Here is a 144,179-nt window from a genome sequence, read left to right on the forward strand (position 1 = left end):
CTAAAATGTGATGGGTGCACTTCATCTCATGTGAATGAGATCACTGACCATCATTTTAAAAAAATCATTGGCACTAATTAAGTTCAATTAGTTGTGCTCAGCAGGCTCTTTTGCCACTCAATAGCAAAGAAAAAATATATATGAGTGATTAAATAATTTAACATGCTTACGTAACCTTCTGCCTGTCAGAACTTTCATAAAAAGGGGAAAGAATGAAGACAACTTTAGACTAAAAGCCCATCAGAACCCTTTTTAATCCTTGATCTATTCCAAGAATTAGGGAAGTAATACTCAAGGGGCACCTTTTGAACCTTGACACAGATTGCATAAATGCATTGCTAGAATGAATTTGACGTAACAAATGCATTGCATTGTACTTGTGCCGGTGTGTGCAATAGGCTATGATGTCAGGGAACCGGCATGGAACATTTGAGGGGGGTGGGGGTAGGGTTGGGGGCGGGTGTTGGGACAATTCTTGACCTGCCATTGACGGATGATTTAAGCATGTCCCATTTAGAACCTTTTCCTATTATTGTCCAGGTAGGCCTTTCATGGGCGGACAAAAAAAGCCTCCTGTTCGAGATTAAATTGTACCAATGCAATCCAAGCTGATCATGTTTTTTCTCTCTCCCGCTCTCTCCCGCTAAAGCAATGGGGGTGACTCACAGAGGAAGGCCTGAAACCAAACCTAAACGCACCATTAGCCACGAGCCCTCCCCCAGACCCTAGCCGGGGAAGAATACCATAACTTGAGTGGCAGCTACATAAGGCTCCAATCTGCAGACCCACCATCAGAGGAGAGAGGAGTGTCTAACCCGTCCCAAGGCATTTCATTAGCTGTACCAGCTGAAAATGGATACATTCTGCTAATAAAAAGGAGTAAAACGCCTCAAGTAGAGGCATATCTACATGCTTCATTTCCCAGGAAGGTTTAAGCCTAAAGCCTACACAACTGCTTTACCGGTTGCTAGGTTGGTAAACATTCTGCCATCTCCCTGGTAAGTGGGCTGTTTCCAGTTAAGTGTCTTCATCCAAGGACTAAAGAAAGACATCAAAAGACAGAGCAAATCCATTCCATGCTTCTCCTTGATGGAACAACAATATTTACAGCACATCCATCATAGCACACAACCCAGAATTAAACACAAAGAATTTTCTTTTCTTAACCACTTTGTTTTTCTTCTTCATATCATTGTTTTAAATTATGCCCTGTAATTATCTTATCAGATACCTCAAGCACACGTCCAGTACTAAGCATATGAACCCCATGACCAAAAACGGGCTGCAACAAATTTACAAGGGCCAGTGCCAATGCACACAAATTAACCATGACGATAAAATATTCCAAGTTGCTTCTTTAATTAGAATTGACCTAGCTATGTGACCCAATACACCTAAAGAACCATGCCAGGTAGGCCTAGCTTCAGTGCGATGACGTACAAAGGAAAGAATGGGGTGTCAGGAACGGATTGACTCCCCCTTTGTGGGACTTTGGGGAACACTGCAGCCTACCAAACAGGGCAGGCAGGCGATAGCGACATGGCCGAAACTGTCAGGTCCCCCAAACGCAGGTACGAAACGGAGAGGATTACCTGATTTCGCCCTTTGGCCCAGCGACATTCCTTGTTAATTCAGAGACTCTGTCGTTACGAAAAGTTAATGAGCCCTGTCCCCAATATGACGCCACTGAAAATAGCATACACTCAATGCCTTATATTGTGCAACCAACGTTACGTATGTTGGTATAAAACGATGAGACGGACACAAATATACATATATATTGGATGTCTTCTAAATTGATTTCCAGGCCTGTGTGCAAATGAAAAACTTTTTTGATCGAAAGACAGCGAAATGTAAACGTCTTAGGTGCTCAGCGGGGTGGTTATTTTGTCTCCCACCACAGGACCCCTCGCTCGCTTTCAAATGAAATTGTGGGCAAGATCAAGACAAAATTACGTACACGGTGTAAACATTAACAGCAAATAAGTACTAACATAACTTCCTGACATAGATGGAAAGGCAATAACTTACCTGAAGCTTTGGCGGGTCGTCAAGAGATCCGAACCTGATGCTCCACAGCAGGAGGTTGAACGCAGAATTTTAAAAGGGGGTGTAGGGAAGGGGGGCAGTCGATTTTCTTCTTTAATCACATTTCTTGATACCACATCGGCGATGTTAAACGCAAAAAATCTGTATATGTGACATAAAGAAACAACAATAATGTGACATTCGGTAATAGCTTCTCGGCTAACACTTAGGCCTCAACGTTAGTTGCTTCAAGTTCTTATTCATAAAATGCAAACGTCGAAAAAATAAAGACGTGTATCGGGTACTTCTTGAATACACAGTCCTCTTCAAAAATGTAATTCCACTTAGCAAGCAACGTAGCTACCCATCCAAGTGAATCGAGGGTTTCATTTTCATTGCTGTTGCTAACTTAGCTAATTAAGCTATCTGGCTAGTTTGATAGCTGGCAAAAAAACAAGGTATCCGCATGAGTTCATTTGGAAAAAAATAGACTATATGTGGTTGAGCCTTGCATAAAATGTTCCAAAAACGGGAAGCACACACAAAGGCGGTATCCGATTTCGGGTTAGCAGGTCATTTTCTTCTTCCAGCCGAAAAACACCTCGAAGGCCTCCCCATCGGCCCGACGACAGCTCTGTTTTCGACCCGTTAACCAAACCCAATTTCCGCTGGGCTAGCTATCTTTGAGATGTCGAGTATTTTTTGCTTGCATGCGCACTTGCCGGTGTATTGCTCATTTACCTGCAATATTTTGCCAAAACGTCCTCATTATTCCTATCCATTCATTTTTACGTGTTTTTTCAGCGGAATATTTTCCGCCCCGTGTCAATTTTGCTGTCCCCGTCTTCCTATGAATACTTATGTTCGCTTCACTTCAAAGCGGTCGTTTCCGGTCAGACATTCGGTTCCGGGTAGTGTTACAAGATTAACTGCCCGTGCTGCTGCTAATTTTTCTTTGTTTATAAATTGAAAGGTATGTTTAAACGCACCGTGTTTTGTCCGTGAAACATGAATCACCACTTATATAGCTTCCACTTAGTGTTTTTCCCCAATATGTGGTTGGTTTTACCAACGTCCATACCCTCAGAGAACGTTATACAACAAGCTAACGTTAGCGCTAGCAACGCATGTCCTCATGACGGCACGGAACAATACAATTTGTCCAGCACAATAGAATCCCTGAGGCTGCTTACAGGCGGAGGTTCGTTTGATCATCTGTCATTAGTGTGACAGCTCATCTTGAAACGGGGAATTTATTTTTTTTAATTTTCTAAGCAATTTAATTCGTATCGCACACAAAATGGTAGCGTCTTGAGTGAAGTAGCTAATGTGATGCTAAGGTAGTATGCGTGGTGGTGAGCTGTGGTGAGACTATCCTAGCTGGATACAAACACGCTTCCTAGAACAGAACGAAGCCAGATGTTCATCGCATATGCGAAACGGGGTCATTCAAATAATTAACACAGAACATTAGGCATGTGAAACACTCCCAAGCAAAGTAACGTAGAGATTTATGGTGGAAATATCAGCGCCAAAGAAAGTGCCTGAGGTTTCAAACATTTCGAAGCCATTTTGCCATGCTGCTTTCTGCCTGTACAAAATCCCTGCGACCCGGCCCCTCAAAATGGCGATCGTTGGGAACGCCTCACTTGACATAGAGGAAGCGCGTGCCGGTACAATGTTGGCTCTCTACATCTGCGACTTCAGAACAATATATTTACGTGGCTGTGCATGTGCAGAATAGACTTTCATTAAAAAAAAACAGTATGTAATTTTAACGACTCTGTCAAATCTGTCTTTTTTTCCCTGAAGGAGAAGCCCCGCGCTGTCTGGCCCATACTGAGGTTAGAATGTCACACTGGACATTGTTACATTGTTGTTATATGGATGACAATGTTACATTACATTGGACACAAAGTAGCCAGTAGCCAAGTCAGTTTGTTTATTTTTTTTATTATTATTATTGTTATCATTATTAATTAACATTATTCTACAAATGTAGGATACCACTGATTACTGGAATTAATTCAATTTGTCAAAACAAAAGGAATTGGGAGTATCTTCTTGTAACAAATACACACATTTCGAGGTATGCAAATCAATACATACATCTCATCCCCCAGGGCCAGTAAAGCCCTTAATTTCAAAGAGTTGTAGTAGTCTTTTATCAAAATGTCATGCTGCAAACTCATCATGGGAAAGAAAACCAAGATAGGCGTATTTGAGGGCAGCCTACAGCCACTCACAAAATATGTAACTTTGGCACTCAATAGAGTATGCACTCACTCGCAGTCATACTTACAGTTAGACTTACCCGACAGAACAGGCACACAAAGCCAGGGTTTAGTAGCAACTTAATATAGCCTAGCTGCACAATAACAATAGGCTCTCTTCAAATCCAAGAGAAGATTATATTTAAAAATGACTGGACCTTCTTACTCTGAAATATTGTCTTACTTCCAGCCTCTTAGCCGAACATCATTTAGCCAGGCTACATTGCTTTTAAAAAAGTTTTCAAAATAGTTTCTTATTGTAAAATGAAATTAGATTTCTACATTTCTTTAATGAAGGGTAGCAAAAAAAAGTTTGAATACCACAATAAATTGCATACCTTCCCTTAAATTGTCTCCATCTTGTGAATATATTTTGCTTAAACTGAACCATCAAAATTGTTCAGAGTTGCATTTCAGTTGACAACTACAGGACATTTATCCTGTGAAAAACCATCTGTACAGAATTACTCTCATTATGTTGGGAATCCTGAAATAAGGAGGCTATACCTAACAGACTGTGGATTTTCATAAAAAGCACATTTCTCTGACGCTGCAACAATGCTGCTAGATCAGGCGAGATTCATCTCGCGTTGAAACAGACACAGGTATACACACAGACACACAAACACAAATGCACGCACAGGACACATACACACCGTGACATCTTAAAAGTCAGCACTATGACATTGTCAACACTGCCTTTGACATCTTCACATGCTGTTATGTCGTTTCAATATGACTGCATCGGCATCTTTTTATAAAGTCAATGATACACATGTTAAAATCTACTTTAAACAGAATATTCAGAATGAAGGGAACATCAGTGTAAGTAGGCTACAGACAGAAAACAAAACAAGAAAAAAAAGGATAATGGAGAAGGGCATTGATGGGCTAATAATGATGATAGTGGTGATGAACAGGATAATAAGAACTCTAAGCCATAGGAAGCATTATCATGGCTGTGGGACATCAACGTAAATCAGCAGTTATAATCAACATGTGCCAGATTTCAATCAAATACAATAATAAAACATTTAACACTTGTAAAACTTTTTTTTGTGGTAGGCTAAGCCAAAAATTGGCTTCTTCATGTAACATCATTTTAAAACAGTTTCATGTGTATTGGATTGCTTCCCTCCTATCATGGCAAGAGATAAATAATAGTAGATGAATAATAAAAATAAATAAATAAATAAATAAACATTTGCAGAGTCAGATTTACAGAAAACATGTGAAATCACATTTTTCTCCAGGCTTGTAAACAACATAGAAAGGTTGTCTAATTGAAGATCAAAACCACAGGATCACAACAAAGAAGCTTTGCAGTATTTGTTTGGCATATCACCCTCTTTTTATATAGGCTCATGGAAAGGTGAAGAATACATAACCTTTTACCATGACACATCATAAATTGTGACATTGCAAACAAGAGGGCATAACATGAAATATTACAGACATTACACATATACAGAGACTTCAGAGTAGCCCTTGAAGTGAAAGAGTCCATCAGGCACACACGCTCGCACACACGCACACATTCACTCATTTGCACATATATTCACACTCATTGACCCCCCCTGTAGGCCATCGAGGCCCAAAGCCTCTGCGGGTGACTTGACCATGACGCCTCAAGTAGTTATTATAAACAGCAAGCACGCTCCACTCCCATCTTATAATGTTGTCTTCCGGCATGAGTCAAGATGGACCCAAACATAAACTACGAAGGACACACAATCTTATTCTTTTAATTGTATTAATGGATCAGACATGTCCAAAGAATTTATCTAAAACAAAAGAATGAGAGTGCTGTCGTTCGTAGTTTAATCCACTCTGGCTCACTGGTTTGCACTAACTCAGTCGGCCATCTTGAAAAGCCTTCCGTCAGCGGCCATCTTTGGCCTCCCGTGACACGGCGACCAAGGAAACACACCAGACTAAGCAAGCCATAGAGAAATGACAACACTACTGAAATCTCCCCTTCTCCTCTTCCTACATGTGTTCCTCATGTCATCTACACTCATCAGGGGATATGCTATGTGGCCGTCTCTGAGCCTGTGTTACTTAGCTTAGCTTAGCTAGTGTGTGTGTCTAGACAAGGGCACTCGAAATATCTCCCTCCACTGTGGGAGCTCACCTCTGAGTAATCCAGAGACAGCTGGTACTTCCATGCTACGGTAATATTAAAGCAGGGCTATATATATATAGTCACAAATTGAACAATACCAAAGCACTGGCAAAAGAAAAACAAAATCTGTGCTAGGCATTGCCAGGAAAAGGGCAGCTCAAGTTATAACTTATTCTTTTTTTAAAAATAATGTGATGTCTTCTTTTTAACCAAGTCATTTTGTATAAAATAAACTTGGTTTTGAGCTGTTCTGACAAATGCTTATGGTACACTTGTGACATGATTCAGTTACATGCCAGAAAGTGGGCAAACTAACAGTTGAAATGTTCTTGTTATCTTCTTATGTTCTTGAAACCGACAATATCACTAAATGTGCGGCCTCTGCTGTTCAAAAAACGTAGATGTGTTTTGATCTCAATACAAACCAATTATGAGTCTTCCTTACCGGAAAGGTGTTCCATTGAGCCTGTTTTATCACTATGGTGTTGGAATTAATCTGGAATGAAGCACATCTTCATGTCAAACTGTGTTAACTCAGCCAAACAACAATGTTAAGCTTATTTACGTACTTTGGAAAAAACACTGGGTTTCACAATTAAAACACAATGGATCATGTCCAAATAGGTATTATTAATTAATAAGTATTATTTAAAAAAAGACATTTTATTCTCAAATCTAGCAGGGTCATCTGAACCCTCTTTGATATTCTTATGAAGTATGTATGTTAGGTATGTGTGTTTCAGAGCTTCCAGAATTTGTTTCATATGCTTATCGTTGTACATAGGCTACATGGGAAACACCAATGGCCTCAGAGCCCATAAATGGCTTAGTGAAATTCACACACCGCTCCTACTTTGGGATGGATACTGGACTGTGGGCTGTGAGGAAAAATTGTCGGGAGTGAGAAGGGATGTCTTTCTTCCTCACAGATCACTTTTTTTTCAAAGAGAGGCCCCTCTGACTCTCTCACTCTCAGAAGAGTGTCTATTGCTTATTCTTCAAACAAGTTCGGCGCTCTATTCTCCCCTCTGTACTTATTTGTTCGAATAAGCCTTAGTTTTCCCCACTCGCGTTGAGCCACACGTAGCCCAGCTTGTTGGTTTTTCGTTTTGAAGTGATCAACCTTCGTTCACTTTGACCTTTGACCTCTCGCTTGACCTCTCTCTCGGTGGGTCTCACACGGTGACTTCGTTCTTGCTCCCTGTTCTGAGCGACTGACCCGCGTTGCCCCCGCTGCCTCCTACGGGGATATAGTTCAGCTGCTCGATGGTGTTCTGACGCCTGGTGGCGAAGGCCATGCGCCTGGCGTTGTGACCCCCCATAGTCCCACCTCCTCCTCCTCCTCCTCCTCCTCCTCCCCCTCCACCGCCCCCTGAGCTGTGGGCGCTCTCCCAGCCCATGGTGCCCGTGGCGGACGGGTGGCTGCGCTCCATGTCTCGTCCGGAGGTGGGGTGGGAGTTCATCTTGATCATGTGGTGGCGGTCCATGGAGGGCGTGACGCACACGTTCTGCGTCGACTGGGCCTTGTGGTGGCTGGTGAGACGCGGCATGGTCGGCATCCCGAAGTCGGCCGCCCGCATCCCCATCCCCATCCCCCCCATGCCCCCCATCCCCATGCCCATGCCTCCCCGCTCCTCCAGACGGTCGGGGGACACCAGGAGCCGCTCGTGGGAGCGGCGCAGGGTGGCGGCGATGGCGGCCGACGTGGCGCTCCGGCTGGTGGTCATGGCTTTGTAGTACTGGTGCTGCTCGTTCTTGGAGAGGCGCGACAGCGTGTTGCCCTCCCCCAGCGCCAGGAGCTGGTCCTGGGACATGACGCGGCGCGGCGGGTGGGACATGGGCTCCATGCCCTGGTGGTAGGACGACTGGGACGGGGGCAGGGGGTACGGGTTGGGCGTGGCCGGGAGGTGGACGCGGGAGCGGGAGGAGTGTAGGGGCAGCGTGCCCCGGGCTCCAAGGGTGAAGTCGCCGCCCCAGTGCAGGTGGTGCTGGGAAGCGTGGAAGGACGGAGGGGCGTTGTTGGGCCGCCGTCTAGACATACTGTAGGTGTTGTAGTCTTCCAGGTCTTTCTCTGAGGAGAGAAAGTAAAAGTAAAGAGTAGAATAAAAAGTAAAATATGTTAAAATCTTGACTGAAAAAAGTGAAAACCGAGAAAAAATGATGCAGTTATCCATTTGTAATGTTATACAAAAGAACGTCAACAGGCCTTCACAACATCACGTATAAACCCTCCCAAAAGCAACCTGGCTTTCAATTTTTTTTTTGTGACCAGATTTTTCTTTATTAAACAACAACAAACTAAATTTAACAATGCATGTACAACAACACAATCAACACAAAGCACTCAGCCCACCCACCAACCTGGCTTTCAATTGACTGACCAAGATACTGCAATGATTTGTAGAGTTGTAAAAATCTGCAAGAATGCCTTCAAATAATTTCAATTGGGATCATTTTCATGACACAAAGGAGCTGTTTATATGTATATGGATATTTTGGAAAATGCATTAGTTTTGACCTCTGGTTTACAAGCAAACAGTTTGAGAATGTGTATTTCATAACTCCGGTTTTACGTGTATGTAGGAGTACGGGGTTGGAGGAGGGGACAGCAAGGGTTGAGTTTGATTGTGGCCCTTCAGAACACAGACGCACACCGCACCTTCTACCTGCACTAAACACACACACACACTCACACACACACACACACACAGCTGCTGGTGTACTTGATAGACCTATTTTAATATTTATTTTTCTTCAAAATGCTACTATTACTATGTCAGAACGCTATATAGGACTTTTAGGAAAAGCACAACAATTACCTCCTCTTAATGTATGTTCTCTACAAGTCTTCTGTTGTCCAGTCTTGCACTTTAAATGTCTGTATGAGCACTGTCTATGTCCATACTGTCTTATGTCCATGTATAAGTACTGTCTATGTCTATACCGTCTATGTCCTTACCTAGATTAGTCTATGTCTGCAGGGGAAAGCAAGAAATGTAATTTCAAATTCTTTGTATGACCAGTGCATGTAAAGAAATTGACAATAAAACCTACTTGACCTGACTTCAGAACCTGTTGCCTCCTAGGCCAGGGCCTGGTATGGTTGTTCCATAATCTACCCATGAGTGGGATACAGAAGAGCAGTGGTTCTCAACCTTTTTAACACCCCCTTGATCGCCTGATAATCCTGCCAATGCCCCCTTTTGTATTAATAATGTATTAATTATAAGTATTATAATGCATTCATAATTATAATAATTTATAAACTATGTGCTCATCCTTCTACCCCCACCCCCCACTTTCTCCTTCTTAACGCCCCCCGAGGGCGCCCTAATACCCCCTGGGAGGCTGTTGAGCCCCCATTGAGAAACACTAGAGTAAAGGAAACAGATCCACGGTCCACAGGACTCATTTACATGTGTGTAAAAGGGGTAACAGTGCAGTACTGATTAACTTTGCTCTGACATTGGGCAGAAGTGCTGAATAATCCAGACTCATGAACCCAGCTTGCTCTGGGTCTACAGGGTTATATCACTTATGTCAAAGCTATTTGCTTGGAGGCAAAGCTTACTGTTTCCACTTCTCAGGCTCACCCAGCCTCCTGATGGAGTGCTGTCTGATTTCACGCACGCACGCACGCACGCACGCACGTACGTACGCACGCACAGACTTGCAGACATACCTCTTTCCACACACCTCACCAGACTGTTCTCACAAAATGTGTCATTTTTACGCTATTGCATCACACGTGTTATGCGACACATTTGTGTTGAGTTCCATATCGTTTAACACTGTGACAAAAGTGACAAACATAGAAACTGAGTATGTTTCTTCAATCTTAATGTAAACATTTGATGCACAAGTAACAAACTAAATATAGGCTATGTTGGACGTACAACTGCACTGGAAACCACCGCATGACCTAGTATCTACCATAACTTGAGTGTGGTATGGACCTCTCCACAGCATATGCAGTATTATCAATAACAACTGAACACCTGGCTCAAATTCACTGTTTGTGGAGAGGCTGATGCCCTGAAACTCTGATTTTGCCTGGGCATGTCTGGTCCCTTTTCCTGGCTCAGAATAAGATTAACTGCTATAGTGGCTAGTGAGACTAAAGTTGTTACTAGCCACAGCCAAGTCTTACCCATTTTTGGTGCCAATATCAAGCCCTGCTCAACACCTCACATACTGGACAATCACTCTTAAAGGCCCGGCTGTAAGTTCTCCTACCCATCGTTTCCATACCCCACATACTATAACACCATTTATTATTATTGTTTGAAAATCTTTTCTCCTGACATTTATTTTGTCTTTTTGACTTTATTTATGAAAGGACAGTGAAGTTGGTGACAGGAAGCGTGTGTGTCCCGCTTACGCACATTCACACTATTAGCTGATGTGTGTCTATCACCAGTGGTTGAGTTGTAAAATCAAAGCAGGGGGTATGGTCAGAGATTGATTCTGATGTTTGAGAAAATGTTGAAAATGTAGTTGTTAAAAGTGCAATTTTAACACAATATGTGAAGAAGGGTGGCCTGTTGCTGTTTTAGAGGGAGATGATTTTTGACCATTTTCATTGAGGGGGATGATTTTAGACCATTTTCATTGTTTGGGGGGGATGGCATCCCCCCTCATTCCCCTACAACTCGAGCCCTGTCTATCACTCACACGCACGCAAGCACACACAACTCACACCCAACCTCCACGTTCCATGCATGTATGCGGCGTCTCTTACCCAGCCTCTTGAGTGAGCAGCATCAACTGATGTGTGTGTCCTGCTTACACACACTCACAGTATTGACTGATGTGTGTCTATCACTCGCACACGTCGCGCAGGTTGCGCACGTCGCACGCACGCAAGCACACACAACTCACATCCAACCTCCACGTTCCATGCATGGATGCGGCGTCTCTCTTACCCAGCCTCTTGAGTGAGCAGCATCGACTGATGTGTGTGTCCTGCTTACACACACTCACAGTATTGGCTGATGTGTGTCTATCACTCGCGCACGTCGCACACACGCACGCAAGCACACACAACTCACATCCAACCTCCACGTTCCATGCATGTATGCGGCGTCTCTCTTACCCAGCCTCTTGAGTGAGCAGCATCAACTGATGTGTGTGTCCTGCTTACACACACTCACAGTATTGACTGATGTGTGTCTATCACTCGCACACGTCGCGCACGTCCCATACACGCACGCAAGCACACACAACTCACATCCAACCTCCACGTTCCATGCATGGATGCGGCGTCTCTCTTACCCAGCCTCTTGAGTGAGCAGCATCGACTGATGTGTGTGTCCTGCTTACACACACTCACAGTATTGGCTGATGTGTGTCTATCACTCGCGCACGTCGCACACACGCACGCAAGCACACACAACTCACATCCAACCTCCACGTTCCATGCATGTATGCGGCGTCTCTCTTACCCAGCCTCTTGAGTGAGCAGTATCGACCGATGTGTGTGTCCTGCTTACACAGACTCACAGCATTGGCTGATGTGTGTGTCCTGCTTACACACACTCACAGTATTGGCTGATGTGTGTCTATCACTCGCACACGTCGCACACGTCGCACACGTCCCACACACACACGCAAGCACACACAACTCACATCCAACCCCCACGTTCCATGCATGTATGCAGCGTGGTCTCTTACCCAGCCTCTTGAGTGAGCAGTAGCGACTGATGTCAGGCCTCATGACCGTCTCGTAGGAGGGCGGCAGCTGTGCCAGGTTGTGGAAGGAGTGGGAGAGCGAGGAGTGCGACGGCGGCCTGCCTCCTCCCCCACCTCCTCCTCCTCCAAGTCCGACACCGCCACCTCCTCCTCCTCCTCCCCCGCCACCACCTCCTCCTCCCATGGCGACGACGTGCTTGCTGGACAGCAGCGTACCCCCGGGGGCCAGCTGGATGTTGTTCATGCGTGGGGCACGCTCTGGACAGACAGCAGCCACAGCAACAGCAACAGGAAGAGAGAGAACCAGAGTCAGCACAGAGTCAGGGATCTGTTGCCATGGTGTTTAATACAAATCTAGTTTTTTAGAGTCACATGAAATAATGAATGCAAACTAATAAATAGTAAATGTAAATGCTAAAATGAATATAAAAACTAACAATAGGGTTATGATAATAGAAAAATATAATACAATAATATGCATAATAATAATACATATAAGAGATGAGTTTCAGTATAAAAAAGGTATAATAATCATACAAAAAAAATAAATGCAAAAGAATAAATATATAGCAAAAGAAATGATTAAATATTAGTAATGACAATAATACAAAAAAAACATAGCATAATTCAAATATAAGAGATTATATATATATTTGTTACCTCATCTGAACACAATAGGAAACAGTGGTGCAGCTAGGCACATTACAATGGGGGGCGGGGGGGGAGGGGTAAAACAGCTTGTTTGGGCTCCAAAAAGCTGTGCCATCAATTGCATGCATGAGAGACAACAGCTGGACACCATTTTGCACAATACAAGAGAGGAGCCAGTGTGGCTGCGTGCTGGTTGGTCGCTAGAGCTGGTGTAATGAACACCCCCTCCTGGTCACAATGTGACTGTGAAGGAGCAGTGAACATTTAAGCCTGTCAGTTTGCCATAAATGGACCAGGAGTACAATAAGCCAGTGGTGTAGTCTACGTAGAACGCAGGTGTGCGGAGTATACCCACTTCAAAATTTCAGGGATTTCAGTATACCCACTTAAAATTGATTGATCCATTATTTTGAATAGCACAAATATATACAGTATACCCACTTCAAAATATGCTCAATTATACAGTATACCCACCATAAAAAAAGTAGACTACACCACTGCAATAAGCCAATATAAGCCAATAAGGCTGCCCACCACACTACAATTTTTTTGTCAGGAGCTTGCATGGTCATTCATTTTTGTATGTTTGTGTTTGGTTTAAAAGAGGTGTATCAAATTTGAAAACAAATAAACCAGGTTCTTGTGTAATAAAGGCAGTTTGGTCTGTCGGGGAAAAAAAATCATTTCACATCCTCAAATCCATCCCCAATCTCCCCGACAAACTAGCAATGGCAGTGGACTGTAAAAAATACATGTGAATCACTGGCAGTTGTAAAACCATAGTCATGTATACAGTAGCAATGGCAGTGGTAAAACCATAGTCATGTATACACAATACATGTCTATGGTTAAGGTGGCCATTCTGAAGTAAAGCTGAGAGATGTCGTCATACTGCAGGAGCTCTAGCCCCCCTTAGGTACAACACGTTCATCCACTGCAGTCAATTCCGTTGTGGTTGCCATAGGAGGGCGCCATTTAGCCTCAATGGATGATTATTAATTCCCAAGAAAGATGCTGCTGGCCTTGAGAAATTGCATTTCATCTTATTTGTCCATGAATAAGTGAAATGCAATTATTTTAATACCTCGGAATAAGGTGCAATGGTTACTTTAAAATATTACATGCCCCTTGAAATCACCAAATAGGAACAACAATAATAACAAACAAGCCAATAATGTGTGTCGATCATTTGACAGGCTTGTCCCAATCGACATTGATTGTTAATCATGCAGGATTACTTGTGTGGGGAGAGGAGGAGGGGGAGAACAGTGATCCATGCTATGCCACGCGTGCCTGTCGAGGATGCCCACAAATCAGTGCACAAGAAGAGGACGCCTCCAAATAGGTGGTCGTGACACAGCACACACACACGGGTGACCTGTTTTCAGGAAGGGCCCTAGACTTGAGCAGGAGAGTTGACGTGCTTGCGCACACACGGACACACAGGCACAGAGAGAGAGAGAGAGAGAGAGAGAGAGAGAGAGAGAGAGAGAGAGAGAGAGAGTGTGAGAGAGAGAGAGAGAGAGAGACAGAGAGAGAGAGAGAGAGAGAGAGAGAGAGAGAGAGAGAGAGAGAGAGAGAGAGAGACAGACAGACAGAGAGAGAGAGAGAGAGAGACAGACAGACAGAGAGACAGACTGAGAGAGAGACAGAGAGAGAGAGAGAGAGAGAGAGAGAGAGAGAGATGGTGTGTGTGAGAGTGAGTGAGTGAGTGAGTGAGTGAGTGAGTGAGTGAGTGAGTGAGTGAGTGAGTGAGTGAGTGAGTGAGTGAGAGAGAGAGAAGAGAGCAACACACACTGTACCTTAGTGCTCAGTGTGTCCTGACAGAGAGAGGGACAGAGATAGTGAGAGAGGGAGATAGAGAGAGAGGGGGAGACGCACCATACAGACTCCACTGATAGTGGCATTCCACAGATGGGTACTTGAGCACAGTGAAAAGCAGAGCTCTTACTCCGGGTGGACTTTACACAGACCCAGTTACACACAGCACACAGAGGGCAGAAACTTGAACAGCACAGATAGACAGACAGCAAAGGATGGAGAGAAGGAGGGGGTAGGAAGAGAAGAGACAGAACAAGAGAGGGAGTGAGCAAAAGAAAGAGAGAGAGAGAGAGAGAGAGAGAGAGAGAGAGAGAGAGAGAGAGAGAGAGAGAGAGAGAGAGAGAGAGAGAGAGAGAGAGGCGTCGAGACAGTAAAGAAGAGAGGGGTAAGCGAGAGAGAGGCATCGAGACAGTAAAGAAGAGAGAGATCAGAGAAAGAGAGAGAGAGAAAAGACAGAAGGATTCAGATAGAGTAGGAAGACACAGACAGAAAAGGGTAGATGTCCAGAAGAGGAGTGTGTGTGTGTGGCGAAGCAGCTTGCTAAGCACAAGTGCAAAGGAGCGGAGACACAGCAGACCGCTTGCTGCAGCACACTTACATACATTATTACACCACACACACATACAGTACATAGCCAATACGCCAGCAATGGCAGCCAACACAAATACACACCGACACACACACAAATATACTGTACATACTCCCACAGAGACAAAGAAACACACACACCTAGCCTGCACCGGTTATGTACGTAAGCTTACCAATAGTGGCGGTGTGTTTGGGGCTGGAGGCAGACAGGCCTATATTGTGTTGGACGTTTCCAACTGCAAGAGAGCAAGAGAGGGATTGCAACAACACTGAGGAGGGTGTTGAAGGAAGGGGGGCTGGCACTGGTCCGTGTGGATTTGTCACCCGCATGCCCTTTCACATAGGCCATGTCACCACAGGTGGAGAGCGCGAACATGACACCCCCTGTCCCCTCTCTCATTCTGCTCTTCTCAAGGCTACCTCCTGTCTCACCGTTTCGCGTCATGTGGTTTTCTTCTGTTTCCTACTACTCTTTGTGTACACTATTCGTATTTCTATGTTCTATGTTGCAATAGTTTTTAATCTACAACGTAGTGAACAGCCTGCATAGACTGTATGCATCGGAACAGTGATGTCTCATTGAAAGTGTGTAATGAATTTTTAAACCTCTATTGTGTACTCCTGTATTTGTAGTATTTATTTTATCCTGCTAAATAACACTCATTGTACTTGTTGCACTGAATACAAGATGCTCAGTGTAATTGCATGTCACTGTTTCTTGAAAGTCAAAAACATGTCCCTGTAGTAAAAGAGCAAGAAAATTACATTTTCATGAATAAAGGACGTCCAGGAAATGATGAAGGGCTCTGTTGCAAAAATGTACATTTGTTTTGAAGGTGTAATTGTAGTGTTATTATATTTCATTAGGCCTACTGTAAACTTGCCCATCCCCTATAAAACGTGCTGTCCTAAGCACACACATAATCATTTCAATTGGATTTAAAAAAAAAAAAACCCTCACTAATGGAATTGAATAATGTCACCATTACAAGGAAGAAAATATTGAAATAGTTCTACAGAACTGCAAACAGTGAGTTTAAAACAATATTGATATTATTTTCTATATTGTTTTCTGGTTGCTCAACATATCCCACATATCAGTCAACACCGTCAGATTTGTATTTAAAAAGATTATAAATTCAGGCATGCATACGGTCATCTACAACACTGACGACTTCTAATTCTGTGTGACGAATAGCCTATTTTATGAGAAAAGCAAAGCATGGGGAGGTTGTTCCGATACATTTCTGCACAGCCAAGACCTTCATCTATGATAATATACGTTTATATTTTGGATTTGAACTACTTTTTTGTTTGGAGGTTGAAACCTGTTTTAGCCACATTCTCAAGAATCAGTGATGTGTATAGTTGACATGGCTAGAGACTGTCTCCTGATTGGTCCGTCCGTCTATCCAGCCATCCATTCATCCATCCATCCAATAATTCATTCCTCCTTTCATTCTTTCATTCAGCAGAGGCAACAACACTGGCAGGGTGTCAGTGCTGTGTGGCTTTTTTTGTGCAGGCCCCTCTCACATGCCCGTAGGCAGCCATGTCACCCCAGCTGGCCAACACCAATATGGCACCTGTCCACAGTCTGCTAACACTAACACATCCCTTTATCGTGCCTGATGTAAGGCTTTGTACAGTATGCCAAAAAAAATAATTTTAAAAAGGTCACTGTCCACTGTCCACCAAGAATGTTCTGTTCTTGAGTTGGGTTAATCAAAACCTATTTCAAAAAAGAAGTTAGGTGGAACGACTGCAGTAAACGCTCTTGACGCACACATATCACACATTATTTTATGTAAAATATATTTTTTTGGGCTTTATTCATGATAGGACAGTAAGATAGAGAGGAAGCAAGTCTGGAGAGAGAGAGAACGGGAAGGACCGACAAAAGGTCCCAGGAAGGAATCGAACCCAGGTCGTCAGTGTAGCAGTACAGTGCCCTACCACTTGGGACACAGCAGGGCCACACTTGAGATTTCTTTTCATCGGCCCGTCTCTGCTATTTGCCTCCTTTCTTTATTCATCCTGACCACATTCTGATGGTGCACGCGCACCCCTTTACTATGTTTGTATGGGACAAAATAAACAGGATTCTACACTAAATATTCAGCTGTGTTTATAGGTCTATCAAATTTTATTCCAAAAATGTGTTTTCTATGTTATCTAGAATGACTTCAATAAATGTTTAGGCTCTTGACTTGTACCTTCTCTTGTGATTTTTCCTCCACATTCTTCCAGTCTACAGTCTGATGGTGCACTTTTTTTTTACCATGCCTTGGAGGTCTATTCTACAGAAAGAATATTCAGTTGTATATATTAGGCTTGTAAAATCTTATTCCAAAATGACGTTATCTAGAATGACTGCAGTTAAGGTTTAGGCCCTTCACTTCTTGTATCAGCTCTTCTCTTCCAGTCTACAGTCTGATGTTTTTTTGCTTTTACCATGCCTTGGTGGTCTATTCTACACAAATAATATTCAATTGTTTGTATTAGGCTTATCAAATCCTGCTCTAAAATGACGTTCTATCTAGAATGACTGCAGTTAAAGTTTAGGCCCTTGACTTCTTGTATCATCCCGTCTATGGTGATATTTTCCTCCGCCCTCAGTCCGGGGGTGCATTTCTGGAAAGCGTAGTTGCTAACTATGTTAGCTACTTTGTTGGTTGCAATGCAATTTCCCATTGGCAACTACCGAAGTTGCTAACTGCTAACAACTACGCTTTCCAACTACGCTTTCCCTGCTCTGTGCACCTACGGCATGTGTCCTCCTACAGCACACCATTCTGTCCTTCCAGCGATTTCTCTCGAGTCCTCTCACAAAGTCAAATGTACATACATAGGCTGGATATTACTGTCTGGAAATGTGTGGGGGTATATTTCCCTGCACACACTGTCTTTGTAAACCTTTATCATTCTGTCCTTGCACAGGAATCTCCTGAGTCTTCTCTCAAAGTCATTTATACATAAAGTATATAAAATAGATATCTCATAACATTGGTCATAGGACATGTTCACTCATTCCCTAATGCATGGCACAGAGAATGAGTTGCATTTTTTTCTATTCTTAATGTTTTCAGCCTGTAGTGGACAGTTGGAGATTTCGTGAAACTCATGTGAGCTTTTTTTTCAGCAACATAAACCTTGTAACGTCATGAGTATAGGTCTCTAAATTAAAACCAGCCAACCGGCTAAATGCTGATGAAAATTCAGTTTGACAGGTAGAAAAGAAAACTTACTTGCCACTTTAAGAGTGTGGCTAGTATGGCCTAGGATCTACTGTGAAAAAATGGGCTGATAGCCCTGCATAAGTATGCACAGTATATGCAACATACAGTGTGTCTGGAGATGAGCCTGTAAAAATTAAACCCGTGGAGGATGTTAAGTTCCTACCGCATATGTCAATGAGATGGTAGTGAAAATTAACCAAAAAAAGGTCAGGGAGTCAGCCATGAAAATGTAATAATGATGCTACGTTTGGTGTTTTTGTATAAAATGGGCAACTCCTTGTGATTTCCTAGAAGTTGTTTCCCATTGTGTATTCCAATCATGACTGACTGAATTCAGTCTATGCAATATTCACTTGAATCTTCAGTGCAGTTAAGAGTAATGGTACATAGGCAATTTTTTTGCTCAAGTGAGACTTAATTATGGATATTTAAGAACTTCAAAACCCAGTGATGACCTAAAACACAATGCCAACAATGGGTCTTTTCTGTTTCTGTCACTGTATGCCAATTTGGTCAGTGTGCAACAGCGGCATGCATCGCAACAAAACAAACAAAACAGTATGAAACAATCCTAAGATACCACTACAATTCCGTTACATATTTTTATAACTTCATTTCTGACCTGGCACATTACACACTACAGAATTATTCCTGTCTCATATTCCCTTTTCCAGAGGCTGTATTGTACACAACAACTTTTAACCATTGTGTTTATACTTACTGTAAGTGTAGAATATATGTATATTTTTCGAGTGCAAGTAGTTCAATGTTTCTGCTTCCTTGAGTTTGATGTTTCACAGAGTAAAAAATTCATGGTAAAAAATATACAAATTTAATGTAATTACACAGCCGTCATTAAAAGTTTAGTGCCTTTTGCCAACTAAAAGTGCATTCTAAAAATAACCGTGCAATTAAGAGCGCTATCCTAAACTATAGGGTGAGATACAGACACGTGTACTGTGTAATCACACGTGACTCTAAGTAATTTCCAATGTCATTCACATGAAATACTGTATGAAGATTCACATTGTTCTTCATGTGGAATTCTTAACTCGCCGCCGGGGGAAAAAGCTAAAACAAAACAAAAAGAGTAGACTAGTACTACATTTAGATATTCTTTAGTCCCACATGTCTTACCTCCGGTATGAATGGGAATGCTTATGGCTCTGATGTGTGTGGGTAGTAGGCCTATGTGAAGTTTGAGATTTGTACTTGTGTGTGTGGATGTTTGTGGTTGGGATATGTGCGGATGTGTGTGTGTGAGGGTTTTGAGTGCTATAATAAACTTGCCTATTCTAATATCCTTTATCTGAATTTTTTTTCCAATGAGAAATGAAAATGTAAAAGTGCATGAAAGTCCTTGTGCACAATCCTTCAGTGATATAGGTGTAGGTGTAAGGCATGAACACTTTATCAATTAATAAACTTCGCTCTGAGGTGGTGTACTGGGTGAAATGCGCTGTTCCCTCCAGAAAAAAAAAACATAAAATAAAAAAAGAACAGTATTTAGTATGCGGTGATTCCTGAACTTTCTTCATTGACAAATAGGAAAATATTCTATTCTATGGCTTGCAATGCCATAGCAAGATTCAGGTACTGTATCAGAGATTCTTTAAGTATATAGAGATATGCCAATGTAATAGGTTGCCATGGGCACCTAACATGACCAGGTTCCGGTCTGCCTAAAGTGGGGTGTCATAATACTCCTAGCATAGAATAGAACAGTCCTTAGGTCTGCCTAGGTCTGCCTAAAGGGGGATCCCCCCCCCCCCTCCCCCTTGCAATAATAGAACCCGGAAACAATGGACCAATGGAACCTCTCTCTCTCTACTCTCTCTACTGTATTTATTAAGCGGGCTTGCGGAGCAAGGACCATGCAGAGCATGGCCCTTGCAGAGCAAGGCCCGATTATAGTAATCTCTAAGTCCTGTTTCTTATTAAGCGGGCTTGCGGAGCAAGGACCATGCAGAGCATGGCCCTTGCAGAGCAAGGCCCGTTTATAGTAATCTCTAAGTCCTGTTTTATTATTGGTTCTCTTGTGCAGGGGCAGTAAAAATAGAAAATGGATCTCCTCCTAGGCCTTTCGAGATAGAGACACCGTTCAAACACTAAAACGACCGGCTTGGCTTGGAGATCGCGTATAGTTATAGGCTTCTCCGTGTCTCTTGTCGTTTTCCCGTTTTTGGCGATTTTGTTAAAGCCTGGGTCCCCATTCAAAACAGTGGTGGAACCTCCATGAACCAAAATTCCGCCACTCTAAAGATTAGAGTGTAGGAGGCTTTTTCGGTCATAAAACATCAACACTTTCACCTAGAAGTTTAGTTGACGCGTTGTTAGCGAGCTCTATGAGATGTCTCCAAATTGTGAAAGTTTCATCTCCCAACTCCCAATACTTTTTAAATGGCAGGTTTGTAAAAAAAAACAGGCCTAGGTCTATGGAGAATCCCAGTCTTTCCAAAAATGCATTTTTCAAGAGATCAGCGCATGTCCCACACGGAGGTCCATTTGTGCCTGAACCCTTTAACCTATAAACTTCATTCAAAGTTAGAGAGTCAATTCATTCAAAGTTAGTTACTGTTAGAGAGATCACAAGCATGACTCCGATCTGTGAAAAGGACACGTGCCAACTCCTTTTAGTTTTTTTACAACGATGTTGTAAAGACAAAAAACTCATTCTCATTTTCTCCCCTGTTTAGAGCTCAATACTAACTGTCATTCAGAACAGGTGCTGTCAATGAAGTGTTCCATTTCAACTGTCACTGTCTCAAGATTCTATTCTTAACGAGCAGGTGCGAGCAACCATTCTAGAGGTCTATTGTTCAGCTCTGCAATGCAATGTAATGTAATACAGTCTTGCTGGACTGTGCATGACAGCTAGCTGCTTGGCTTAGTGGTAAAAGCATGTTGCTACATTAGAGATATGGAGGTTGAGGGTTTGATCCCACCCGAAGCCATGTTGATTTTCTAAATTATATCATATGCAGTGTTCCTTGGCCAACTTAAAATGTCATGTATGTCATTTAGTATCAGTGTTGGGTAAGTTACTTTTTAAAAGTAGTAAGTTACTTTACTTTAGTTACTGCGTTCAATTGTAACTGAATTACTTTACTTATTACTAAATTTAAAAAGTAACTTGTTACTTATTACTTTACTTTACTTTTTCGTGGGAAAACGGATTTTAACCAGCACACCTCATAATACACCTGCTTCCCAAGGTTGTAAGCCGGCTGTGTAAATGGCCTAATATTTTAATCTGTGCAAACTGTAGGCCTACCTCTATGGAATCCCTCATATAGGCCTATTGTCATTCTCGCATCTAAAATGCATTTCATGGTTGCCCTGTAGGCCTGTTTATAAAAGTGTCAATACATTTGAATCTAGTCTAACATTACGCCATAGAATAGAATATTGTCTTTTATTGTCATGTCAGCATTAAAATTACTTTTGGTCTCAGAATAAAAACAGAATGAGTAAGGTGAGGTAGGCCTATACCATACCATACCAAACAGAAATGTTGTAGGTAGGACACTCTGCTTACATCCTCTCCCAGATGTTGCAGCTCAGGCTACTCCAAAGCCTTTCAGTTTCCTGCGCATTGCATTGCATATGCATCAACATTATTAAAGATTCTGCCGAATGCAGAATCCGTTCGTGCTGGAAGACGGTTTGATCAGGCACATTTGAATAGCCTGAAGAACGTGGCGGCCTCAACGCCATGGTGTTGCTTGCGCTATTGTTCTCACGTTATTCCCTAAACTTGACTCGCGCTGGAAGCTGCTGCTGACGGAGCAACCCAAATTGTTTTTTTGTTTGTTTTTTTTGCCGTGTAGCTTTAGCTGTCATCAGTGAGCACAAAAGAGGCTATGGCAGTAGAGCTGTTTTATAATGCATTTGCGTAACGATGAACTCGGAATGACTGTAGATTTAACTGCGCAGCGAATCACTTTCACTTTCCCTCTATGGCGTAAATTAAAAGGTTAGAAAAAATGATGGTGGAACTCCAAATATTGGAGTATAGGTTAACCACATCACAGCGCAATGGGCTCATGAAAGTCCCAGTGAAAGACCTTGCATGCACGAGGAAGGAACAGCAGTCTGCATGCGCGCGCTCTCACACACCCACTTCCGAGAGCTCGAGAAGGGCTGGGGAAAACGGGACCCACTAGTTTGACGCCCTCTCGGTACTTCACATGGCAATCAAACATTTCAAACAAGCGATTTAAACAGCCCATAGAGCTCTTCGCTGCATCTAGAACTACTAATAACAGCAGACCTTAAGATGATTTCAAGGCTGAAATGTATAACGAGTAACGACCGTTACGGCAGCGCAGTAACTGTAATTAAATTACTGAAATTTGAAGAGTAATGCGTTACGTTCCTACGTTAGTGCCAAAAGTAATTAAATTACGTAACGACGTTACTTTGTAACGCGTTACCCCCAACACTGTTTAGTATGAATGGCAAATGTGCTGAATTACAGATATTGAGGTTGGGGGTTCGAACCCCAGTCAAAGCCATGTTGATTTTCAAAATTATATCATATGCAGTGTTCCTTGGCCGACTTGCAATGCCATGTATGTCATTTAGTATGGATGGCAAATGTGCTGAATTACAGATATTGAGGTTGGGGGTTCGAATCCCAGTCAAAGCCATGTTGATTTTCTAAATTATATCATATGCAGTGTTCCTTGGCCAACTTAAAATGCCATGTATGTCATTTAGTATGAATGGCAAATGTGCTGAATTACAGATATGGAGTTTGGGGGTTCGAACCCCAGTCGAAGCCATGTTGATTTTCAAAATTATATCATATGCAGTGTTCCTTGGCCAACTTAAAATGCCATGTATGTCATTTATTATCAATGGCAAATGTGCTGGATTAGAGATATGGAGGTTGGGGGTTCGAACCCCAGTCAAAGCCATGTTGATTTTCAAAATTATATCATATGCAGTGTTCCTTGGCCAACTTAAAGTGCCATGTATGTCATTTATTATCAATGGCAAATGTGCTGGATTAGAGATATGGAGATTGAGAGTTCGAATCCCACTTGAAGCGATGCTGATTTTCAAAATTATATCATATGCAGTGTTCCTTAGCCAAGTTAAAATACCATGTATGTCATTTAGTATCGATGGCAAATGTGCTGAATTACAGATATGGAGGTTGGGGGTTCGAACCCCAGTCGAAGCCATGTTGATTTTCAAAATTATATCATATGCAGCGTTCCTTGGCCGACTTAAAATGCCATGTATGTCATTTAGTATGAATGGCAAATGTGCTGAATTACAGATATGGAGTTTGGGGGTTCGAACCCCAGTCGAAGCCATGTTGATTTTCAAAATTATATCATATGCAGTGTTCCTTGGCCAACTTAAAATGCCATGTATGTCATTTAGTATGGATGGCAAATGTGCTGAATTACAGATATGGAGGTTGGGGGTTCGAACCCCAGTCAAAGCCATGTTGATTTTCAAAATGATATCATATGCAGTGTTCCTTAGCCAACTTCAAATATCATGTATTGTATGTCATTTAATATCTATCGCAAAGGGGCTGGATTACAGATATGGAGGTTGTGAGTTCGAATCCCGCTCGAAGCCATGTTGACTTTCAAAATTATATCATATGCAGTGTTCCTTAGCCAACTTAAAATACCATGTATGTCATTTAGTATATCCCCAAAACGCAGAACTACAACACTTTCAAGATGGCTGAATCCAAGATGGCTGAATTGTTTGGCCCATAACTTCTGACTGGGTGGATGGAGATTTCTTTTAGCTTTGTTTTCTCAATAGTACTTTGTTTCATCTCTGCCCCAAAAGGCAAGCCCGCTTCCAGCATTTTCTGTGAGAATGCATTTCTAGTTTATTATTGGTTCTCTTGTGCAGGGGCAGTAAAAATAGAAAATGGATCTCCTCCTAGGCCTTTCGAGATAGAGACACCGTTCAAACACTAAAACGACCGGCTCGGCTTGGAGATCGCGTACAGTTATAGGCTTCTCCGTGTCTCTTGTCGTTTTCCCGTTTTTGGCGATTTAGTGAAAGCCTGGGTCCCCATTGAAAACCATGGTGGAACCTTCATGAACCACAGTTCCGCCACTCTAGAGATTAGAGTGTAGGAGGCTTTTTCGGTCATAAAACATCAACACTTTCACCTAGAAGTTTAGTTGACGCGTTGTTAGCGAGCTCTATGGGATGTCTCCAAATTGTGAAAGTTTCATCTCCCAACTCCCAATACTTTTTAAATGGCAGGTTTGTAAAAAAAACAGGCCTGGGTCTATGGAGAATCCCAGTCTTTCGAAAAGTGCATTTTTCAAGAGATCAGCGCATGTCCCACACGGAGGTCCATTTGTGCCTGAACCCTTTAACCTATAAACTTCATTCAAAGACTGTTGGAGAGATCACAAGCATGACTCCGATCTGTGAAAAGGACACGTGCCAACTCCTTTTAGTTTTTTTACAACGATGTTGTAAAGACAAAAAACTCATTCTCATTTTCTCCCCTGTTTAGAGCTCAATACTAACTGTCTTTCAGTCAATCACAACAGGTGCAGCCAATGAAGGGTTCCATTTCAACTGTCACTGTCTCAAGATTCTATTCTTAACGAGCAGGTGCGAGCAACCATTCTAGAAGTCTATTGTTCAGCTTTGCAATGCAATGTAATATAGTCTTGCTGGACTGTGCATGACAGCTAGCTGCTTGGCTTAGTGGTAAGGAATGCTGCTTCATTAGAGATATGTAGGTGGGGGGTTCGAATCCCACTCAAAGCCATGTTGATTTTCTAAATTATATCATATGCAGTGTTACTTGGCCAACTTAAAATGTCATGTATGTCATTTAGAATGGATGGCAAATGTGCTGAATTACAGATATTGAGGTTGGGGGTTCGAACCCCAGTCAAAGCCATGTTGATTTTCAAAATTATATCATATGCAGTGTTCCTTGGCCAACTTAAAATGCCATGTATGTCATTTAGTATGGATGGCAAATGTGCTAAATTACAGATATTGAGGTTGGGGGTTCGAACCCCAGTCAAAGCCATGTTGATTTTCTAAATTATATCATATGCAGCGTTCCTTGGCCGACTTAAAATGCCATGTATGTCATTTAGTATGGATGGCAAATGTGCTGAATTACAGATATTGAGGTTGGGGGTTCGAACCCCAGTCAAAGCCATGTTGATTTTCAAAATTATATCATATGCAGTGTTCCTTGGCCAACTTAAAATGACATGTATGTCATTTAGTATGAATGGCAAATGTGCTGAATTACAGATATTGAGGTTGGGGGTTCGAACCCCAGTCAAAGCCATGTTGATTTTCAAAATTATATCATATGCAGTGTTCCTTGGCCAACTTAAAATGCCATGTATGTCAATTAGTATGGATGGCAAATGTGCTGAATTACAGATATTGATGTTGGGGGTTCGAACCCCAGTCACAGCCATGTTGATTTTCAAAATTATATCATATGCAGTGTTCCTTGGCCAACTTAAAATCCCATGTATGTCATTTAGTATGCATGGCAAATGTGCTGAATTACAGATATGGAGGTTGGGGGTTCGAACCCCAGTCAAAGCCATGTTGATTTTCAAAATTATATCATATGCAGTGTTCCTTTGGGGTCATTTCACGTGAAATCAGACACTTTGGGACCCGACCGACCCGGATTTCAATCATACTTGGTGTGCCTTTTCAGTAGCAAGGTAGCACCCCAAAACTGCTTTGCTTTGAATCTGACACTAATATTAAGGGAGAAACAGACTAGGAAAGGTTCACATGTGAGGGTAGGACACTATACATTCAGCCTTGAATATATCAGTCAGTGTTAGTCACAAAAAGATGCCTGTGGTGTTGTTTGAAAGCTCTTTTCTGGCTCTACATATTACACAGTCACCTTGGAATACAACTACTCTCAGAATATGAATTATGATAAATTGAAAAATTAAAAATTGAATATCTAAAAAACTTATATTTTAAAATGGCCAGTTCCTTGTCCAAACGTAGCCGGTAATGTCATGAGCAGCACCTAAAATGCTGGTGTTCGGTTTGTTATTCATTTCAGAGAGATGTTGACTCACAAATATGGCATCATACAGACCACTTACTAATAATATGGTAATACCATAGTAGCATCACATGACAAAACAAAAACAAAACAAAAATGGTCAGTGTCCATGGTCCCAGGTTTCAGAAACTAAGGCAGATGTCCATTTATACACAACAAATGATGATATGTGAATGTTTGAACATTCCTTCTCTGTGTACCTGTGCCATCTTCCCTTTACCATACTTTAAAGAGATAATCAATGGCTACACTCTCATTTTGTACTCTACCAGTGCATTTGAAGCAGCAGCTGTGTCTTTTGTAGATAATGTATAAGTACGTCCCGTTGCAGTTACAGGTTCCACTACCAGAAGCACATCCTGATGATCCATGACAAGTCTATCTGGTCTGAAGGGAAAAGTGAAGGATGGAGATGGCCCATGAGGATGCAGGAAGTTCAGTTTCACCTCTCCAGTGCTCGGCATACATTCCTCAGCACATGCTAGCCACCAGTTGCCATCATATACAGCTACAACATACCCTTTGATGCTTGAAAATGTAACACATTCCTTTACTGAGCTCACTCTTTCAACTCTGCCTTCTCTGAATGCTGAAAATGGCCTAACTTCCACTGTGTCCATTGACAATGGGCAGAAGCTGTGTAGTTTTTGAGTACCTGGAATAGTTCTTGCAGATTCAAACCTTTTCAACAGGTTCTCAGCTTCATGATGGTACATCTCTGTTGTGGCAAACTGGCAATGGATGTTCTTGACATTATCCTTGACAAATTCAAACAGTTGGTATGGCGTTACAATTTAATTGTCAATAGGACGTTGCAGACTTGCTCGTTCAGCAAGCCATTTAACTGTCCCTCCAACGCCATCACATGGACCTTTGCCATGTGATGTGGCAAAAAAGTGCCACTCTGCAGGTATGTGAAAATCTGCCTCGTGGTGGCACAAATTTGTTGTGTTTTTAAGGTTCTTATATTGTGCAGCACAGCCATCAGAAAAAATATAGGATCTTCTTTGGACGTTCTGTCATTGATGAAGTGTCACTGAGAAACTGAATTAGGAGCTTCTGAAACAGATGTACAGCAATTGTATCATGAATGTTGCAGTCTGAAATAACAACAAAACAGATTTTTTTCCCAGTTTCAACTGATCTTGGTAGTAGCATACAAATGGATGGATTGTGGCCTGCACTGGTTGTTCCAGTGAAATGATTGAATAGCATCTTGAATTACAAAATTATAGTTTTAAAAACGTTCCTGGTTCAAGGGAGTCAGTCAAGGATAATGTCAAGAACATCCATTGCCAGTTTGCCACAACAGAGATGTACCATCATGAAGCTGAGAACCTGTTGAAAAGGTTTGAATCTGCAAGAACTATTCCAGGTACTCAAAAACTACACAGCTTCTGCCCATTGTCAATGGACACAGTGGAAGTTAGGCCATTTTCAGCATTCAGAGAAGGCAGAGTTGAAAGAGTGAGCTCAGTAAAGGAATGTGTTACATTTTCAAGCATCAAAGGGTATGTTGTAGCTGTATATGATGGCAACTGGTGGCTAGCATGTGCTGAGGAATGTATGCCGAGCACTGGAGAGGTGAAACTGAACTTCCTGCATCCTCATGGGCCATCTCCATCCTTCACTTTTCCCTTCAGACCAGATAGACTTGTCATGGATCATCAGGATGTGCTTCTGGTAGTGGAACCTGTAACTGCAACGGGACGTAGGGTAGAATGCCCTAATGTGGGACGATGCCTAATATGGGACACCTTAAGGTTTAGGGGGTGTAGCTTTGCTCCAAGTTGGTAAATGTTAACAAAACTATAACCAAATCAAAGCCCCATCATCCTGTTATCATAATATCATGATTTAGTAAATGTATAGTAATACTCCAGGGAGGGGTTACAATTAAGAAGAAGGACCCTGGGTGAAGTCCATCAAATGACAAATTACATAGCATTTGGCCAAATTTGTCTTTAGGGTATAAATCAATTCCAATCAAAACAACATTGTCATTTTTTTGATAAATATGTTGGGTAGGTATATGTTCATCAGAAAATAATGTGTGGTGTATATAAAATTATGTAATATTTTATTTTTAAACCATATCATTAGTGTCCCACTTTAGGATAGGTGCGTCCTAAAGTGGGACACAAGATTTTCCTAATGTGGGACAGTTATAAAAGTAGTAATTTAATAAGTCAAACAATTACTATGAAGTCAAACACCATGTCCACATAAGAAAATGGATATTTAAATCTATATCATAGATGTATTTCAGTCTTTCTGGCCTAATCTACTGGAGCACAGCTATCAGCACAACATTTGGGTCCAAAAACCGGCAGTTATTTCATCAAATAGAGCTGCCATGTTGAAGTGACCAATTTTGTGCAATGGGTTCAAACAGTCTGAGTCATATTTACCAATAAAAGAAAGTAAAAATAATTCAGAAAACATGCTCTAAATGTGTAGCTGATATGTCTTAAAGAGTGGCAGATCACATTTTGAATTAATATTTTACACAAACATGTTTTAGAGACCTTTTAATATACACTGTCCCACATTAGGAAACCGATTGTCCCACTTTAGGGATAACCATGGTTTTTGACCAACTTACATTAATATTCAAATTATTCGAATTAGAAACACATAACATGTTTTTTTTATCTTTTTATTTGATTAGAGCATAACTAGAGGATGAAAAGGGTGTAATTTGTTTGTATTGAAATGTTGTCATTAAATTTTAATAAACCTTTAAAATAAAGTGACAAAAATGGTCCTACATTAGGGCATTCTACCCTACTTATACATTATCTACAAAAGACACAGCTGTTGCTTCAAATGCACTGGTAGAGTACAAAATGAGAGTGTAGCCATTGATTATCTCTTTAAAGTACGGTAAAGGGAAGATGGCACAGGTACACAGAGAAGGAATGTTCAAACATTCACATATCATCATTTGGTGTGTATAAATGGACATCTGCCTTAGTTTCTGAAACCTGGGACCATGGACACTGACCATTTTTGTTTTGTTTTTGTTTTGTCATGTGATGCTACTATGGTATTACCATATTATTAGTAAGTGGTCTGTATGACGCCATATTTGTGAGTCAAATTCTCTCTGAAATGAATGACAAACCGAACACCAGCATTTTAGGTGCTGCTCATGACATTGCCGGCTACGTTTGGACAAGGAACTGGCCATTTTAAAATATAAGTTTTTTAGATATTCAATTTTTAATTTTTCAATTTATCATAATTCATATTCTGAGAGTAGTTGTATTCCAAGGTGATTGTTTAATATGTAGAGCCAGAAAAGAGCTTTCAAACAACACCACAGGCATCTTTTTGTGACTAACACTGACTGATATATTCAAGGCTGAATGTATAGTGTCCTACCCTCACATGTGAACCTTTCCTAGTCTGTTTCTCCCTTAATATTAGTGTCAGATTCAAACTAATGCAGTTCTGGGGTGCTACCTTGCTACTGAAAAGGCACACCAAGTATGATCGAAATCCGGGTCGGTCGGGTCCCAAAGTGTCTGATTTCACGTGAAATGACCCTTTGCCAACTTAAAATCCCATGTATGTCATTTAGTATGCATGGCAAATGTGCTGAATTACAGATATGGAGGTTGGGGGTTCGAACCCCAGTCACAGCCATGTTGATTTTCAAAATTATATCATATGCAGTGTTCCTTGGCCAACTTAAAATCCCATGTATGTCATTTAGTATGCATGGCAAATGTGCTGAATTACAGATATGGAGGTTGGGGGTTCGAACCCCAGTCAAAGCCATGTTGATTTTCAAAATGATATCATATGCAGTGTTCCTTAGCCAACTTAAAATGCCATGTATTGTATGTCATTTAATATCAATCGCAAAGGGGCTGGATTACAGATATGGAGGTTGTGAGTTCGAATCCCGCTCGAAGCCATGTTGATTTTCAAAATTATATCATATGCAGTGTTCCTTAGCCAACTTAAAATACCATGTATGTCATTTAGTATATCCCCAAAACGCAGAGCTACAACACTTTCAAGATGGCTGAATCCAAGATGGCTGAATTGTTTGGCCCATAACTTCTGACTGGGTGGATGGATTTTTCCCAACATTTCTATTAGCTTTGTTTTCTCAATAGTACTTTGTTTCATCTCTGCCCCAAAAGGCAAGCCCGCTTCCAGCATTTTCTGTGAGAATGCATTTCTAGTTTATTATGTTCATCTTTATACACCAGGATGTCAAACTCCGCCCGGGGGCCACAGTTGGAGCCCTGTGTTCTCATTCTGATCTGCATAAAGGCACTTAGTGAATGTAAGCGGTTAGAGGCAATCTGACACACCTGATGCCAAGCAAGATTGCTTCACGCCACACACAACCCCTTATCTACGCAGGGCCGCTAACAGCTTTGGCCCGGCCCTGGACAAAAAGTCATCTGAAATCCCCCCCACCCCCAATCAAAACACACAATGTAATGAGAACCCAATTCTAGCCCCCCCCCCTCTCTCTCCCTCAAACCAGGGCAACTGACCCCTTTGTTCGCCACGTGTTGGCTTCCCTGCCAATATGTATTATGTATTACCATCTAACACACTTTAGTATGCATCATTTATGCATTTATTGCATTTTTTATTTAGTCGTATGTATCCTGATATAGACCCCACCTGCTGTACCCGACCTACAACACTTGAAGCCCCATGTGCACGTTCTAATCCACATTAATAGTTAAGGAACACAGCTTGCTGGTTGGAGAGCGAGGAGCCAGAGTCAAAGCGGATGTCAAGCAACATTGCTTCACACGTCATATGGCCTTACATACTGTATAATGTATAACTCATCTGATAGACATTAAATATCTCAAATATCTCACCTGTTGAATAAACTGAATTGTTTATTTATTCGAATATCTACACTTCTATCTTCTGATATACCTCCTACCTCCTATATCCTTGGTGTCCTCCTCCTCCTCCTCCTCATTTTCAAGTCCCTCCATGGTCTGGCGCTCCACTACCTCACAGACCTCCTCCACCACTATACCCCTTCAAGATCCCTGCTGCGGTCCTCTTCCAAAGGACAGCTGGCCATCCCTCGCAGCAGACTCAAGGCCACCAATGGCCCAGGCCCAGGCCCAGCCTTTGAAGTGGCTGCTCCTACCCTTTGGAATTCAATACCCACAACTGAACTGGCCTACCACTCACTTTTCCGCCCTTTCAGCATCCAGCTTGAGCACAAGTCATGAAAACTCTTTAGCCACATGGGTGTCAAACTCAAATTCACAGTTGCAAATTAAAATGTAGGACAAAGTCACTGGCCGAACTCAATGTTTTTTTTTTTAAAAAGGGGGGGGCTAAAATTGTGCATGCATTGCACGCAACGAGGTCTTACTGTATCATTTATTGCACGTGATACTCAAAGGCAAAGTTCACAAACACTTATTCCCATCATATATGGTAGATCCAATGTGCATGCCCTGCACATATTCTGTTGCATGTGAGTCTGAGATGTTACTGGTCTGGACTGGACTGGACTCACTTGTATTAATGGCGTATGTGGGCCAACATTTGGAATGATGTCGTGGGCCAACTAAAATGGCTCCGCAGGCCAAATTTGGCCCCCGAGTTTGACAACCCTGCTTTTCGAATGTGGTCGTATTCCGGTGGGTGCTCTTCTACACATGTAAATTGTATATTCCAGAACTGCATTTGTCTGGTTCAAACGCAATATTGTCAGTATTCGGTTTAATTCTACATGCAGTCTTCAGTGTTTCCTGTTCCCAGTCTGATCTACATAATGGCCTTTGTGAACATACTGGTTGGAGGCTGTAACTAATCATGACGAGCAACATGGCTTCACGCAACGTGAGGCATACATATTGTAGCCTACATATGTGAAGGAGTAACTTAATGTTGCCAAAGTGTAATGTCAATGGTTAGTTTATTAATATGGAATGAAAAAGCTAAAATATTAATTTTGCTTGCCAGTCTATCTAGTTACAATGCTCAACATACTGTAAGGCCTTGCATATTGTATTATGTGAGAGTCACATACCATTGTCTGAGTTCAACATTTATTTCCTACTCATACTTGGTATGGAAAAACAGTAATCTTTCTTGTGTGCTAAAATGCTTTGACAAACCATGATATTTCAAGTTATCTTTGAAAAAAATGAAAAAAGTGTTCTGAAGTAAATCTGACTAAAACTGTTTTGTCATACAGAATATTGTATGTATCAGTAGTAGCCTATTGCAAAAGTTAAATGCTAATATCGTAATCTTTGACAATAGTTGTGTCCGAGAACCTTTAAGAAAGAAAGAGTCAACAATGATCAATCTACCAAAAAAGAAAAAAGAAACCATTGCCAGACCAGGCACGATGAATGTGTGTGTGTGTGTGTGTGTGTGTGTGTGTGTCTGTGTGTGTGTGTGTGTGTGTGTGTGTGTGTGTGTGTGTGTGTGTGTGTGTGTGTGCGTAACATGTCAGTCCCAGTGCCTGTCAACAACTCATCGTCAGGGCTAGCGTCCAGGATAATTAGCGCCTTCTCAGCTTTATCCACAGAGCAACAACTGAGAAGGACAAGAGGCACGGCCAAGAAATATAAATAAAATATTTATCCTCCACTCGCTTTTCTATTTTTATTTGACTTGCTTATTTATTTCATTCATGTTTTTGTCACCCGGGAAGACTGTGGCCTAGTGACCTGCCTACTGCAACAGCAACGGTGACAGTAGCCACTAGCCGCTAGCCAGCGCCATATTGTAGCTACTATAGCCCTACATTAGGCACCACGCTACACAACACTAGCGCTGTGCCTGCTTGTATCAGCAAACCGCAGCTCACACAACTTGCACTTGACCCCCTTTTTTGCTAAATACCTTCATTCATATCCCTCCTGTCCCCGTCATCTCTTGTTTTTCCCTTCTTTTTTTCCTCCTGCCTTTCCTCCCTCTCTCTCCCTCCATTCCTTCACCCGTCTCTACCCACCTCATTTGCTCCTCTAGTCTCTCACTCTCCTCATCCCTTCCCCTCCATCCTTCCTTCTCTTTCTCCCTGAGGAGAAGTAACTCATGCCATCATTTCTCCCTCTCTCTCCCTCCTTTTCTCTTTCACCCCCTCATCTTTCCCTCTTGTCCACCCCATTCCTTCATCCATTTCCACCTCCCTCATGTGCTCCCTCTCTTCATCCCCTCTTTTCCATCCCTCGCTCTCTCCCTCCTTCTCTTTCTCCCTGAGGAGAGGTAACTCATGCCTTAATTTCTCCCTCTCTCTCGCCCTCTTTTTCACTCTCTTCCACTCCCTCCATGTTTCCCTCCCTCCACACCTCCTCCCTCCCTCCCTCCTCGCCTCTTCCCCTCTTCCCCCAGGACAGGTGAGACTCACGGCGGTTGTCCTTGCTGGGCATCACCGGCGTGTAGAGCTGCTGCTGCTTCTTGGGCGGCCGGCCGAGCTTGCCCTCTCCGCTGGTGGCCGTGGTGAGGATGGTGCTGTTGTTGCGCTCCCCCTGCTGGCCGGGGCTGGACTGGTGCCGCAGGATGTCCACCAGCGCCCTGCAGGAGGAGGAGGAGGGAGAGGAGGAGGAGGAAGAGAAGGAGGGGGAAGAGGGAGAGGAGGAGGAGGAGGAGGAGGAGGAGGAGGGAGAGGAGGAGGGAGAGGAGGAGGGAGAGGAGGAGGAGGACGACGACGAGGAGGAAGAGGGGAGGAAGAGAGAGGAGGGAGGAGGAGGAGGAAGAAGAGCGGAAGAGGAGGAGGGGAGGAGGAGGAGAGGAAGAGGAGAAGGACGAGGGTGAGGTGAAGGATTAAGAGGAAGGTGAGGAGGAAGAAGAGGAGGAGGGGGGAAGAGAGAAGGAGTAGGAGGAGGGGGAGGTGGGATGGAGGAGGAAGAGGAGCAGGAGGAGGAGGAGGAGGAGGAGGAGCAGCAGGAGGAGGAGGAAGAGGAGAAGGAGGAGGAGGAGGAGGAGGGAGCAAAGCAGAGCACAGCAGTCAAGAAAATTAGGACAGACAAGGGTACTTGTGACAATGAGAGGGAGAGAGGGGGAGTAGACAAGAGAGAAGAGGGAGAGGCGAGAGAGAGATACAGTATAATCATAGAGGAAAAGACAGAAAGAAAGAAAGAAAGAAAGAAAGAAAGAAAGAAAGAAAGAAAGAAAGAAAGAAAGAAAGAAAGAAAGAAAGAAAGAAAGAAAGAAAGAAAGAAAGAAAGAAAGAAAGAAAGAAAGAAAGAAAGAAAGAAAGAAGGTAGGGAGAGAAAAGAAAGCAAAAGATGCTATGTATACAAAAAGGAGAAATGGGTAAGCAGGCAAGGACAGTAAAGAAGGTTTACTGTATGACGGCTCTTCAATAAGTTAAAAATATGCCCAACAAATGCACACTATTGACATTTATTTCCCATGACCATAGGCCTGTATTTTAATCTGTCAAATACTGTATATAAACAAACATAAATGTTAAAACATTTAATATAAAACATTTAGCGTCTTTCAGCTATTAAAACATTAACACAATATTTTGCAGCTCAGTTGCCAAAAAGTATACTGTTAGAGTCATTCTCTGCCTTTTGCAGTTCCACAGATGGGCCAAACCCTAATCATGCCCGCTCATCCACAATCAACATAACAGTTCCTGACATTTTATATAAAATGAGACAGCTTGGTTAATGTTTCGCACATTATGTGGAAAACATTTGTGTTTCTCAAAAGGGACCAGTACAAGTAGTTCAATGTTTCTGCTTCCTTGAGTTTGCCCTTTCTGCTGGTGGGCATAAACAGATATTAAAAGGCTAATTGTGTAACCTTCTTAGAACACCTCAACACATTTAATGTCTTGTTTTAAAGGTCTAATGTCAAAGATTTTCCTTCACTTTCACCAACGTGCTAGGGCTGTGAAATGACTTGAGCATTGTAGTGTATTTAAGTTGGTTTTTTTTGTCTTTTGTCAACCTGTCTTTTTGTCCTAAAGGCAGGTGGGTGCCGAGTTTGTCTATTGTGTTTTGTCTACTGTATGTCTTTGAAATTGTATCAGAGATATTCAGAGAAAATGGCACCGAACGATTTTCCAAAAGGACAATAAGTAATGTATCTATCTTGCAAAGCTAGTTGTCATGGGCCAAAAAAAGAGAAATAAATTGGGATTGTGATAACCACTCCACTTACAGAAAAATCTACCCCATGTTCAACCGCTACACCACTTGCAACGTTTTTTCCCCCAAGCTCCCGCTTAGATTGGAAGAAACATTTCAAATTCTGCAACCTTTTGGAACATTTCACGCATCTTGAGCACAGGGCTACTGAGCTCCACATAAATTATTTATTGTGTGAATTTATCATGTGATTGAGGGTGACTGAGCCAGTAACAGTAGATATGCCATAATTTGTCATGACACCTCACTTCCTGGAGGCAGAGTCAAGGGGGGGGGGGCGTGTAGAGGTGTCACACTTCCAGTCAGGGGTTGGCATTATCCGTTTTTAACAATAGGCTACATGTAAACAAAGCCCTAACCTATCTCTCCATGATGTGACGTATAAACATATCAGTTACTGTAAGCACTAAGCAGTGAGCATATGTAAGCAGTGAGCATCTGCAAGCAGTCCTGATCCCCTTCTTGGTGCCATAGATGTAAACTACCACAAAGTACCTCGCTCTAACCTCTTTTGGTTTAGTTTAGTTTAGTTTATTTAGTTTAGTTCAACAGGGACCATGCACAATACACATTGATTACAGAAGTAAAAAGATGGCTTGTGCCAGATTATAGCTATATAGCTAATTTCCATCTGCAGTCCCTGGAGGCTTACGTTGAATCTACTTTGTCTAGCCAATATGCTGTCGTTTCAGAGTTCTCAGAGGACGCACTCATTGCCACTCAATGCTTGGTCGAAGCTACACTGCCCTACGAAGACAAAGAGCCGTAACTACGTACATTATTTTGTCAAAATTAAGTTAAGACTGGAAATGGTCTTCATTACACCTCCTTTATCTTGTGACAAAGCCTAACGGTCCAAATGTGTCCCATTTTAGAGATACATTGCTATGTCAAATTTGCAGTAAACACAATATCCAACCCTAAAACCAAGGCTTTGAAGGCAGTTTTTCCCCAGTTTCAATGTTGGCTTCTCTGGAGGCTGAAGGTGAAGCTGTACCCGGGGCATACTGGTCTCCCTTTGACGCCAAGTATGGATATGTTAGCTAATTTACATCAACAACATAGACCTATAGGGTTCTTTCCTATATGCGGACTCCCGTCATCCCTTGCTCCCCTGCATGCTTGTGACCTCGTGATGACGTCACTGACGACAGACGTATACTATATATCAATATCTCCGAAAAGCGAAATTCTAATGTCATTTTGTCATTTGCAATCTGTATAATGAATGAAGAATAATAGTCCCCCAAAAGTTGTTGTGGCTAGGCTGACAGCAAGGAAACTTAATTGCTTTCTCCACCACAAGCACAGGTCGAGGATGGGAGTTCACATATTGGAAAGAACCTATAGTCATCATGAGCTAGCACAAAGACTCCTCTACCATCTCTTTTTGGAGGCTGCAGATGACTCTGCTATACCTATCTGGGCATGTTGATATCCCTGTGCTAAGTAACATTACTACATTTTGCCCTGTCTTGCACCTTATTGTCCGTCCTGTCTTTGTCTTGTCCTGTCTATGCATGAGACACTAAGGAACATAATTTAGATTCCTTCGTCTGTCTAGTACATTACAAGTATAGAAATTGAAAATAAGGCTGACTTTTGTCTGAACTTACAGGATGGATAAAGGCGCTTGGCCTACATGGGCATGTTGATCTCCCTGTCATCACAAACATCATTAAATATTGTCCCATCTTACACTTTAATTTCTGTCCTGCCTTTGTCTACACATGGGACTGAGACATAATTTCAATTCCTTTGTACTGTCTGTCTAGTTTAGTGACAATAAGTCTGGAGGATATGGGCTTCCGCACAACGGCTCCGACAGCACTGAGGAGCACTTTCGCTTACGACACAATTCCGACCCCAAACCCAATTTCACATGAACATAGCATGAATGGGCGCCGCCGACAAAATAGAACTTGTCTCTAATCGCTATCCGACATCCGCGAATGTCCGCAGACATCGGCGCCAGTGTGCGGGGTTCTATAGAAAACAATGGAATCAAACTTTTGTGGAGCAGTGCTCAGCACTTTGTCGGAGCCGGTGTGCCGAAGCCCTAAGGGTGCCTTGTCCTACCTGGGCATGTTGATCTCGCGGTGGTGGGGTCGACGGGACATCTTGTGGAAGGCCACCTTGATGCCCACGGCCACAGCCAGCGTGAAGCTCAGCACTCCGCCGATGACGTAGGCCGTGTTGCTCTGCGGCCTCAGGGGGTCGAAGGTCGGGCCGGCATCCCAGCCGGGCGGCGGCGTGGTGGAGACGTGCACGCTGACCCAGGGCGGCGTGTTGTAGTTGGTGCAGGAGTCCTGGTCCAGGCGGTTGCGCGAGTGCTCGCAGCAGAAGCGGTAGTGGCAGGTGCCGCAGCAGTAGATGAAGGTGCCCTTGGAGCAGTTGAAGGTCAGGTCGTACTGGCCCATCACGTCGTAGTAGCCGCGGCACACGTCCATGTTGACCAGCTTCTCGGGCGGGGCCACGTTGGCGGGGGCCAGCGGGGGCTTCATGGCGTCGGTCAGGTTGCCGATCTGAGGCAGGGGCTTGGGTAAGGTCTCAAGGCCTTTGGGTTTCACGGCCATGGCCGCCGCCTCCTTCATCTTCCTGCGGCCGCCACTCAAAGGGGCTGGGGGCGGGGCTGGGAGGGGCTTGTTATTGTTGTTGCCGTTGCCGAGACCCCGAAGGAGCACCAGCATTGGGCTTCCGTTGGCTGCCAAGCGACGCTCTGAGGGAAGAGTCTCGGTTGCCGAGGCAACTGCGGCTAGTATTAGGGTACACAACAGAGCGACGGCCGCTGCTGCTGGCATGGCTGAGGACAGTGTTAGCCTCATCGTTCACAGCACAAAAAAAGACAATGCTCAAAATTCAGAGGCCTTAAAAAGCAAACCCTTCAGGCTTTGAAAACACAGCAGCAATATCAAGCCACAACGCCCTTGAGGCAGTTTGTCTCTTAAAACACAACAGAAAAAATGGATGTTGGTATTACAATATAAAGCCTTCAAAGACGTTATTATGCATACATTCGTATGCAAGCACTTTTAGTTTTTGAGATCTAAGCTGTTTCTGATATATTCAGGCAAAAAAGCATGTGATATGGCATAGATATTATCAGTCACTTCCTAGTGTAAACATGTTTCTCCAATTCTCCCACTAATGAAAATCTCTGATAGTTGCAGATTGCAGTGTAAACACGATGGATAGTTCATAAACTAAATCTCTCACAGAAAAAAATGAGCTCAAGAAAACATTTATGTCACTGGTACTACTAGAGATAAAAGAAATGCAAATTCGGATTGGCACAGGGTAGATAAAATACAATGACCCTAAATTGGTGAAACAATGAACAATAGCGTTCACTGTAAAGAACAACTTACAGAAATGGTAAGGTCAGACACAACTCGCTGTCAACAGGTACTGCAAGAATCTAACACTGACGCCTTTGAGGTGGACAGTACCTGTCCTGTAAACGAAACTAATATGCAACCACTGTAAACATTTAAAATGATCACTACAGAAGACAAGGAAGATAGTCAGCAACACTATTAAAGGTGATTTCTGTTTTTTCAGAACCTGAACCTTGGCCCAAGAAAAAAAATCACTGTCTAGGAAAAATGTTGCCTGTAAACATTTTTCTCAGAGATGTAAACTTTCATGACTTAAGCGAGCAAGAATCTTCTACATAGCCGTGTTACTGGTCATATCTTTCTACATTGACACACTTCTTAACACAAACAGCCATCTATGATAACTGGCAAGCTTATTCTATCAAGGAAGTGCCAAAGAAGAAGTTGTACAACCTTGTGACACTATATCATAGCTCTTCTCTGCGTTGTAAACAATTCTGTTGACAGCTTTTGAGGACTGCTGTCATCTTGTAAACAAATCTTGAGAGAGTTTTTTTTACGTTACGACTAATACTCCGGCAGCGTTGATTATCAACATCAACAAAACAATGCCTGCACTACAAGGGAAACAGCCTTCGTAATGAATAAATTCAGGAGCATGCAATTCAATGAGGACTTGTGACTGCCAAACAACTGAACAATCTAATGCATCTATGAAGTTCGAGGAGATAAAAGTGTAATGGGAAAGCTTTTTTCTGAGAAAAACAAATGCCAGACAAAAGATATTAAACCTTTATGGGAAGTCAGGCGGCTAAAAGCAGTGGGTTTTACTTCAAAACTTGTTCAAGGGGAGGACAGCACAAGACGTGTCACAAAGGCCCAGAAGAAGCTAAACAAGTAAGTGCTTTTAGCATCAAAAGGTTAAAGCAGCGTGCTAAAAGGGCTACACGGCAGACTTCAGAGAGAATCTGGAGGCATTTTGAAGAGGGTGTAAAAAGCTAAGGTATTATTCTATGTGTGTGTGACCCCTTTACACGAGTGTCTCTGTTCCGGACTCAGCTCAGCCCAGCAGAACAAGACAAAAGTGGGCTTGGGCCCGTCTCTGGCAGGACAGCACAATTCTGTCCACAAAAAACCCATGAACGGGGTGGGATTCATCCGTTACTGGGGGATATGTTAACAGACTTAAAGCACTCGAGCCTTCTCTTTTTCTTTTCTAGTCCAATTTTTCACTGTACAAAACGTCAACCTTGGCACTCCACTTTTATCAAGCAGGACCTGTGCACAGACCACTGACATCAGTGGAGTAACCTTTCAAAGCCCTCAGTTTACCTCACCGCTATCTACTTATAACAGTATCTTCAAACAATTCCAAGATGGAATGTCCATCCACCTGTACATAACAGCATCTTAACAAGGATCCCTGAACACCTAAAGAAATGTACCTGACAATGGCAAATATCTGATGTGTATCCGCAGGTTTTTTTTTTTTTTTTTTAAAGCAATCTATCTAAAGCCTACAGAGAATAATTATATTTATGGCTTCTGTCCAAATTGCACACAGGCAAGGGAAATGTGGGCTGAGTGTTTCTGGAAGGCTCTCATTCCCGAGCGAACGACACCTAAACGAGGACAGGACGGAGTCCTCAGGGGAGGGAAGCACGGTGACCGAACGGACGGACGTCGGATGAACAGACCCAAAGACACACGATACTCCAAACAGCCATTAGCAGCGGGTCACCCCCTGGTTACACGACACCTGTCAATCAGTCAAGACAATGTCGAGACTCACTTAACCCTTTCCGTGCCAGAGTACTCTGTTACTGCATCGCAGGAAAGCAGGGCTTCCAGCATTAAGCATAAAGCACTTACTTTGTTTCTTGTTCTAATTTGCGTATCTTTCACAAATGTATGTATGTAAGAGCAGCAATCAGTGCGAGCGTTACAAAAATGTAAACTTTATGACTTGTCTTTTCAGAATGGCAATGGGGCTCGAGCAAAATGGCATTCATTTACGAAGGAAATCCTTTAAAAAAAAGCTTAACAACATCAAAAGGAAGCAGAAATCAAAATAAGGTTGTTCGTTGTATTTGAGGAGAGGTCTGTATCAACACTAGTTCTTTCTTTTTTTTAAAAATCCTCGCATATAGGTTAAATTGTACTAAAAATTACTTTCTGGGTCAGTCTGATATTCTCTCCTTCTCTTTTTTTTCTTTGTCTGTTCTTTTTTTTTGCCCTCCTGTTTGGCACAAATTTTACACTTGGTCAAGAAGTCTAACGTGAAAAAAATCCCCAGGATAAAAAAAAAAATGCAACGGGAAGAGATGAAGCAAAGCGGCAGACTTCAGCGTTGCAGCCAAGCCTCAACACCCAGAGCTGAGCCGTCTGGAGCTCGCTCCGATTAAGGTGTGGATCTCTCGGGACCCGGCCTGGCCTCGTGTCCGTCAATGGAGCTTCTTCTCTGGGGAGCAGGTTGTCTCCATCCCCCCTTCCTTCCTTCCTTCCTTCGTTCGTTCGTTCGTTCCTCCACTGCCTCTGGATCTGTCTCTCTCCGCGTTCTCTCGCTCTCCACGTCTCTCTCTCTCTCTCTCCACCACTGCTTACAGCAGAGCCTCCAGCTCTACCAGCCTCTGATTCTCACTGTGGGGGAAGAGAGGGAAAGAGAAGGAGAGAGGGAGAGGGGAAGGAAATAAACGGGAAGAGAAATAGAGAGATGGGAAAGCGAGAAAAGATAGAGGGGAAGAGGGAGAGAGAGAGAGAGAGAGAGAGAGAGAGAGAGAGAGAGAGAGAGAGAGAGTGAGAGAGAGAGACAGAGCAAAAGATACAGAGAGGGAGAGAAGGGGAGAGAGGGACAGACAAAGAGAGACAGAATGATAGAGGAGGAGAGAGAGAAACGAACACAGTGAAAGAGAGAGGGGGAGAAGGAGAGGGGGAGGGAGAGATATAGAAGAGGGGGGAGTGAATTGATCTGCAGATGACCTTTTCCACAATCTGTCACATGCGTCCTCCTGCACATACCTTTATGAGACTCATGCAGAGATGCTGGTATACACATGCACACAACCACGGACACACACACAAGCATAGACACACAAATGTACATACACACACACACACACACACACACACACACACACACACACACACACACACACACACACACACACACACACACACACACACACACACACACACACACACACCGATAAAAACAGTGTTTGATTAGGGGCCCCACAATTGTGGTCCCCACAAGGACAGTTAGGCAAGAACACACACACACACACACACACACACACACACAAATGTACACACACAAATGTACACACACAGACACATGTACACGAACACACACAAGCACGCGCACACACACACACACACACACACACACACACACACACACACACACACACACACACACACACACACACACACACACACACACACACACACAATAGAAACAGTGTTTGATTAGGGGGGCCACAATTTTGGTCCCCGCAAGGACAGTTAGGCAAGAACACACACACACACACACACACACACACACACACACACACACACACACACACACACACACACACACACACACACACACACACACACACACACACACGAACACACACACGAACACACACACACAATAGAAACAGTGTTTGATTAGGGGGGGCCACAATTTTGGTCCCCGCAAGGACAGTTAGGCAAGAACACACACACACACACACACAAACACACACACACACACGAACACACACACACACACACGAACACACACACACACACACACACGAACACACACACACACACACACACACACACACACACACACACACACACACACACACACACACACACACGAACACACACACACACACATAGTTTTATGGGCTAATGGGGCCACCGTAGGGTAGTAGCATGATAATATACCGATAATGGCAGGAAATAAAAGGCACTAAGAGGGGGACAAGCACTCAATATTAATGCTCACCTTCTGCTGTAAGGTCGCTACACGGCGACTTAAATGAAACTATAATGTAGCGTTGAAAGCCTTTCAATCAATCTTTTACAAGTTAATTAACATTTTAATTAAAAATTAAATCACATTCCCATCCAACACGCAAGACTCCACTGCGGATCCATCTGTGAGTGATTCACTAGCCGGATGAAAGATTCGCAGTGAGGCAGTCAGTGAAGCAGCTACCTTGCGTGTAGCTGTGGCCTCATGATTAGGAAGGTGGTCTCAAGATCAGAGGGTTGCCGGTTCGAATCCAACCCTTACCTCTCCCTAGAAGTCCATCCACGTCTGAAGTGCCCTTGAGCAAGGCACCTAACCCCACAATGCTTCAGGGACTGTAACCAATACCCAGTAAATAACTGTTAGTTGCCATGGATGAAGTGCAATGTAATGTAATAATGAAGACAATTTTGTAGTGATCATTCCACACTAAGACAGTTGGATGAAACACTCACAGTGCTGGTCTAAGAAGCTGTTTACAGTTCTAGAAAGTGCATTTCAGATCTCTGAATTTAAAATGGGCCCATTTAGGGGGCTAAAACGCACCTGTCACAATGGAGTTTTTATCTTAATCCATGTGTCGTGTTTACACGTAAACGGACAAAAAAATATCGGCATTCAAAAATATCTGAAAACATGCAACCAGCACCTCAGTTGCGAATTCACACTGCAACATGTACCACGTACGGCTAGAGGAAGGGATCACACAGAGCCTGTTGGTAACCATTAATATATTCTGAATATATCACAGATGAGGAAAGTGGGATGAGTTTGCACGCACGTGTGCGTGTGTGTGTGTGTGTGTGTGTGTGTGTGTGTGTGTGTGTGTGTGTGTGTGTGTGTGTGTGTGTGTGTGTGTGTGTGTGAAGATGGGGGGGGGTGGTTGCAGCTTCACTGCAGGCCTGCTGATCAGAGGAAGGGAGAGAGTAGACACAGACGTGAGAGGATGGGGGGTTGACATGCTGCCAAGACTCCTGTGGAGCCTGTGTGTGTGTGTGTGTGTGTGTGTGTGTGTGTGTGTGTGTGTGTGTGTGTGTGTGTGTGTGTGTGTGTGTGTGTGTGTGTGTGTGTGTGTGTGTGTGTGTGTGTGTGTGTGTGACGTACACTAGTGTGTGTGTTCTTGTGCATATGTATTTGTGTGTGTGTGTGTGTGTGCGCATGTGTGTATGTGTGCGTGTGCACGCAGTGCACTAGTATGTGTGTGCATGACCACATGTGTGATTGTATATATTTATGCGTCCATATGTGTATATATATGGTCGTGTTTCTTTGTATGTTTGCGGCATGCAAGAGTGTGTACGTTTGCAAGTGTGTGTGTGTGTGTGTGTGTGTGTGTGTGGAGGGGGCAGTGAGCAGCATGTGAAAGAAAGTGAAAGCCCATTGGGAAACTCCAGCTCCCATTGTCATTGTGACACAGCACTCCACAGCACACAAGTGAACACTGCACACTGCACACAACGAAATTGCATTTATGCCTCACCCGTGCAAGGGGGCAGCCCTCAGTGGCGCCCCATGGGGAGCAGTGCGGTGGGACGGTACCATGCTCAGGGTACCTCAGTCATGGAGGAGGATGGGGAGAGCACTGGTTGATTACTCCCCCCACCAACCTGGCGGGTCGGGAGTCGAACCGGCAACCTCTGGGATGCAAGTCTGACGCCCTAACCGCTCACCCATGACTGCCCATGTGTGTATGTATCTATGTATGTATGTGTGCGCGCACATCTGCACGTGTGTGTGTGTATCAGTGTGTGTGTGTATATCAGTGTGTGTGTGAGTGTGTGTGTGTATCCATGTGTGTGTGTGTGCATGTGATGTTGGGGAGGTTAAGCAGCGAGCGCGGCACATCGTGGCCAGTTCCCCCGGCGGCAATCCTGATAAATCGAGAAGCAGACTGCAGCTAATGCCCAGAGCTGCTCTCCCACCGCATCGCAGCAGACTGAGGCGACCAGGCAACACAGCTCTCCAAGCTCTGGCTATCCCTGAACAGCACAGCTGAGATCCACGATACACGCACGCACGCACGCACGCACACAGATAGATAGATAGACTAGCGGCAAAGCTTTCCAAGCTTCCTAGCTCCCATCCCTGCACAGAACAGCTGATTTCCAGGATACAGACACACATCGACATACACATACGTATAGAGAGAGAGACAAATGTACCGCATGGGCTAGCCCCTGAATCACCCCAAAGCAGGCGAGGGGAGGGGTGGGATGCACACATTGCATTGATACTAGCACACACTGCCCCACTTAAAAAGTTTTTCGCTCCTCCTGCCTACCCTGCTCTGCCAGGGAGGTTTCGTTTCGCAACCTGAGCGAAGTGGAAATTCGCAGATTGTGCAGCCATGTTGTGGAGCTCTTGACGGGTCATGCTGACCTCAGGGAATCTGAGTTCGGGTGGGGTGGTGGAGAGAGAGAAGATGGACAAAGAGTTTGGGAGGTAATTGGAAGTAAAGTGCCTCGAGGGTAGCACATTTCTGCTAGAATACCCCCAAAAGGCACAAATGTTCTCTCCCCACCATAAACCATCACATTTGTCTGGGATGGGATAAAAATAAACGGCTCTCCGGTGCGAAGTTATTCGTAACTTATTGGGCTTGTGAGGCTGTCGGAACACAATTCAAGCAGTGACTGACAGGAAGCCATGAACTGGACAGGGTTTTCGTGGTTCAGACCTTCACTAGACTGGATATTGCTCTGGAAATGTTTCCATGCATATTGGAAGTGGGTCGTCGCTACTTTCCTTTGACTTACAGCATATGCTCAGTTTAGGCATAGTGGGCTAGCGTTGACTTAAACCCACAGTTTTCTCCCCTCATTTCTGCATTGGTTTGAATTTGCATTAGTTTCAATCTTCAATGCAGAAATACTGTACATATATTATCAATGAGGTTAGTATGATGGTATTTAGTGGTAGGCCTACATATATGTATATCACGTATTATATGTCACAAATAGACTGTATAAATTAATTTACAATTGAAAAATATACATACTGTACATTAAGGTGATGGTAGCTGTATCATCTAAGGCACGCTGAAATAGTCATTGAAAGGTTAATTACCATGGTACTACTCTACTATGATATAACACAGGGCTTCTAGTAATGCACTATGACTCTGTTATTACCATTCTGGTAACAACAAATTTATATCGCCGTGTTTTAAAGGGTTAACGCTACGTAAAGGTGTACAGTAGTCTGAGCTTGTTCCTCCCACATGCTATATCACAGCTAATGTACAAGGTACCGGCAACCACTCTAGGCTGCTTTAAACATCTGCTGTTTGGGTGAAATGGGAACATCATTTAATTATCTCCTGTAAGATGAAACTGCTTGGGAGGTGTTCTTTCTGTCTCCAGTCTTTTTAATTGCCTTTGACTTTTTTATTTTCATTGTAGACATTTGTTCACGCTACTCTTCAAATTGCAATTGATGGTACAAGTTCTGTACACCACCCCAAAAGCCAAATGAAATAAAAGCTGTGGCAGCTTGCATAATATTGTAGGCGCACTTCATTAGTGGCAGTTGTGTTAATTGTGTCTAAAAAAATTAGTTAGTCAAAAACTCTCCAAATTAATTCTACCGTAACGCCAGTTACTAAAGACTGGGAGGCTATGCAACTTCTGCAGCAAGTCTTTTGATGATGATGATGGTGATGATGGTGGTGGTGGTGGTGGTGGCGGCAGTGGTGCAGAAACTGTATAATTAAACAGTTGTCCAGCTTTCTCTTTCGGATACATGCTAAATTTATACCACAACCATCAATCACAAGCTTCATGCAAATATATGCTCACAACTAGTTGCTCAAGAGGTGCTGGGCCAGTCGTCTGGGAAGATTCGTCATAAGCCTCCCAACGCCCCCCTTACAATTAAAAAAGTAGATTGGACTTATGCACCCCAATGGCAACTAAGCACCACCCGCCTCTCAGCGGTCTCCTTCACAACACCCCCCAAGGACTCCCAACGCCCCATTGGGGGCTGTAGAGCCCCCGTTGAGAAAGACTACTCTATGTCATGGTGGTAACAAGAGTTAAGTTCCCAATATGTACTTCTTTTGGAGCTTGAAGACATTATCTCTCTTTGTTTAAGATATTTTTTTGGTCTTTTACGACTATTGACGACAGCACAGTTTGAGAGGTGGACAGGAAGCGAACGGGGAGAGAGATGGGGAGGGGTCGGCAAATGACCCAGGCCAGGAATCGAACCTGGGTCGACCACATGGCAGACAAGTGCCCTACCGGTTGGCCACGTCAGGGCCTATCTCTCTCTTTTTTAAACCAGTTCTGGGGATATGTGCTTTACAACCCCACCTAGCCAATAATCGAGAGCTCCTGATTCACCATAATCTTGTTAGAACTGGGGCCTCATGTACAAAACTTGCTGACACACAAAAAAGCTCGGTCTGTAACCCGTCACTCAATTTTCAGATGTACTAATACTGACTTGACATGAAAAAGTGCATGCGTACTAAATGTCATGGGAAATCAGACATACTACATGAATGAGCATGAAAACCTGTTTATGCATGGACTGATACGTTTGAAATTTTAATTGCAAATCTCTCTGCAGATTGTCACTTACTCAAGGATTCAGTAGGAGATCTACGGAAGGCTTTTGTACATGAGGCCCCTGATTTGCTGAAGGGTAAATTTCACCTGATGATGTACCCAACACCACACTAGTGCAAAAGGCTTTTAACAAGTTGGATGGAAAGTGAAAAGTACTGAAGCGCCACGAGAGCAGCCCATACGGTTTCTCCCTACACCATGACTTCCATGAATTAGTGTCATGTTTCTCAACGGGGGGCTCTACAACCCCCCAGGTGACTTTTGGGAACCCTTGGGGGGCGTTGAAAAGAATACAGTTGATTGAGAGGGGGCGGTGCTTTGTTGCCATTGGGGGGCATTAGTCCATTTCATTTTTAACACTAGGTGGGGCGCATTGGCAGGCTTATGATGAGGTCATGGGAGGTCTATGATGCGGTCATGGGAGGTCTATGATGCGGTCTAGGGGGCATCAGAGCCATCTAATAACAGAGTTACGCCACTCCCATAGACCTCTATGGACCAATCTTTCCACAGCAATGGCGGCTCTCATGGAGCCTCACGGAGCGTTAACATGGAAATCCCCATTGACTTTAGTTCTATTAGAAGTTACTTAGTTCCAGGAGGTGGCAGTAGAACACAGAAAATGTGGTAAAGGTAATGTAATTTGTTTGTACTTAATCTGTGTTTGGTATGTGATGGTTCTGTGTTAGTTTCCAACGAACAGAAGTTTACTGTTAAGAAACATTTTAATCTACGCAAATCACATCACCAACCGACTTCCTGGTCCCCGGTTTGCGCAACTCTGTTATTAGATGGCTCTAGGGGGCATGTGTTCAAGAAAAGGTTGAGAACCACTGAATTAGCATCTTCACAGACACACTATCCAGCACCAAACACACCTGATCGTCCTTTGACTGAGAAGACACAAAGAGGCTTAGGGAGTGCAGGATACTTCAGATTATTTGGGAGCTCATCTGTCTCAGGTGATGTCAGAATCAAAAGGAAAAGGAATTATAAAGGTTGAGCTAGCTTGCACAAGCAGTATAAACTGACGGCCAGATCTTGTACAGCACCAGACCAGGGGCGCATTTCTGGGAAGCGTAGTTGCTAACTATGTTAGCTACTTTGTTGGTTGCAATGCAATTTCCCATTGGCAACTACCGAAGCTGCTAACTGCTAACAACTACGCTTTCCAGAAATGCACCCCTGTAGAGCAAAGCAGATGGAGGGGTGTGAAGTGTCCTGGCCGCCCCCGTGCCTCTTCAACCTCACTCTCCTGGCTGTCATCACGTATTCAAGCACCCAAAGAGAAGCCCAGTGTTTGGCCTCCATGAATAAGTGTCGTCAAAGACACGCTACCTAGCAGCAATAAGAATTGTCATGAGACACACTAACTAGCAGCCATAAGAGTCGTCATGAGACACACTACCTATGTTGATATCCTATGTTAGTTGTGATGTGTGTTTGTCTTTGTGTGCCTTTGTGCCACTACCAACGAGAAATGTCCATTTCATGCATGACTAACGGACAATAAAGACATCTAAGTCTAAGTCTAGCGGCAAACACAACAACACCGTCTAACTGAGAAGAAACAACAGGGTTTAGGGCATTAAGGAGACTTCATTTTCTGATCAATGGAAATAAGCCTTCGAGCATTATTGTGTTATCCTGACTCTCTGTTTTTTTTCTTTTAGTTAAGTATGTGGTGTGGTTTACTGGAAACTAAATCATGTATTTGCTTTTATTCAAGAACTGAGATTGTCAAATAAAATCAATCAATCAATCAATTCTATGGGTTAAGACAAAGGAAAAAAATAAATTTATTTTGGAACCTACTTTAAGTGTTGGACCAATCTGCAAATCCCCCATTTAAGCCCAAGGCACCTGCTGGCTGAATTGCCTAAGCCCTTTTGGGGGAAAAAGGTGCCCCCAGACTGTAAAACCCCAAATATCTCACTCAGCCTCCAAAACACATTCAGCTCGAACATGCCCACATTTGTAATTAAAAAAAAACCTCACACCTCAAGAGCCTGAATATCCATGCAGCTCCAGGCGCCTAGGTCAATGCAACGAATACGCACCATCAGGCTTAAATGGGTTAAATGGCCAGCTCTCTGAGAAACAGGCCAGACAGATGGAGAGGTGTTGTCGGACCACCCTGTACATCTCAGGTCTTGATGGCCAGCTCTTGTACAGTAACCAGACTTTCAGAGAGGAGCAGACGGAGAGGGTGTGAAGTGCCCCGCCCCCTCCCTCTCGCACGGCGCCTCTCCAACCTCACCTACCCTCATCGGCCTCATCACCCTCAGCCCGCTAATCAGCCTAATCATCATCTGGACGCCACTGTGTGTGTGTGTGTGTGTGTGTGTGTGTGTGTGTGTGTGTGTGTGTGTGTGTGTGTGTGTGTGTGTGTGTGTGTGTCTGCCCTGCTGCGTGCAAGGAGGCTGAGTGTGCAGCTAAACAGCTGCAGATGCCCCTGCACCTCCCACGGCGTCCGGCCAGCCAGGCACACACACACACACACACACACACACACACACACACACACACACACACACACACACACACACAACTGTATGCGCGCACACACACACACACACACACACACACACACACACACACACACACACACACACACACACACACACACACACACACACAACTGTATGCACACACACACACACACACACACAACTCTATGCACACACACACACACACACACACACACACACACACACACACACACACACACACACACACACACACACACACACACACACACACACACACACACACACACAGAGACCACAGTTGCACACTTGGGCAGACACACACATAAGCGGCTGCTCACATGAGTGCGCACACACACCGATGCACACATAAACACACACAACAGTAAACAAGGAGAAGACACAGGCAGAAGTGCACACACGTGAACATATACTGTATACAACAGTGAGCACAGCCACAGCAGATACACGCACTCGTTCACACATACATCACACATGCGCACACACACACGCGCCTTGGAGCCACAGAAGGCCCCTCGGTGAAATACCCATTTGTTCGTCTCTCTCTCTCCCTCTCTGTCTCTTTCTCTCATACACACTCAACCTCTCTCTCCCTCCCGCTCTCTATCTGCGTGGGCAGAGAGGCAGTCTTAGAATAGCACTGCTGCATTGGAAGAGAGAGAGAGAGAGGGAGTGAAGGAGAGAGTGAAGAGAGGTGGAGAGAACGAGAGAAACATGGAGAGTATAGCTTTTCCTAATGATGATCACATCTGGATATTCATTTGCCATCTTTGTCCATATTCTGTTTCCAGAACAAAAGCAGCAGCAATGTAGGCTCTCATAATCACTCCACTAACATTGCCCTCCATACTATAGGTAAGGACGGGCAGAGGCGAACGTGACAAAGACTTAAATTAGCAACTCCATGCACCATTAATCACAGGCTCTGTTAGTCTAAAATGCCTACATGTAAGGGGCCAGTCACCTCCAAATTGACCAGTTACTTGAGATTTATGGTGAAAGGTCTATGACCAAATGACAACTGTTTCTCACATTGCCGAATAACTTAATTGGCAATTCACCAGAGAGGAGACCTCGTTTTCAGGGAGAGAAAAGTGTGTCCATTGTGTCCCTGGCGCATTCTGAATGAATGAGTGAATGAATGACCCTCTCCTGCGCCATCCTAAAATACTACCCCATTAGAGCAAACACCTTATGAGGGACCGCGCTATGATTGAGATTAGCATTCACCCTGCGCCGCTCTAACGCACCACTGTGCTAACAAGTGCAGCATGGCTCTCATCTTTGCGCAACAGCCAACAGCAGCAGCAGCAGCATGCGCTTGGAAACCGTGTGCCGAGCGAGCACCGCGGATCGGTAGATAGTGATGATGGGGGTGGGGAAGCGAAATAGGAAGGACAAACAAAATGGGAGATGGCACGGGGTATGGAACCTATGTGCGGGCGCGTCTCTCTCTCTTCTTTTTCTTTTCTTTTCTCCCCGTCTTTGTGCTGCTGCAGCTGTTGACTGGTCTACTGCAAACACGAAGGCGCGTCTCTTACCTGCGTGGCGCTGGTTGTACTCAGACGGGCAGTTTGACGAGGAGCCTTTGGAAACGGCAGTCACCATGTTGCTTGATGTTGCGCCGTCAACAATCCTGTAGCAACAGCCTCCTTAGAGGCTGGTGTCAATTCACAATTGAGAAGGGAAAAAAGTGTTTGTGAATGCCAATGAAAACTGTGAATGTAAACAGCAGAAGAGGCTGGAACCGCAACTGTCGTGGCTCTCAAGATGGCACGCGTTGGCTTATTAATACACCCAAACAAAGCACCATCCTCATCATGGCTAAACATACACACACTTGTGGCAAAACGAATGGAACGACAAATGGCTAAAATAGTAAAAGCATCAAAATAAGCTTCTAATACAATAGTGAATTGACGGAATGTAACTGGTGTCATTTCCAAAACCCTTCCATTTCCACTCTGCTCAAACCAGAGATGCATCTGGAATTGCGCGTTATTGTCAAGAAGACAAAGAGTGTCTCATATAGCCTAGGTTAAATTGTCTGTCGCTAGATTATTTGACCGATGATTCAAGAAAAAAACGCACATCCAATCCTCAATACATTTACTCTTGACATTTTCTAAACAAGCGCGTAAAACATGATGATAAAACAAAGGTGACAGGATGCAATGACAGAATGAATTTCGTCATTCACTCACAGTCCAGAATGATCCCCTGGAATTCAAAATGCTGCACGGATATTTCCCTTATCGATGCCAATGCCGTTCCGCGCTTCCTCTGAGCTAATAGAGACACAGGCGCGCGGAGATGCCAGGAGCCCCACTTCAGCAAAGGTCCGCTTCGTTTACATTCATTGGCTGAGTACCGTGGGTGCCTGCGCACACACTTTCGTTTGTTAGGTCCAAATGTAAGAAATTATCAACCAATCGCCAACGCTTTTTATTGCCAAGACCAGATTTCCATCTTGTGGTGTCATTGGTTTACACCAGAGACCAGCTGCTCTGCACACATGCGTGCGCGCGCACACCCCCCCAAACGTGCAGGGAGGCTATACAATGAATTATGATTTAAAAAAAATCGCCCCCTAGCACTGCACGGGACTGCCACAACACTAGTGTCAATTCTCACCTCCAGACATCTGTTCTGTCATGGAAGGCAACACTTGTCCCCGTTGAAGATGGCGCTGCTGCTACCTGTTTCCATGGTGACCGTGTCATCCCACATCATGTAATTGTAGGAGTGTAATCAATTTGGGGAGTCTGTCGACAAGGCTTAATGAATGATCATGTAATTAATTCTTTTTGGGCATAGTTTAGGTTTATTGCCTTTTAGGAGTTCGTTCTGCTATTCCTATAGCACATTTGCAATAGTCTACATCAGCACTCCGTTATAGCCTAAGAGAGGATCACTCTCTTCTCGTCTGGAAAGGATGCTCTGTGTCATCTGCGGCCTCGCAGTGTTGGTAAAACGTTGGTAAACCCATCAAGTCTGGATCGTCCACGGCCACACTGTAGTGATTCAAGCGCCTTTATACATATACATCCACACACAACACACGCGACGCCATCAGTGCTACTCATCACATTACTCATCAGAGCTGGCAGCGATAACAGCATGACATCACGCGCTCTTGTGCGGCAATGGAGCCCCGTTTTGCACAAGAGTCAGTTAGGCCTACTCTGAAATGCAATGCAATGCAATAGGCTACTAAGAGTAGGCCTATGTGGGTGGCAGCCAGATGTTTTGCGTTGAACCATTTGAACAAATTGTTGAATTTTCTTTCCATGAAAGTCATCATTGAAACAGAATGAAAATAAGAAAGGTTTCAGCTAGGCCTACACAAAACCTTGTGGAGGGGGTTTGTCACTAGTTGTACTGGGGCTGCCAAATAGGTTCTTATTTTTGAGTTGTATCTCAAGAAAAAGGTTAGAAAATTCTCCAGGAATTTATGAGTTTATATGGTAAATATTACACTAAATACTTGTGATATAACCAGGCAATCTGTAATGTGTATCCAAAACCTTCAGTATGCACAATTAAATGCACGTTAAGAAAAAAATACACGGGAGTCTCATGGCTTTTTCTCTGAAAAGTAGTTATTTTAATATTTTACAGTCCTTTATTTCGTGACATTTACTTTCAGTTCTGTGTTTTTCCACCGTGACTGGCCATGTGATAAAGAAGACAATTACAGATAAAATAGCTGGGGGAGAAAACTTCAAAGTCTGTACAATGCGCTATTTGGAGGGAAGGGTTTGTTTTTTTGGGAAAGACACCCCTCCTCCCCCTTTGTAACGCAACATTAAAACCTCACCAGAGGACAACCCGATAGAAAGGCTGAACCTCCGATTGATTAAACATAACAAACAAAAATAAAACAAAATAGTATCTAAACCTGCATTTTTGAGTCGCGTATCTTTCATGCCGGAAAGACAAAACATTCACATGGCACTCCAGACAGCAGAAAGAGTTCCATGTTGCTTCAATTTTATTTTTCTTTTATTTTAAAAGCATGTTGGCTGAAGATGGCTTCTACTTGGGGTTTGAAGGGGGAAGGGAGGTCGTTACGCAGAGATGTAGAAAGTAGAAGTAAAGGTACTGTTACAGATGTAATTACAATATAGTACATAGGTTCTCAAAGTAACGTCCCTGTGCACAACCACTGTCCAGGTGCTGGTGATGTGCAGTTAGAGTAATCCAAGTAAATGAAGGCTGAATCACCACACACTGGTATCTTTGCTGGTAGTTTATTTGGTGAACATTCACCAAATAAACTACCAGCAAAGATACCAGTGTGCGGTGATTCATCCTTCATTTACTTATAGTACATATGTCATTTTGCAATGATGCCATTTCAATCTACTGATATTGTAATTACATACTTAGCAGTACTTCTATTTAAAGGGATATGCCACTATTTTGGGGCTTAATACAGTTAAAAACGTTGGCTGGGGTTTATAAAGGTGGTAAAGTGTCTTAGTGACATATTCCCTCTTTTAACTTGTCTTAAAGCAAGACAACGCTTAACATGAAAAATAAGACACTTTACCACTTTTATAAACCCCAGCCAACGATTTTAACTGTATTAAGCCCCAAAATAGTGGCATACCCCTTTAAAACATCTCTGCCGTTAAGGCAGTTGGGACATGCCTCCCTCCGTCAAACTTTGTTGCTGCTGCTCTTGTGCTGAAACGTGTTTGAGAGCAAAGAGAGAGATGCTTGCCATTTTATTATTATCATTATTATTTTGTGTCGTGCTTCAGTAGTAGACAGGATCGGTTTGTGTTTTTTTCTCCTCAGAGTCAGTCGTGGTCCCCGTCAAAAGGCCATGTGTGGCAGAGGAGAAGAATCGTCACACGAGACAAGAGATGAGATGAAGTGGAGTACTGAAACTTGGGGATTTCACTTACATTCAGCAAAATTGCTACACACCAGTGTTGCGTCTGTTTGCCTGACTATAACTAATAGTGCACACTAAGCCGAATTGGATTTGGACGACGAAGAACAGTAGTTCAAAATGGCCTCTGTGTAAGCAAGTCACTGGGTGTGAGTCCAACTACATTCTGAAGAAGTGTATGTGATGCGCGCACATCCAGTAAAACAGGTGCTGGATCAAAACAAACGTGCGTGAAGGAAGAAAAGAAATCCGCACACTGTTGCTGCTCACCGATTTATTAGAACACAACGTTTCGACCTCAGGCGGTCTTCGTCAGGTGTATAGGTCCACCTGACGTCGAAACGTTGTGTTCTAATAAATCGGTGAGCAGCAACAGTGTGCGGATTTCTTTTCTTCCTCCAACTACATTCTCCCATTCTTTTATGTTCCTCTGTGTTGCCCCACCTACAGTACATGAAAAAAACTTTAAAAGGAGAACTGCACTATTTTGAACATTAAGCCCCTTTTCTGAGTGGTCTGCAATTGTCATGTTTTAAGAACAGATTTGGATATGCCCATAGACGGCCATTCTAAAGCTGGTTGAGACAAAATCCAAATTAGCCAAATAACCGAGACTGCAGCAAACATGAAATAAACGGTGAGGGGGACACTGAAAAAAAAATTGCGAACAACTCAGAAAATGGCCTTAATGCTCAAAATAGTGCAGTTGTCCTTTAAGGTTCCCCCGCAGTCAACCAGTGCAGAGCGACTTTTGTAGTTTGACTTGCACCCAGTGTATAAACCATAGTGGTCCCGTCATGCTTCTCTACATGGGCATAATCAGGTCCCTAAGGCTGCTTTATAATATCCTAACTCCCGTCCTCCCTTGCATACTTGTGGTCTCACTGACGACAGAAATGTATTTCAATCTCTCGCAAAAGTGCAATTCTGAGGTCCTTTTCTCATTTGCAATCATGATGGTGAATGAAGAATAGTTCCCCAAAAGTTGTTGTGGCTAGGCTGACAGCGGGGAAAGTTGATCGTTTTCTCCACGGAGGCGGGACGTCAGCGCAACGCGAGGCTACAAGCACAGGTCGAGGACGGGAGTTCGCATATGGGAAAGAGCCCTAAGTGTTTGGCCAGGGGACTCCATTCTTCCCACAACCCCTTGGTTCTTCCGCCTTTGCACATTCCTGACTTGACTGAGTTCCGACTCAAGAACCGTTCCAATCCCGTGGCACAAGAGGGAGAGGCAGCCAAACAGAGCACCTGGCAAAAAGCTTCACCTCTTCAGTTGCTGGAAGGTTTTCTGAGTCTGTCCACCATGTTTGGCCAGCTGCAAAGTGTGAATGAGAGCTGGTGGTCATCGCTCGGTTGTCAGTTTGGTTGCTGTCAGTTAACAGAGGTGTCAATCACAGGTCCAGAAAGTGAAGTGCCCACCACAACATATAATCCACAAGCTCTGAATCAGCTCATCATTAGGGTCATAGTGTCAACATAGGTAGGTAGAGCAGTTAGTCAGTGAGGTCACCAGTGCGTTGGAAGGAAATAGTCACATTTTCCCCCTTTCTGAAGCTGGAATTGACACCTCTGTCAGTAAGTGAGATGTCAGCTGGAGTATGGTCTGCATGTAACTGTAGGTGTTTGTGTGGTCAGTGTGTGTGTGTTGGAGCTGCAGTTCTGGACATTTTGGACCCATTGTCTTTGGTTCTTATTTGCTTTCGAATACATGACTCAGTTTGGGGTGGGGTTCGTTGCAGGATGTGTAGTTGAGACAGTACCTTCAACCAATAAAGGCCACAATGTTGAAGGCTCTGTACCCATCATTCACAAGGCCTAACTGGACAAGAAGAGGTCAGAAGGGCAGCAAATCGATTGTAGTCGTTACATTGAATGGGTGGGGCTTGTTCAGAAAAGTGGGAGGGGTTTCCATGGGCTGCTCCCTACTTTGCTAATCAGCCAACCACTTCCCAGTGCACATTAGAACTCTGTTACGTCCAGGAATGTTGCCAGTATTCCGAAATCCCACCTCAGTTCTCTTTCGGTCTCTCTGCCTACCGCTCCAATGGTAGTCACTGCAGGTCCCGATCTTCCAGGTATCTGTACTCAAACGTGAAGCCCTCCTTTTTCCTTTGGCCCCATTTCTCATAGTCGAAATAAATATATGTGCCCTGGAAAAAAAAGACAAAGGGACACCATGTTATGGGGGGAGTGTGTGTGTGTATAAGTGAGATACTAGGGGAGAACAGGCTTGAATTGGTGAAAGGCAACAAAAATAGGAATCTGAAAGAAAAATACAAATGCAACAGAAGACGTGCCGCAAGCAGTTCAGGCTCATTTTTTTGTTTGTTTAACAGACAATCAGTAACACCTCAAGACAGTGAGAATACAGTTATAGCAAATATATTATATTAAATTAGAGATACACCAGGTTTTTCACAGGATCCGGTTCCGGTAGGATCTTAAAGGATAGTTCCGGCGTAAAATGAAAGTTTCACCATCGCTTTCCCATGCCACATAATGTATCTAATGATGAGCCATTCCGGGCAATGCCGCGCCGTTATAGAGTTAGCTTATTTTAAGCTTTTTGGTGAAAAACGCAGCCAACGCATCACGGCGGGGCCAATTATAAACCTATTCTTTTCTGATGTTTCCCCGCTATAAACAACTTCAAAAACGCTACACACTTCATCACAAAGGTCTCGTCAATCAAACCGAGGCACAGGGAATGTCATCGGACCACACAATCTTTCACTGGCCAGTGTTTTCAGAGGTGTCTCACTGTTGCAACTCTCTGACCCGGATGCAGGCTACTCAATCAGGTGGCTAGGTAGGCTAAACATGGTCCGCGGTTCGCACCGGCTACGACCGTAAAATGAAAAGCTGGAACCCCGACCGTTTTCACCGACTGCCACTGTCTAAACCAGCCATATTACGGGAATGGCTAATAGCATTAGAAGTGGACGAAACTGGCGTAAAAACCCGGAGGGATCGCTACTACCGTGTGTGCAGGCAGCAGATTTGAAGAGTTGCATGGAGAGTACAGGTAGGCAGACTACTAAAGTAATTGCAACACGGTATAATATAACATGGATTCAGCTTTGTAATAACACACCACTGGTGGTGTACTTACATCTGTAAGAGTACTTCTAGTACGACTTTATAAATTCCTCCAGCCCTCCTCCGTTGCGTAATGGTCCTTCTGACCTCGCGCGCCCTGGCATCCGGGTCAGAGAGTTGCAACAGTGAGACACCTCTGAAAACACTGGCCAGTGAAAGATTGTGTGGTCCGATGACATTCTCTGTGCCTCGGTTTGATTGACGAGACCTTTGTGATGAAGTGTGTAGCGTTTTTGAAGTTGTTTATAGCGGGGAAACATCAGAAAAGAATAGGTTTATAATTGGCCCCGCCGTGATGCGTTGGCTGCGTTTTTCACCAAAAAGCTTAAAATTAGCTAACTCCATAACGGCGCGGCATTGCCCGGAATGGCTCATCATTAGATACATTATGTGGCATGGGAAAGCGATGGTGAAACTTTCATTTTACGCCGGAACTATCCTTTAAGCAGTGGATCCGGTATCCGGCAGTTACCTAAAAATCAGGATCTGGTGCATTTCTAGTTTTTACGTAGCCTAGGCTTTTCAGTCAGTCTTTCACATCCCCAATCGCTGCATGGAGTGAACACCCTTTGGAAGTGGCCGTTGCAGGCAGTGTGGCAGTAAGCCAATGAGTCTAAAAAATAGTTTGAGCCAACGTATTAAAAAGGGCCCACGTGTGCGAGTAGGCTATGCATTTCAACCCTTTTCGTAGGATCCGGTATCCGGTTCCGGAACGGGCAGGATCTTGAGAACCGGCAGTGGATCCGGTATCCGGCAGGATCCTAAAAATCAGGATCCGGTGCAGCTCTATAATAAATTCTATATTTCTTAAATTCTCTCTAGAGATACTGTAAAAAAGAATCTGGAACAATACATGCTACTTGTTTGTAGATTCTGAATATAGGTTGGCCATGATGGTTTTGAAAGTCTGTTAGCTTTCAACCCGGACCATCTAGACAACAGAGTCATTTTATTCAACCCACAAGATCACATTTGAAATGATTTACTGATGAAATTTGTTGTGGGCCCAGGCTAATGAATCAGCCCACACTCATATGGAGCACAATATAAACAGGCACATTTGAAATACCACATATGGTGGGAAAGAGTGTGTGTGTGTGTGTATGAAATATAACGATGAGTAAGTGCCTGTACGCACAATTTTAGTCCATTAACAAAAAAATCTGAGTTCAGCCCGCGACTTTGTTCCAGATTTTGACCCTCAGTCCATTTGAGTTTGACACCCCTGGCCCCACCATGGCTCAAATGGTAGGGCACTATACTGTCAGGCTTGGTTTGATTCCGGCTGGAGGTCCCGATCCTCCCCCTTCTCTCTCTCCCACTCGCTTCCTGTCACCATCTCTAACTGTCCTGTCAAATAAAGGTATAAAAAACACCCCAAAAACATTGTTTTTAAAAAAGAAAAGAAAAAAGTGTTTGGCAGCCCTTCTTTAGCCCCACCTGTTCAAACTCGTCTGTGATGGTCTTTGGCTCCTCGTGCCTCTGGAACCACATCATGTACTTGGTGTGGAACCTCCAGGACTGCTTCTTCAAGGCCTTGGCTGCCAAATACTGGGCTTTTGTGCCCTGCGAAGACATACACATCTTTTGTATTTTAGTATTTTTCTAATTACATCTTAAGTGGATGCAGATCACACACTGATGCAGTAAACCTGTCAAGGGACAAAAGACGGAAATTAGCCTCTTGGCTACAATCTTGTATATTTAGCATTTTTGTTTAAATGCTGGCAAAATATGCCGTCCCTTTCTTAAATTAATAAACTTGTAAACTTGTAAAACTAAAAAAAACATTATCTCTGTCGCTCTCGCTCTCACACACGCACGCACGTACTCAGGTTGTCATAAAAGCCCAAACCTCCAAGTAGTAGAAGATGAAGAAGAGCGTCTCCGTGGAGAGCCTCTGGTAGAACTCCACGCTGTCGGAGTGGGGAGGGGGCACCTGGTGGTGGAAGGGCAGCGTGGGACAGGGGTTCCTCATCAGGTACTGCCTATGGAGACAACAGCAACAACCACAAACATTATCATTAAGGGCCGTACACACACATCGCTGCTATTTACTAGCTTCTCGCTTGCTCGCCTACTCGCTTCTCTTTCATGGAACGTTCGCTGAAAGTTCCCGCGGATTTAACTGCCAATGAACAGGCGAGAAGTACCGAACTCTGCCTTCCAATTGGTTACTCGCTTAGTCGCCCCGCTCGAAGATAAAATATTTTCAACTCGGGATCCGCCCACATCGCATCGCTTGTAAAGTAATCGCCTACTCGCCTGCTAGTCTCGCTGGAACACATTGACATTCTATTGAGTTCATTCGCTGAGCGAGGAACTAGCAGCGACATGTGTGTAAGGCCCTTTAGTCTTTCCTGTCACCCAGAGTCATTCCAGTCACCCATAGCCTACTTGTAGGAGGAGGCACTAAGGGCACCTTCAGGCCGGTGTCCATTCCCGCACAGTTCTTAGCGTTCGCGAACCGAAAAGTTGGTTCGCAATGCGAACCACAAAATACTTGTTTTTTCTCTGCGAACCGTGACAACAGCATGGCTGTCAGCAGGTTTATCCGGGTAACACAGTCACGTGTGCACTTTAGTGGCGAATGTAATTGGTGTGGGCACCGGCACCAGCCACGTTGTGGTGGGCCTGGAAACCACCGAAATGCGGTACTGCCAATGGAGACATCAAAAAATAGTGGTAGTGGTAAATTATCTAATAAAAGAGCATTAAGTCCTCATTCCCAGCATTAAGACACCTGTGATCTATCAATTAGTAGGTTTACCACGTCCTGTGGGTTAACTTAGCCAGGTTTATCACTTGACAATATCATACCACCCAATGGAGACACAACGACAACAAACACAACAGTATCCCTCATTACAGACATCCGTCCTCCTGAGAGACACTTAAAAAAAAAACTGGGCATCCGCAAGAGGCACTGCCTGTTGGCACACACAACAAGCAGAAAACATTACAGTCGACGACCGGCTAGGAGGTAGTCCTCGAACCAGGGATTCCTCAGGAGAGAATGTCTGAGACGGACGAAAACAACAAACTGGAGACTTCAATCATTACAGTAGAACACCAAGCTCATGCTTTTATCCAGAGCGCCATACAGTCATTTCAGGGACAGTCCCCCTGAAGGACTTAGGTTACTGCCTACTTGTTCAGGGTACCAGAGAACATTAGACATTTATGGTCCTACTCTTCCTGTTAGGGCTGCACAATTAATCGAAAAATAATCAAAATCGTGATATAATAGTGAAATCGAACTTATGATTTTAATCGTGATTTAATCGTGGCAATAGTGACCTACTTTTGAGAGCGTCCTTGAAGCCAGAACATACTGACAGGCTGGTGTTTCTGGCCAGAAATCTGTCCACTTAAGTTTCATGCTATTGCCTTTACATAATTATTACAATTCATTTTATTTTGCTCATCCCATATGTAATTCATTCTTGGTTATATTTCATCTTGCTATAATTTTCAAAAAAATCTGCAAAAAATCAATAATTGTGATTAATAATCATGATTATGATTTTGACCAAAATAATTGTGATTATGATTTTTTCCATAATCGTGCAGCCCTACTTCCTGTTATGGGATTCAAACTTGTGACCTTATGATTTAATAATAAAATGTTCTATTCCAAACAATCCTTGATCTACAACGCTTTCAACTTTAAACTTGCCTGGACACAACCTCCAGATGTTATACTAGTGTGACTAGGCCTTCCTTTTCCCACATTATGTCTTTGTAGGCTACGAATGCATACTTAAGTACATGCCACAACCACTGTACAACTAGGTAACACAACATTGAAACGCCATACAAAAAAAATGGATGTTATCCCAGATGGATATCACACACAGTCCCTGTGTGTCCCTCATTCTGCCTCATCCACTCATCCCGTAGAATAATAAAAACCTCAATGGTTGTGTTGTGTTTCGTTTACACAGAACTGCTGGGTGTGTCTAGGGATGAGGAGAGTGTGTGAAATGGATGGGCTGGGATGAAATCGCCGCTTGTGAGCTTGTCAAGCAGTCAACCCACATCTTCATCTCTGGGACAAACGAATCCAAGCGCAGGGATCCCCAGGGACCACAGGACCTACATCCAAAAATCCTTCACACAGACTATTTTTACCCCAGAAACCAATTTCACAAACATATGCAAACACTGACTTGCACCGTCAGGCAATGATCTGTGTGTTGCGAGGCACAGATACGAATCAAGCAAAGATAAATTTGATACTCTAAACAACGACGCTTCCAATCAGACCCATCTAAGCGACAATGTTTTTTTTTTCTTTAAGTATTTTTTGGGGGCTTTTCAGCCTTTATTGGTTTTTGTGAGACAGTATGGTGAAGGAGAGACAGGAAGTGAGCTGGGAGAGAGAGACAGGGAAGGACCGGCAAAGGACCCGGACCGGGAATCGAACCCGGGTCGGCCGAGTGGTAAACGTGTGCCCTACCATATCTGGCACTGTAGGGTCAATGCCATATCTTTTTTAAGTCAACCAATTCCGTCAGAGTGAACCAGAACACCACTTGACGACTGACTTGCATGGTAGCTAATGTCATCAGATGTCCCTCACTGATTCTAGAGAAAGTGGCTAAAACAGGTTGTAATGTTGACAGAAAAAAACAAAGTGAATTACAAAATTATATGGTATATCCTTGTTGACTAAGGTCTTGGCTTTTCAGAAATGCACAAGGCCAATCTCCCCATTTTGTATTTTTTTCAGAAATCAGGCTTTTCTCTGATCACACCTTGTTTTTTGTCAACACCGTCAGACACAATTAAAAGTAATTAAAATTGTATTGATTTGGTTGCATATGTATCTGGAGTTTTTAAGTGATTATGTGTATTTTTTGGTTCACACATATGCCTTTAAATGTTGGAAATTCACTTTTGTTCTATTTTAATACTGTTTCATGTGTTCTAATTTTAAAATATGTACCGTCATACGATGCTTACTTAATGCCTAAATAGAACAAACATTTTTTTTTGTAATTTCACAAATATTCCTGTAGGCTTAAATTGGCTATTACTTTGATAATTCAACAACTCCAATTTTTCATAAGATGGGCTCTTTCTTGTTTTGTCAACAGCGGCAGACAGAATTAGAAGTAAAAACATATGTTTACTGTATTAAAGTGAATTACTTTAACAATTCAACATAACTGTAGATACTTATTGTATGCATATTCCTAAAACATGTCAAAAACATGTGAAACATGTGTTTTTTTGGTGAACTCCATCAGATGTCACCACCGTCAGGTTTTCTGACAAAAAAAACCTCCAAATGCATCTCAGTGGTGGCTAGAGTATCATTTTGGATCACAATTATTACTAACATGCCTAGTAATGTTTCATTAACCAGCACAATTTAGTAAAATATGGAACAAGATGATGAGCGGAACAAAATCTGACGGTGGTGACATCTGACGGTGTGAGACAAAAAAACACTCTTTTACATATTATGCATTGTTTGTTCACATTAGCCATTTCATTTTCGCTCTGTTTCTTGGGTGCTTCATACCCTTTCTGAGAAAGTATATATTAAGTAAGGGTTAACGTTCGGCGAGAAGGTCGCTACCGTGGAATAGCAGCACGACAGAGAGAATCTTTAGACCCCGACGCGGCGCGGAGGGGTCTTGTTCTCTCTGAAGTGCTGCTATTCCACAAAGCGACCGACTCGCCGAAAGTTAACCCGCTTATTATATGGATATACTTAAATGATTCACACATGGCGGGGACATTTCTTTAGGCCTATTTAATGTGAGGTCTTGCCTATTATAGTTTTTAATGTCAAAAGATTGTTGCTGCGCAAAACAAAACAGTGCCGTTGTGGAACACCGCTAACAGCTAGGTAGCCAGGACAACAGGTGTTGTCTATCACAGCAGCTGATTAGAGTCTTGTTGAAAAGTCGCTTTAGCAGTGAAAAGTCTTGTTGCCATTGACAGCGGTCTGTTATAGACCAACCCGTCCGTTATCGAAAAATAACAGACGTGCGAACGTTGGGGAGCCCCGTTGAAATGAATGGAGCATTCGACTGATGACGTCACAACCAGTGTTAATTTTGTCATCCATTTTTCAGTTTAGTCTTAGTCTTAGTCTTGTGTCGAAGTCCATTCTTAGTCTTAGTCGCTTTTAGTCTTTCAAAAATCATTTTTGTTTAGTTATTATTTAGTCGACTAAAAGTCCTCAACATTTTTGTCTAGTTCTAGTCTTTCACAAATAATTTTTATTTAGTCATTATTTAGTCGACTAAAAGTCCTCAACATTTTTGTCTAGTTTTAGTCTAAACATTTTAGTCTTTAGTTTAAGTCACAATACAATAAAACACAGGGCCTTTAGAAATGCACTAAGACTTAATTATTGTCATTCTGGTAATAGCAAATGTAAAAGGACACTATGTAGACTTATGTGCCAATGTCAGGCCTGTCTCTAAATCTAACCTAGCTAAGCTTTTGGTGAGAATGTTTTTAATCCCACTGTGCCAGCAGTCAATAGTGCATACAAATGTGAATATGTCGCTGGTGCTACATATTCGTAAAGGGATTTTTGTTTTGTTTGAGAAGCTTCTCCCCCAATATTCGTTAGGGTCAGTCTGCTAAAAGTTACATTCAGGATTTTCTGACAGTGGGGTGCGAAAGTGGTCCAGAGCATTCATTTACTAATGACTCAAATAAGTATCGGTGGATGGATTCAGCTGTAATTAATCATTTTTAATCCCATAGTGTCCCTTTAAAGGTTGATTACCAATTAACAATTAATTTATAGGTTTTAGTTGTGGTTGTACCAATTTATGTCTGAGTCCCCAAAAAAGTCTACGTCTTAGTCGTTTTTAGTCTTTCACAAATCATTTTAGTTAGTCAGAATTTAGTCGACTAAAAGTTAGTTCTTCGTCTTAGTCGCTTTTAGTCTTTCACAAATCATTTTTGTTTAGTCATTATTTAGTCGACTAAAAGTCCTCAACATTTTAGTCTCGTTTTAGTCTTTCACAGATCATTTTTGTTAGTCAGAATTTAGTCAATTAAACTCTCAAAAGGTTAGTCGACTAATATATTTAGTCTTAGTCTAGTCGACAAAATTAACACTGGTCACAACCATATAATAATTAACATTAATGTAATATAATACTATTAAAACATCCGACGGTTTATGGTTGGGACAGTACCAGTGTCCAAACAAATTAACAAATTGAGGACAAAATAGTAAACTTACAGGAGCTTCAGTGATGGTGAAGTATGCAGTAGACCTAAAGGTTTGAAAAGGGGTCCTCAGTAATGAAAATGACCTTGTGCATACCTGATTTTATTGTCTTTTAGAAAAAATCTGACGGTGGTGACCAATATGCTGGACACATTTTGAGCAATCAGAAAATAATAGTAAATATTGTTTTACATGCACTATGTGCACATCTGTAGAACCACTTTAATATGGTCTTCCACATCATGGTGATATTGTTCAATTCTGTTAGTGATTTTTGTATTTTAAGTCAATTGAAATGATGATGCCAGTCCTTGGGACAGGCGTTTTTACAGGGTGTGGACAGGTTTATAGCCATGAAAAGTAATAAAATTACACTTAAATATTTCAAACAACTGTGTATTTTTGTAACAGACCCCTTGGCCATTACCTGGATTCATTTTGTTCGTGAAAATTTAGTTGATTTTCAACAGAATTAGCATTTTACTGCTGGGACATGTTTTTGCCAAACTTTCAAGAATCAGTGCCCTATTTTTTAAATAGTTTTCCTTTGAGGTAAATCTACAGGGTGCAATAACAATTTGTCACAAAAATCTTTCATCCCAAAACTTACTTCGTACAGTTATACCCATTTTAGGGGTGCAAAGGGTACTCAAAAGTTCCTTTCACTGATGAAGTTAATGTGAAGTTAAGTTAATGACAGTGTCTGGTTAAGTGTAATGTAATACCGAGTACTGTGATATATGGTAATAGGGCTGGGCGATATAACGTTAAAAAAAAAATGTGATAACGGTTTTCACGTTTTTTTTACGTTTTTATTCCAAAAAAAGGGACTAAAATAGAAAGGGAGATTAATTTAAATTCAGGATTTTATCTCATTTTTAAATTTATTTTCAGCCTTTTCTTCAGAAACATTGAGATGTGGGGGGAAATCGCCGCTTATAAAAAAACCCAAAACCGTGCAGAGAACCGTGATCTCAATTTTCATCAAGAAAACCTTGATACCATTTTTTGCCCAGCCCTTTATGGTAATATGATGTTTCGTCACAATGAAAAGAATGAATGTACTACCTTGTGTAGTGTGAGGTAGTATGTTATTACTTCAACTGTGTTAAAAATAAATAAAAGACTAATGATGATTTGAGTCATCTGAACCTCTCCGAGTCGGAGGGATGGCAGGTGTACCCAGGCCGCCTCCTGCATGGCATGTGTGTGTGTGTGTGTGTGTGTGTGTGTGTGTGTGTGTGTGTGTGTGTGTGTGTGTGTGTGTGCGTGCGTGCGTGCGTGCGTGCGTGCGTGCGTGCGTGCACGTGTGCGGTGTGTACCTGATCCTCTCTGAATCGGACGGATGTGGCATGTGTGCCCAGGCCGCCTCCTGCATGGCATGCGTGTGTGTGTGTGTGTGTGTGTGTGTGTGTGTGCGCGTGCGTGCGTGCGTGCACGTGTGCGGTGTGTACCTGATCCTCTCTGAATCGGACGGATGTGGCATGTGTGCCCAGGCCGCCTCCTGCATGGCCTGCTGGTAGAGCTGCTCTTTGGAGAGGGGCAGAGGGCCCAGCGGGCAGCCGCCCAGCGAGGGGGGCACGCTCACCTCCGACACCAACGGCTGCTGGGGGCCGCCGGGGGCACCGGGAGGCGCTGTAGAGTTGGGGAACAAGTCTAGGGGGAGAGGGAGGGCAGACAACCAAACAACATGAAGACTGTGTATGTGTATGTTTTGTGTGCACACATGGGTGTTTATGTGTGTCTGAATATTGTGAGTATTGTACAGTGATAAGAATATTGTGTTTATGTGTGTAAGTAATGTAATGTGTGTGCATGCAGTGCGTGTGTGTGCGTGCGGTGCGTGTGTGTGTGTCTGCGTGCTTTCACCTGTCTGTACACGTGTGTGTGCACGTGTTTGTGTGTACTTTCGTATTGCACGGATAGCATTGCACATGTGTGTAAGGAGTATGGTGAGTAATTATAATTGGATGTGGTAGAAGAGAAACGAGAGTAGAAGACAAGAGAGTAGAGTAGAAGACAAGAGAAGAGAAGAAAAGAGAGTAGAAGAGAAGAGAAAAGAGCAGAGAAGAGCGTAGAAGAAAAGACAGTAGAAGAGAAGAGAAGAGAAGAGAAGAGAAGAGAAGAGAAGACAGGACAAGACAAGACAAGACAAGAGAAGAGAAGAGAAGAGAAGAGAAGAGAAGAGAAGAGAAGAGAAGAGAGGAGTAGAGAAGAGAAGAGAAGAGAAGAGAAGAGAAGAGAAGAGAAGAGAAGAGAAGAGAAGAGAAGAGAAGAGAAGAGGAGAGGGGAGTAGAGAGGAGAGGAGTAGAGAGGAGCATACCCCCAGGGAGGTGCAAGCTGGCCATGTCGCCCTCCAGGCTGGAGCCCAGAGCTGCCCTCTCCGCCATGGACTTGAGAGAACTCAGAGGTTCCTGTGAGGACAGAACACACAGTCAGCACAGGAGCCAGTCAGTGAGCAGGTGTGTGGAGTGTGTGCATGTGTGTGCATGTGCGCATGCGTTTTCCATGTGTGACCATGTGCAAATGTGTGTGTGTGTGTGTGTGTGGTTCCCAAGTGTGTTCATGTGAAGGTCTGCATGTGTGCGTGAGTGTGTTTAAAAGTGAGTGTCTGTGTGTGTGGTGCGCACATGTGTCCAGTTGGATGTGTGTGTTCCCATGCGTGTGCGCGTCTGTGTGCGCGTCCGTGCATGCGTGTGTGTAAAAGTGTGTGTGTGTGTGTAAATGTAGGGTCTGTGTGTGTGTGTGTGTGTGTGTGTGTGTGTGTGTGTGTGTGTGTGTGTGTGTGTGTGTGTGTGTGTGTGAATGCGCGCACATGTGTGTCTGCGTTCGTCTAACATGGTCATCAGAGGAGAACCGTAGAGCCGTCTCTGCCCGGCATGGTGTGTGTGTGTGTGTGTGTGTGTGTGTGTGTACGTGCCATAAAACTGTCTCTGCCCTCCATGGTGAGTGCGTGTCTGAATGAGTGAGTAAGTGCTTTGGCGTTACAGGAATACGTGAGTGTACTTCAGTGCTTCAGTTCCAGAACGCTTTCGACATTTAAACATCACAATGAAGAGACGTTGCCTGAGTCATCATTGAGGGACGATATAGTAAATAATTACAGTGTTGCCAGATTGGGCAGTTTCCCCCCCAAATTGGGCTGCTTATGGTCATTTGCGGGTTGATTTATGGCCACAGAAATCAATAGAATTCAATTCAAATTTGACGGGTCTTAGTGCCTCCAGGCGGTTTTTGAGCATTTTTTTGGTCTGAAAATCATTGGTCACATCTGGCAACCCTGATTAGTTACTCTGATATATAGGCAACAGTGGCAGTGGTTAATTTACAAAAAATGTTGACCAGCCTCAATAATCAGCTACCCAAAAGTAAATTATTATTTGTATGCCAACAACCTCATTTCTATCCTAGCAACATTTGACTTGTAATTTCTACCCCTGGAGGATGTGTGTTGCATTCATGGCCTCAATGGAAGAGTGAACGTGACGGGGAATGTTCCGGTATGCATGCACGCATGGGTGTATGCAAGCGTGTGTGTGTGTGTGTGTGTGTGTGTGTGTGTGTGTGTGTGTGTGTGTGTGTGTGTGTGTGTGTGTGTGTGTGTGCGTGTGTGTGTGTGTGTTATTCGTGTTTAAGTATGTGCCAGTGTGTGCCATCTTTGTGAGTGCATGTGCACTCCCTGTGATTATGTATGTGCCATCTGTGTGTGTGTGTGTGCGCGTACCTTAATGCCATCGTTAGCCTGAGTGTAGGAGTGGGGGCCGTTGAGAAGGCTGCCCCCTGCTGGCTTGGCCTCTGCATAGGAGGGGGAGGGGCAGGTGGCTGGGAACAGGTTGGACCCGCCATCCGTACTGTTCAACACAACACAGATGGATAACATGGCTAACATAGTATTCCAATTTCCAAATATAAAAAGCTGAGAGTTCGGAACAATTCAGCAAAAAAAAGTCTTAGATTATAGCTGTGGCAATCTCGATTGAGCAAATCTGCAGCTGTAGCAGCAGCAACAGCACCAGAGCTGATCTCTAAACAATACAATGCATCAGTCACATGGACAGCAAGGGAGGAAATAAAAATCGGCATGTATCGATGCATTGATCCTACGGCCAACGATCAAATCGAATCAGATCGTATCGTGGGGCATTCTTAAGTATCGAAAATAATCGAATCGCTGACCCCTCCCAAATGCCCTAGTTGTTAATTGTGCACTATAATAGAAGCGGAAAAGTAATTGGAAAAACATCTAATCGAATCGTATCGAATCGCATCATGGGCCATTCTTAGTTATTGAAAATAATCAAATCGCTGCCTTAAGAAATCGATATTGAATAGTATAGTCATGGAGGCTGTGATTTACACCCCTAATGGACAGATATTATGGAGACCAGTGACACTGAGCAACATGCATGTGAACTCCCCAATCACAACACCGCTACTCGGCCATTTCCATTGGTGAGCATTCTACTTACGGCTGATTGGCTGAAGAGCCCAAGGGTGTCGTCTGGCTGTTTTGTGATTGGCTGACACCATTAAGGGCGACATCCGATGTGCTTTCGGCTACCACGGCACTGTAACCTGTGTCATGAATAAAGAGACCAATGTGAGAATTCTGCCTCTCAGAGCCAATACTGTGTACAAAAATTGACAAATTCTTTTTCTTTTAACAAACAAATGTCCAGAAGAGATTTTGCATGACAAGTGATAACTCATGTTTATCCGCTTTGAAACAAATTAATTGCTGAGCTATGAATTGTAAATGAAGTAAAACTGCCACATTCAGTTGTGACACTATGACAGGGTGGGTAAAGGTTGTTTTGGGAGTAAGTCTGTCCAGCCAAGCATTCCTATCTTAGCATTTAAATAATGTAGCACAGTCTCTAGCTCTCTGCAAACAACTGTGCAAGTGCACTAATGGCTCTGTGTGAATATTTGCTGAAAAACTTTGACCGTCGGGCGTTGAAACAACTAATTCTTGTGCCCATTATGAACTGCAGTACCAGTACACAACTATGAACATGATGATGTCACAGGACAGAGGAAGTAAGAACAGACAGTCCAATGTAGCACACCCATGAGGGCACTTGGACCTTTGTGTATGATGATGACTGTATAATGGCTCCTAGCCATGCCTTCTACTCACACAAGGCGATCCCAGTCCAAACGTTTTTCTGTCATGTCCCTCCAATGGTGGAATAAGCTACCGGCTGCTACAACAGCCGGGTCACTAACTCTATTCACCTATAGTCTAATCATGGGTACTAACCTGCACTAACCTGTTTTTTAGGGGCTTTTATGCTTTTATTTGACAGGACGGTGTGAGATGGAGACAGGAAGCGAGTGGGACAGAGAGATCGGGAAATGACCCCGGACAGACTCGAACCAGGGTCCCTGTGGTAATGCAAGCCCAAATGTGGGGCACTTAGCGCGCTGCGCCACGGCGCCCCCAACCTGCACTACATTTCATAGGTCCTCCACTATTTTTCCGCTCTCTATTGGCTCTACATTACTTGTATACTGCTGTACTCTACACTGACCCCTCACTCTGTACTTGATTGAATGTCCTCCTTGTAAGTCACTTTGGTCAAAAGCATCTGTTAGATGTAATGTCATTTCATGTAATGAAATGTAATGTAATGACTCACTCGTGCTGCCGTTCTGCTTTTGGACACTAGGAGGCCTGCCAACCGCTGACAACGAGCTGCCCGAGTTCCCTCCAAGAGCCGGGGCCACACCTCCCGCCAGCGGGCTGGGGGCCACCAAGGGCAGTGTGGGGGGCCCCTGGGCACTCGTCGTCGTGGCGGATCCCGGGGCGAGGTTGAGTGAAGTCCCCAGGGTTGACGATGGGGCGGCCCCCAGCAGGCCTGTGGACGTGCTAGTGGTAGCAGTGGCCCCCGGTGCAGACCCGATCGGCCCAGGGAGAACGGCACCTGCAGGGCTGCCGTTGACATTGCTGGCTGCGCTGAGGCTGTTCATGCAGGTGTTAGCTGCCGCCGCCTGAGCGTATGGGGCGGGTAGAGGGAGCGGGAGGGGCAGGGGAAGGGGTGCAGGAGTGCTGGCTGTGGTGGTGGGGGTGGGTGTGGAGGTGGAGTTTGAGCCCCCCAGCAGACCTGACAGGCTGCTTAGGGACGCCGGCATCCCAGACAGCAGGAAAATGCTACTGCTGCTAGTGCTACTGCTGTTGTTGTTACTAAGACTTCCTGGAATGGAAGTCGGCCCCGCCCTCATTCCAGTGGAGCCTCCCACCGCAGCGATGGTGGGAGGAGTATGAGAGTTAGTGCTGCTGCTCGCGGTGGTGGGAGGGGAGGAGCTTGAGGAGGGTGGGTGTGGCAGCAGGCCTCCAGAGAAGGCGGGGCTACTCGAGGAGATGCTGTTGGTGGCAGAAGGTGCCGCAGAGAGGATGCAAGCGGCCATGCTGGCAGCGGAGTTGGCATTGGCGGCCATCTTGGATTGCTGGAGCTGCCCGTGGCCCTGCGTGGCCGAGCTGTAGCTCCCAGAGACGGAGACGGCTCCTCCCGTCGGCACGGTAACGCCAGTCACCGCGCTGGAGGCAGTCACCATGGATATCAGCGGGGAGGAGGAGGAAGAGATGGATGAGGAGGAGGAGGAGGAGTTTCCCAAGGAGTGTGATGAGGATGAGGAAGAGGACGAGGATGAGGAGGACAGTGAAGGATTCCCGTTCTTCACTGGCGACTGAAAAGGAAGTTGCAATGAATGTTAACTTGCAGTACATCACATCATACTTTACTTTACATTTGTGTGTATACAATATAGGTATACAATTACAATAATATGCATAATGTAATATGTTGCATATTACACATTAAAATTTCATAACTGATACTTTATCCAAAGTTTTCATTGAGTTATTTTGATACAGTGTGTTGGTTACAGTCCCTGGCGCAGTGTGGGGTGAAGTGGCTTGCTCAAAGGGGCTTGAATGGTACGGGGTTCCAACAGTTGTTGAGTGGGTGCACACATCAAATTAACTGTACAGGTACTACTAGACAATAGTAGTAAAGAGTAGGAAATGGTTGGTCTGATCAAAAAGTTGCATATTGCAATTAAATCAAGTTTATATTTCAAACACAGTGTGCAGACCACACATTTCCTACCATAGGACTTGAACCTGCAGCCATTCCTAGACTGTCTTCATAACCATTTGGCTACGAAATAAATAAATAGAAATAAATAAAGGATATTGTGAATGAAAACAGGAACTAAAGCAGACACATCCTGTCTGTCATAAACAAATGGCCCACTACAATGACTTGCTCTTCTTAGCCTTGAGATCCAGTTTCCCCACTTACAATAATGAAAAGAAGCATTTTGGCACAACTAGGCACAGGGACTAAACAATAGCAACCGCAAGACCATCATTTACCTTCCCAGCACACTGGATGACACGTAATACTTTTTGTTTTTTTTTAAATCGTCATCAGTGAAACATCCAAATAAATTACAAATTAAAAAGAGGACACCGGCTCCAACCATCATTTCCCATAAAGGCACATGTGATATTTACAATGAACCATTTGAATACATTAAAATGACAAAAAAGGTCTTCCGGGAACTTGGAGTTCAGACAGGGCGTCTCAAGTGTGGCGTTATCGCCGTGTTGGCAAAGGGTGAGATCCAATGGCGGAACAATTGCACACAGGGCCCCCTATACAGCTTGCCAAGCTCACAATAGGGCCCCCACCATCAACACGGGAGGGCCCTGTGCCCAGGGGCAAGTGCCCTGCTCGCCCTCCCTATAGATCTGGCCCTGGTGAGATCAGTGGGCATTATCGAGAGCTGGCCTTGGGAAGACGCGTTACGTACCTGGCTGACCTCGCTGTCTGTGGACCGGCCTCGTCTCTTGTCGATGTCCTCGGAGTTCTCCTGATGGGAAACGGAAACAGGACAGCGCTTACTAAACCGCAAAGGTCATGTTCATAAAATGTCATGTCAGAAACATGCTGCCCATCATAATTCATACGTTTCATGTCTACATTTGTGTTTCAGCGATGTGACGTGTAATTTATTTACAATCGAATGGGAAGGGTTTTAAACTGGATGTTGCCATAGCTCCCACGCTTTACCATGGGTCATGTAATTGTAATGTATTCAGGAAATAAAGCAAGAAATAATTCTGAAATGTCAAAAGCTGATAAAGCATAAAGTTTTAATGAATATGCACCAAGTATAGACTAATGTCCCATCCCTGATTAAGGTGCCACATTTGAGATCTTTTAGCACTCTTCATTTACGGGCCATATAAGTTGTAATTTATATTATTCAATAGGCAGCACCCTCAATGTTTAACGTTTCTTTAACAAATGTTGACATATCACGGCAGAGGTACCATCAGGATAATACAATATGCACAGTTGCATAAATAATACCTCTATGTATTCACTGCTTTTTTTGGTCACACTTGAATTAGTGAACAAATAGACATACTGTACAAAGGCACATTCCCCATAGGCATTGAGATCAGCTGTGCTCTCATCCTAAACACACCCAGGTACATGCACATACACGATTCTTCACTCGATTTAGTCCACCTGAACCAATTCTCACTCAGGCTTGTTGTGACAAATAGCAGAAATGCACATGCTGTAACTACTATGGTTAAGGCGCTACATATTCATCCTCAGGTAAATGTACATTTTATTTGCCTTTTATTACTGCTGTGCATTATTTATTCAAGTGCACCCTGTAGGTCTTCTATTCTGACTTGCCTTTGCAGCTATTGTTAAGGGGCTAGAGACAAAGCGCTTTCCTGCCTCCAAGAGGGGCATAGCTTTTTGTCCCCCCACATACAGCTAGGCTGTGCCGTGCCCAGAGACGATTCTAGGATCAGATGGGGCCCCAAGCAAAAATGCAAAAGAATGAACATTTGAACCAAAATCGCCACAACTGTGGTAAAGTGTGGGCTGTTATTCACTATCTAGGGGCTTGGGGCCCCAAGCGGCTGCCTGCCTTGCGTGGTGGCAAGATACGCCTCTGGCCGTGCCCTGTCGTATCATAGCTGAGTGGTGCTGTTAAACCACCCTGGTATGGTATTTCCATTACAAACTGATACTGTTTTACCTGGAGTATGGTTGGAATTACGTTTTTGGCGTCATCAAGTAGCATTACGACAGATAACTGGCCTATCGAAGTAGGCTACAAATAGTTTCAGTTGACATCATATTTGAATACTAAGCTTACAATGTTGACACCTGCCTTTGATTCTAATATCAAAGAAAGTCAGTGTCAAACTAAAGAGCATTCCAAGATATTTCATCTGGTGGCCACCATGATTATTTTTTGATTCACCGTTTGAGGGTGAGCTGATGAATGGCATTCTGGGTAGTAGACAGCGACAGCTTGGTTCAGCCGGCCAAAAGAAAAAAAAAAACGAGGCCTGGTTTTTGAACTGTGTCATGCTGTATCGTTGCCTGGTTAACACCAGACCTAATCACAAGTGAGATTAGGTCTGGGGAGTTGCCTATTGTAAATTCCGTATGGGGCCGGAATACTTGGCTATTATGACACACTACCCTGCTCTCTGATTGGGCAGAGAAACTGTTAAGGTCGGAATGCTTGGCCATTATGACACAGATCCCATGATCTTGGACGTTATGAGTCATCCTCCCCAGATGGTCTTTCAGATCGAAACGATTGTGTAGAACTAAAGGCAGTATGGGAGTTCCCAGGCTAGCTGTATCGTGCCATACCTGTCCAATCGAAAAGCAACAAATGGCAGGCGAGTCGCGCCGTGTCGAGCTGTACCAGGTAGAAAATGCACAGTGGAAAAAGGCCTAGACTAGAGATCGATTTGGCTCAAATCTACACAGAACTACACTCCCCACAGGAACACATTTTATTCACATTTTCGAGTTTTATGCAGTCTGTAATAGATCTGTGACCTTACATCGTTGATAAATCATTGAAAAGGTCTCGCTCACAGACAGACACCAGCATGTGTTCACAAACGCATTAAACATTTACGCACCCATGCGTAGACAGGCACACACTCACCTTGTAAACACATGCATTGCATACATATGACAAAATGTATTCATGCACACACACAAACACATACCCAGACCCAAGCAACATAACACAATCAACATTGAGTGTGTACACACACACAAACACACACACACACACACACACACACACACACACACACCTGCATGCATGCTACGAAGACAGTGCACATGTATGAATGCATGCATAGGCTCTCGCACTCACACACTCTCTCTCACACACACACACACACACACGCACACACACACACCATCAGGACACAGGTGTAAAACAAGGCCATACACTTGGGCTTACACATGCATACACTAAACACACAGACACACTGACACGCAGGCTCGATCCATGTTTTCATGTTGTTGATGCCAACCTGACCTGACCATTTCACTTGCGTTTTGCAGCACATATCAAGACCAGATATCAATACCAAACAACATTTTTCCGATCTACTAGTGTAGGTTTAGGGCGAGCCCATGCAAACTGTTGCCTCATTTTCCTGTTCTTAGTTGACAGGAGTGGCACCCTATATGGTTTTCTGCTGCTGGGTCAAATACGTACAAAATGAAATTGTCATTCAGTGTAACGGATACCTTCTGCTGACTGTAACTGTAAAAAAACATGATTTTTAAATTGTTTCAAGTGAATGGATGACAGCCGAGGCTTTCATGAATTCACTGGAAAAAAAAACAAAATAAAAAGAGTCATGTTTTTTACAGTTACAGACAGCAGAAGGTCTTTGACCCTGCTGTAGCCCATCTGCCTCAAGATTTGATCTGCTGTGTATTCAGAGATTCTCTTATGCATACCTCTGTTGTAATGAGTGGTTATTTGACTTAATTTTTGCCTTTATATCAGCTCAAAATAGTCTGGCCATTTTCCTCTGACCTCTGTCATCAACAAGGCAATTTTTCCCACAGAACTGCCGCTCATTGTATATTTTTCTTTTTCTTTGTAAAGCCTAGAGATGTTTGAATGTGTGAATATCCCAGTAGATCAGTATTTTCTGAAGTACTCAGATCAAGCCCCTTTGGCACCAACAGCCATGCCACTGCATCAGATCATCTCCACCATGTCTACATGTATGAATTCACTGAGTTGCCACCACGTGATTAGCTGATCGGACATTTGCGTCAATGAACAGTTGTAAAGGTGTTCCAATTAAAGTGGCCGGAGAGTCCCCATTTAGGGGATCATGAGCACAAGTATAACCACCAGCACCTAATTCAATTCGTACAGGCAGTCTGGAATGGCCAAATTAGGAAACATTGGTGGAAGGGCTGAAGTCTGCTGGAGTTTGAAATATGCATCTGATTTGACCAAATCGTTAACGTTTGGTTGCGAGACGTGATCTGCTCTTATAGGTACTGTACATAAGGTGACCGCGATTTCCTCGGTTACTGTTGTTCCTGGAACGACATCGCAAAGTTGGTCCTGGATCAACATCTGGTATGTTAGCCTATTCTAGGTCTGATTCCAAAAATTAACGGGCATGCCAAGTGCCGTCACGGTGGTAGCCTATACGGCTCTGGTTATGGCTAGGTAGGCTATTACAGTGGCTACTATGTGGAACTGTGCCTAAACCAAAACTAATTCCTAAACATAACCTGTCAGTGAAAATGTGTGCACCAACCCAACAACATGCCAAATTATGCCTTTACCAAAACATATTCCTAAACTTCTGTCAGTGAATAATTGTATTTTGTAACAGCATGGCACTTCTGCATAACTCATCTTAATAATCCATAGGCTACAGAAGACGATACTGGCGCGAAATCTGACATAGATAACCACTCAAACCAGATGTTGATCCAGGACCAACTTTGCGATGTCGTTCCAGCAACAACAGTAACCCGAGGAAATCACGGTCACCTGTACCTAACGAGCATTCGCCCCCCTCCCTAGTCCCTCCACTGGTCACTAACTGGCCAGTTGTCTGGCAACAAGAATACCCTCCTCCCAGAAGACCCGGCCCAGACGTAATGTGGATGGAAAAGGACATTTACTGAAACCTACAGATCGCAATGCCATTCAAGTGCTTACTTAACACACACGTGCGCGCACACACACACGCACACGCACGCGCACACGCTCACGCACACAGAGTACGCACCATGATGCAGGTGGCGGGCGAGGGGGGCGTGGGGGAGGAGCAGGTGGAGGTGGTGGGGGTGCTGCTGGAGGGCTGTGGGAACAGATCGTCATCCATAGTGGAGTTGCCCGGCGGAGACGACGCTATCAGGGCGGCCGCTGTGGAGGGAGAGACATGGAGACAGTGAGATAGGTAGTCAGGCGCAAAGTAAGACAGACAAAAACAAAGAGACAGATAGACAGATCGTCATCCATAGTGGAGAGGCCCGGCGGAGACAACGCTATCAGGGTGGCCGCTGTGGAGGGAGAGACATGAAGATAGTGAGACAGGTAGTCAGACGGACGGACAGACAGACAGACAAAGAGACAGATAGATAGATCGTCATCCATAGTGGAGTGGCCAGGTGGAGACGGGGCTATCAGGATGGCCGCTGTGGAGGGAGAGACATGGGCTGGATCTCAAATGGCGCACTTGTGCACTTGGGGCACTATGTTTCAGTGCATAACTAATATGCCATACACACTGAAACATGAACACTGAAGTGCACAAGTGCACCATTTGAGCTCCAGCAATGGTGACGGTGAGACAGCTAGTCAGACGGAAAGTGGGACAGACAGACATGGGCTGGATCTCAAATGGCGCACTTGTGCACTTCAGGCACTATGTTTCAGTGCATAACTAATATGCCATACACAGTAGGGCTGGTAAAATAATATTCAAAGTTCGAATATTGTTCGAATATGGGAAAAATATGTATATTCGAACGTAAAAATTAATATTCTAATCATTTACAAAATATTGCACAGGACAGCGAGTGCATTGATTCTCCTCCGTTAAGTGTCCATGGTGCGTCCCTCACTGGCCTGTGTAGCTGCTGCAGTCACATTTCACAACAAGGAAGCAAGGACTGCAGGTTGCTTTATTGATAGAGAGTAGCTTCGTGCAGATTGTTTTGACATTTGAGTTCTTATTGCTGTTCGAACCGCATTGTAAGAAGTTGTCGTCTCTCGTGAATGACTTACAACGTGGAGCTCTACACCCCACCCCAAACTATGCACGGAATAAAAGTGAACTGAGTTATAAAGTGGTATGGAAGCTGGCTAGGTGTGAGTTGGCACCATGAAGTCGCAATATAGCTTTTTTTGTAGCTATAGATAAGCGCCTGCTCTCCACATTTTTTGCACCGTCCGCCAAAAATGTTGGCTTAAGGCCACAAGAGGCAGTCACGAATTGCTTGAATTGGGCACGAGATACACGAGACCAAAGCAGGCAGCATCAAAGTTTGTCAAAGCAGCAATGGAATCAAGGTACAGCCCAAATTTTAGTTGGAGAGGTTGGGTGTGTGTGTGTCTGTTTGTGCGCGTGTGGTAAGTGAGAGAGAGGGAGTGCGCATCCGCGAAGGTGCCGTTGTAAAAGACTATCTGGGTCCCCCGTACCAACTCCAGGTGATAGAAACACAGCGATACACAGCGAGTCAAAACGAAAGTCTATCAATCCTGGTCTGAATGAATACGCCCTAAATTAAGAGTGACATTTACTTACGACCAAACAACATTGGTTCTAACATCTACGGTCGCCAGTTACGGACTAAGATAGTCTTTCACACCGTGTTTGCCTGATTATCATCGGCGATCAAAGTGTTGCGCCACTAGGAGGGCACAGCCTGGCTATGCCATGTGTCTACTTTCCCACTTCGAGTTTGTGTTGTTCGTATCTATTCGATCTCCAGCACAAAATAAACGTGTAGAACGACATGCAATAGCCTTTTCCCCACTGATCCATTACTGTTCCGTGCCCAGTGCTCGTTTTTTGTGTGATTTTCTCAGCGGGAAAAAACATTTAATTAATAATATTAATATTTTTAATTTTTATTAAATTTTAATAATTAATATTTAAATTAATAATAATATTTGAATATATTCTATATTCGGACCATATTTTAAGACCCATATTCGAATTTAATTTCTGGGGAATGTTACCAGCCCTAACACACATTGAAACATGAACACTGAAGTGCACAAGTGCACCATTTGAGATCCAGCAATGGTGGCAGTGAGACAGCTAGTCAGACGGAAAGTAGGACAGACAAACAAAGACAGATAGACAGATCATCATGGGGCCTGGGGGAGACAAAGTTATCGTCTCATATATATATATATATACAGTGAGGAGAATAAGTATTTGATCCCTTGCTGATTTTGTTGGTTTGCCCACTAATAAAGACATGATCAGTCTATAATATCAATGATAAAATGTATTCTAATATGGAGAGACAGAATATCAAAAAGAAAATCCAGAAAATAACTTTCAAGAATATATTTTAATTGATTTGTATTCCATTGAGGAAAATAAGTATTTGACCCCTCTAGTCAAAGAAGACAAAATACTTGGTGGCAAAGCCCTTGTTTTCTTGTACAGAGTTCAGATGTTTCTTTCAGTTAATGACAATGTTTGTGGATATATTAGAAGGGATTTTTGTCCACTTTTCTTTGCAGATCATCTCTAAATAATTTAAATGGTATGACTCAAAATGGGAGCTTCTGTTCCCTCCACAGGATTATTATAGGGCTAATGTTTGGAAACTGGCTAGGCCACTTCATGACGTTAATGTGCTTCTTCTTGAGCAACTCCTTCCTTGTTTGGGCTATATGTTATGGATTATTATCATATTGGGAGGTCAATCCATGACCCACCTTCAGTCTTGTGGTGGTGGGAAAGAGGTTGGCATACAGCATTGTATATTTACATGTCTCCCTCCATCCAATTCTTGACGATGTGAAATTGTCCTGTGTCTTGGCCAGACAAACAACCTCAAAACATAATGTTACCACTTTCATGTATGATGTTGGGGAAGGTGTTGTTCTTGGGATCATAGGCACCATTTCTCTTCCTCAAAACACAACGAGTTATGTTAATGCCAAACTGTTTGATTTTGGTGTCATCTGATTCCAGCACCTCCCAATCATATCCTAATCCAGTTTGATGTTCATTGGAAAACCTCAGGTGAGCCTGAACAGGTTCCTTCTGAAGCAGGGGTACCATACATGCACTGCAGGATTTTAATCCGCTGTGGTATTAAGTGTTTCCAATAGTTTTCTTAATGATTGAGGTCCCGGCTGCCTTGAGGTCCTTTCCTAGCTCCTCCCATACAGTTTTAAGGTGTTTTATCTCTGTTTTTTTCTGGTTATTGAATCCCCACAAGGTCAAACCTTCTATGGAACCACAGACAGGCCTAAGATTGATGATTGATAATCATTTTGCTTGTCCTAAAATTTGGAAGAAATGCACCAACAGTTTGCTCCTTATAATCCAGGAGCCCATTTCAGCCTTCTTGAGTTCTAAAATCTTGTCCCTGACATCCTTTGACAGCTTTTTGGTCTGTCCTATGTTGGCAAGTTTAGTTTGCTTGATTGACAGATACTATGGACTGATTCTGCAGATTCAATGTGTCTTTTGTGCAGGTTACTATTAACAGGTGTGTTCCATTCAGATAACAAGTTGATTGGAAGTGCCATTTGATATGCGGGATCAGAAACCTTAATGGTTGGCAAGGGATCAAATACTTATTTCCCTCAATTAAATATAAATCAATTAATATATATTCTTTAGAGTTAATTTTTGGATTTTCTTTTTGATATTCTGTCTCTCCATATTAGAATACATTTTATCATTAACATTAAAGACTGATCATGTCTTTATTAGAAGACAAACTATCAAAATCAGCAAGGGATCAAATACTTATTCTCCTCACTGTATATATAGGGTAGACAGACGTACGGACAGAGACAACAGAAAGGCAGACAGCTCTGGATCCAGAGCAGAGGGCCCGTCAGAGACAGGAAGCCAGACAGTCAGACAGAGTCAGAGACAGGAGATGATGAAGTGGTGAAGAGGCAGGTGCACACACGCAGACATGATGAGGAGTCATGATGATGAAAAGCAGAGTCAGGCACAAAACAGAGAGGAGACGGTGACCGCGATTTCCTCGGGTTACTGTTGTTCCTGGAACGACATCGCAAAGTTGGTCCTGGATCAACATCTGGTTTAGCTTACGTATGTAGGCCTATTCTATGTCTGATTCCAAAAATTAGCGGGCATGCTAAGTGCCGTCACAGTGGCTTCTACGATGTGGAACTGTGCCTAAACCAAAACTAATTCCTAAACATAACCTGTCAGTGAAAATGTGTGTACACCAACCTAACAACATGCCAAACTATGCCTTTACCGAAACATAGGCTATTCCTAAACTTAACCTGTCAGTGAATAATGTATTTTGTAACAGCCACTTCTGCATGTAACTGATCTTAAACCCATACTGCAGAAGACGTTACTGGCGCGAAATTTGACATAGATGACCACTCTAACCAGATGTTGATCCAGGGCCAACTTTGCGATGTCGTTCCAGGAACAACAGTAACCCGAGGAAATCGCGGTCACCGAGGAGAGACATGCGGACAGAGGGTCAGGGGACGGTGATGACAATGGGTGTGTGTGTGTGTGTGTGTGTGTGTGTGTGTGTGTGTGTGTGTGTGTGTGTGTGTGTGTGTGTGTGTGTGAGAGAGAGAGAGTGTGTGAACTCATGCAAGGCTAATTGCTGTACATTAATGTGTGCTATATGTTAACTGCAATAATGTGTATTAGGTCTTTGTGTATGTTTTGTATGTATTTATGTAAGCTGTAAGACACCTTCATTTCCCTCGGGAGTAATAAAAGTACTCTAATCTACGCTCTACTCTACTACTCTACTATGATGATGAAGAGGAGGAGACACGGATAAGCAGGCAAAAAGACAGATGGACACAGAATCAGAGGAATACAGACAGACACAGAAGTTAGAGGACGGCGAAGAAGAAGAAAGAGACAAAGGGACAATGATGATGACGCGAGAGAGAGAGAGAGAGAGAGAGAGGGAGAGACAGGCAGACAGACAAATGGAGTCAGAGGATGATGAGAGAGAGAGATACACACAAGCGGGCAGAACAGAACAGAAACACAACCATGACAAAGAGAGAGAAGCCGCCACACAGGCCCAACACACAAAGCAGACACAACAAACACAGACAGATGGAGAGAGGGGGAAGGGCTTCCGCACATAGGCTCCAAAAAAGTGCTGAGCACTGCTCCGCAAAAGTTTGATTCCATTGTTTTCAATAGAACGCCGCACACTGGCGCCGATGTCCGCCGTCATTCGTCGATATCGGATAGCGATTAGAGACAAGTTCTATTTCGTCTGCATCGCTCACTGACTTCCAATATGTTCAAGTGAAATTGGATTTGGGGGTCCGAAATATGTCGGAAGCGAAAGTGCTCCGCAGTGCTGTCGGAGCCAATGTGCGGCCGGCCTAAGGAGGGGAAGAGACGGAACAGAGGAGGATGAGCATGTGCTGATCTCCATGTCTACATCTCCTTCCCTACTTCTGTGATTTCCTTCTTTTCTCATGTGCAGAAGGTGAGAGTAAGCAGGACAGATATACAGACAGGCAGGGTTGCCAGATGAGAGGGATGATTCCCAGCCCAAAAAATGCTCAAAACTGGTCACGAAATTTAAATTCCGGACAATTTGAACTAAATTAAAATAGGTATGTATACATGGACACTTCTGATCCGATTAGAATAGGAATATTTTTTAATCCGATCAGGAATCCTCTTTTATACAGGCCAATCGGAATAGAGTTCTTTGATCAGATCAGAATTCTAATCAGAATAGAAGAGGTGGTGTAGTCCGCTCAGATCCATCTACACTCTATTCCACTTGGTTGTTTGTGACGCAATCGTGTCACATATTTTAACAAATGAAGCTCTGGTTATCCTAACATTTTCACGCCACATTGGTCACTGAATTCCTGCAGAACAACTCTCTCCCACCAATCCTGGCTTCGTACTCTCATCCACAGACTTCTTTCTTGTTTGTGAGGTGTTTTAAGTGAACTGGTGACAACAGCACGTCGGAGTGCCGCTGTTACGCACCTCCCCATAAGCGCAAGATTAAGTACAGCTGTGTCGCTTCCCGCTGCACTTTCAGAAAGACTAAAAATATAAATAAAGCAAGCGGTACTTTCATGTTTATCGCAGTTTCAACCATATAACCCGGCCTGTTACTAAGCACGGTCCCTGGTAACCGCGCGTGGCAGGTATTCGAACGTTCGAGGTCAATGTAATGTATACACTTCATTCCGATCAGACTAATCGGATCAGATCTATTCCGATCGGCGAAAAAAGCGCCATATATACACAGCTCTTGATTTCTATGGCCATAAATTCCCAGAAAAACCACCCCCAAAATGCCATCAGACGGCCATCCTGAACAGCACAATTGGGCGGGAAACCGCAGAATCTGGCAACACTGTATACAGGACGATTAAAAAAAGGAGAATGCGAGCATTAGGGAACACGTGGTCAAAGGTAAAGACAATCATGCAGAAAGTGAGGGCACATTTAAGAAAAGAAGGGATGAGAGAAGAAGGTAATAAGGAGAGCAGAAAGACAAGTTGTGAAAAACGGGGGCAGTTCTTTTACAAAGTCTTGACGACCTAACCTTCCACGGTGAAGATCAAATAATCCATTTGGAAATTTAGAACAAAGCCAATTGGCAACATAAAGGCCACACACACACACACACACACACATACACACACACACACACACACACACACACACACACACACACACACACACACACACACACACACACACACACACACACACACACACACACACACACACACACACACACACTTCACTTGCCTGCAGGTCTGTATCATTATAGGAGGAGGAGTCTCTCTCTCTCTCTCTCTCTCTCTCTCTCTCTGCCACACTTACGGATGTCCTCTAGGTCCAGGTCGTCGTAGAGGAACTCGTTCTCCTCAAAGTCGGGGTCCTGGCACGAGTCCAGGTAGTACTCCACATCGTCCTTGATCTTGCGGACCGAGTCCACCTGCGTGCGCAGACACACACACACAGACAGACACACACACACAGAGACACACAGACACACACACACACAGACAGACACACACACACAGACAGACACACACACACACACACACACACACACAGTCAGTCATTCAGTCACGTGACTTTCAACAGCATAGCAGTCTGCAGTCGGAGCACATATTCAGTGAAATGTGGTTGCTTTGGCTTACAGTAAAAAACAGCACACAGTCTTGTATTTGATTAAATTCACAGAGAATTTTCAACCAAATAAAGGTCTTTGCTCAGTCTCGAAACGTGTGAGAGTTGTCAAATAAAACAGTATGAGAGGAATTTGGTGTGCAAACATTTCTTTTTTCTTTCACAGACGTTTAACTGTATCCATCACCTTCGGTTATGATTTTGGGAAGTTCACACACTTAATGCACAGTATACAACACTAATCAGATAAAATAGCAGTAGGACAATGACACCTGAACTTGTTGTCATAAATTGTTACATTTGCTAAATATGTACAATACAATGAGAGGCAACAGATCAATACTTATAGGACACAGTAACGACTAGTTGGATCGTCCACCTAATGGAAAGACAACACACCAGTCCTGACTAATAAATTGTGAACTGTTGTCCACCAACTTATATACTTGTATGACTTGCATTGTTTGGCCTTTAGTGCTTGTATCGTGGCAGGCTAGTGAAAATAAGTGGAGAGAGAGAGGTGGGGTACTGCAGGTTTGGGAAATGCCCCGAGTCAAATTTGATGCTGGCTCCTGAAGGGCCCTCAGCATAGGGTACGAGTAGTATTCTACACAACGCACGCACGCACGCACGCACGCACGCACGCACGCACGCACGCACGCACACACACACACACACACACACACACACACACACACAAGAAATGGAGGACTATTGCACCTGTATGGAGTCATTGTCCAGCATGCGCAGGATGGTCTCGTTCATTCGGATGTGGTAGCGATGCCTCTCAACCATCCTCTTCAGCTCCTCTACACGGTCCTGCTTCTACAGAGGAGGAGGAGGAGGATGGAGAGACAGGGGTGGAGGGGAAGAAAGAAGGAGGGTGATGGAGGAGAGGATGGAGGAGAGGATGAGGTTGAGAATGGAGAGAAGAGGAATGGAGACTGTCAGGTTGTCAAGAAAGAGCCATTGAAATAGCAACTACTCATATGGGACAAGAGAGACTGTATAAGATATATACACAAGAGACTGGATAAGACATATACTCTAAATCAGTGGTTCCCAACCTTTTTCTTAAGGGACCCATGTTTTTACTATTGTAAGCTTTGGTGACCCAACCACGCGAGCGCCACAAGATCACAAGATGCTCTCCGTTTCCTTCGAAAACTTATTTTAGTTATTTTATTCCTCAATTCGTCTTTGGTCAAATATAGAATAAATGTTTAATGTAGCACTTACAATTTGTTGCGTCTATGCATTTATTAGTTAAATGCTTTGTCTTTTATTCAACATGGGCTATATATATTTAAAACAAAACCCCTTAAAATCAAGAGGGCTCCGCGACCCCCTGTGGATCTTTGGCGACCCATAAGGGGGGTCCCGACCCATAGGTTGGGAACCACTGCTCTAAATCTCTGATGGGAAAGACTGTATATTAAGATTTTGTGTCATTTTTGTCTCCACCAATGACAACAACGACGACAAATCATAACGCCTTGGCCGAGGGCAAGTCTCAATTCCCCACCACACAATTGTCCACCTAAGGAAACTACCTTGGGGACAAAATGCTCACAAGTAGAAATCCGTTTTAAGACGCAGGCCAAACAGGAAACCCAAGATCTGACAGTCGTATCCTCCTTCACAAGCCATGACAAAGAATACAATGGTGCATGACTTAGGGGGAGGGAGGGGGATAAAGATATATAAATAAACCATCGGAGTCTGTACCTCTTTGTCTCCTTTCTTCTTGCGTGTCACGACAGATAGTGACTCTATTTCACTCTCAAACTGGTCGACTTGCATATTCAAGGTGTCTATGGTGTTCTGTGGAACCAAAGAGAGTCCAATTAAAGGGAGAGAAGGGGGGCATCATTTATCAGCACACACACACCATTAGACATCACTTTAGACTTTAGGGCAGTCATGGGTAATAGGGATGTGCAATGTCATGACTAGGGCTGGGTAAAATAATCGATTCAATCGATAATCGATCAATATCATTTAAAATTCACATAATCGATTCACAAGGCACAAAATCGATTTTTTGGTTCTTTTTCTTTATGTTCTTTTTGTTTAATTTAGTTCTACAGAAAATACCCAATAGGTATTATTAACACCGTCAAGCCACAGCCCTTTGACATTTTGATATAAAAATAGGCAACAGCATCTTTTGGGGGAAATCCTGGCACAAAGAAAGGAATGGATTGAATCGATTCGGAATGAATCGAATCGAATCGAATTGAATCGTGAGTAATCGATTCAAAGCGCCCTATAAATCGAAATCGAATCGATTCAGGAACATGGCTGCGATACCCAGCCCTAGTCATGACAATGCATCGCGATACTTATTTTCCTGATCTAATGCATCGATTCATGACAAGACAACAGAAACACAATCAGAAACTATTCAGAAACACAAAGTTCAAGGATTCTGCCGTTTGGCTCACCGTAAGCCACTGGCCCACCTCCTCCTTCTCCTTCTGCGCAGGGTCCACCTTAAGAGCCAGGCCGAGGCCTTCTTTGGAGTACGCCTTGGTCTTGGTCTCCCGCTCCACGATCTTAAAGCGCTCCATTTGCTGAAGAGAGAAAACACACACACACACACACGCACACACGCACACACACACGCACACACACACACACACACACACAGATTATCAAGCGTGCCCTTAAATTATTCAAACAGCCACAATGGTATTTAATGGGGACAGTTCATTATCGGAGATCCTTCCTGCCTCCTCAGAACAAGAAGAGGAGCACTGGGAGCCTCTTTGTAAACTTTAACGACTAGAATCTAGAAGGTAATCCTTTTAGCAACCTAGTGTAATTACTTGTGGTATAGCCCAGAAGACAGTGAGGTAGTGGGGCGCACATCCAAGACGCAGGTGCAGGACAAAAGGTGAGACAACTATGAAAATAAAGGGTTCACTTGGGGAAAACAAAACGAAAAAGAAAAACGGGAGCTAGTGTGTGGACATGCAACTTTTATTTTCATAGCCCAGAAGAGAGAAATGTGAAGGACACAGAGATAGAGAATGAAACAGACAAACAGGGAGGGATAGTGATGCAGAGGAAGACAGGAGTGGAGAAAGGGAGAGACAGACCTATTGAGATGGACGGATGGAGGTAGAGACAGACTTATAGAGAAATAGTGATGGATTAGGATGACACAGAGGAGACAGAGGAAGAGAAGAGAAAGAGAAAAGACAGTGTGTAAGAGGGAAGGAGAGATGGACAGGTAGAGGTGGATACATTAAGAGTAACAGCAGGATAAAGAACCAGAAAGAAAGGAGAGAGATTGAGAGAAACAAAGAGAGAGACATAAGAGACATAGACATAGACTGTAGTGTGTTTTTTTTTTTTTACCGTTTCAATGAGCTTGCGATTCTCCACTAGCTGCCGTTTGTCTTTGATCTCATTGGAGGCCACCCAGGTTTTAATCTGGTCACGGAGCCTCTGCACAGCCAGGACAAAGGACAGCATGAGAGGGGAAAATAACAGAGTGAGAGACGGAGAGAGATGTGAAAAGAGAGAGGTGGTTGTTCAACTCCATCCTGTGGAAACACGCCCTGTGCAGTCAAGCACACTGGCCACTCACCCACTCAATCTCTTGGTCTCATACTGTCAATCTCTGACACACACGCACACACACACACACACACACATGCATATATGCTTGCACACACGCACACACAAACACACAACTGGCTTGGGTAGCGGTTGGTTTTCATGACAACCCAAACGATCATAAACGTTGGAGTTCAATGACCTTTATGAAGTTGCAACAGGACAGGAGAACCTCCCTCCTTCACACTGGAAGATAAAAAAACTACTAAATGTATCTGAGGTTGTGGAACATGCATCCAATTAAAATCAACCTCATGTCATCATTAATGTTTTTAAACTCATTTCACCAACTGATAACAGGGTGAAAGACACTTCAGAAGTCAATTTACCGCCTTGCATAGAATAGAAATGTATCAGCTGGAAGAAGAGACTCTCCACTTCCAGTCTATGGGTCTGTCGTCCACAGAGGTAAACTATCAAGGATTTTAAAATTAATTTCATCAACTGGTGGTGGGGCAAAAGTCGTTTTGCCGACCTCCACTGGTTATAACGGCAATGATTCATTTTGGAGGATTGGTCCATCGGTGTGTAGTTTGAATTCCCAATCCACTTCCATTCTGTATATCTGTGTATATCTTTGATTCACATTTTGTGACAGGATAAAAAAAAAGTCACTCTGCCACCCTGAACTGAGTATATCTCAAATACAGCAAGTTTGGAGGAACAGGCCAGTAGTTTAACCCATTGACGCCTAAGTCACCTGCAAAAAAGGGTGCTGAATGCCTGAGCCCTTTTTAAGAAAAGCTGCCCTCAGCCTATAAAAATCAAAATATCTCAGCTTCTGAAGCACATACAAATATGCACTAAGTTGCATTTAAACACATCTTTCAATAAATGTGTTTATTCATCTCAAACAAACTGAGATTTTTAATAAAGTTGTCTCAAATCTCATGAACCTGAATGTTGCGTAATGCAGCTCCAGGCGGCAGGGCAAATGTTGCGCAATGCAACATCAGGCATCAATGTTTTAAATGACACAATTACAGCGTTTCCTGATGGATTTTCATTAGTCAAGGTGGTGGGGGGTTGGCCGGTATCAGACATGTGAGTGATGTGACCATCATCATTGGTATGATCTGAAAACCCAAAATATTATCTGAAAACCCATAAAAGTATGTTTTTTGTGAAGGAAGGAATTGCATCAGAATCACACACAATTTCACAACCACTTGTCTTTTTATGGTGATTGATGATTGATTGTTTAAATTTATTGCCATTTCAGCAGCTATGGCTATATCATGCCCTGTCTTTTTATGATCTAGTGAAGGTGGCCGTTGTTGTCAAGGTAGCCGCCTTAACTAAAAAGTGCTGAGGGAAACCTACCACTTCAGGTTGTAAGGTACAAAAAAAAGGAAAAAAACTACCAAGTGTTGCTTAAAGTCTCACCTGTAACTTCTTGATCTCTTTCTTGAGGTCTGCTTCATATTTCTCTTTCTGGTTTGCGTTAGCTGCATTGTGAAGCTGTTGAAAGGACACAATAGTGGAACAAAGATCATGAACAAGTCCATATCAATCCCATAACGCTCCACAATAAAAAATAGCCCTCACATGACTCTGTACATCAACATCCTAATTAACACCGTTTGCAGAAAAAAATATAAACACTAAAAAAGACTATAACGCACTGAATGAATACAGCAATCGTGATGCAACATTGACCTTCACACACTTTCATTCAGAGAAGGTGACAAAAGATCAAGTGTCTCTTCAATGACGTGAAGGACACAGGGTCATGGGCATAAAAAAAAGTGTACCAATGAGAGTGCATTATAATGTGCATTGTAATTGAAGTGTACTACTGTACAACATTTGATGGCCGGAGAGACGCCCACATACTCCACTTCAGTCGTGTTTTAAGTGAAAATGTAGTGGGACGTTTCAATGAACCACTAAGCATGTAAACAACATTTTTCACACGTTCAATACCTAATATATATGGATGAATATGGAAAAGTCCAGGCAATTGTCAACAAGAGTGTTATTTAAAGAACAATGCATACAGTAGGACCCTTTCACATCCACCTTGCTCAAGAGACACTTCATCTTACCTGATTTTCATCATTGTCCAAACTAACAGGGTGCAACTGAAAACCTCACATCATTGCTCATCACTGCCTTTATCAAATATTTTTTTTCAGATTTCACGAGATAACGCATTACAATTAATTACTATACAACTTCTAAATCTCTCATTCTTTACGGCATGTTGAAGTCACCTTTTGCCAAATGTCCTCAAACTGCTCCACTCCTTCCGCCACTTTTTTCAGACATCGATCTATTTCACCTGAGAGACAGAGGGACAAACACCAGAGGAGGATGAGACAGAGATAGAGTGAGGGGAATAAAGACACACACACACACAGACAGACAATGCCTTGGGGTGGTTAGAGCAGTGTTTCCCAACCAGGGGTACGTGGGCACACCTCAGGGGGTACGAGGAAAAATGTGATAATGACAATTGAATAGAGTATAGTCATACTGGGATAAAGGAATATATAGAGAGCATGAGATAGGGGGTACTCATGTTACAACAAAAAGGCTTAGGGGGTACGGGAGTCAAAAAAGGTTGGGAAACACTGGGTTAGAGGGTGGGGTGGGGGTGAAAAAACACATGTAACGGCAGGGTAGTGGGGTGGGGATTGGAACAGCAGTGGTGACGTAAGATATAACCAATGGCCACTGTGACTGTCACTGTGATCATCCTATGAATCACCACTGACAAGTCATCTTACTGCTAAACTACACATTTTGTGTTGTAACTGTTTGGCCCAGAGTCCTCTGATTAAAAAAAAAAAAAAAAAAAAAAAATCCCCCAATACAAAGGTAAACACAAAATATGCGTGATGCATTTCCCTCAGAACATCTCTGGATGTTAATGCAGAGAAACAGAACAGAAAACAAAATGTGAGAAAGAATAGGAGTGATGTGAAAACTTGTGATACCCTGTAATAGCCTTCATGTCATTGTGCCGTAGTAGTGCCTACCTTGGAGTTTTCTCTTGTCCGCCATGGCTTCTGTACTATGATGCTGTTGTCTTCATGCCTTCTCTCACGTCTAGGTGTGAAATGTTGCATTGAAATCACTCATTGAATTGCAAAACCACAACAAATACCTCATGAAAGGAGAATGGTCTAATACCCTTATATTCATACCAACTTAAACCCACACTGTTTTATCACGTTACTGCCCTTTGGTGATATTGCTTACTTTGTGTTCATTTAAAAAGCATGTTGCATACACAACCTGCATGGTCATCACTGCCTGTGAATAGTACATGATGTGCCACCTTCTGTAAAACTGTTCTTCAGCGATGTAACTTGTGTAGGGTTAATCTGACTTGCCTTCACAAAATTTCAACAAATCTCCAGGCATGCATTGCCATATCTGTAGTAGATGCTGAAGATGCAGAGATTATTTACCTCTAGGAGGTCTATTACTTCAATAACATCTGTTTGTAGCCAGATGTCAACCACAAAAAAATAATGGCAAGTTTCTGTTCAAACTTCTCTCATTTTCTCAGGTCATGCATGTGGCCTAGTCTATGGTGTGAAAATGCTACATTGCGGTTTCCCATCCTTCTGCAAGAGTGGACACTCCAATGGAAGTCTTCGTCCAGTCTCATCAAAGTCACAATAACAAGTAGGGCATTTTTTGTGACTAGCAACAATGACACTCTTGTTGACATTGTTGCAATTAACACACAATTCCATTGAAGTGTCCTCTTCAGGTGTGCAGGCAGAGAACGGCAATGTGGCTTTTGCCCAGCCTGCAATCTAAGTTTACCACTGAGATTGAAATCCCAAATGACAGAGGCATGATTAGCACTTCACAAGACAATGCACAAGTATCAGAAGTATTTAAAAGAGTAAGACACAACTTGACTGAAGTGTCTTGCTAGTTATTTTTCAGAAAGCTAAATGATACATTACGACAGCAGCATGCATCATCTCTATGTAACCGAAAGTGAGTGAACAATAATAATAGACCATCAATCAGAACAATTGATACAAAGCGTAATCCAGCTAAATGATGGCCATTTTTCAAACGGTTAAGCAATAGGCCTACGTAAAACCGCATGTCCGATATAAAATGACGGTTGTGCTCTTTCGTAAAATCAACAAAACAGATGCAATGCACACTTTTGTGTAGTGTTTCATAGCCCGCTATCCCTGCCGATGAAAGACAACCGGCGACTGCCTGGCTGCGGTCCACACATAGTCGGAACAGGGAATATGCAGGCGCGTGTAATTCACCGCCGTTGAGCCGGGAAGAGGTCCCTCTAACAGGCTTGTCACGAGGGGCTCCTCTATTATCCTTAGTGCACTTTTAACCCCGGTAACAACTAGTCTGCCTTATGGGATATTTCTGTATTTTTTAATAAATGTACTTGCCAAACAATCACTCCTCGCATCCAAGATGGCCACCAGGAACACCTCCTCCGCAGCAGTGCTGATGGACTGAAGGCCCGCCTACCAAAACGCTAATTGGACACTCGGGGGAAATTGGCAACAGTTACTGGATGATGTCGCCTGTCATTTTGAAAGCCCAAGTTGACAGCTTCCGAGGAGTTCGTAAAGTGGTTGGTTTGCTGTGATGAATGAAAAGGGAACCGGGAGATTTTGGGGGGTGTATGTTTTGGTGTTTTAAATGTACCAACGTGGTCATGGGATTTATTGTAACAGGCAGGCACAGAGTGGCTACATGATTATTACAAAGAAAATAGCCAAATGTTTAACAAGTAAGAGAGACTAGGCTACTGCAATCATGTAGCCAATGGATAAGGTCTGGGAGAAGAAGCCGTGAAACTTTTTTTTCTTTTGTCATATCAACAATGTCATTTGCCACAACAATTTGGAATATGTGTTGCAGCCTTCACATTCACATTTAATAGACATATCAGTTGGAACAGGTTTGACACTATGGTCTGGTCTTTTTTGTCACAAAACCAAAATAAATGTGTTCATGAGACACTTTTCCAAGAAAAATGTTTGGGTTTGAAGTGGAGGAAAAAAAACTAAATCTACACGTTGAACCCTATGCAACAAAATATGAAAGCTACCAATATGTTCTCTTTCTCGTGGACTATTAAGCTTTGAAAATCAAATGCAGGAATTTCCAGCACGCTTCAGGATATGACTATCATAGAGCCAAATCTCCAAAACCAAACAAATCAAGTTGAACATTTGCTTTGAATCTAAGGAGAAATGGTGAAGTGTTTGGACTAAACTGACAAACTGAGGACCATGGTGCATGATGTTGAACCTGTTCCAACTGATAATTGCACTTAAACATCACTGCACACAATTAGATGACAGATTTAGAGGTTAACCCTACACCGTTTGACATCTACAGCAAAATGGCCGCGGCAAAACTAAGCAGTTTTAGTTGGGACCTGTTGGAGACTGACGCTGTGTCTCAAATGCTGCACTTGTGCACTTCGGGCACTGTTTTTCAGTGCCTAGGGCGCTCACGCTGAAAATTTCAGTTGAGCCAGTGCACTGAAAGTGCCGGGATGATCCCCTAACAATGGCGGGAAAATGCAGTGCTAGAGGCTGTTCCAATCTTCATACTTTCCGCCCTTCCCGCACTGTGTTTGGGTACGCAGGGCAGTTCCATTTCTAATCGCGGCGGTGAAGTGTACTGTAAACTACCCGGATAACGCCCTCAAACCGGCCATTTTTTGAAGTATGGAGTTATGTACACTTTTCGCACTCAACGGCCGCCATGTTTGTTACGTAGTTTCCTCTGAGTGTCAGATTGGTCAAACTGCCGAATCTCTGTGATGACAGCATAGCTTTGATTCCAAAGACAATAGCCATGTGTATAAGAGAAAGGGGTAACTTTTAAAAATTGTCAACATAAGGAACAGTGTCTTCCGTGATGAATTGTATATTGGCGGTTGGTAAACTCTGATGACACGCGACAACCGTCATTTCAGTGAAGTGTATCAGACAGAACGTGAATTTGATCTGCACTTCACCCTCAAATTTAGCCGTTAAGTTGAGGGTGGAAAGTGCACTGTATCACAGTACACAGTGCAGAGTGTGGAGAATGGAACACGCTCCTTGAATGATGGGCTATGTCTCAAATGGCGCACTTTTGTCAGTGCACTGACAGTCAGTGCACACAGTGCACTGAGGTCTTTAGTGCATAGTGTCGTGGAAAAATTTGAGCACTATGCACTGTGCCCTCGCTGGAAGTGACGGCTGAGCATGGCATTAGCTCGCCAAAATATGAGTTGGCTACTGTTTACAATGCACAGAGTCTGGTGCTTGTATTTCCATGTCCTTCACCCCAAAGGATATCATACACACATACAAGACTTTGATTTGCATGAAAAGGTTGGTGCCCCATCAACATTTCTTACAGAATTAGGAGACTGTTAACCAAACTCTTCTACTGAACTGAATGCCACATTTCCTCCGTGTCATTGTCAACATGGCCGCCGTTTAGTGCGTGCAGTGTCCATGGCTGTGTCTCAAATGCCGCACTTGTGCACTTCGGGCACTGTTTTTCAGTGCCTAGGGCGCTCACGCAGAAAATTTCAGTTGAGCCAGTGCACTGAAAGTGCCAGGATGATGCCCTAACAATGGCGGAAAAATGCAGTGCTTGAATGATGGACACTGCACGCACTAAACGGCGGCCATGTTGACAATGACACAGAGGAAATGTGGCATTCAGTTCAGTAGAAGAGTTTGGCCAACAGTCTCCTAATTCTGTAAGTAATGTTGATGGGACACCAACCTTCTCATGCCAACCACAGTATTGTATGTGTGATTGTTGTCATTTGGGGTGAAGTGCATGGAAATACAAGCACCAGACGCTGTGCATTGTAAACAGTAGCCAACTCATATTTTGGTGAGCTAATGCCATGCTCAGCCGTCACTTCCAGGGAGGGCACAGTGCATAGTGCCAGAAATGTTCTAAGCTATGAGATAGGCATCTGTCATTGGCTCCCATTATAGCCCCGTTGGCGCACGCAGCCAAGTAAAAGATGAATGGGAGCCTATTGGGCTAAATGGCTCAGCAGGGATTTGTGACGATTCTGTTCTCTGGTTTGTAAAGATGTGTGCACATTCTGTACCTTATCATGGAAGTTGTATTAGAAGTGAAGTTAAAGTTCCTGACATGGCTTTGTTCTACCAAAGACGTGTTAGTTTTGTCCTGCAACACGCTAGCATTCGGCTAATACCTGCTGGCTGAGGAATCTCTGCGACTATTCACGACCAGAGCTGACGAGAGACGTACTCTGACTGATCCTCCTAGCAGAGACATCTACGGTCACACACCTCAACCCCCACCACCGTCCAACATGTTAATTGAAGGTGCCCAAATTCGTAAGGATGAGCGCAGTCATTTCCTTTACCCCATGTACACATGCCGCTTTTCCACCACCTTAAATGCAATAAATAACAGGTGTCCGCAACAATCCTAACATAACTTTAAACACATCGACATCTGAAGTCAGACTTAAAACTACAAAACAAATGGCGTAGTGCCGTAAAGTCGATTGTCACGTGTTATGTCATTGCTATAGTTGAAATAAGGGTCATTTTCACGAATCTAACACTTGACAAGATGCAAACGTGTCGGCAAATGCTTTCACTTACTCATATCTATCGAACGCGACTTCATTGTTTCCAGGGAAAAAATCACACGGGCAGATAGTTCTATGAGAAGCGTACAGCCCCATTGGCACCCATTCATTATTTACTTGGCTGCGATAACATAGCTGCAGTGCCACTCCTGGCCACACCAGCTAGTGGTCGTTCTTGTACAAGATTCCATTTTCTTTGATAGTGCTCACATTTTTCCACGACACTATGCACTAAAGACCTCAGTGCACTGTGTGCACTGTGCACTGACTGTCAGTGCACTGACAAAAGTGCGTCATTTGAGACATAGCCCATCATTCAAGCACTGCATTTTTCCGCCATTGTTAGGGCATCATCCTGGCACTTTCGGTGCACTGGCTCAACTGAAATTTTCAGCGTGAGCGCCCTAGGCACTGAAAAACAGTGCCCGAAGTGCACAAGTGCAGCATTTGAGACACAGCGTTGGACACTGCACGCACTAAACGGCGGCCATGTTGACAATGACACGGAGGAAATGTGGCATTCAGTTCAGTAGAAGAGTTTGGTCAACAGTCTCCCAATTCTATAAGTAATGTTGATGGGACACCAACCTTCCCATGCCAACCAAAGTATTGTATGTGTGATTGTTGTCCTTTGGGGTGAAGGACATGGAAATAAAAGCACCAGACGCTGTGCATTGTAAACAGTAGCCAACTCATATTATGGCGAGCTAATGACATGCTCAGCCGTCACTTCCAGCAAGGGCACAGTGCTCAAATTTTTCCACAACACTATGCACTAAAGACCTCAGTGCACTGTGTGCACTGTGCACTGACTGTCAGTGCACTGACAAAAGTGCGTCATTTGAGACACAGCCTGAATGTGTTAACAAATACAAGGTCCGCTCCTCCATTGTGTCGTTTCAGCTGGAGGGCAATTATATTAAATTACGTTAATGACCGACAGAGAAGTGAAAGTAACCTTTGGAAATTATTGTATTTTTTGTATTATTAATGTTAATATTTAATATTCAAAGATAAATTCTACTCAAATATAGCTGTATGTCCAGGATCTCATACAGCATACAGGTTCTCTCAGGTTCTTATGACTTGGCCTCTGGATGGCACAAAGCTTTAGCTCAGTTGTTCCCAATTGGGTTTTTTTTTCAGGGATTCTCTTATGTACCCAAGCAATATACTGTGAACGATTTAACATTTTGCTGTTGTTTGGGTCCCCTCTCTCACTCACAAACACACACACACTGCTAAAATGCTGCTACTTGACCACTGTACTACAATGGACTGCACTGTGTGTAGTACAGCATAGCCTTGATTATTTTGTATTTTACTATTATTATTATTGTTATGTCATCTATTCTTTTGCCTTATATGTTAGATGTTCAATTGTTAATTACTTTATCACTTATTCTTACTGGTTATCACTGTCACTCACCAATGTTAAATGCTAATATTTTTTTACTTTGTTATTATTTATTACTTCATCACTTTACTGTTATTGGTACATCACTGTTGATTGTCCTGTCCTGCACTTTTATGTCAGTCTTTAAATGTCAGTCCTGTGTATGTCTATGTCCTTTCATGGTATAGAGACACATAATTTCAATTTCCTTGTATCACCTGTGCATATGAACAAATTGAAAATAAGAGCTGACTTGACTAGACACACACACACACACACTCACACAGAGCGAGAACAGAAGTGTGGCTGAAACGCATTTGGTAATAAATCTTCCCGCACACTGACCATTTCGCTGTTCTTTCTTTAATAAACGACGTTTCGGTACTAGACCTTCATCAGGCATTCTTTTTGATCAGATTGCCTGATGAAGGTCTAGTACCGAAACGTCGTTTATTAAAGAAAGAAAAGCGAAATGGTCAGTGTGCGGGAGTTTCTTTAAACTATTGCTATTGCACCTGCCAGCTGAGGTGTGCGAAAAAAGCCGAAGCTTAACTGCTTACAATATTAAAACACTGGCATTGCTTGTCTGGTTCTTGCCCAACACACACACAGAGGTCTGGTAGGAACGAGGCTAGGGCATTGCCACCTTGGACTCAAATTATTTCCATCAAAGTAATCTCTTGCTGGGCTTTCTTTTAACCTTCAGCATCAATAAATAAGGCTGCCAACATGGTAAGCATCTGATCTTTTAATGTAATGTGCTCTTAGCCATAAAGTAATTTTAACAGAGGACAAAGAAAAAAATAAACAAACAAACAAAAACAAAAATAGACAGTCATGTCGTGACTGTGACTTTGTGGGGTGGTAAGATGAATGTCACATCACCTGGTCCAACGCAACGGTGCACACACTCACACGCACAAAGTCGTGGATGTTCATCATAATGTCCAAAAGGTCTCGTAAGAATAAACAGATCATTTGTCATATACTTATTTTGGGACTACACCTTTCACAGAAAAGGCAGATTTCAGAACACATTCGTCTCAACTCTGGAGATGAGGTCAAGCTCCATTTTAAAACAACAATAATAGTAATGATGAAGAGAAGTCATTAAGTCGTTAGGTATTGTGAGAAATCTTTTTTTTCCAGTCTAGAATCTTACTTAATACACATTGGAAATCACACCAAGTGTGTGTGTGTGTGTGTGTGTGTGTGTGTGTGTGTGTGTGTGTGTGTGTGTGTGTGTGTGTGTACATGTGTGTGTGTGTGTGTGCGTACAACGAAACAAACAAGATATTCCCATCATGAATTAAATAAAAAGGTTATGGGACAGGACCAGAGCAAATTAGCTATGCAACTGTAGAAAAGCAGCCTGTAGGTTTACTGGCAGTGATAGAATAGAGTCCGGTGCTGTGCAGTGTTTTTACGAGTAGAGTTTGAGCTGTGGTACGGAGAATGGGGGATTATGGGAAACATGGAGCTCAGGAGACAATTCTGCTCAAAACGCCTTTCAAAAACTACCCATGAATGCCCAATTAACAGGTGATGAACAACCACAAAATCGATCAGATCGTCCTAAGACACATGCTCGTCTCTTCCTCCTCCTCCCCATCTTGAAACGGCCAATCAGGCAAACCAACGTGTATTTCAAGGAGTTTTATTATGAAACAAATGGGCTACACTGTAGTGGGACTGACAAACACACACACACACTCGCTCAAACACACACATACACACACAATTACATGGGACAGGTGGTTGTAATTGAAACAGAAGGGGGGCCACCACCACCTGTATGGACGACCAGGCAAACTAAAATGCCAAACAGCCAACAGACAATGCTAGCGATACTAATGACAAACATCAACAAAAACGAGAAGAAAAAAAAAAGTATTGATTTAACATATCAGCCCAATAGGTGGAAATCATATGACGAGAGCAGAAAAGAAGAGCAGAGGGGAGAGAGAGAGAGAGAGAGAGAGAGTGTGAGATATAAGACAAGATGAAGATACAGTGAGTGGCAGCTCTCATTCACATACTGGACATTTTTTTTTATAACTGAGGTCAACCTTCCTTTTGTTACAAGACTGGCGCTTTCCTATGGGCAATAGAGAAAAAGACCGCATTCGTGACATGTGCTGCAAAACCATGTCCTTTCCCAGCCTCCCTACATCCAACCCCGCCTCCCAAAAAATGGTCTCATATCTCAAAACCATCTCTTTTTTTGGACAGGCAGCAAGAAATGGCACTTCTCCAAAGCCCAAGACCATTTAAAAATACAAAAAAAAAATTACCTCCTGGATATACAAGCACACACATTCTTAAAATACAAACACAAAAAAACTAACCCGCTCACGTAGTCTCGAAACATATATGATTACATATGCTCCTTTCCACATAGCAATTTTTTGTTTTGTTTTGTTTTAATAGTAGAAAATCCCTCCCGATCCCCCCCCTCCCCTGTTCCCCACCTAACCAAACATTTTAATTTCTCTTTCCCTTCCTCCCTCACTCGCTCGCTCCTCTTTCCTTCTGCCATTAACCCCAGCTCTCCCCCCTCCTCTCCTCCCTTCTCTCTTTCGCCTGTTCTACCGGAAATCTCGGCGATGGTAGGCATCTGGGTCGATGTACTTGGTCACCACCACTCGGTTGGCAAACTTCCTCCCGGTCAGACCCTGCATGGCCTTTTGGGAGTCGAAAAGGGTCGTGAACTCCACAAAGATCTGAAACAAAGGGGGGAACAAAAAAGTGTAAGCACTGTGAAAAGGTGCGTGTGAGTGTGTCAAAGCAGGTGAATTTATTCCGTTTCCACTCTGAAAGAAAAGAAAGTTCTTTATAACGTTTTCATATCCCATGTATAAACCCTTCAGCATCTTAGACTTATACATACAGCATGTGACATGCTACTGCTGCTACTACGCTTACTAGAGGTCATTTAAGTTCACAAACATCAGTACATGCTTAGTTATATCAGTCAAGAGAACATTTTTTTTCAGCCGAACTGGGAAACTCCAACTCCCATTGTCATTGTGACAACAGCACACAAGTGTTCACTTTAACCGCTTACCCATGAATGCCGCAAAATTAAAACCATTTTAAACTTTTACGTGCGTGTGAGAGTAGCGGCGCGTTGCCATAACTTTACAGGGGACCAATGCCGCCCTCCTCCTCACCTTGCCAGTGCCGGGGATGTCCAGGCCGTCGACGGGCCGTGGGATCTCGATGCTCTTGACCTGGCCGTACTTGCCGCACTCCTCCTTCACGTCCTCCAGGATGTCCTCATACTCCTCATCGTCCAGAAGCTCCTCAGGTGCCACCATGTTCATCAGGCACAGCACCTACACGCCAAACACACAGGCAGAGTTCATCATAATGATGATGATTTATAAAGTCCTGGTTCACGAACCAGAATCAGGACTTTTTAAAAGATTCTTCACCATTGCTGGCCTATATATCTAGACGCCCTAGTGACTAGAAATTAAAATGCGGAGACTACACAAAAAGTAGGCAGAAAGACAAGACAAGACTACTACTACTACTACTACTACTAATAAGTCATCATTTTATTTGTAAAGTCAAATTTGCAAAATCAAATATACCAGACATTCTTACATTCATACATGTAACGGATATTCTAAAATTGCTTGCAAAAATGTCTTGATATAAGACAAGACAGAGACGGGAGAAACAGTTAAGTGCACAATATGACAACATGGGTGTGGCCAAGCCCAAGGCATAAAGCCAAATGATACCTCTGTGGGGATGCCGCCCATCTGGTTGACTGAGCTGTTCATCAGCCCAGGGACCTGCAGCGTCACGGGAGTCTGGTTTACGCTCGTCTCCAGCAGGGACAAAAGGTAGGGAGAAATGTCAATGTCTCAAAGACGATTTATTTTATTCATTTTTTTTTTTTTAAATAAGTTACTACTTGAAACAGACTTGGGATTTCGATTCTTACCATTGAGGCATTCTTGGCACCCACACTTGCCCTCTGAACCAGGAGCTTCTTATCACCCAGCTGCATACCATTGAGACCCGCAATGGCCTACACACACACACACACACGTTAATGTCACACATTATTTAAAATCCCTGGGTTGAGTACCTCACTGCACCCCCACACTCTTACTCAAAACAAAATAAAGACAGTATTTGGCGAAATCTTCAAATTCATGTAATTTCTATTGTAGCAAGTCAACAAAACAGTGTATGTATAACCAAAGTAAAGCAAGTTTTGCTGCTAAAAATGTTTCTGGAAATTCAAAATGGCAAGACATGGAGAAGATCCCCTTTTTCATGTATGAAAAGTGCAATTTTCCCAGTCATAATGAATACTTAGAAGTTGATGGTAGTGGTAAGTGATGGAAAAGGTAACGTTTGTGAATGGGCCGCATGAATTCTGGAAATAAACTACTAACAGGGTTCCCACTCCTTTTTCATGAACAAATTCAAGCACTTTTCAAGCACTTTCAAGCAGCAATTTTTCAGTTTTCAAGCACCTTTAAATAGGTCGACTACTAGTTGTGTTTGCCCATGTCAGGGGGCAATAGCGCCTAGTTTGGGTACCACAGTGGGACATTTGGTAGACTGCGTGGTAGGGGGGGTATGGGGGTCCTCCCCCAGAAAAAAATGATGCAATTTCCTGCATTCTAATCAATTTTAGGGTGTCGAATGGCAAAAACATCTGACATCTCGCTCTTAGACTTTTTATGTACTTAATTTATTTCTATTATTTGGTTTATCGAGTTTGGTTTCACACAAATTTCAAGCATTTTCAAGCACTTCACAACAAATTCAAGCATTTTCATGACCTTGAAAACACTCCACTAGTGTCTAAACATGTCCAAAACTATTTTGATACTGTCCTCAACACAAAATGAACACTAAAGTTGGACTCTTAATATAGCAAAAAGTAAAGAAAAGAAAACTATTTTAAATATGCATAAAATGTTTGTATTGATCTATGTGAACCACGGACATGACGTGAACTTTGTACTTTGTATTATATGTGTATATATATGTATGTTGAATCTCTTGCACTTTATATATGGAGAACTTGCACAGATTACACTGTTTAATTTATAAATTTGTAAATATGTAAATATGGCAATGAAAATGATCTGTGATGTCATGCTCACGTGGTATGTAATTTGTAATTTAAGGGTCAGCTGCACAATCACCTGTTTATGTCTGAGGAAGGGCCGGGGTGGCCCGAAACGTCACATTAAAATGAAGTAAATGGGAGCATCGGTGTTGCGGTTTTTTCCTTTTTTCATTTTATGAACTTAACGTCTTTTGAACCTGCACCCGAATAAGCATCTGGATGTGCGTGAGATTGGACTTTGATATGTGACCTTGAAAACACTCCATTGAAATTCAAGCATTTTCAAGGAATTCAAGCACCAGTGGGAACCCTGTACTAAAAGTAATCACACAGTGCACCTTTTAAACCAAAATGGAAGAAGCTGTGAGATGATATTGGGAGGGTTGGGATTGGACGGGGCGGGGCGGGGCTCACCTGGTCGTTGACGTTGACGTCCACGTATTCGCAGAAGGCGTATCCTTTCGAGAGGCCAGTGGCGCTGTCCTTAACCAGGTTGAAAGCCTTCAGGGGGCCAAAGGAGGTCAGCAGTTCCTTTACCTGCGGTGAGAAAGATTTAGTCCGATTTAGCCCGATTTAGTCCGATCTCGCCCACAACCTGCTGCTGCTCATATCAATCACAAACATTGTACATGATATTACCAGGGCCGTCAACAGGGGGAAAAAGGGGTATGTTGTCTCAGGCCCAGGGAGATAGGGGGCCCAGAATTGGGTCCCCATCACATTGTATGTATTGAGTAGGGGGCCCTTTCAGATGACTTTGTCCCGGGCCCAGCAAAAGCTGTCAGCGGCCCTGGCTATTACCACTATGCAACTGAATAAGCATGACGAGGTTAAAAATGAAAATAAACTTCTATTTTGTGGTCGAGCATCAATTCATCTCTAAACAGATAAAACTAAATGAAGTGAAACGGCAACAATAGGCCCATCCATGCTGATGCTTGTGAATGATCATTCCAAGACGCATAAATTATTCAATTCCACAGGCGCTCGTTCTCCACAGAGGAGCGTGCTTGCTCTACATCACCATGCCTTGTTAACATCTGAGGGGGAAGCAGAGCACTCAAACAAAATTCACAACATCACATAAACTCGCATCTCTTCATCTCTCGCTCGTACGCACACACTCACTCAATCGCTTTCTCTCTCCCGCACTCAGTCACTGTCAAGCGCACACACTCACTCTCGCAATCACAAACATTCACCCCCTTCGCATGTGCACACCAATCACACTCTCTCTCTCTCTCTCTCTCTCTCTCTCTCTCTCTCTCTCTCTATTTCTCTCTCTCTCTCTCTCTCGTGTGCTTACCTGGTCATCATTCAGGTAGTTGGGCAGTCCTCCGATGAAGAGCTTGTGAGCCGAGTCTGGCACCACCGTGGAGACAACTCCTTGACAAAATGGCAAGTCACTTTTAATTGAAGCTAAGAGCGCCACGGCGCTCACAAATCAAGCTTGCATACACATACAAATTCATTTCAATTCAAAAAGCTTTACTGTCTAATATGTTGCCATACTACATTTCCTTCACTATAGTATATACCCCAAATCAGATTACCAAAGACTATGTACAAAGCTCACCACTGCTTTACTCTTTACAAATATTGTTACATTGACAAGATTTCTACTAAACTAGCCCAAACACTCCTCTCCAAAAAGAAGGCACGTTCAGTACGACAGACAACCGTGCCAGTGCCTGTTCCCACAGCTAATCTCGAACCTGTCGGCGTGTTCATGCCGCAAGTCTGAGCGTTTGGGAATCTGAAAGTTGGTTCGCAATGCAAACCAAAAAATATTTTTTTCTTTCTGAACCGTGACGACAATGTGGACATCAGCAGGTATACCTGGCACATAGACGTTGGGGTTCTCGCTCATGCCGGGCAGCGGCTGGTAGTCGTGCGGCCGGCGGATCTTCAGGCTCTGGCCCTGGAATATGATGCCATCGAACGCCATGGCCTGGGTGGTCTCATCCACCGAGCGGAACTACAGAGGAGGGAAAGAGAGAACGAGATGGAGAGTGAGTCACTCAGTCAATAGAGGGGGTCAGAGAGAGAGAGAGAGAGAGAGAGAGAGAGAGAGAGAGAGAGAGAGAGAGAGAGACAGAGAGAGAGAGACAGAGAGTAGAGAGGGTGAAAACCTGTCTAACATTCTGTAAATAAAAATTTCCCATTTTGAAATCCTAAATGTTTGATCACATTCCTTAAGTACGTAATAAGGGCAGACAGAAGGAAACAGATGGAAGAGTAAGTTGATGAGACTTAAGGGTGCTGCTGTATGGTCTTTTGCCTTTTTAAGAGCAGTGTATGTACTGTATGCAGGGTTCCCACACCTTTTTCATGAACAAATTCAAGTACTTTTCAAGCACCAAATGTTCAGTTTTCCAGCACCTTTAAAAGGATGCGGGAAGGGGGTGTGGGGGTCCTCTCCCAGAAAATGTTGTGTTTTTAAGATGCAATTTCCTGCATTCTAATCAATTTCAGGGTGTCGAATGGCAAATCCCATCTGACATCTCACTCCCTCAGATTTTTGATGTACCTGAACAATTTACTTCTATCACATTTGGCTTACTGAGTTTGACTTGACACAAATGGCAAGCATTTTCAAGCACCTCACCAAAAATTGAACAACCTTCACAACCTTGAAAACACTTAATTGAAATTCAAGCATTTTCAAGGAATTCAAGCACCAGTGGGAACCCTTTGTATGTAGTGATGTGTATTCTCAGAGAGAGTAGAGAGAGAGAGGTTCCATTGGCCCATTGTTTCCGGGTTCTATTATTGGGGGGGAAATCCCCCTTTAGGCAGACCTAGGCAGACCTGAGGACTGTTCTATTCAATGCTAGGAGCATTATGACACGCCCCTTTAGGCAGACCGGAACCTGGTCATGTTAGGTGCCCATAGAAACCTATTATGTTGGCATATCTCTATACTTAAAGAATCTCTGGTATTCTCATTCGCACCTCCAGGAAGGCGAAGTTCTTGTCCTGGTTGATCTGCACGGCCAGCACTGGGTTGCCTGGCGCTTGTGTAAGCCCACCGAGACGCATCTGGGCATTGAAGAAGTCCATCATAGACTCCTGATGGGAATAGAGCGGGAAGATTCATGGATTAGTCGGAGATCTGAATCTTTTAGGGCAACAAATTGCAACCAAAAGGTAGAGCAACTGCAACTATTCCGTACATAGCTGTAATTAACAGCTGTAAATAACTGAACTTCACATCATCTACTTGAAGAAATCGGAAACAGACCAACTCTTTCTAACAATTCTACAACTGCATTTGTTTAACGCATGTTATGACACACAAGAAACCATTTTAACAAAGTCCATGTTGTTGCAGATCTTCAGATCCCATGAAAAAAAGAGTATAAAACAGCTAAATATACAAAACAATTGCCTTAAGCTGAAATCTTATAGAAATTCAGTAGAGCATAAGTGTCTCTCCAGTGCTCACTGTTGTGATGCCAAAGGGTTTCCTTAACAATTCTAGCAAAAAGCAAAGGGCTTTAAAAATATGCTTAATATCCAAACCAAGCTTAAAGCTTGAAGCTTGATAGGTACATGAAAAAAAACGAGTTGAAGTTTCTCTCCAGTGAAGTGCCCACCTCTGTGATGCCAAAGGGGATGTTGCCCACGTAGAGGCGTCGAGCCTGGCGCGTCATCTGGCTGCCCACCACGGGCACGGGGGTGGGGGTCACGGCCAGGCCATCTGGCGTCATGGTGGGCAGCAGAGCCGTGGCGGGGATCTGGCCAGCAGCTGGGCAGGAGAATAAATCAACTGCTATGTGTGCTGTAGACGGTTTACAGGCAAGATGAAACAATCTATTACCTATATTAGTATTGTGGTGGAGCGAATGAAAATAAGTAAGGGGCCGTTTTTAATGGGCCCAGTACACATTTAACATGTTAGATGATGATGTTTTATGTAAATGACATGATATTCTGAAAGGTGCAAAAAATGCTACTGCAAAAAAAAAAGTGTGAAAGAAAGTGTAAAGTGTGTAAATAAGAAAGAAAGAAAGAAAGAAAGAAAGAAAGAAAGAAAGAAAGAAAGAAAGAAAGAAAGAAAGAAAGAAAGAAAATAAAGAAAGACAGGCAGAAAGTCCCCCCAGTCCCCCTACCTTGCATGGCCTTGTACTGCATTGGGGTGATGTGCTCGAAGCCTGGAGGAGGAACATCCCAATACTTCTTCACCTTCTTCTTCTTCTCCCTGTGAGGTGAACGACTGCAGGAGGGAAGAACAGATCAGAGAGAACAAGGAGAAGAAGAAATTAATTAAGGTTTTCTTTTTTTCCCCTTTTTTTTTACTGAAGCTTAATTCTAAAACACAATTCACTCAACCCCATCACATACAGCAAAAGGATTATGAAAACAACTTGTCTGCTCCGGGTAAAAGCCTCACTTAGTGCTTTCCATCTCATTCTCCATCACCCTCAAGTCATTTAGTCCCTCACCCAGTGGTAAGAGAAAACAACACAAAGTAGTTCCTTTTCATTCCCCGGACTGGACGTTCAAAGCTCATAGAACAACGGTTACATATGCAACAATCTTATTCATCTTTGATCTGCCTACAAGTCCTGCCAATTACAAGGATATGAACGGCTGAAAAGATTATTTTAAGGGTGGAAAAAAACACTTACGTGGTGCTTGAAAAATGCCCTCTCACTTTGTTCAGCGCAAATCTCAGAGCAGTTTTCCACCAAGAATCTAAGTTTATCCCAGTGCACCTCACTATTTAATCTCCATCAGGTACTAAACTGATTATCCAGTGATATAAAGTACGATACAATATGATACGATAGTACTTTATTGTCAACTACTCAACTACGATAAACTTCAAAATAAAAACCTCACCCAAGAAAAACCTGACCCAAGAGACCCATCTTTGCTGCTGGATGTTGGAGATAATTTACAGTGAGAGGAGCTAAATTGTGCTAAACCAAACAGCAGAAACAAACTCTTTATGTGCACTCTTACAAGACCTCGGTTTTCCCAAGACTGTGGTACTGTCAGATAATTGCAGAGGGGTAAGCAAGACAAAATATGGCACAAGCTCACGCCACTTCTTCACTCCTCAGCAGATTTGGAAAGACATGAGGAAAAACAAAAAATCCCAAAAAACAACACAAAATACAAAAGAAAATCCCACAACTAAACAGAAGCCCATTTGATTTGGTTAACATTCACTCTCCCGAGTGGGCATAATGAAACACACAAAGTCCATTCACTCAAGATTGGTAGACACTTCAGCACACAGGAACTAGGGAAACACAGATGCCTCGGTGTCTGTTTACCTGACGATGTCTTGGGGTGGGTTTTGAGGCTGTGTGCTGAAATGACAGTTAGCACAAGGATTTTGGGGTTGGGTTACTATGGCAGCAGACAAGGATGCCAAAGTGCCCCACTTACTTACACAAGAGAAGCACATAAGTTTAGGTCTACTACACTCTCCTTTTTTATGGCATTTTAAAAGAAGAAACCATTTCAAGAGATTGGGAGAAATGTTGCAACGCTGGTTTACCAACATGCAGTAATTCAAGTTCGAAAACTCAACGCTCTCGCAATGGATTGGTGACTCGGTCGCTTTTTCTTTTAGTTCTTCAAAAAGTTAAATACTTAGAAGCAGCGCCGGCACCTGTTAATGTATATTACCAAAGCGTACCCTCTGATTTGGGTTGAGGTGTCCAGAGTGTTCTGTCCCAGTTTACCTCAACACAGACAAAGTCATTCACAAAAAAACAGCCATAGGCATGACCAACTTAGATTTTCATCGATGAAATCTAAATCAATCTGGGTTAGTACTGGCCCAAGATGTCTGACTGCAGAAACAGAGGGACTTCCTTGCATGCACCGAGTGATGCAGATGGGGGTGGTGGTGGTGGTGCTAAATATTCTTGGCTCTGCTTCTGGCTTCAGTTGTTGTGGCAACCTGAACAAGTGCCTCTTAAAAAGGAGTATCTGGAAGGAGAGTTGTGGACCAGTGGGCTGCGACAAACAGGCCACCATAGACATCATGGCCTAGGTACTGTCCGCATGCACACCAAGAGCTAAAAACTAAATATAAAACAGCTGAAGATTCCTACACAGTGCGGATGTGTCAAGATAATATCTCAATAAAAAGGTATACCAATTAATATTGAATTCTGGCTTGAAAAGTTGTTGTTTTTTTTTAAATACATTTCAAAACGATGTTTAAATCATTTTAGGTTTCTGGTTTACAGTTCAGTCAAGAGTGTTTGCCAATATTTTTTTTCTACATCCTATGCACTTTAAGCTTTTTACATCAGTGTGTTCACACACTGCTTAAATTTAAAAAAGAAAGTGCTGCAAACACTGTAGGTTCTATTGCAATTTATTGTGATGGGACTGCATTATCATGAAATAAACTACACTAAAACAGCTCCAACGGACGCCCAATATTAGGACTACACAATGAATCAAAAATTGCCTTTTGAAAATTGTGCTTTGATCGTGGTCACACATGGGGAAATATAGTGACCTGCCTTCAGGCGTCCTTGTCCGCCTAGGCTTCGTGCTATTTCCGTTGACATAATTATAACAATTCAGTTTTATTTTGTTCATCCCTTCCATAATGCATTATTGGTGATTTTAAATAACATTCCGCACAATCAGCTGTTAATATTGTTATTGAATAATCGTGATTTCAATTTTGATCCGAATCATTGTGATTATCATTTTTTTCAATATTATGCAGCTCTATCCAATATGCTGTACAGCAAAATCGTGCAGACTGGCAAGCAAACCATCCTGAAGGGTCAAAGATGGCTGGAGGGCCTTCTCCCTTTATCATTTAATTTCTATTTCTCACCAACTTTATATCCCTCTCTTCCCATGTGCGCTCTCTCATTTTATATTTCTTCCTCTCTTAAACAATTTATTTCCATCTCTCACCATCTCTACATCTCTCTCTTCCTATTTTCTTCTTTTCTTGTATATTTTGATCTCCCTTGCCGTTTCTTTTCCTCCTGACCTCTCTACCTTCATTTCCCTCCACCTTTCCATCCTCTGCCCTTCTCTCCCTCCATCTCCATCCCTCACCTGCGTCTGTGCCGGCGGTCCTTGCTACCACTGCGGCGCTCGCGGCTCCGGCGCTCCCTGCTGCGCCTCTTCCCACGGTCCCGGCTGCGGCTGCGGGACGAGCTGCGACGCCGATGGCGATTCTCCTTGTCCCGCTCTGCCAGGAGGAGAAGGAGGAAGAGTGGGGGAGGGATGAGAGAGAGAGAGAGAGAGAGAGAGAGAGAGAGAGAGAGAGAGAGAGAGAGAGAGAGAGAGAGAGAGAGAGAGAGAGAGAGAGAGAGAGAGAGAGAGAGAGATTGTGGGGTAGACAAAGCAGGGATGAGGAGGAGCAGGGGAGAGACAGGAGGAGAAGAGGAGAGAGAGAGAGAGAGAGAGAGAGAGAGAGAGAGAGAGAGAGAGAGAGAGAGAGAGAGAGAGAGAGAGAGAGAGATGACCAAGAAGGATGAAGAGAGGGGGAGAGAGTGAGACAAGTGGGAGGGAGAGAGAAAAGAGAGTGAGCGATAGATAAAGACGCAAATAGAGAGAGAGAAAGAGAGAGCAAGCAAGGTGGTGTACGCTCTCTGATACTGTAGGTACAGTAGGCCTAGCTAGAGAATAAGAAGCTGGTTATGTAATAGATCAGGGGTGGGGAACCGTTTTCATTCGAGGGGCCACGTCAAATTTTTATAAAGTCCTCCAAGGGCCGTACTATGATGAACACAAACCAGGATTTCCTCCCAACACTTTTAGGCCTATATTGAAGGTGGCCACAGACCCCACCTTCACTAGGTCCCCTGAAAATATAACTCAATTGTATTGCAAATGTAATTTCTAATACCTCTAAACAAAACTTGTCACATTTCATGTGAAACGGCATAACATTATAATTATGCCGGGGGCTGGATAAGACAAGGTCTATAAACAGCCCTCGAGACCAGGGCTATAAATTAACGTTTTTGATTGGCTTTTGATTGGATGTCAAATCTCTCATTGGGATTAATAAAGATGCTCTACTCTATCTTAGTAGGCATACATGCACTCACTATCAGTCAAAGTGACTAGTAAGCCTTCTTGTCTACAAGCCAAACTGAAATTTCACCAGCATTTGGCTGATTGGTCAGTGTTAGAGCCCTGCTCGAGACATAGATTCCCCACCCCTGCTGTAGATAGACAGAGGCAGATGATCCCAAACAGGGAGAAAGGGGACCAACGCTGCTGAGAGGAAGAAAGGGGTAACCCCCCCACCCCCCAACCCCATCTCCCCAAGACCTCTAGGGCAGCAGGAAGGAAGAGCCTACAGTACGGCAGAAGCAAAAGCCAGACACCTGACAAAGCTGTGTCCTTGAAGAGAAAAAGGATTTGAATGTTTTAGAGTAAGATACTCTCTCTGACAAACCCAGAGGAAAAGCTATTAAAGGCGGTGAGTCAGATTTAAAAAAAAAAAAAAAAAAATAGAGGGGGAAAAAAATACCCTAATTGAAGAAAGAAAAAGTAAGAGCAGGAGAAGAGGGTGAGTGACAGATAAAGGGAAAGAGAGAAGAGAAGAGACAGGGAGGGAGAGAGACGGAGACCACTCTTGTTGTTGTACCCACCAAGTGAATTTAGATTTTCAACACCTGTATGGAAGAGAAGAAAGAGGTCAACTTTTAAAAAACAGCATCACTTTTTGTCGAGTTTAAGACTGAAGCACACAATTAGCTGTTACATACATTCATGGCTGCTCAAGAGCTCAATAGGCCCACTGATATTCATTGACACTTGAATCTATTCAATCGTCTGTTCCAGCTGGCAGTGGGTGGATTTCACCAGAAGTAAGTGGACACCGTTCACTGGAAGTTTTAAGTCTGCATGATATCCCAAATGTAAAATCTAATGATCGCAACGCTTTATGTCAAATATCCTTGTTACATCACGTGTGAAGTTTAGGATGCTTTACATGCATCACTCTGCTGAAAATAAACAAACTATAGTCCATTGATATGACAATGGATTAAATTCACACAGAAAAGTGAGCAATACACAGCAGTATCTAGGCAATAGCACTTAATATTTCTCTTCTTTACTCTACTTGCCACTCCATTTAAATACTATCACAACATGCAATTGCAAGCAAATCTAGTCAAGGAAATCGCACAGAGACGTGCCTGAAATGGCTAATCAGTGATACATCATAATACCTAGGTACCTAATTAGAGCCACCATGTTAAGCATGAGGACAAATCTGATTATAGCACGTGCAGGAATATTCATAAATGCAAGAGACACTACATACTTTGCAGTGTAGGGGATTTATTAATCTATAAAATGGATTTAGGACAGGACAGCATAGCATTTAGCTGCTATCGCGCAGATGCATCTTTGCTGAGTGTCTGGAGATATAATGGACATTAACTGTATACCATTTCTACACAGCTGCCTGCATCTCTAATTAACTATGTAATGCAGCAGGCATCGAGTTAATCCAACGTGTTGAGGTGTAGTATAGACTGCATTTTAAAAAGACTTTACAGCAGCATGACACGGTGGCTATCAAAACAATGATGGCTACTATTTGCTAGTCTTTACGGCTAACACATTTACTTCTATGCCAAAGTTAGCCAACAGACGGAAGTGTGTCAGACAGCCGCGACTCCTCAAGCAGAATTTCTCTGCAATACAGAAATTCTAACGGTTAATTATTTCAAAATATCACAGATGAATAGCCACTCACCTTGTTTGTTTTCGCTTAACTGTCTCTCGAATTCGTCAAAGTCCGACATTTTGAATGATCAGTAGGGGATGAATGAACCGTCAGGCAGCAGAGTAAGCTGGCGCTAACCTCGATTTTATCCCAGCTGTTGCGCGCGTGCTGAAACTTGTTAGAACAAAAAAGGACAAATCTTTGTCAGACTAAAATGCACCGCCAATGTAGCTATGATCGGTCTTTCACAGAAAAAATATGAAAATCTGTTCGGTGTATCTGCGGTTAAAGCAGCTATCCAGCTAGCAAAAGAGCTAGCCACGGTAACCTGCACGTTTGCTTCATTGATACATTTCGTCTAGTGTTGTAAAACGTTGCTTACACATAAATTAGTGTCACCTTGCACTCTTAATAATGCTACAATCACGTATTTCAATGTAATCTTAACCCTTCTAAATCACACCAGCTAGGCCTCATCCACCTTCGACGCTACCATTCGCTGTCCGCGTTACCGGAAATGGAACTTGTTTCTTGTGACCTCGGTTCCCAGCTGTAGAAGGCCTACTCGCCTTGTGTCCTACGCCACCTACCTGTAAGGAATTTAACTCTGGTCTTCTCTGACATCCTGGCCAAATCTCTGATCTCCAGCATAGTTAGTGTATTAGGCTACCGGTATTCTATTTGACATGCCTGTTATTCAGGCAAACAGGGGAAAAGCTGGAGGTAGGAATAAGATTCAATTATAGGTATAAGATTGAAGTATTGCAGTAGGCTTCAGGAGATGGATTGAAGTACAGTAGTCTAAAGCCAGGCTCAAACTACAGGTGCTGTTTCCATGTCGCCGGATATTTCTAAATGTGGATATTTTTTCTCCTGTTTAGGTGGAAATGCAACATGTGGATACAACTAAAAACTCCATTGTAACAGATGTGTTTGCCCCCTAAATGGGATATTTTCAAAGGCGAATTTATGATATGTGGGTTTTAAAACTCTGCTTACTTGGAAACGGAAGGCCAAAACCAATGTAAACAGGAGAAAAAATATCCACATTTAAAAATGTCCGGCTACGTGGACACAGCACCTGAGTAAATGGGCTTATTTGCTTTTTACCGATAGGCCTACATGGAATTTTATTTATTCCATGCATAGAAATGCAGTATGTATCCTAGAATTAAAAGTATACAACATGAAGAGAAACTAGATTGCATTCTCACAGAAAATGCTGGAAGCGGGCTGGCCTTTTGGGGCAGATATGAGCAGTTTTATTTTTGATATCTCTATCCCTAAATTAAAAACAAACTACTATTGAGAAAACAAAGTTAAAATAAATGTTGGAAAAAATCCATCCACCCAGTCAGAAGTTATGGGCCACACAATTCAGCCATCTTGGATTCAGCCATCTTGAAAGTGTTGTAGCTCCGCGTTTTGGGGATATACTAATGACATACATGGTATTTTAAGTTTGCTAAGGAACTTATATAACTTAGATATATAATTTTGAAAATCAACATGGGTCCGAGTGGGATTCGAACTCACAACCTCCATATCTGTAATCCAGGACCTTTGCCATTGATACCAAATGACATACATGTTATTTGAAGTTGGTTAAGGAACACTGCATATGATATAATTTTGAAAATCAACATGGGTCCGAGTGGGATTCGAACTCACAACCTCCATATCTCTAATCCAGCACCTTTGCCATTGATACTACATGACATACATGGTATTTTACATTGGCTAAGGAACACTGCATATGATATAATTTTGAAAATCAACATGGGTCCGAGTGGGATTTGTACTCACAACCTCCATATCTCTAATCCAGCACCTTTACCATTGAGCCAAGCAGCTGTCTGTCAAAAGAATTCCAGCAAGACAATATCAGATTGCATTGAAGAGCTGAACAATAGACTTCTAGAATGGTAGTTGCAGGTGCTCGTTAAGAATAGAATGTTGAGAGAAAGTGACAGTTGAGATGGAACCTTTTATTGGCAGCACCTGTTCTGATTGACTGTATGGCAGTTAGGATGGTGCTCTAAGGCAGAGGGCACAATCAAAAACAGTTTCGAGGTCTTTAGCTTGCTGTTGTTAAAAAACGAAAAAGAATTGGCACATGTCCTGTTCACAGATTGGAGTCATACGTGTGATCTTTCCAACAGTCTTTGAATGAAGTTTTATAGGTTAAACGGTTCAGTCACAAATGGACCTCTTCTGGAAAAGATGTGCTGACCTCTTCAGAAAGGCACTTCAAGAGTCAATGGGAAAAGCCATTGGGCCAGCCCTGCAGTCTTTACACACCTGCCATTTAAAAAGTGATGGGAGTTGGGACATTATACTTTCACAGTTTGGAGACATCTCATAGAGCTCACTAACAACGTGTCAACTAAACTTCTAGGTGAAAGTGTTGATGTTTTATGACCGAAAAAGCCTCCTACACTCTGATCTGTAGAGTGACGAAACACTGTCTCCTGAAGGTTCTACCATTGTTTTCTATGGGGACCCAAATTTGCACAAAATCGCCAAAAACGAAAAAACGACAAGAGACACGGACACGCTATAGCAGAACAAATGATCTCCAAGCCGAACCAGCCGTTTTAGTGTTTGAACCACAGACCTGTATTAATACAGGTCTGTGGTTTGAACGGTGTCTCTATGGGGCACATAAGTCACGCCCTCTTCTTCCTGGTTCACGGGGCAGAGGGAGTCAAAAAATAATTACTGGGCTTGAAATGAATGGTTTTTCGACAACGATCCAAACCTTGGACCTCCACTTATGCACCGCAAATCCACCACGACTCGCCTCGTTCACTTCCATTCAATTTTTTGCAATTTTCTGCCCCATGAACCAGGAAGTAGAGGGCGTGACTTAGGTGCCCCATCTCGAAAGGCCTAGGAGGAGATCCATTTTCTATTTTTACTGCCCTGCACAATAAAGCAACAAAGCAAGCAAGAAAGCATAAACGTACTTAGAGATTACTATAATCGGGCCTTGCTCTGCAAGCCCGCTTAATTAGTTACAATTGCACCATACACTAAATGCATGGCGTTAAAATGATTTTTAACACAGAGATATAGTTCTACCCTACTAAGCTAGCACTACTGAATCCTAATTAACAACAAAAGCATAAAGTATTCAGAGAAATCGGGAACGTTTATTTACAGAAGAGCATGGCCAAAATCAACATAATTCTCTCCATTGCAATAGGATAAATAGAAAGGAAATAAAAAGAAATAGAAAGGATTGGGAACAGTAGGCAAACAGTATGTAAAAGGTTTCAAGGTACAACAGAAATGTTATCATTTTAGGTACCATACAGTAATCCATCTGCTGAACATGTCACTATTAAGCTGGATTCAGTGGTGACAAGTCTAATGCAATGACGTGCAAAAGCATTTCAAATGCTCTCTGCTTCTCAGAGTTTGGGTGAGGTATCTTAGCATTAGAGGATGAGAAGTTAAATGTTCAGTGGATAAAATCCTGAGTTCAACAACAAAAGTCAGAAGCAAGAAGGTTCAACTTAAAGACAATAGTGTATTACGTACAGCATATCCAAACAGAATATATGCCCATGAAAAACAATATTTTTGAAAAAGTTTGTTAAAAAAAAAAAACGAAACACCAACGTGTCTTTTATATTACAAAACCAAAAGCTATATTCTTATGGGGAAAAAAAACTATCATTACTGTTATGCTTCCTGAGTGTCTGCTATTGCTTGCCAGTGTGAAGCTAAAGCTTTGAAAAACATTATTGAAGCTTGACCAATCAAAAGAAAATACAGCAAATTATGCACATCATCTTCACACGCATCTGCTCTCCTAGTTCCCAAAATAACCTTCTTTTGACGAAAAACAAAAAAAAAACTTAACCAGGGTCAGTTTAACATGTCAACAAAATAAAATAAAATGAAAAAAATAGCAAAAGAAATCCCTGGCATGTCAGCTACAAAAGACACACTGTCGACATTTGAAATTGTGTAACTAAGAAGGGCTTGTTTTTTTCGAAATCAAACCACAAATCAACTTATCTTAACCAAATTAAATTGATATAATGTGATGCAGCCACAAACACTTTTGAAGGGCATGTAAAAGCACAACCCACTAAATTGACATCATATCCTTCGTAAACATATCTTTAAAGCATCTTCACAGTATGCTTAGCATAAACTTGATTTAACCACAAGGGGACCAGACACAAATATCCCTTTTTCCTGTACATGATTTGATAAACCAAATATACAGCACTAATTGAACATTAATGCAAAATCAAAAAAGCGCAACACAAAAAGGTGGAACAGTCCATTCACATTCATTTTAACAAGTAATTCCGAAATAAGCACATTCCAAAACAGATGGACAGTAACTTTCCATGATATGTCAACAGATTTTGTCTTTTCACACTACTATCCCGATACCATGAGAAATCAAAATACACATGATCTTGACAGCCCATCTGACCTGACATTTTGAGGCAGCTTTTCTTGAAATACCAGGGATAGTCCTCGTCTATTATCTAAGGCATCAAGGTAGATACAATAAGCCCAGTAAGGGCACTTCTTCACATTGGGGTAAAGAAAAAAAACTTCTTTCTAAACTTATTCTGTACTAAATAGATAATAAAGAAGGATCACTGCTGGATGTGAAAGTCAAGTACATATTGTCTTCGTCTCACACACAGTGTGTAAAATAAGAAGGGGGAAAAAAGAGAAGACCATTCTGCTGAACAACAGGTCTTTCGGTACAGTGACTTACTACACCAATCGCCTTGAGAAGCATCTAATCAGACCCTATGCCACTGCTAAACCGTCAGGACATACATACATACTTTATAACATCACACTACAATCAGTCAGTTTTACGGGAACCATCATCTTCTGAAGAACCATAGTCTATTGCTGTCTCTCAGATAGCCAATACACTGTATCCAATAAGCCACACACACTGAAACATAGTGCTTTAAGTGCGCCATCTGAGACACTGAACCTCTCTATACAGTGGTCTTTCTTTATCCAGGAAAGACATACAGACTGAGGCACTCCTAGGGACATTCAAAGAAATCAACCCCCCACCCCCAATCCCAACCCCAACCCATCTTCACCATCAACAATAATTTCACTTCTTCCAGCACCTCTCTTTGGATGAAAGTGCTGAGGTAGAAAGATGTCATTGACATCAAAGGCCTGAGTTTCCCTGAATGGAAACGGTTTCTCCCCCCAAAAAAACAATGCCTGGTGCCACCCCAACTGTCTGGCACTGTATCTACAGGACATTGAGCCATTTACATGCAGCCATTTACAAGTATTTTTTTGTGACTCCACAGGAGCCACTTTTTTTCTCATCCTCAAGGAGTCACTGCTAACAAAGTCGTTTTCTTTTTTTATTTCTTCTTTTTATTACACCTCCACTGTCTCCTTTTAGCTTCTGAAGCTACTATGAAAGGAACAGGATAAGGCATAGCGTAAAAATGGTTTTCCCTTCGTCACTTCTCCATTGGCACTCTTTTTTAGCGTCACATTTCAGCCACTTCCTCCTTTTAGTTTTGGAAGGGAGTCGCTTAGAAGTGTTTGTTAAGCTTTCTTAATAGTTTTTCCAAACATTGGTACACTGCGTTATCCAAAATCCTCGACTTGCGGCCATGTAGAGAAAACAATAGTTTTCCCGCTGCCAGCCAAGGCACAACAACTTTTGAGGGGACATTTCCCCTTCAAAATCCTGATTGCAAATGAGTAAATGACCTTTGAATTGCGCGTGTGCGAGATATTCAACTAATCTTGCGACGTCATCACAAGATAGAGGACGTGAGTTTGGATAATGGAATGCACCCCATCTCTTCCTTTTAGGTCCTGAAGCGGTAGGAGATGGGCAGCAGGGGCCTGAAGCGAATCGTCTACAAGTTTTTCAATCGATTCGGAGGGTTTTTTTACAAGATTTTGAGACGTTTTTCGTCCATCTCTTCCTTTTACACCGTCCTGAAGCGGTAGGAGATGGGCAGCAGGAGGTGGGTCTTCTTCAGGGCCTGCACCTTGAGCTGCGTCTCCTCGTCCAGCGCCTTGTAGCAGCGCCGCGCGTAGTCCAGGAGCTTCTCCTTGCCCGGGTCGAACTCGCCCACCTCGGGCACCTTCTCGGGCGCCACCAGCAGCAGCTCGGCGATGGGCGTGGTGGAGGCCACCGTGTTGCGGTCCACGCCGTGCATCTGGAAGGCCTTGGACATGCTCTTCAGCTTCTGGTAGGTCACCAGGATCTTCTTGTAGCGCAGCAGGACACCTGCGGGGTCTTTCACTGAAACAAGAGGAGAAGTCATTTGGTCATTTTCTAGGGTTGTTTATGGGCATAGGGAGTGTGGCGAAGGGGGGTAGAGTTGCCCAGACGGGACTCGGACCCGGACCTTCTGGGGTAGTAAACTGGGGCTCTGACCGCTACACCAAAGAGCCAGGCTCGTTGGCGCGACAGTCAGAACACAACCGCAACCCTAGTGATGCTCACTGCATCACAGGGAGCCTATTCATTTATGGGGACTGTAGGGATCAAGCACTGGTGGCAACTCATTATATTACATTGCATTTGGCAGACAGCTTTTTAACCAAAGCGACTTGCAATCGAGGACAATCCTATCCAACATCATTGGCAGATATAAAGGGCACAGGAAATACACAGAACAAGTGTAGATGCTAATGCTATTATCTTATAATACCAATTTAAAACGATCACGTGTATTGTCCACTCCAGTCTTTCTTCAGTCACTCTCTTAATCCACATACTTGAATGAATACAGATGAGCTCTATTTGTAGAATTAATGCAAAAATAACACTACATTGCCACTATGCTGACACTGAAGAAGAGAGATGCCCAAAACATCTGCTAGGCGATGAAGGTGAATTTGACCATGAGTACTTTCTTTTGAGTTGATCTCAAAGCCCAACATGTGCAAAACCCAACCCCTGGTTTAAAGAGAAACACCCCCCCATCCATTTCCTGGCTATGTATGTAACAACAAATGGTCTTACCTCTTTGTCTTTCCATACCCCGCTTAATACGGAACAGACGTGTCCGCTTCACACATCCTCCTCCGGAGCTGGTTTTGTCTCCAGCCTTCCCCCTCTTGGACTTCTTGCCTCCATCGTCCTCTGACACCATCTCCTCCTCCAGGTATCCGTCTTCCTCCAGGTACTCCTCCATCACGTCCTCATACTCTTCAGCTGGCAACACGTGCACATTGACATACATTATTTAACACGGGGCAGGGGTGGGGAACCTTTTTCATTCGAGGGGCCACTTCAAATTCATCCGAGGGCCGTCAAAGTCCTCAGAGGGCCGCACTATGAACACAAACCAGGATTTCCCCTTGCACTTTAGGCCTATATTGAAGGCAGCCACCTTTAACAGACCCTACCTTCTCTAGGTCCCCTGAATATAGCTTAATTGTATTGTAAACAAAATATGTCATATTTCATGTGAAGGTGAATAACATTAAAATTACATCGGGGGGCGGATAAAACGGCCTCAAGGGCCGCAAATGGCCCTCGAGACATAGGTTTCCCACCCCCAGGCCTGGACTGGGAGAACAAAATGACCCGGGCATTTTTGGCCCAGACCGGCCCCTCATAATCAGTGGAGCACATCCGACTACTTATTGACCAAGCGGCCTATGCGAAAAGGCGCAATATTCATGCATGAATCTCTCTTTCAGCTACCAGAAAACACCAGGAAATGTGCGCTGACTATATCAACTATTTATTTAAAAATGAATCTTAGTTTGGGCAGTGGTTTAGAAATGCAATAGATGACCACACTCACAGCAAAAGTAATCTAGGCCTACTCTACTGCTTTCTCTAACTCAACCTCATCCTGGCCTGGTTTGACTAGATGAGAAGAGGGAGATAGATTATTTATCACAATGTAGCCTATGCAGCACTTGCAAAATATTCAAATTAATATAGTATTCAGTGTATAGCCTACTCATAAATTGACCTAGATTAATGTTAAATTGAGGGTTTCTTCTAACAGGTGCATTAGAAGAGGGGTTAATTTCCTGTTATCAAAATGCATCTCTCATTGCATAAGGAAGCTACTTTAATAGCTTGAATGATGAAAGAAAATCATGAACTGTAGCCTATCACCACAATCATTTAGTGTGTCAAATATGTTAAGAAAGCATTAACATACTGAAGTTTCAAAATGAGCAGTGCTGAAAGTGGTAAAAATAATCTACAGATAAAACTGTGTCAAAAGCTTATTCAAAAGAAATTCTTCAATCATTTATCATTTCTAATTGTCCTGGATAAAATAACAGCTGAGAGAGAGAGAGAGAGAGATGCTAGGTCTTTACCTACAGAATATGGTTTGATTGTGTTCCAAGAGGAGTTACAATTAAAAAAAAAATCTGTTTGCCAAATCTTTTCCACACGCGAGACGCGACAACCGTTACACGACATAGCCTGGACATTTTCACTGCGTGGTAAATGTGATTACGCAAACGATCACTGAATATTTAGTGAGAGTAGGCACGAGTTTGACAGTCTTCGAAACGCATTTGGTACACGGAATGCTTTAGAACAACACCACTGGTGTTCCATTTAATGCTATACATTTGGCACACTACCGTGGCTACTATATTGTTAATATTATTAACGTCAGTGGTTTGGTGTATGGAATGTTTGTCTTCTCAATTGCCCATGTCCGTGAGTCGTGCGACTGGTTCAAAGCACTCAAGCACACTTATGGTGTGGTGGAAATGAATGGCCTATTTAAGATTAATGTTTAGGCCTAATGCTGAAGTGAGAGTTGGGGAGAGGCATCCTAAAGCTGATTTCTCCAGCGCCTTCAACACAATACAGCCACTACTGTTGAGAAACAAACTACTGCAGATGGGAGTGGAGACTGGGCTGGTGAACTGGATCACAGACTACCTCACAGGAAGGCCCCAGTTCGTCAGACTAGGTGACCTCACATCAGAGACTGTAGTTAGCAGCACTGGAGCTCCACAAGGAACGGTGCTTTCCCCCGTGCTGTTCACCCTGTACACCACTGACTTCAACTACAACACGAAGACCTGCCACATGCAAAAGTTCTCGGATGACACGGCCATTGTTGGATGCATCAAAGATGGGCAGGAGGGGGAGTACAGGGGACTGGTGGAGAACTTTGTCAAATGGTGCAGAACCAACCAGCTGCGGCTGAACACCACCAAAACCAAAGAAATGGTGATTGACTTCAGGCGAACCACCCCACCCCTGGTGCCTGTCTCTATCGAGGGGGAGACTGTGGAGACAGTCTCCACATACAAGTACCTGGGTGTTCACCTGGACTCTAAACTGGACTGGTCTGCCAACTCACATGCACTGTACAAGAAAGGCCAGAGCAGACTCTACTTTCTGAGAAAGCTGAGATCTTTCAATGTCTGCAACAGACTCCTGCAGATGTTCTACCAGTCTGCCATGGCCAGTGTGCTCTCCTATGCTGTGGCATGCTGGGGTGGCAGCATTAGGAAAAGAGATGCTGGACGGCTCGACAGGCTGGTGAGGAAAGCAGGGTCTGTTGTAGGCACAGAACTGGACGCCCTCACAACCACAGCCGACAAGAGGACAATTGGCAGATTGGACTCTATTTTGGACAACGACAAGCACCCACTGTACCCAGTCCTCAACAACCAGAGAAGCCTGTTCAGCTACAGACTGCGCGCCATCTCCTGCAAGACAGACAGGCTGCGGAAGTCCTTTGTACCCAGGGCCATTCAGCTTTTCAACATTGCACAGAAGGACACACAAAGAGAGATCATCATAGGGGACTGGACTGCATAAACAGATCCCACTCCTGCATACTCTTTTTACCTGGACTCTCTACCCTTCGACTCCTTTTCAGCGGAATGCACAGCTGAGTGTGTGTGTGTGTGTGTGTGTGTGTGTGTGTGTGTGTGTGTGTGTGTGTGTGTGTGTGTGTGTGTGTGTGTGTGTGTGTGTGTGTGTGTGTGTGTGTGTGTGTGTGTGTGTGTGTGTGTGTGTGTGTGTGTGTGTGTGTGTAGATACTCAGTTTGCGATGTGTGTAACCCCCCTGACTACTGATACTCCTGGACTATGTACACTTTATTTTTGGTGTGTGTGTGTGTGTGTGTGTGGGTGTGTGGGTGTGTGTGTGTGGAGTGACACAGGGGGTGACTTGTGTTTAACCCCCCATCTCTTTTTCTAAGGAATACAATGGACATTGTTCTAGGAAAGAGACTATGGACACTCCTGGACACTTTATGGCCACCTTGTCTTGGCTACTATGTGCCACTTAGCTAAGGCACATGTGAACACTGTGGACACTTTACACTTTATATTTTTGGTGTGTGTGTGTGTGTGTGTGTGTGTGTATGTGTGTGTGTGTGTGTGTGTGTGTGTGTGTGTGTGTGTGTGTGTGTGTGTGTGTGTGTGTGTGAGAGAGAGAGAGAGATGCCTTGGCAATAAGTATGCAACAGCGAGCTATATATGATTATTTTATTTTATGTGTAAATATGTGTGTTATGTCTTGTGGACAATGTCTTTATGTCTTTATTTATGTGTGTATGCTACTTGACACCTTAATTTCCCCCTGGGATCAATAAACGATACTCTACTCTACTCTCTACTCTAAAGTTTGAAAGAACAGATCTTGACTTGACTCATACCCGTCAGGGCTCGTAGAGGCTACTAGGTACTGCCGCTTTCACCTGCTGTCTCCTACCGTGCTCCTTCACTTCCAACATGCAGAAGTTGTTGTCCCTCTCCTGCTGCTACAACACTACATGCGTGAACACATTATCTTGCCTCTGCTGCAAGTTTTTTTTTTATCCCTTTTCCGCAAGCTTTTCCACACCACCTTTTAGTTTTCGTCTCCCCATCGCTTGTGTCTCAAATTTGCGCGCGTAATGCAGGGTAGGGGTGGGGCCGCAATGAATAGTTAAGTCCGACTCAGATGCACCAATGGGACACCCCCTCCCTCTACCCCCTTTATGTGTGGGCTGATGTCATTGGAGGAGGGCCGAGGGCCATCAGCACGAAATTGTGGGCCGCCGGTCACATTTTTTTTAAACATTAATAACAATTATTTTTAAAAACCGACATCACCGGCCCTCTAGGGGCGTCGGCCCACCGGGATTTTGCCCGGTTTGCCAGATTGCCAGTCCAGCCCTGCCCACCCCTGATTTAACGCATCAAAGGAGTAGAACTTGCACACCATTGTAGCTGCATTGTGGGCAGATTTTTTTTTTTTTTGCCTTTTAACTTGGAGTGGAATGTCAACAACATTCCGTAATAGCAGCAACCAGTAACAAACAAACAAGACGATTAAAAAAAAACCTACCCTGAATGCTGCCTTGCATTTTCAGCCTCGGCTGCTGGCGGGCAACAGCGGAGCGCAGGAGAGGAGCGGTCCTGACCGGGAAGGGACTGGCTGGAGGGTTCGGGATGAGGCCTTGTGGAGACTCGGTTTGCCTCTCTAAAGGACAGCAGTGTAGGAGAGTGAGTGAAAGAAAGAAAGAAAGAAAGAAAGAAAGAAAGAAAGAAAGAAAGAAAGAAAGAAAGAAAGAAAGAAAGAAAGAAAGATGTCAATTAAGTGCTATAGGCAGAGAGCAAATTTCAATTTGGGTAGCTGGCTCATCCTCCATCAGTAAGGTGTGTGTGTTTGTAATATAATTTCAACATAATAATAACAATACATTTTATTTAAAATCGCCCTTCAAAATACTCAAGGACACTGTACAGAGACAAGCAATAATACAAAAAAACAAGACAAATTAAAAGCTCATAGATTGTAAACACAAAATAGTTAAAAAGTCATAAAGAATAGGCTTACGGAAACAAATGTGTTTTGAGTCTGGATTTGAACAGGGGTGGAGAATGTGATTGGTTGTCGAACGTGTACCCATACACTCCTGGCTCTTGGTGAAGGTGATGAGTCGCCAGCCAACAACCTTTATCTAAGCAAGTTTCTTTGGGTAAAAGAAACTGCTTGTTTAATGTAATGAAATGTGTATGTGACAATATAATGTTACATGATACAAAAACTGGCCTGGTTAACACCAGCCCCTATCAAGTGAGATACGGTCTGGAGACCTACCTATCTCAGGCTAGTGCTTTGGGATGAGCATCCATGCCGTCTATCAGATCGAAACGATTGTGCAAAGCAGCATGGGATTTCCCAGGCTATACAAAAACAGGTGTATACCGTTGAACTCTTGGCTACTGGTGATTGTAAACTGCTTTGGATGAAAGTGCATGTAATGTAATGCAATGCAATGCACGAATACATAGGTGCGCACCACTGAAACCCTGGATCTTGGTGATGAGGTGATTAGGAAGGTGGTATTGCAATCAGAGGGTCATACATGTGATTTGTGTTTTTTCATCACTATCCAATTTGGCTAATAGTTAATCTTACTAGTCAAACACACTCACTACCAGCCAAAGTGGCCTGTAAGTTTTGTTTTTCTGCCAGCTAAACAGATTTTTCACCAGCAGTTGGCAAGTTCGCGCGTGTTACTTTCCAGCCCTGGATATAATGTACAGTAATAACAGGGGGCAGCCGTCGCTGAGTGGTTAAGGAGATGGGCTTTAGATCAGAGGGCTGCAGGTTTGAATCCCACCCTTCCACTTCCTACCGCACTCTACCGCTTGAGCAAGACAGCTAACCCCACACTGCTCCAGGGACTAATGTAATGTAATGTAATGTAATGTAATGTGGGCTTCAAATTAACACCAGCCAACCCGCCAAATGCTGGTGAAATTTCAGTTTGGCTGGTAGAAAAGACTGACTAACTAGCCACTTTGACCCATGAGTGAGTGTTTGTTTGGCTAGTGAGATGTAGTAAGTGAAGAATTCTTGCACACCTCCTAGCTCAGGTGTGTAGGAGCAAGATTAGAGGCTAGTGAGATTAACATCTACTGCTAGCAGAGGCAATCGAGGTCAACATCTACTGCCCATTATGGCTGGTGATGAAAAAAATTAATTTAGAGTCCTGAATGTAATGTAATGTAGTGTAATGTAATAGTTGTGTACCAATGAACTCCTGGTTCTTGGTGATGTTGATGAGCCGGTCGAGCTGGCAGCGTAGGAAGTCTCTCTCCTCCTCCAGGTCCTCGATGCGCTTCTGCTGCCAGGAGTTCTTCTCCAGGGAGATCTGCAGGTGCATGCGCAGGTTGGCGATCAACAGGTACGAGTCGCACGGCGCCTGTTGTCCTACACTTAGGTGACCTGTGGAAACGTTGATAGATGAGACTAGAGAAGAAGAGGGAGCAGAGGAAGAGAAGCTGGATTGTGAGCGGTCATGTCAAGTGCTGACAGTTGCAGCCACTGTGTTCAATCGGTTCATTGTCAGCACACAGTAGACTTTATGACTAAGCTATGCAACTGGAGAGTCTCAATACTAAAAGAGAGGGGGAACAAAACAGAAAAAGTAACATGAATATTAAAGTCATATTGAGTTAAACTCCCCCTTGTCATTACCAGGGGAAGAGAAGCTGGATTGAGGCCTAATGCCATGTTCCTTCTGTCTGTGATTGCTACACAGGTGCTTCACTATTTCACTGATCAGGTGGTTCAACGAATGGGCTGGAACAAGCACATGGCAAAACTTCCCTGAACCCTGGAATTAGGCCTCTAGTTATTACACAGTTTGTAGAGGGAAATGTGAGAAAGAGGGCGAAAATAAAAAAAATAAGCAAACTACACCACGCCTAGTAATCTACCTTCAAATGGTGGCTCGTTTGGATTCGAACCGTTTGTTGCTGGATCACCGGAGTTGTTGCTTGTGCCATTCTCGAAGGGAATGGATATTTCAAAGCCCCCTTTCCTCTTGTCTGAAAGAATAATCATGTGTTAAACATAAAGTAAAAGGTTAACAGGCCATATAACCCCAAACATCTACCAACAGACGTGCAGGGTACGTTTCATGCTTCATGCCCCCCAATAAATAAACGTACAATACCTGGTGTGGTCCCCGTACTGGAGTGGGCATCAGCCATGATGTGCGTCGCACTCTCCGACGTTCTAAAATGTATCCGTGTGGCAGACAACAATCTAGGACACAAACAGAAACAAATGTATCGAAGTGTGGAACCCAATGATATAATTAGTAGCACAGGTGGCGTATGTAGTAACTAGTCAGGCTGAAGAATGTTTCAACCAGTGTGGCGACAATTTGTTAAAAATGTGCACAGGTTTCAGTGAGGTTAGTCTACTTGCCAGCTCAGAATCAAATGCGTGTCTTGCACCAATCTAGGCAATGCTAAATTAAAATGTAGTGGCCGCACTGTCCATGCAGCATCCTAGTAATTACTATATAACCTGCAGCTTCCACACCGCTACCAATTGTTAACAGCCAATGGCATCATCCATGCTACAAACTGTTAGCTTTAAACTACCTAGCCGTGCAAACCAGCAAGCTGACCCCTTCCCATTTTTAATTTTATTTGACCGTCCACGAATCAACGCAAAGTGCCTTGTTTCGAATGTAATCCAACAATGTGGGGAACAGCAGGGGAAGTGTTATAGCCTATGTACCTCACACTACCAATAGGCTACACATTTCCAACTTGTTCCCAAAGCGTAAACTTTACAATAGCGCCATCAAAGCATGGCCAGCGAGTCCCCAACTTATTGCCAATACCGCTTTACTCTGAGTGTGTATCGTCACCTTTACGGTCGTCCAAAACAATCTTAGCATAACGTTCAACTTGTAATTCCCTTCTCCCAAGAATAATACAAGCGTGTGTGGATGCAAACTTAAAACCTCCTCCGCCTCAGTCAGCGCATCATTTCCGGCCACTCCACCAGTTGTTTATAAGAGGTGGTCTGCCAGTTTCGCAAGCTTTGCAGAAACGAAAAAATAAATCAAGGGACCGCTTAGAGTATGATTTAAATTGGGAAATAAATGAGTACATGTTTAACTACACCATGAACAGTTATTGTTATTATTAATTAGTAGCAGACTGGACACATGGAGTAGTGCGTAAACATGGTACAACGCGAAAAAATGCCTTTCACTTTAGTCAATGCTGGTAGGCTACAGAGGCTTGTATGGGCTTTTTAGATAATAACCTTCCACATGCCCAGATGAAAATATGCAATTGAATAGAAACAGCCTCCAACATAGTCTGCAATGATAGATTGCAAATAGTTAACGGTGTTAAAGATTGTGCATTGATTGAGGCTACCTGCCTCAGGTGAACATATGGGGAGGGGCGGATGCTCGTTGAATACGGAAGTAGGCTACAATAGCTTTTGTCGCAGGTAAAGAACACACAGAGATCAGAGCTGAAAATAACGAATTGGCATTTAAAGTTGGTATGTTTAACTATCTATTACTAAATTCGCAACCACGCAGCACATAGGCTATGACTTGTTTGTAGATGGCTCAAGGCCGAACAACGTTTGTGCCATGTAGAAACAGGGACTAAGGTGGCGTCCGCATAAAGGCCAGCCAGTTCTGTCATTGTTTTGTTTTCAGTGTAATTATACAGATATAAAGTAGAAAGACAATTCAATTTAAAAGGCGTTTAATACCTTTAGTGTCATCAATTGATTGCTGTTTTTTTTTTAACCTTTTTTATATATACATATGTCAAGGTGTTAAGTTTCCAGTGCTATCCATCCACAGGCAGTAATAATGGACAGTGTTATTCTGTTAAACATGGCTTACGTGTAGTTTGTTGAAGGGCTTATATTCATCATGCTGGCGAATGAAAGGTGTTGTCTGATGGTCAAAGAAACTCTTTGAATATTCCAGACTGAAGGAATAGGAGTTTGTTTCTGCTATATTTCACCTAGGCTATATAAAGAGGTTGTTTCCCCATATAGGCTAATATTGTGTTTTGTGGTACCCAACAAAACCAAATATGGAAAATAGTTTATATGTGTATTACTAACAAGAAAGTGGTAGAAATCTATTATCATTTAACCTGCACCGCCACCTTTAAGGATTAATTTATTTTGCCACTGTGCACAGTGTGGAATAGGCTATTGTTGTCAGAGGTCATATCTAAATTGAATGTGTCCATTTTTTTTTATTATTTTCCGGTAAGCAGAAGACATCCGTATGAACCCATTAGGCCTACCCCAGTACATTAACTGTTGTCTATTAAACTGTTATTTAGTCACCTACATCTTGATTAACGAGTCGATTTGGTATGGTATCCCAAACCAGTGCTAGTGTTAGTATCCCAAATTGGTGTTTTTCAGCTAAGTTAATGTTTGTTTGCAGTATGTTTGCAGAGTGTGCAATATGTTTGATCTGCTTAATGTCTGCAGATACAGTATGGTTCATTTGTCTTGCATTGTGTATATGTAGACTAGACTATGTGTATATAGAGGTTAATTTCCATCGGGATCATAAAGTAACTCTACTCTGATACTGTACTACTTTGCTCTGTTCCAGGTCCGCAACTAACCAACCATGGCCAGATGTGCCGGCCTGTCCCACTGCCAACTCGCCCTGGCCTTCGCCCTGATTATGGACTTGCTCGGTGTTGCCGCCCTGCTGACTGGGGTGTTCGCCACGCTGGAGATCAAGGGTCGGGATTTCGGCGACCTGTTGGTGTACACGGGAGCCCTCTTTGTGCTGATGTCGCTGGGCGGCTGGGTCATGTGGTACAGCGGGAATATCGACGGCCTGACGTCTCGCAAGGACTTGGGTCACATCAGCAGCGCAGTGGACAGACTGGCGAGGAACCTCAGCCGCAAGATCACCCGCGGGCACCACCGCACCCACAGAGGGCCTTGAGGTTGGGGATGATGCGGAGGGCATTCTGTGTGTGCTAGCAGGTGACTCATTGTGTCATTAATATTTGAGGACTCAACTGTTTTCTGCTCCTGGTTTGGAAATTGTTCACTAGGCCATCACATACACTGCAATACACAATCATGTCTTTACATTTCTTCAAATATATCAAATCAAATATCATGGTTTACATTCAGCGAAACAAAGCTTAAGTGTAACAAATTCAATGCACATCTTCAGAGGGTATGATTTGGTCTTTCACTATAGGATATTTATGCTCCTCTACCTATAGGGCAGTCATGGGTAAGTGGTTAGGGCATAAGACTTGTAGCCCAACGGTTGCCGGTTCGACTCCCGACCTGCAAGATTGGTGGGGGGAGTAATTAACCAGTCCTCTCCCCCATCCTCCTCCGTGTCTGAGGTACCCGCCGCACTGCTCCCTTGGGGGCTGCCCCCTTGCACGGGTGAGGCATAAATGCAATTTCGTTGTGTTCAGTTTGCACTTGTGTGCTGTGGAGTGCTGTGTCACAATGACAATGGGAGTTGGAGTTTCCCAGTTGGGCTTTCACTTAACTTCACTTTTCTATGGAATAACCGGCTTCCATTATGTGATGAAGAAAGAGAGACAGAGCAGTCATTAGTAGTCATATGTTTATGACAAGTCATATTATCATGTTATCAGACATAGGCTATAACATTTCCACAATTCTACTGTATATGTCCCTGGTTCTAAGATCAGACGTTTGTCTTGTATCAGAATCTTGGGTGAAAATATGTAACGGGGGACGCAGTGGTTCAATGAATGAGCTGAGCCACTGTACCATTACGGCGGCAACCCAGGTTGAATTCAGGCCCGAGGTCCTTTGCAGATCCTTCCCCTCTCTCTCTCTCTCTCTCTCCCGCTGGTTTCCTGTCACACTCACCCTGGTGCTCGCACAGGGCGCCATGGCAGCCATGACAGCTGTGACTGCCCCCGTTACTCTGGCTACCACACCCATTGCATGCCAGGGGGGCTTCAGCATGGCTGTTTATTAGCATTGCTAATCTGAAACCCTGTGGTTACACCTTATTAGGGTTATATGGAGGCCACATTTTTTTTTTAACTTAATTTTGTCAGATGTACATAAAACACACATGAAGTGGCAATTGCATGAATGAAAACAAATTATTTGATATAATAATTTGTTCATTTGCTGTTTAAGGGAACCCTTGGCCGAGGTAGGCCTACTGGTAATAGGCATAAACGGCCATCTGGGTACTTTGCTCGTAAATGTGCATTACGCCCCTTTATGGGTGAAAACAAACCGAATGTCTCATCAACTTGCATGCAACATCGGCTTGTCTAAATGAACACAGTCCATGCTTCAGCCACGGCTGTTTGGCTCTATTATTTGAACAACCAGCAACACAACACGTTTTCGGCATGTTGCGCGTGAACAACGCTAGTCTACAGGTCCGTATCTTTTGTTTATTAAACCCCAACATCACCAATTGACTTGCATGGGTTGTTTTCCCCGACAAATGGGTGTAACGCACATGGAAAACGTCACGCCGTTCATGAGTATAGCAGTATAGTATGGTTGTAGTAGGCGGTCTCACAGCAATGGAAACTGAATCCTCATTTCTCTTTCAAATACATTTCTTCAATAGTCATGAATATTATGGAAAAATCCTTGAATGGAAAGCCACTACATTTTAGATACTAATGCCTGTTTTGTCTGCCCTCTCTCCATTCCAGGTAAATGGAGAATGTACAAATTACATCCTGCAAACCAAAGGTCAAGTTTCAAGGTCAAATACCAAGGGCATGACTGAACCCATGGTAGGATTTCAACGTGTGTGGAATAACTCTCATCGCTCAGAGCCAGCATCATCCAACAATGTACACAACAATTTCCACTCACTAATTAGTAAGTGGACAGCCAAATAACAGGACTACATACGCTCCCATTCTAGTTCATTTAACAAGCATCAGTGTTGGCATTTTACCTACAGTAGTATTAATGGTCGAAATTGATGTTTTTAATGGTAAATGTTTTGTGAACTCGTATTCCTATGATCTGTTTTTATCTGTTACGAAGTTGTTGTATATTACAATAAATTCTTGTGAACATTTCACCTTGGCATTCGAGCTCTGAATGTATTTTCAAATGCACACGTTTAGTCAAACAGAGAGATTGAACTCCCACAACCTAGTCTGGCTATTGCCAGACTATAACACAAGCGAGATGTAGTCTAGGTAGATGGTTCCCAGACTAAATCTCACTCGTGTTATCGTTTCATTTTCTCCTAGGGAGGTCAATCTGAACCATTTAAAATGCTAAAGCTTGATTGAAAGCTCTTTTCCTAACTGCTATTGGATCTGTAAACAAACTACAAGCGTCTGTTTGTGTAATAATACATCTTGCCCTACCTCCCCATTTGGAGGGAGGGATCCCAAGCTCAGGCGAAGATTTCAGCCAGGGTTTCTAATAGAAAAAAAAAACAGATTGACCAGGACTTTGCCACGAGTAGTCTGGGAATTCCCATGATATCTGTTATGCTCAATCAAATGAAGCACGTTTCATATTGGAACTAGAAGCACTCAGAAACTGCAAAGTGCAAACCTCCCGCCAAGGCCATGGGGTCACTGACGCTAAACCATCTACACGCTGTGGAATCCTATGTCTATAATATAACTTACAATGATGTTTGCTCAGTAGTAAAAGCTACCTTAATTTGTCTCCTCATACTTTTTCTATATTCCCCTGTATTTTTCCACATTCTGGATCACCAGTTCCGGAATCCACATCCGATCATCACTTGCTGTCTTTCTGAGTTATAAACTGGAATATAAAAATTTGACATCACTTTTTGAGTTATCCTGTTGACAGAGAGACAGACCGACAAACAAACATACAAACCAACACAACCGAAAACATAACTTCCTCGGCAGAGGTAATGAGCAGAACACACAGCATGGCATTTCCCAGGCTACCCATGACCACAGTCCTGGTCAAGCGTTTCCCAGCATCACCTGTAGGTGGCGCCACAAACCCCTGCAGTACTACAGTTGTGTAATACTGTATATTGCAGGTCCTTGCTTGGATGGAACGTGTTGGTTTCTGTTGGGTTACCTCTGGTCACAAACTAGGAGCTCTAGAACGCATCAGGGATCTGTGTACTGGGTCTGTGTTTTAAGGAGGGCTGGTGTGCCAATATGGGTCACTCCATGTCAAATTATCAGACACTCTCAGAGCACATCATCAGCACATATTTGATTTTGAACAAATCTAGCCACTACAGTTATGTAAGATAACTGAACTGTGGCCCTGCCACAGCCAACCGGTAGGGCACTCGTCTGCCATGCGGCTGACCCAGGTTCGAAGTCCGCCCCGGGTCCTTTGCCGACCCCCCCCCCCCTCTCTCTCTCCCAATTCGCTTCCTGTCCAACTCTCACACTGTCCTATCAAATAAATTCGAGAAAGACCAACAAAGAAAAGAAAACTGAACTGTGAATTTTGCATCGATATTAAGGGACAGACTATGTCTGGGGGTACTTTGCCTTTGTCATTTTGTATGTAAATAAACCAACTGTGCTATCTGTGCAAATGAGGTTGTGAGTGTCTTGACATGGAATGACCTTTGTACAGGGTGGCTGTGTTGTGTAGTGCATGTTGTCAGTAGTCGTTTGGCAAGGGGGGATGTTTTCCCCAACTAAGACGGTGGACACCTGTGGCACTTCACCCATGTTTTGCTAACGACAAATCATGGACAACAGAAAAGGGTGTGCCAACTTGATTCACCCACTGAGTGGTCAGATCCAGTATAGCGTGGAGGAGTCAAATAAAGACAGTTAGCTGCCAGCTCAAAGCGTGGACCGCAATAAATAGCTACTAGTTCTATATTGGGAGGCCGTACACCGAGGGTGCTCCCAGTCGTAAGCTTGTTTGGGGGATTATAGTCATTAGCTGATCTCTTGTTAGGTATCGCCAGTGTGCTGTGCTGTGCTGTGCTTTCCCCTCTCTCTCTCTCTCGCTCTCTCTCTCTCTCTCTCTCTCTCTCTCTCTCTCTCTCTCTCTCTCTCTCTCTCTCTCTCTCTCTCTCTCTCTCCACCTTGTTTCTCTCGTTCCCTGGTGTCAACTCTCTCCTAGGCGTGTCGTCGCCACGGGTCTTGGCACCTGTCTATCACCTCCTATACTGTATGCTCCTATATGCTCCTCCTTTGGTGCTGAAATCCTCACATGCTCCCAGTCAAGACTGTCTCTTTAAGTTTGCGACGTACGTAGGCACGTAGGTGATGGAGCATACTGTATATATAGCCTTTGGCTCTGAGCATGTTAGCATGAGAATAATGCTGTGTGCAGTGCAGGCCATGCTTACTCATGAAACCTTGCTCTCTTGGTCTGTTTTCTTGGTTTGGCGCTCAAAGCCAGATGCCCTTTTTAATTTTTAAATCAAGCCCTGACCATACTTGTGTGTAGCTACAAATTGTGGTCCCCTATTAAAAAAAAATGTTTTGAGGCTCTGTCCAAACCATTTCCTTTTGTGGGTCCCGGTGAGACTGTCTAGTCCTTTCAATCATTGAACTCACCCCCTCAGCAGCATCATTACACAGTTCACCTGTCCTACTCCGCTCCCACATCTGTTTCTTGTTACTCCTGTTATCCAGATGATGCATGGCCTTGGCAATACGAAACGGAAATGGTAGTATTAAGAGATGGTTAGGACCAGGCTACCTTGGCACCACATTAGAGTTTTTTGTTATTTTTAATTACCATTTCCGACCGGCCATGCATGGTGCCTGATAGGTATTTCCCAGATACATGTCAAAGGTCAGGATTTGAAGCGGTTCTGTCAGGATAACTCTTGAGTCCATCGCCGTTAGAATCCAAAGGATGCTAAGCTGCTAAGTATGTCTTAAGAAGTATTAATAGTCTGCGTCCCATCGCAGCTCAGTGAAATTATTGAGAAGGGGAGAGGAGGCTCCCAGCCACAGTCAAGAGTGCACACCTCAGAAACTTCTATGAACAAGCATGTGCTAACACAGCAGTATTTGAGTACCCCCGTCCCCAATCATCCTTTATATATTTTTTTCTCAATCCGAATGTGACTATGTCCCACACATTTGTGACATTTTCCACACACAACCTGCAGTGTGCTTGCGTATCCCGTATGGTACGTGTATCTTTGGTTGGGAATCACTGCGCTACAAGGACACTATTATTTATACGGCACGTCAGTCGTAGATAAGCTAGACAATAATGATTTGCTGACACTGACATACTCAACCAAACAGTAACACAGGCAAAACGCATGCTGTATGCTTCTAGGATACTGTATGTTGAAACACTTACTTATAAGGCAATCAATACAGGTCTGCACAAAATATGCAATGAAAAAGTGTTATGTGTTATATTTATGAATAACACATATTCATTCATGAATAACACACCATATGTTATTATATGAGTCCTAACCTAAAGCAACAGATTAAATTAAGTGAACAGATCACTTAGCAAAACGAAGCTTTTCAATTATGCTCAAGAATAAGACCCTGAAGGTCACCGGCAAAGTATAAAGGTCTCTAAATGCCCACTAAAGACCCAAGACCCCCAGCTTAAACTAATGCAATATTGTAAGTAGCCCACAAGCCCTTAGTATCCAGACACAAGGACCCCATGCAGAGTTGCCCTAACAGGACGATGAATAAAGAGGGAAACAATTCATTGAACACAGACATAACATGACACAAGTGAACAACAAAGTGGTCGATTCAAATATGGTGGTGATGTCTGATGGACAAGAAAGATGGGCCATAAGAAGTTCATTTTAGGTCTCAGTGCGCCTCCCTCCCTCCCCCACCCCCCCTCCTCCAATCCAGCTAATTGACTTACAGCCGCAAGCCAAGGTGGAGCTTCTCCAGTCCGCAGTCCTCCTACTTGCAGTCACCTGCCAAAGGATTGTATGCCCACAACCTTGGTTAGTTCGTTATTTCTTGGATCAAGCAGGTAAGTGATATCTTGGCTATAATGACTGTTTTTCTTGGGCTTTGTTTTTATGGCTATTATGTACTCAGGCGCACTCTGTTTTATGCTGGCTGTGTTAGCTGTCTTTATGGTCCTGTGTTTGTGAAGTGTCATGGGTTTATCTGGCACCGCTGTCACAGGCCACCACGGAGTATTTGTAAGGGCTTAGAAGTACTGCTGTCTTGCTCTCACACACGTCCCATGTTAGACTTGAAGTATTCTCTTTTGTATTAGCTTCAGTTTGAGTTACTTGTGTGTGTGTGTATGTGTGTGTGTATGTGTGTGCGTGCGTACGTACGTATGTGGTAATCCGGTTGGCATTCGATTAAGATGCCTAATTGGAATCCCAATTAAGACTTTCCATGTGGATGAGTAAATATGTGTCCCAGTATTACAAATGAACACCGACATTCTGATTTCTCTAAAAACACATGTGCCTGCCGAAGAGTGGCTCACGTGTAGACTGTATCCTAATCCACTATTCCTATTTGCTGTGCTTAGGGCTTACACTAGACAAGGTTGTTATTTATTTACTTCTTGGTTTTACAGACCCATTAAATCTAATAATGTGGTAGTAATCATTTCGCCTGATTTCTGACCCCCTTTTCAGTGTTGGAAACTGGCTGATGCCATTCGTCGTGTGGTAGGCCTGGATAACAACATAATTTCCCTTGCAGCAGGCCTAGATGAAAGTGTCATTCCCCCTGTAGTGGGCCTAAATGAAAGGGCAGTTGCAGTGAGGCTAAGTGAAAATATTAGCTGCCATGTGTGTATGCAGGGGATGCTGTAAGTAGCCTGTTGAATAGGAGTAACTGGAATATGAGTTATTTCTTTGGAGATGACTAATTATTCAATGAATTGCCTTCAGTAATGTAAAGTGTGCTCTTTAGCTTAATAGCTGAATATCTGGACTATATCGTCAAGAGACTCTAAATGAACCTTTAAAGCTTTTTGTGGTGAATGGCTTACCGCAAAAGGATTTCAGTGCTGACCAAAATTTCCCCCAACTGCTCACCAGAGGGCAACAGAGTACAGAAATTAGTTCAGAAAACTGTGAGGGCCCGACTGCACAGGTTACTTGGCATGAAGGGTGGTATGCGCTTAATTGAGAACTCCAGTAAGTGACTTTCGATTAACCAAGTAAATAGTAAGTTTGTGATACCTTTGTTCCTGAGGTACATATTAAGAACTGTGAGAGTGAAGAGCAGATTACAATACATGTTGTTTTGACTAATGGTTTATACTAAGTAGACTGAGCAGAGAAGAGTATTGTGTATTAATCCATGGGGGCCCCCAGTATTGGGTCGACTTTACACTGTATGGCTTCAGGAATGCCGGCACGGTGCACACTGACCAGGGGCCCTATGATGGCCAACTGCAAACCTGGCAAATCCATTGTCCTACCAACTCCCTAACCATTGGTCAGCCACCACAGCTGGATCTTGCATCATCTTGTCCATTAAAAAACTGTATCTGCTCCACTGTTTAGATAGTGAGCAAAAAGGCTCACAGGCTACTTACAGTCAGTTCCCCATGCTGTGTACACTGTATTTGCCTATTTCTAAATGCCTTTTCTCTTTTGTTTTCAGAGTCAGGATAAAGGGAGAGCACTGAAGGCCTTCTAGGCACAGAAGGCTCCCTTATTTCTACCAGTGGAAGGCTACCTGAGGATACCCCCAGGGACACACGCATACTCAGCAGTATACTGTATAGCCAAAGGACCCGTTCCAAACTATTAGGCCATGGGCAACGCCAAGAGCGGAGCGATGTCTAAGGAGCTTCTGGTGGACCTCAAGCTCAGCACCAAGTTCAGCGAGGCGGAGATCACGCAGTGGTACGACAACTTCCAGAAGCAGTGCCCGTCGGGCCGCATCACGCCGGCCGAGTTCGAGTCCATCTACGCGCGCTTCTTCCCCGAGAGCGACGCCAAGAGCTACGCGCAGCACGTCTTCCGGTCGTTTGACACCAACGCCGACGGCACGCTGGACTTCAGGGAGTACATAGTGGCCTTGCACATGACGTCGTCAGGGAGGATGACGCTGAAACTGGAGTGGGCCTTCTCGCTGTTCGACGTGGACAAGAACGGATACATCTCAAAGTCGGAAGTGCATGAGATATGCGCGGTGAGTTTGGCCATACACACACCCAGGTGACCTATACACATTACCTTTTCACAGGGTTATCTGCTAAGAAACATGTGACTTGAGGGTTCATATCAGTACATACAGTATGGCTCATTCTTTTGAAATGGTTGTGGGTAGACCCGAGTTCGTTCTCCCATTGTCCGTTGTGAATAGAGATGCACCGGATCCTGATTTTTAGGATCCTGCCGGATACCGGATCCACTGCTTAAGATCCTGCCGGATCCTGAACCGAATACCGGATCCTACGAAACGGTTGAAACACATAGCCTACTCGCACACGTGGGCCCTTTTTATTACGTTGGCTCAAACTATTTTTTAGACTCATTGGCTTACTGCCACACTGCCTGCACTGGCCGCTTCCAAAGTTATTTCACTCCATGCAGCAATTGGGGTTGTGAAAGACTGACTGAAAAACCTAGGCTAGAGATGCACCAGATCCTGATTTTTAGGTAACTGCCGGATACCGGATCCACTGCATAAGATCCTGCCGGATCCGGATCCTGTGAAAAACCCTATTATCCTGCCGGATCCGGAACCGGATCTTGGATCCTGTGCATCTCTAGTTGTGAATACCCCCAAGTCCTCAGTCGTCCATGATTCCTTGGTTCCTCCGTTCTCACTCCTCCTGCCATTTAGGAAACAAAGAAGGAGGATCCATCAAAGGAGGATGGAGGAATCAAGTACCACTTGTAGGCCTGCCTTTACACCAGAGGTTCTCAAGCTTTTTTTGAGCAAACGCCACCTTCATAATCCTCCAAAGGAACCCTTGACCTCATTATATGCCTGCCAACGCACCCTTAGTATCAAAAAGTTAGCTACTGAGTTTACCCCCTCTTACATGTCTCCCTCTCAATGCCCCCCAAGGGTTCCCTAATGCCACAGGGGGGGCTGTAAAGCCCCTGTTGAGAAACACCCCTCTACACCAGTTGTCTCCAAATGGCGGCACACAGGCCAGATCAGGCCCAGACATGGCAAACATATGGCCCGTCATGAGGAACAAATGACAAATTTGATGTGCTATCTGTGGCCATACAGTCGGGCGATTATTTTTTTGGCCCTTGGCCTCATTTGCGCAACATAATTTGGCCCTTGGGGAAACATAATTGGAGACCACTGGTATACACCATCTCACCCTCCTCCCCTCATACCACTCCACATCACCCCACATCACATCACATCACATCACATCACACCACTCCACACCACTCCACTCAACAACACACCTCAGCACATCACACCTCTCCACATCACACCAGCCCACATCACATCACATCACAACACTCCACACCATTCCACTCAACACTACCCCACACCACATCACCCCACATCACATCACACCACCCCACACATAGCACCTCACATCACACCACTCCACACCACACCACTCAACACCACACCTCACCTCAGCACATCACACCACATCACATCACACCACCCCACCCCACAGCACATCGCACCACACCACTCCATTCCACACCACTCCACACCACTCCACTCCACATCACTCCACAGCACAACACAAAACCGCTAAAAGTGCTTCGATTGAATCCGTGCATACGTCACGTCCCATGTGTTAGATCGCAGTCCACTGCGAAAGGGAACCGCATCCTCCATTTCACCCATGGGAAACAACCAGTCAATGTCAGTGGTGCATTGGGCATGACGCTGCACATTGGGAAAATTTGGTTGAGTCACAGTTGAAACGTGACATCCAGGGTCACAGGTTCTTTACCTCGTTTGGCAGGCCACTGCTGCCCCACTAGACGAGGATTCCCCAACCCTAATCCGGCCCTCACCCCAAGACGCGGAGCAGTCACATAATGACTCATGTTGCTGATGTTTGAATTCTTAAGCTGGGCTCACTAGAACTCCCGAATATAACCACATCACCCCTATTCTCAGATCTCTTCACTGGCTCCCAGTTAAACAAAGAATTGAATTCAAAATACTCTTTCTTGTCCATAAATCATTAAATAATCTAGCCCCTCCCTATATTTCTGATCTAATTTCTCTTCATAACCCAATCCGTCACTTAAAGTCTAAATATCTTCTTCTCTGTAGCTTATATTTCATGATTTTAACTCTCTTATTTTTTACTGATCTTCTGCATTTAAATTTATTTTATTGGGTTGTTAATGTTTTTAATTGTTTTTTTAATTGTTACTTGTGTTTCTTTTACCTAATAAGCGCATTGAGTCTATGTGAATATGAAATGTGCTATACAAATAAAATTTGACTTCACTTCATGCAAGTTATACTGAAGAAGAGGAGTGTCCGTAACGTCTTACTAGAATCTCTTCAAGCTCCAAAAATACATCCAGTTGCAAGTTATTTCCTTTGGGAAAGTGGAACACAATTTAGAGAAATTAAATGGCCCTGATCATCCTTGCCACAAAATCTCGATAACATTCAAATGGACATGTGAAGACAACAAAACGTCCAGACTGAACTGAAGGAGCATTTTAGGTGAAAGGTGGAGCAATCAGTTGAAGGAGAGGATTGTGCACATCCCAGGGAAAGGTGCAGGTCAGGACGAAGGCCAACTGTAGTTTTCAGAGTGAGAAGTCCACACACTTCGAATCCTTTTTGTTGTGTTTTATTTTTTCAGGATCCCTGCCATGAAAAAATAAAACACAACAAAAAGGATGCTAAGTGTGCAGACTTCTCACTCTGAAAGGTGAAGTAATGTCACGTCCCCAGATTTGAAGTCTAGTTATTCGTCTGTGAAGATTCCCGCTCATCCAGGTCATGTTTTCCAAAACATGCGGCTCCTGAACCAAGAAGCTTCATCTTACAACCAGCCAGAGGTGGCAAAAGTTAAAGTTAAAGTAAAAAACAAAACCTGCCATAGTTTCCTTCCAACACAGGTAACTAGGAGTAACTGGTAGGGCTGCACAATTAATCGAGAAATAATCAAAATCGTGATAAAATAGTGAAATCGAACTCATGATTTTAATCGTGATTTAATCGTGGCAATAGTGACCTACTTTTGAGAGCGTCCTTGAAGCCAGAACATATTGACAGGCTGGTGTTTCTGGCCAGAAATCTGTTCACTTGAGTTTCATGCTATTGCCTTTACTGTACATAATTATTACAAATCATTTTATTTCGCTCATCCCGTATGTAATTCATTCTTGGTTATATTTCATCTTGTTATAATTTTCAAAAAAATCTGCAAAAAATCAATAATCGTGATTAATAATCGTAATTATGATTTTGACCAAAATAATCATGATTATGATTTTTTCCGTAATCGTGCAGCCCTAGTAGCTGGTATACAGTTGCTCTATAGCAGTGTATTTGATTCTGCACTGGTTGGATCAAATTTGTGGGGTTTCTTTTTAGGTTTTTAGTTTTTTTCCAGTAATAATAACGTCTAGCCACTTCATTTGGTACAATGGAATAACTGGTGTAACCGCTATTCAATATCATGTGCTAGTGTTGTACTTTTACCTTGAATTTACTTCTACTTTGACGTTGGTCGCCTCTGTGACCAGCACTGGTGGAGCTTCTTGAATGAGAAAGGTCTTCAAGTCCAGTGCCGTACAGCTATTCCTGATAACTATTTGGAAGATGTACTAAGCCTACATTTTTTTCTTTTTGTCACTAAAATGTCCTGTATGAATGAGACAAGACACTTCACTGACTGATTAAAATAAGCCCAGTTGTGAATCAGAATACTAATTTGATGGAGGAGATCAGTGGTCTTCAGATCATTTGAACATGACTGAGAAGAACAGAAGAACTCTAAAAAAGAGATATATGACCGACGTCTGTCAGTCCAGTCCATACAGGTCAGAGTAAACATCTGACTAAATAAACGTAGCTAACGTAATCTAACGTAATCTAACATAAATAAATGTGTTATAATAATGATGAAATAAGTGAATAAATTATGCTTTGCCGAGGGATGCTTTTATCTATCTACTGTACAAGACTGTACTGTATAGCCTATAGTTAGTCTCCATAAAGCAATGTGGGCATATATCCCTTGCCAAACACAAAGGCTCTTGAGCCATGGATGGTGATGTAGGAGAGCACTTGTTGTTTACCCCATACTCACAATCTCCTGACTGGTATGGTTTGACCAGTCCTCTGACCTTATTATCCCAAGATCAGCTCCATAACCATTAGGGCCCTGTTGTTATGTAAGAGAGATGTCAAGTACAATACAGGTTGTTTGGGTGGTAGACTTAAGATGTTTAGTAGTGGACTACTTTCTATGCCTGTACTGGATAGGCCTACTAAATTTGGTGCACTTAGTACTGCCCTACAAAGGCAAAGTGCAATAACTACATATTTTGTCAAAATTGAGTATAGACTGAAAATGTTCTTCATTACACCTCCTCTATCTTGCGACGAAGCCTTGTGGTCCAAATGTGTCCTGTTTTTAGAGTTATTACTATGTCAAATTTGCAGTAGCTGCAATAATCAGCCATCTTTCTCAGTGTCAGTGTTGGCGTAGTTAATGCTCTTTGCCTTAGTAGGGCAGAGTAGTTCTTACGTAGCTACATAATGGCCCTTGGCCACACCCCCACTGAGAGGGTGTGACTGTCCTTATTTACCAGTAGGTATTGAGATCAGTCAAACAAAACATAGCATGTTACTTAACAACTGCACAGGCAGAAATAGCCGCGGCTGATAGGCAGATAGATGGGTGATGAAACCGCCATTAGAGAAAGGCTCGTTGATGTTGTTGAATTATGTAAGCAAGAAGTCAGCGAAACAGAGTTTTGAAAAGAATAGACATCTTTTTTTGTTGAATGAAAAATGTAAAAAAAAAAAAATAATACATTTTAAAAAAATTGTTTTATTAGTCTTAGATGTCAAAAGAGTTGAGCTGTGGGGCATTGGTCATCTTTTTATGGTTTGAAAGAATGTCATGGGGTTCGAAAGGCAAGTCCAATTGCCCACAACAGCTCTTTTAACTAAAATGACCTAACTGAATGAGAATATTTGAATCTTATGTACCGAATGTCAGACATATCCCTTTCATGTAGAAAAGAAAATGCAGTTGTGTTATTTTGCCCACAAGCAACCCAGGTTCATCTGGTTTAAACTGAGTTTGAGTTGAGTGGATAACCTATAGTACATGTGGCGTGTTTATTTTGTTTTTTGCTATGTTTTTAAATATGATTTAAAAAATATATTTTCATTCAACTGTCATTGCTTTGGATTACATTGAAGACACTGCCATTGACACACAATAGTCTTATACGTCCATGGAAATTGTGATAACAGTTCATCTAGGGTAAGAGTGGATTGAGACACTTTTGGTGCAATAAGTTAAGCTGGGTGTGAACTATAGGGATGACTTTCACTATAGGAAATGTAGAAATGGGGACAAATAAACTGGTTCTCCAATGGATTACAAGCTTTAGACTTTAAGATGTAGGGTGTATACGATGATTAAGTATGATGTGACAGCACTTGTCTGTTCTAACCAAAATAACTACAATTGAGAGGATGGGGTGTTTTCTAAAAATAAAAATAAAAATCATAATTGAGAATAAATCTCTTCCTGAAGAACAAAAACAAAACAAAACAAAAAAAAGCATCACTGTGAAACAACAATGCAGATGCGTTGAAATTAGAACATTATTATAAGATGAAAAGATCGTTATCAGAAAATGTTTGCCAAAAGAGATACTTTATTAGATATCACAGATTGGACATGGTGTTAAATTTCTCGCCCACTTCAGTGTACAGAATCTACACTTTCAATGTGTACAGGTTATGTTCTTTGTTTGTACAGTCCTTAGTTGTTTACTGTCTCTTACAGTAAATGTTGCACATTTGTATGGTCTTGTTGAGCCATATCGTGTAGTGGAAAGTGCGCACATCCAGCAAAAAAGCATCAGCAGGTGCCAGATCAAAAAACTGTCACATGTAGGAGCGGGAAAGGATCTGCACACTGCTTGCAAAAGACTTAATTTATTGGGAGCAACGTTTCGATCGTTAGATCTTCTTCTGGCATCTCCTGATGCCTGAAGAAGATCTAACGATCGAAACGTTGCTCCCAATAAATTAAGTCTTTTTGCAAGCAGTGTGCAGATCCTTTCCCGCTCCTACTTGTTGAGCCATATCGCCTGTCAAATTCAGTCCAATGAACTAAATTAAGGAGTAGGCCTATTTTGTAAAAATGCACCACTGGCTTGAAGTTGAACTGCTGACACATTTCGATGTCAGTTACCAAGTTGGAAAATATAAACGTTGATAATGTCCAAAATTCCAAGAGTTACTTGGGTGGGTTTACCAATGCTTATTTGTATTGGCTTGATGATGATTGATGATGAATACAGTACTGCATGGAATAGAATACAATGAAGGACTGTGCACCTACTTCTACATATGAAGATTTTATGTGCAAAACAGTGTATCTCCATTTTGTAGAATGTTGGGAAATTGACATTTTTGTATTGGGCATTCCATTGAATTGCATTGCGAAATGCATTTTATATAGGTTTAAAAAGTATTTTCTCAACATATTTGAATGGTAAAAATTCACACATAGGTGATATGACCTCAATAATTTTCAATAATAAAATGCAAAAGTCAAAAAATGGAGATACACCGTTTTGCAAATACACCCTTCATATAAAGCTTATTGTGCAGAAAACCACAAAACATCCACAGGTACAGGATTACTTGTTTCAATGTTTGAACTCAACATAGTACAGGCAGATTCTCCACTACACTATATTGTACATCAGAAGGTACATTATTTTAGAAGACACTTCGATAGACACATTACAGGACACTATACATAGCTGACACTTTTATTAAAAGTGACTTACTCATGTGTTAAGTATGAAACAAATTTACAGGACCAATGTGGGGTTATGCGCCTCGCTCAATGGATGATGGCATGGGATTCAAACTGGCAACTTTTCCATGAATAAATGTATAATGTGTATTGGCCATAGATTGTTTTTAAGGATACTACTTTTTAATAATGCAAATGTTCTATGTGTGTTTGTCAATAGGCTATCTTTAAATTGATACCCAAAGAGAAAGTTCCAGAACTCCCAGATGACGAGAACACAGCAGAGAAGAGGGCGGAGAAGCTCTGGGGGTTCTTCCAGAAGGCAGACAATGGTAAGCACCCGTAGTGATACTTAATTATTGTATCCCCAATAATATGACCCCATTCAATGTTTAACGTCTGAAAAATACATAGTACATAATTCTTTTGCTTCATCTTTGATGACTTTTCCTAAATATATGGGGTCAATGTGAAAAAAGTGAAATTTCCACAAACATGTTTTCCCTAAGTGCTTTACACATTTTGGTTACATCTGTGTTCCTTGGGGTCAATTTGACCCCAAATTATATTAAGTGTATTACATAAATGGAACATCCATATTTTGCTAATACATGTTCCAATCTGTCTGGATT

General features: G+C 43.2%; 7 protein-coding genes across 13 annotated transcripts in view; 2 read left to right on the forward strand and 5 right to left on the reverse strand.

Moving 5' to 3' along the window:
- znf865 (zinc finger protein 865) overlaps positions 1 to 3,722 on the reverse strand; it is a 15,389-nt gene extending 11,667 nt beyond the window's left edge. The window contains exons 1-2 of one of the 3 annotated variants that reach the window (XM_063185878.1): positions 2,770 to 2,933; positions 2,032 to 2,190 (exon numbers count right to left, since the gene is read on the reverse strand). The gene's annotated coding sequence lies outside the window, so the exon portion shown is untranslated. Of the gene's footprint in view, positions 1 to 2,031 lie in introns of all 3 variants that reach the window. The other 2 variants (XM_063185879.1, XM_063185880.1) reach the window with 2 other exon arrangements.
- A 3,645-nt stretch (positions 3,723 to 7,367) lies between these two features.
- shisa7b (shisa family member 7) lies at positions 7,368 to 38,431 on the reverse strand. Its single transcript, XM_063185051.1, has 5 exons — positions 37,686 to 38,431; positions 33,851 to 34,017; positions 15,351 to 15,413; positions 12,100 to 12,375; positions 7,368 to 8,497 (listed from the first exon to the last, which is right to left on the reverse strand). The coding sequence occupies exons 1-5, from the start codon at positions 38,429 to 38,431 to the stop codon at positions 7,602 to 7,604; spliced, it is 2,148 nt and encodes a 715-aa protein (XP_063041121.1). The 3' UTR covers positions 7,368 to 7,601.
- A 16,878-nt stretch (positions 38,432 to 55,309) lies between these two features.
- cnot3b (CCR4-NOT transcription complex, subunit 3b) lies at positions 55,310 to 92,572 on the reverse strand. The gene is made up of 19 exons (XM_063185900.1): positions 92,502 to 92,572; positions 91,095 to 91,164; positions 90,327 to 90,394; positions 89,497 to 89,571; positions 87,850 to 87,939; positions 86,931 to 87,059; positions 86,212 to 86,307; positions 85,204 to 85,308; positions 84,172 to 84,286; positions 77,374 to 77,510; positions 73,068 to 73,127; positions 70,889 to 71,936; positions 69,716 to 69,821; positions 68,971 to 69,097; positions 67,570 to 67,660; positions 66,701 to 66,902; positions 59,892 to 60,024; positions 59,477 to 59,602; positions 55,310 to 57,087 (listed from the first exon to the last, which is right to left on the reverse strand). Exons 2-19 carry the CDS (start codon positions 91,117 to 91,119, stop codon positions 56,989 to 56,991), a joined length of 2,832 nt encoding a protein of 943 aa, XP_063041970.1. The 5' UTR covers positions 91,120 to 91,164; positions 92,502 to 92,572; the 3' UTR covers positions 55,310 to 56,988.
- A 5,263-nt stretch (positions 92,573 to 97,835) lies between these two features.
- On the reverse strand, positions 97,836 to 112,423 carry u2af2b (U2 small nuclear RNA auxiliary factor 2b). Of its 3 annotated transcripts, none has more exons than XM_063185887.1 (15): positions 112,281 to 112,423; positions 111,929 to 112,072; positions 110,811 to 110,834; positions 109,261 to 109,396; positions 107,496 to 107,531; positions 106,323 to 106,426; positions 105,807 to 105,958; positions 105,163 to 105,279; positions 104,047 to 104,185; positions 103,514 to 103,593; positions 102,622 to 102,744; positions 101,062 to 101,148; positions 100,856 to 100,942; positions 100,277 to 100,441; positions 97,836 to 99,826 (listed from the first exon to the last, which is right to left on the reverse strand). In XM_063185887.1, exons 2-15 carry the CDS (start codon positions 111,975 to 111,977, stop codon positions 99,692 to 99,694), a joined length of 1,434 nt encoding a protein of 477 aa, XP_063041957.1. In that variant the 5' UTR covers positions 111,978 to 112,072; positions 112,281 to 112,423; the 3' UTR covers positions 97,836 to 99,691. The 3 variants fall into 3 exon arrangements, with proteins under 3 accessions (XP_063041957.1, XP_063041956.1, XP_063041958.1); XM_063185886.1 differs by having other exon boundaries at positions 105,807 to 105,991; XM_063185888.1 differs by lacking the exon at positions 107,496 to 107,531.
- A 5,418-nt stretch (positions 112,424 to 117,841) lies between these two features.
- Positions 117,842 to 126,516, reverse strand: ccdc106b (coiled-coil domain containing 106b). Its single transcript, XM_063185901.1, has 6 exons — positions 125,840 to 126,516; positions 125,601 to 125,711; positions 124,912 to 125,130; positions 123,217 to 123,351; positions 118,905 to 119,096; positions 117,842 to 118,178 (listed from the first exon to the last, which is right to left on the reverse strand). Exons 1-6 carry the CDS (start codon positions 125,874 to 125,876, stop codon positions 117,859 to 117,861), a joined length of 1,014 nt encoding a protein of 337 aa, XP_063041971.1. The 5' UTR covers positions 125,877 to 126,516; the 3' UTR covers positions 117,842 to 117,858.
- On the forward strand, positions 125,046 to 130,747 carry tmem238a (transmembrane protein 238a). 3 transcript variants are annotated; one of them, XM_063185899.1, is made up of 3 exons: positions 125,046 to 125,065; positions 128,288 to 128,673; positions 130,368 to 130,747. In XM_063185899.1, exon 2 carries the CDS (start codon positions 128,306 to 128,308, stop codon positions 128,630 to 128,632), a length of 327 nt encoding a protein of 108 aa, XP_063041969.1. In that variant the 5' UTR covers positions 125,046 to 125,065; positions 128,288 to 128,305; the 3' UTR covers positions 128,633 to 128,673; positions 130,368 to 130,747. The 3 variants fall into 3 exon arrangements, with proteins under 3 accessions (XP_063041969.1, XP_063041968.1, XP_063041967.1); XM_063185898.1 differs by lacking the exon at positions 125,046 to 125,065 and adding an exon at positions 127,053 to 127,143; XM_063185897.1 differs by lacking the exon at positions 125,046 to 125,065 and adding an exon at positions 127,065 to 127,197.
- A 5,632-nt stretch (positions 130,748 to 136,379) lies between these two features.
- The window catches only part of rcvrn3 (recoverin 3), a 9,207-nt gene continuing 1,407 nt past the window's right edge, over positions 136,380 to 144,179 (forward strand). Inside the window, exons 1-2 of the mRNA XM_063185896.1 lie at positions 136,380 to 136,760; positions 143,768 to 143,879. Coding sequence (XP_063041966.1) covers positions 136,380 to 136,760; positions 143,768 to 143,879 — 493 coding nt within the window. The remainder of the gene's footprint in view (positions 136,761 to 143,767; positions 143,880 to 144,179) is intronic.

This window comes from Engraulis encrasicolus, chromosome 20 (genome assembly GCF_034702125.1).
Source record: "Engraulis encrasicolus isolate BLACKSEA-1 chromosome 20, IST_EnEncr_1.0, whole genome shotgun sequence".
NCBI classification, from domain to species: domain Eukaryota; kingdom Metazoa; phylum Chordata; class Actinopteri; order Clupeiformes; family Engraulidae; genus Engraulis; species Engraulis encrasicolus.

Coding starts and splice junctions, on each gene's coding strand:
- shisa7b (XM_063185051.1), bottom strand. CDS start 38,431: ATGAGGCTAACACTGTCCTCAGCCATGCCAGCAGCAGCGGCCGTCGCT. Junction 34,018..37,685: donor CGCGAGATCAACATGCCCAG/GTAGGACAAGGC, acceptor CTCCTCCTGCAG/GGCGCTGGTGGACATCCTGC. Junction 15,414..33,850: donor GCCCAGCAAGGACAACCGCC/GTGAGTCTCACC, acceptor GCTCTCTTGCAG/TTGGAAACGTCCAACACAAT.
- cnot3b (XM_063185900.1), bottom strand. CDS start 91,119: ATGGCGGACAAGAGAAAACTCCAAG. Junction 86,308..86,930: donor AGGTGGGCCAGTGGCTTACG/GTGAGCCAAACG, acceptor TTGGTTCCACAG/AACACCATAGACACCTTGAA. Junction 77,511..84,171: donor CCTGGACCTAGAGGACATCC/GTAAGTGTGGCA, acceptor CTCCCTCCACAG/CGGCCGCCCTGATAGCGTCG.
- u2af2b (XM_063185886.1), bottom strand. CDS start 111,977: ATGTCGGACTTTGACGAATTCGAGAGACAGTTAAGCGAAAACAAACAA. Junction 101,149..102,621: donor ACGTCAACGTCAACGACCAG/GTGAGCCCCGCC, acceptor GTGTGTGTGTAG/GCCATTGCGGGTCTCAATGG. Junction 100,943..101,061: donor GTGCCAAGAATGCCTCAATG/GTAAGAATCGAA, acceptor TCCCTGCTGGAG/ACGAGCGTAAACCAGACTCC.
- ccdc106b (XM_063185901.1), bottom strand. CDS start 125,876: ATGGCTGATGCCCACTCCAGTACGGGGACCACACCAG. Junction 125,712..125,839: donor CAGTACGGGGACCACACCAG/GTATTGTACGTT, acceptor TTATTCTTTCAG/ACAAGAGGAAAGGGGGCTTT. Junction 125,131..125,600: donor AAACGAGCCACCATTTGAAG/GTAGATTACTAG, acceptor CTTCTTCTCTAG/TCTCATCTATCAACGTTTCC.
- tmem238a (XM_063185899.1), top strand. CDS start 128,306: ATGGCCAGATGTGCCGGCCTGTCCCACTGCCAACTCGCCCTGGCCTTC.